Genomic DNA, 144,179 nt, shown 5'->3' on the forward strand with positions numbered 1-144,179 from the left:
TGTCAGCCCTATCTTTTCCCTGTTTGTAAGAGATTTACCAGATCACTCTGGTAGTTAAGCTCTTGGAAACAAAGGATGAGTTTTCCTTAGTGTTTGACTTAGAGAAGAAGCTGATTATTATCAGTCCTTGAAATCCTCCCACTTTTCTCTTCCTTCTGGAACACATTCCTGCAGATCCCTGCCCTTCAGGGAACCACGAGGGCAGTCTATTATAGACATCACCCTTTCTTTCCACCATTTTCTTATTGGACACCTGTGGTCCTCCACAGACAGGGCCAATACACCCACCAGAATCCTAGTTCGTCTCAGGGATCATGAGTGAGGAGACTCTAATTCCAGGATAATTGTAGTTTCCCATCAGCACCCCACTCACAAGGGAGAGATCACATGGAGCCACAGCCTGTCCTCTGGAGTGAGTGAGTCCCTTCCTCACCTGCTGGACTCCCTCCATGAGGGCAGGCTCACCACATATGTGGCCTCAACATCCCCTTTCTGTGGAGGGATTATTTATTTGTTGGGAAAATAAATTCTCTTCCTAAACCCCATCTTCTCCCCTGGAGTGTTTCTGTGAAGGACCCTAGTCTTGGTGGTGACCTCCTCTTCTCCTGACCCATTTCGCAGGTGTCCAAAATATCAGCAGTGCTCAGATGCTGAGAGCAAAAGTGTGTGTAAGTTGGTGAAGACAATTTCCAACTGCAATCATTTTGCTTTTAGTAGATAAATTATATTTACTTTGCCAAGTATAGTTTTTATTTTTCAACTCTTTACTTAAACACTTCAACACTTGTTCTGCTCAGTGTTTCTGAGCTGGATGAAGGAGATTCAGTGATGGTGTTGTCTCTTGATGGAAGCTTATGTCACAGAATCTAGTGAGTTTCAGTCGTTTACTCAGGCAGTTGTTTCCAACTGGCATCTCTGTTCCTCTTTTTCTGTTTCCTCTGAGAATGTAGGGCAGTGAGACCCAGTCTATGAGATCAGGAGAAATAGCCTTCTTTCCTTGAGTGTGGTTTTTCATTGAAACGTTTTATATACACTTAGTGACGTATTGGACAAGATTTGTTTCACTGCTCCTTCTCTGGCTGTAATTCATGATCAGGTGAGAATAAGAAAGGGAAGTATAGAAAGCCGAGGGGCTGCATCACTTTCAAGAGGTTAGATTTTTTTGTTTCTCTTTGCAGTTATGCTAGAAAGTAAAATTCCATAGTTGTTCTGTGGGCAACTAGAAAACAAGGGTAAGTCTCAATATCATGAATATGAAAGAAATGAAGTTGCTTTCCCTGACACAGTGATGTGTCTCGGTTAGCCAACTTCAGGGCAGCATAGCTGGGGCCTAGGCTGTGGCAGAAGGGAAGGATCAGGTCAATATGAACAACAGAAAGGCTGAGACATGGCTGCTTCTGATAAAAGCTCAAGGAAGGACAAGTCCTGAGTCTGTGGACTGCCATCATCTTTGTAAGACCAGCCACCTGATTTTCCTTTCATTTAATCCATATGTGGTCAGTATAGGGGAAGAAGGAAGAAGTCACACGCACCAGTTCATGGGAGATGGGCAATCAGAACCCCAGTTGCTCGAACACTAACCCTCTCTCACAGGGTCAAGGAGACCAGCCTTGCTGTGCATCTGTGAAAATCCACCTGGGCAATGAGAATTTGCATTGAAAAAAATTAGAATGAAAGGGAATGAAACGATTCCAAAAGATCCTGATCTTAATCTGGGTAACAAGTATTATGATATGAAAAATGATAACTGAATTTTATTGATTGCTAACCCTAATCTCCCTAATATCCCACCTTGCGATATGATCCCATTGATGGGTTGGGTTTCTTCGGGTTTTTAAGAATTTGAAATGTATTTATTTTATGTATTCATTTGCCTGTGCTAGGTCTTAGGTCAAGATATTTTTTATTTTGGCATAATGTAGATTTTCACTTAATACACCATTTCCTACCTAAGAAGCATCTCGTATGCCAAGTGCACTGATTGCATGGTGACCTGATGCCCACTAAACGTCTCGGTGTGCTTGGTACAGTCATGGGATTATTTTATTTGCTAGTAAAATTTTTAAATGTGTAGATATGCTTTGTAGAATGCTAGAAAAGATTTACCTATTCTAATTTGCACAGGTAGAATTTTTGCATTAAAGATTAGAGTTGAGCAAGGCACAGATAAGGCATAGTCATCTTTAGGGTAGACATGAAATAATGGCGAAACCGTTGTATACACCTGTCACAGTAATAACGCTCACAGCTCTTTAATGTGTCCCTGATGCTTTGTATAATGTACTCATTTAAGATAATTTTGCAGGTTGGTATATTAACATCATATAGAGTACATAACATGAGATGGTATATTGAATGGAGTACAGTAGTCTCATTACCCCTATTTTGATTTTATTTGGAGAATAATTGCTTTACATTGTTGTGTTGGTTTCTGCTGTACAACAACATAAAATAGCTATAAGTACACATATATCCACTGCCAAGTCCTTATTTTAAAGCTGAGAAAACAGTAGCATTGGATAGAAGCATCGACTGGACTAAATGATGCAGGAAATTGTGGGACAAGGAAAACGATGCCCAGATAAGAAATATACTGGTCACCTGAGAAGACAAGAGTAACCCACAAAAATAAAAACAAAAAATGTAGCAAGATTGGCGTTTTCAAACAGTTTAACTGGTAAAACTATTTTAAGCTTATCATTATGATTATTATCATTATTACACTTACACTTTTATTGACACCCCTGAGGACCAGCAGTATCCCACCATTGTGCAGGATGCTGGGTGGGAATAAGAAATGGAGACTTGCTCCTGCTCTGGGGAGTCAATTCCTCCCCATTTAAGGGACTGTCAGTTAGAAGGTCCTGATGGAGGATGTGTGTGGGGGAGGGGAGTTTAAAATGAAAAGAAAGGCTTTGATCTTGAAAAGTACAGGTTATAGGAAATTCTTAAAATAATAAAAGTTGACATATGGTGAATGAAATGTAGCAATTGGTGGGATCTTTGTTGATCAATTTTGATGAATGAATCCTGGCTTGTTACTGCAGGAACTTGGATATACTTCAATAAAAATCTTTTCTGTACAACATGTTGACATATTGATTTTCAAAATCTTTCTTAGAAAATCTTACTAGAATGCTTTGGAAGATGGTGGAAGAATAGGAAGGGGAGACCACTTTCTCCCCCACAAATTCGTGGAAAGAGCATTTGAACACCTAGCAAATTCCACAGAACAACTTCTGAATGCTGGCAGAGTATATCAGACACCCAAAAAGTCAGCCCATTGTCTTTGAGAGGAGATAGGACAAAATATAAAAGATAAAAAGAGAGACAAAAGAGGTAGGGACGGAGATCCATCCAGGGAAGGGAGTCTTAAAAAAGAGAATTTTCAAGACACCAGGAAACACTCTCTCTGGCAGGTCTGTGGCGAGCCTTGGAATCTCAGAGGGCAAAATAAGCGGAAGGAAAAATAAATACATAGTGAAATCCCACAGATTAAGTGCCTAACAGCAACTCCCAGTGCAGCAGCAGCTCAGACACTGGCATCCCCCACTTGCAAGCAGGGGAGGGACAGGGAGGAGCAGGTGCATTGCTTAGGGTAAGGTCTGGGCCTGAATACCCTGAGGGCAATCTGAGGGAACTAGGTTGAGAGAGCAATCCAAACTGTGGGATAGCTATCCCGTGAGCCCCGCGAAAAGCCCAAACCTAAGACACTGCCAGGCAGGCTCACAGGACAAAGGACTGAGCAGAGCCAGCCTGCTGCAGACCGGCCCATTCCCTGCCAGAGACAGGCAGGGGAGGGCAGCCAGAGCAGGAAGGGGGCAATCGGCCCCAGAGAGGCATCCACCAAACTGCAAGCAGACTTCTCTGCTAACCAAGACTTCTCGGGGTTCTGGACGGTCGACATCCGCCGGGAGGGTCACAGGCAGAGACCAGCTCCCCAGAAGAGACACAGGGCACACGTAAGAAGGCCAGATAACCAAGTGGCTGGAAGCGGGGAGGGGGTAAGCCGCAGCCTCCACCTGGGGTGAATACGCGTGCCTAGCACCGGGCCACCTGAGCGGCTCAGGCCTGGGGAGGGCGCAAAACACTGGCCCAACCAAGTCTGCGCCTTTGTGGAGTACCCGAGAACCTGGACCTGAGCGGCTTAGACCTGGGAAGTGCATGTAAACCAGGGCCCGCCTCAGACAGTTCCCGGCAGAGCAACCGAGAGTCTGAGCAGTGTGGACGGGGAAAGCACACACGCCGTGAGCGGGGGCAAACCAGTGTGGCTGAGACACTGTGAGCACATGCCAGTGAGATTTGTTCGCAGTGTTCCTCCCTCCCCAAAGCACGACTGAACAAGCGAGCCTAAAAAACAGTGACCACCACCCGCCCCTTGTATCAGGGTGGAAATTAGACACTGAAGAGACCAGCAAACAGAAGCTAAATAAACAGAGGGAACCGCTGTGGAAGTGACAGGTGAAATAGATTAAAACCCTGTAGCTAGCACCGACTACATAGGAAGGGGCCTATAGACCTTGAGAAGTACAAGCCAGACCAAGGAACTATCTGAAGATGAACTGACCCCACACTGTCTGCAACAGCTCCAGAGAAAGTCTTAGATATACTTTTACTACTATCATTTTTTAAATTTAAAAAACATTAAATTTTTTTATTTTATTTATTTTTTAAGTCTCCATTACTCCTTTACTTTTCATTTTTTATAACCTACTCTTTCCTTGAAAAAAGAATCCTATTTTTAAAGCAAATATTATAATTATATTCTATTTTTATAATTATATTTTATATGAAGATAGTATATTAATATTTTAATATTATGTTATATTATAATTATAATTAAAACTTCACATATTATAATCTCTGTGACTAATCTTGGTTTGTTTTCTTTTTTTTTTTTTAATATTGTATTTTGGGGAATCTAACCCATACTCAAGATTTTTAATCTTTGCTTTTTGGTATTTGTTATCAACTTTGTACCTTTAAGAACCCAAACGTCAGTAGCCATTTTTACTTGGGAGCTGCATCACTGGCCTGATTGCTCTCTACACCTTTGGACTCTCCTTTCTCTTCACCAGGTCGCCTCTATCTCCCCCGCCACCTTTACTTCTCTACCCAACTCGGTGAATCTCTTTGTGTGTTCCGGGCTGTGGAGAACACTTAGGGAACTGATTACTGGCTGGATCTGTCTCCCTCCTTTTGATTCCCCCTTTTACCCTCCTGGTCACTGCTGTCTCCTTCCTCCCTCTTCTCCTCTCTGTGTAACCCCGTGAACATCTCTGAGGGGTCCAGACAGTGGAGAGCAGATAGGGAAGTGATTACTGGCTACCTTGCTCTCTGCCCTTTTGATACACCCTCTGCTCCTCCTGGTCACCTCTAACTCCCTCTTCCCTCTTCTCTTTTCCATGTAACTCTGTGTGCCTCTCCGGGTGTCCCTCACGGCGGAGAAACTTTTCATCATTAGCCTAGATGTTTTGTCATCAGTGCTGTATAGATGGAGAAGTTGTGGCTACTGTAAGAATAAGACTGAAAACCAGAGGCAGGAGGCTTAAGTCCAAATCCTGAGAACACCAGAGAACTCCTGAATCCAGGGAGCATTAAATGATAGGAGCTCATCAAACGCCTCCATACCTACACTGAAACATAGCACCACCCAAGAGCCAACAAGTTCCAAAGCAAGACATACCACGCAAATTCTCCAGCAACACAGGAGGCTGACCAAAGTCACACCAAACCCACTGACACCTCAAAACTTATTACTGGACACTTCATTGCACTCCAGAGAGAAGAAACCCAGCTCCACCCACTGGAACACCAACACAAGCTTCCCTAACCAGAAAACCTTGACAAGCGACCCGTCCAACCCCACCCACAGCGAGGAAGCTCCACAATAAACAGGAACCACCAACTGCCAGAATACAGAAAGGCCACCCCAAACACAGCAATATAAACAAGATGAAAAGGCAGAGAAATACCCAGCAGGTAAAGAAAAGGATATATGCCCACCAAACCAAACAAAAGAGGGAGAGATAGGGAATCTTCCTGATAAAGAATTCCAAATAATGATAGTGAAAATGACCCAAAATCTCGTAAGCAAACTGGAGTTACAGATCAATAGCCTGCAGAGAAGGATCAAAGATGCAAGAAAGGTTTAGTAAAGACCTAGAAGAAATAAAAAAGGGTCAATATATAATGAATAATGCAGTAAATTGAGGTCAAAAGCACTCTGGAGGGAACCAAGAGTAGAATAAAGGAGGCAGAAGATAGAATAAGTGAGGTAGAAGATAGAATGCTAGAAATAAATGAAACAGAGAGGAAAAAAGAAAAAAGAATTCAAAGAAATGAGAACAACCTCAGAGACCTCTGGGAAAATGTGTAACGCCCCAACATTCGAATCTTAGGAGTCCCAGAAGAAGAAGACAAAAAGAAAGACCATGAGAAAACACTTGAGGAGATAATAGTTGAAAACTCCCCTAAAATGGGGAAGGAAATAATCACCCAAGTCCAAGAAACCCCCAGAGAGTCCCAAACAGGATAAACCCAAGGCAAAACACTCCAGGACAGATATTAATCAAATTAACAAAGATCAAACACAAACAACAAATATTAAAAGCAGCAAGGGAAAAACAACAAATAACACACAAGGGGATTCCCATAAGGATAACAGCTGAACTTTCAATAGAAACTCTTCAGGCCAGAAGGGAAAGGCAGGACGTACTTAAAGTGATGAAAGAAAATAACCTACAGCCCAGACTACTGTACCCAGCAAGGATCTCATTCAAATATGAAGGAGAAATCAAAAGCTTTACAGACAAGCAAAACCTGAGGGAATTCAGCACCACCAAACCAGCTCTCCAACAAATGCTAAACGATCTTCTCTAGACAGGAAGCACAGAAAGGTTGTATAAACTTGAACCCAAAACAATAAAGTAAATGGCAATGGTGTCATACTTATCAATAATTACCTTAAATGTAAATGGGTTGAATGCCCCAACCAAAAGACAAAGACTGGCTGAATGGATACAAAAACAAGACCCCTATATATGCTGTCTAAAAGAGACCCACCTTGAAACAAGAGACACATGCAGACTGAAAGTGAAGGGCTGGAAAAAGATATTCCATGCAAACAGAGTCCAAAAGAGAGCAGGAGTACCAATACTCACATCAGATAAAATAGACTTTAAAACAAAGGCTCTGAAAAGAGACAAAGATAGACATGACATAATGATCAAAGTCAATCCAAGAAGAAGATATAACAATCATAAATATATATGCACCCAACATAAGAGCACCACAGGATGTAAGACAAATGCTAACAAATATGAAAGGGGAAGTTAACAATAACACAATAATAGTGGGAGACTTTAATACTCCACTCACAACTACGGATAGATCAACTAAACAGAAAATTAATGAGGAAACACAAACTTTAAATGATACAATAGGCCAGTTAGGCCTAATTGATATCTATAGGACATTTCACCCCAAAATAATGAATTTCACCTTTTTCTCAAGCTCACAGAGAACCTTCTCCAGGATAGATCACATCCTGGGCCATAAATCTAGCCTTGGTAAATTCAAAAAAATTGAAATTATACCAAGCATCTTTTCTGACCACAATGCAACAATATCAGATGTCAATTACAGGAGAAAAACTATTAAAAATGCCAACATATGGAGGCTGCACAACACGCTGCTCAACAACCAACAAATCACAGAAGAAATCAAAAAAGAAATCAAAATATGCATAGAAATGAATGAAAATGAAAACACAACAACCCAAAACTTATGGGACACTGTAAAAGCAGTGCTAAGGGGAAGGTTCAAAGCAAAACAGGCTTATCTCCAGAAACAAGAAAAAAGTCAAATAAATAACCTTACTCTACACCTAAAGCAACTTGAAAAGGAAGAAATTACCAACCCCAGGGTTAGTAGAAGGGAAAAAAATCTTAAAAGTTAGGGCAGAAAAAAATGCAAAAGAAGCAAAAGAGACGGTAGCAAAAATCCATAAAACCAAAAGCTGGTTCTTTGAGAAGGTAAATAAAATTGACAAACCATTAGTCAAACTCATCAAGAAACAAAGGGAGAAGAACCAAATCAACAAAATTAGAAATGAACATGGAGAGATCACAAGAGATAACACAGAAATAGAAAGGATCCTAAGAGACTGTTATCAGCACCTGTATGCTAATAAAAGGGACAACTTGGAAGAAATGAACAAATTCTTAGAAAAGTACAACTTTCCAAAATTGAACAAGGAAGAAATAGAAGATCTCAACAGACCCAGCACAAGCACAAAAATTGAAACTGTAATCAGAAATCTTCCAACAAACCAAAGCCCAGGACCAGACGGCTTCACAGCTGAATTCAACCAAAAATTTAGAGAAGAACTAACACCTATCCTACTCAAACTCTTCCAGAAAATTGCAGAGGAAGGTAAACTTCCCAACTCTTTCTATGAGGCCACCATCACCTTAATACCAAAACCTGACAAAGATGTCACAAAAAAAGAAAACTATAGGCCAATATCACTGAAGAACATAGATGCAAAAATGCTTAACAAAATTCTAGCAAACAGAATCCAACAACATATTAAAGAGATCATACATCATGACCAAGTGGACTTTATCCCAGAGATGCAAGGATTCTTCAATATCTGCAAATCAACCAATGTAATACACCATATTAACAAATTGAAAGATTAAAAACCATATGATTATCTCAGTAGATGCAGAGAAAGCCTTTGAGAAAATTGAACAACCATTTATGATTTAAAAAAAAAAACCCTCCATAAAGCAGGAATAGAAGGAACATACCCCAACATAATAAAAGCTATATATGAGAAACCCTCAGCAAACATTATCCTCAATGGTGAAAAATTGAAAGCATTTCCCCTAAAGTCAGGAACAGGAGAAGGGTGCCCACTCTCACCACTATGATTCAATATAGTTTTGGAAGCTTTGGCCACAGCAATCAGAGCAGAAAAAGAAATAAAAGGAATCTGTATTGGAAAAGAAGAAGTAAAACTCTCACTGTTTGCAGATGACATGATCCTCTACAATGAAAACCCTAAAGACTCCACCAGAAAATTACTAGAGCTCATCTAAGAATACAGTAAAGTTGCAGGATATAAAATTAACACACAGAAATCCCTTGCATTCCTATACACTAACAATGAGAAAACAGAAAGACAAATTAAGGAAACAATTTCATTCACCTTTGCAACGGAAAGAATAAAATACTTAGGAATAAATCTACCTAAAGAAACCAGTCCTATATACAGAAAACTATAAACCACTGAGGAAAGAAATCAAAGAGGACACAAATAGATGGAGAAATATACCATGTTCATGAATTGGAAGAAGCAATATAGTGAAAATGAATATACTACCTAAAGCAATCTATAGATTCAATGCAATCCCTATCAAGCTACCAATGGTTTTTTTCAGAGAACTAGATCAAATAATTTCACAATTTGTATGGAAATACAAAAACCTCAAAGAGCCAAAGCAATCTTGAGAAAGAAGAATGGAACTGGAGGAATCAACCTGCCTGACTTCAGTGTCTACTACAAAGCCACAGTCAGCAAGACAGTGTGGTACTGGCACAAAGACAGAAATATAGACCAATGGAACAAAATAGAAAGTCCAGAGATAAGTCCGCACACCTATGGACAACTTACGTTTGACAAAGGAGGCAAGAATATACAATGGAGAAAAGACAATCTCTTTAACAAGTGGTGCTAGGAAAACTGGTCAACCACTTGTAAAAGAATGAAACTAGAACACTAACACCATGCACAAAAATAAACTCAAAATGGATTAGAGATCTAAATGTAAGACCAGACACTATGAAACTCCTAGAGGAAAACATAGGCAAAACACTCTCCAGCATAAACCACAGCAGGATCCCCTATGACCCACCTCCCAGAATATTGGAAATAAAAGCAAAAATAAACAAACGGGACCTTATCAAAATTAAAAGTTTCTGCATAACAAAGGAAACCATAAGCAAGGTGAAAAGACAGCCTTCAGAGTGGGAGAAAATAATAGCAAATAAAGCAACTGACAAAGAATTAATCTCAAAAAGATACACGCAACTCCTGCACCTCAATTCCAGAGAAATAAAAGACCCAATCAAAAAGTGGGCCAAACAATTAAACAGACATTTCTCTAAAGAAGACGTACAGATAGCTCACAAACACATGAAAAGATGCTCAACATCACTCATTATCAGAGAAATGCAGATCAAAACCACAATGAGGTACCATTACATGCCAGTCAGAATGGATGCTATCCAAAAGTCTACAAGCAATAAATGCTGGAGAGGGTGTGGAGAAAAGGGAACACTCTTACATTGTTGGTGAGAATGCAAACTAGTGCAGCCTCTATGGAGAACAGTGTGGAGATTCCTTCAAAAACTGGAAACAGAACTGCCATATGACCCAGCAATCCTGCTGCTGGGCATACACACTGAGGAAACCAGAACTGAAAGAGACACGTGTACCCCAATGTTCATCGCAGCACTGTTCATAATAGCCAGGACATGGAAGCAACCTAGATGCCCATCAAGAGATGAATGGATAAGGAAGCTGTGGTACATATACACAATGGAATATTTCTCACCCATTAAAAAGAATACATTTGAATCAGTTCTAATGAGGTGGATAAAACTGGAGCCTATTATACAGAGTGAAGTAAGCCAGGAAAAAAAACACAGTACAGTATACTAAAGCATATATATGGAATTTAGAAAGATGGCAATGATAACCCTTTATGTGAGACAGCAAGAGAAACACAGATTTATTGAACAGTCTTTTAGACTCTGTGGGAGAGGGAGAGGGCGGCATGACATGGAAAAATGGCATTGAAACATGTAAATTATCATATGTGAAATAAATCGCCAGCCCAGGTTCGATGCATGAGACAGGATGCTTGGGGCTGGTGCACTGGGATGACCCAGAGGGATGGGATAGGGAGGTAGGTGGGAGGGGAGTTCAGGATGGGGAACACATGTACACTCATGGCAGATTCAAGTCAACGTGTGGCAAAACCAATACAATGCTGTAAAGTAGAAGAAATAAATTAATTAATTTTTAAAAAGGACGTAGGGAAAAAACAAAGAAAATCATACTATTTCAAGACAGACAACATACGTGTTTCCAGTAATGAACCTCGTGTTCAAAACTCAGCCACACGTATTTCCATGGTGGTGAATAAAAGATATGGTGGTTGTGCATGAGATAGTTCAGCATATTGCAAATGGTCAAATATCAAAGTTTTGGCTTAGCTTCTGGTTCAAGATGGCAGAGTAGAAGGACATGCACTTACCTCCTCACGCAAGAGCAACGAATTCGCAACTAGCTGATGAACAACCATCCAGAGGAGGACTCTGGAGCCCACTAGAAAAGGATGCCCCAGGTCCAAACACAAAGAAGAAACTACAATGAGATGTAGGAGGCACTCAAGCACAATAAAAATAAATCCCATACCTGTCAGATGGGAAACCAACAAACTGGAAAACAGTAATACCAAAAAAGTTCTCCCACTGGTGTGAAGGTTCTGAGCCTCATGGCATGCTTCCAAGCCTGCAAAGGGACTGGGAATCCCCAGGGAATCTGACTCTGAAGGCCAGTAGGATTTGATTCCAGGACGTCCACAGGGCTGTGGGAGAGACTCTCCGCAGGGGCCAGACAAAATCTTGCATGCACCAAGACCCAGGGGAATGGAGCAGTGACCCCACAGGAGACTGAACCAGACCTAGGTCCTAAAGTTGAAGTCTCCTATGGAAGTGTGGTTCAGAAGTGGCTTGCCCTGGGGACAAGGGTACTAGCAGCAGCAATCCTGGAAGGTAGCCCTTGGTCTAAGCCCCTTGGAAGTTGCCGAAAATCAAGCACTTCATTCATTAGTAATGTTTCTCACTTCTTTAGTATGCAAAGAGGTAAAACTGGCTTCTGAACCACTTGTTGGGTTTTGTTCCTTCAGTAGCAAAACAGAGGCTCCAGGAGGTGACATTGCCAGCAAGTATGGACAAGGGATTCTATGGAAATGAGAAGTAGGATTGAACCTCGGACAGCCCAGAACTGGAGATCAGAACCATACACTTCACAGCCCGTGCTGTTTCTTTGCTGTCTCTGATTGTCTTTGATTATCTGCACTGATTCGCAATCTCTATTCTTTCCATGTTATCGTACCTATGTGAGATCAAACATTTTTGACTAATTCATCTTTCTCAAAGAGTTTTTTATGAACTCATAGGAATGCTTTTAGAAGTATGAAACCCCAAAATTGGAATGCTCTTCAGCATACAGCAAAGGAAAGTTCTCACACTGAAAGCACTATGGAATTAGCACCCAAGGTGAAAAGAAAACACCTTTGCCGGGGGCCCAGCACCTTTCCAGTGTCACCTTCCAGTCACTGTCTCAGGCCAGCTGTCCTGTCTCCTCCCTGAGGGCAGTCACTCTGTGATCCTCACAGTCCTGATGATTTCTGCCAGGAGCGTTTGATGCCTCTTGTGTTATATGCCGTCATTGAATCCAAACAGTAATTATATGAAAACCACTCTTATTGTCCCCATATTAAAGGTGAGGAAACTGACCTGTAGTGTTTGTGATATGTTTCAGGGGCACACTGTGGGTAAGTAGCAGAGCTGGGAGCCAGAGGTTTTGACATTTCTAGAACTCCTCTCACTTGGGCTCTCTTCCTGTGGCTTCCACTCTGACTACACCGTGCAGCTAGAAACCAAAACAGAACAGAGCTCCTGTGTTGGAGGCAGTGAAGGTGCTGTGTAAGGGCGTGAACTGCTCAGTCAGGCAGGACTGAGGAGAAGGTGGGAGACAGAGTAACAGGAATCAGGAGAGGCCAGTTAACACCGTATGTCATCAGCTTTCCAGCAGGAGGAGACTGCTTCCCTCATATACTTATATCAACCATTCGGTAATGAGTGGGTATAAATTAGTTATGCCTATGACATCAAGATTAGCCCTTTTCAACAGTCTCATAATTTCCCTTCTTCTTTTTTCTATTTGGCACCCTCCACAGCTTATAGGATCTTAGTTCCTCAACCAAGGCTCCCTGAAGGAAAAAAGAGTCCTAACAACCACACCCACAGAAAATTCTCAGAATTCCACCTTTTGACAAACATTTCCTAGAAAATGTTACAACTGTTCCACCGTATAAAGTGAACAAATATTATTTTCTGATAGGTGTATGTAGACAACATAAGGATTTAGGTTTTCAAATTGAAAACTCAAGAAATTTATCTTGATAACTATTTAATAAAAAAGCAAATAACAATTTTAATGAAAGGGGGAAATATATGTTTTAAATTTTAATACGATGTAAACATACACATCTTTTATATGAAAATATAAATATGATGAGATAAAATATTACTTGAACTAAATAAAGAATAAATAAATAACATCAGGGCAGTCATCACTTATGAATTGATACCCTGCACTTGAATACTTTGATATCTACTTGCTTATTACCGCTGACAAGTATTGGCTGAGTTAATTCAATAAATTTGGTGGCTGAAGCAGAATTCAGAGTCTTCTGAAATGACCCCAGGTGAGTATACAAGGGTGACGTGGCATGTTAGTCAGTGAGAGTCATTTCAAGGTGAGTTCAGGTCTCCATCTTACATTCTTATCCTATCTTGCAAGCTGGTTGATGAAGAGAGAGAAGGCTCTCCTTATATCCATTCTGACGATTTCCCAGGCACAGTCGCTGTATTCCTTCTCATTCAGGTAGACATGGATTCCCTGGAAGTACAATGTCACGGGCTGTGTGGGGTCCGTCCTTCCCAGGGCAGAGTCTTCCTCTCCCATCACCTGCTGCCAACAGTCATCCAGGTCAGCCAGCTGCTCAAGCAGTCCAGTGTGGAGCTGCTTCAGGAGGGTGGTGTCCCAGGCAGCAGAGAAGGCAGTGTCGAAGAGGTTGAAGCTCTGCTGGAGCATCTTGTGGACCACAGAGATGGCCTGGGCCTCCTGCAGCTGGCTGCCCTCCACCATCTACTGGGGAAAAGCAAAGTCTTTTCTGTCCTGCAGACCGAAGCGAGGGGAGGGCCTCCTCATTTGGTGCAAGAGAGTGAGGGTCTTCTCAGTGGCAGCCAGCACGTGGTTCAGAGACAGGTCACAGCCCAGGGACCCTCCAGGGCCATAGCTGACCAGCACCAGGGCCATCAGTAGAGAGAGCACGAGGGCCATGGGGAAGATGAGGCTGCTGCTGGGCTGGCGGAGACAGCGTCTGCTGAACCTTGAGGTAGGTTCTCTGATGCCATGCTTTCTAAGCAAGGCCATTAAATAGGGAACACAGTAGTTTTCATTTTCTAATATTTCTATACACTTTTACTTCCGTTTTTGGTTTTCTGTTTTGTATTTTCAATACAGTCAAAGTAAATTTCTTCCTTCTAGGCTGTTAATTTTGCCTTTTCCTAGTGACTTCAGAAGTGCCCATCCAAATGAATATTTATTACTCAATCAAATCGGAAAGGTCTTTGTCTTAAGTCTGTATTGATGGACATGTGTAATTACACAGGTTATTGCCCTTTATCTCTCATTCATAAGTGTTGCTGTCCTCTCATCCATGAACACATTGTTGGCTTGCTCTTAAGGCTCCATTTTTCTCTCTTAGTTTCCATAGGAAGCCAGGCTCTGTCAGCCCTATTTGTTTGTTTCCCTATTTGTAAGGAATTTACCAGATCACTCTGGCAGTTAAGCTCTTGGAAACAAAGGATGAGTTTTCCTTAGTGTTTGACTTAGAGAAGAAGCTGATTATTATCAGTCCTTGAAATCCTCCCACTTTTCTCTTCCTTCTGGAACACATTCCTGCAGATCCCTGCCCTTCAGGGAACCACGAGGGCAGTCTATTATAGACATCACCCTTTCTTTCCACCATTTTCTTATTGGACACCTGTGGTCCTCCACAGACAGGGCCAATACACCCACCAGAATCCTAGTTCGTCTCAGGGATCATGAGTGAGGAGACTCTAATTCCAGGATAATTGTAGTTTCCCATCAGCACCCCACTCACAAGGGAGAGATCACATGGAGCCACAGCCTGTCCTCTGGAGTGAGTGAGTCCCTTCCTCACCTGCTGGACTCCCTCCATGAGGGCAGGCTCACCACATATGTGGCCTCAACATCCCCTTTCTGTGGAGGGATTATTTATTTGTTGGGAAAATAAATTCTCTTCCTAAACCCCATCTTCTCCCCTGGAGTGTTTCTGTGAAGGACCCTAGTCTTGGTGGTGACCTCCTCTTCTCCTGACCCATTTCGCAGGTGTCCAAAATATCAGCAGTGCTCAGATGCTGAGAGCAAAAGTGTGTGTAAGTTGGTGAAGACAATTTCCAACTGCAATCATTTTGCTTTTAGTAGATAAATTATATTTACTTTGCCAAGTATAGTTTTTATTTTTCAACTCTTTACTTAAACACTTCAACACTTGTTCTGCTCAGTGTTTCTGAGCTGGATGAAGGAGATTCAGTGATGGTGTTGTCTCTTGATGGAAGCTTATGTCACAGAATCTAGTGAGTTTCAGTCGTTTACTCAGGCAGTTGTTTCCAACTGGCATCTCTGTTCCTCTTTTTCTGTTTCCTCTGAGAATGTAGGGCAGTGAGACCCAGTCTATGAGATCAGGAGAAATAGCCTTCTTTCCTTGAGTGTGGTTTTTCATTGAAACGTTTTATATACACTTAGTGACGTATTGGACAAGATTTGTTTCACTGCTCCTTCTCTGGCTGTAATTCATGATCAGGTGAGAATAAGAAAGGGAAGTATAGAAAGCCGAGGGGCTGCATCACTTTCAAGAGGTTAGATTTTTTTGTTTCTCTTTGCAGTTATGCTAGAAAGTAAAATTCCATAGTTGTTCTGTGGGCAACTAGAAAACAAGGGTAAGTCTCAATGTCATGAATATGAAAGAAATGAAGTTGCTTTCCCTGACACAGTGATGTGTCTCGGTTAGCCAACTTCAGGGCAGCATAGCTGGGGCCTAGGCTGTGGCAGAAGGGAAGGATCAGGTCAATATGAACAACAGAAAGGCTGAGACATGGCTGCTTCTGATAAAAGCTCAAGGAAGGACAAGTCCTGAGTCTGTGGACTGCCCTCAGCTTTGTAAGACCAGCCACCTGAGTTTTCTTTCCTTTAATCCATATGTGGTCAGTGTAAGGGACGAAGGAAGAAGTCACACGCACCAGTTCATGGGAGATGGGCAATCAGAACCCCAGTTGCTCGAACACTAACCCTCTCTCACAGGGTCAAGGAGACCAGCCTTGCTGTGCATCTGTGAAAATCCACCTGGGCAATGAGAATTTGCATTGAAAAAAATTAGAATGAAAGGGAATGAAACGATTCCAAAAGATCCTGATCTTAATCTGGGTAACAAGAATTATGATATGAAAAATGATAACTGAATTTTATTTATTGATTGCTAACCCTAATCTCCCTAATATCCCACCTTGTGATATGATCCCATTGACGGGTTGGGTTTCTTCGGGTTTTTAAGAATTTGAAATGTATTTATTTCATGTATTTATTTGTCTGTGCTAGGTCTTAGGTCAAGATATTTTTTATTTTGGCATAATGTAGATTTTCACTTAATACACCATTTCCTACCAAAGAAGCATCTCGTATGCCTAGTGCCCTGACTGCATGGTGACCTGATGCCCACTAAACGTCTCGGTGTGCTTGGTACAGTCATGGGATTATTTTATTTGCTAGTAAAATTTTTAAATGTGTAGATATGCTTTGGAATGCTAGAAAAGATTTACCTATTCTAATTTGCACAGGTAGAATTTTTGCATTAAAGATTAGAGTTGAGCAAGGCACAGATAAGGCATAGTCATCTTTAGGGTAGACATGAAATAATGGTGAAACCGTTGTATACACCTGTCACAGTAATAACGCTCACAGCTCTTTAATGTGTCCATGATGCTTTGTATAATGTACTCATTTAAGATAATTTTGCAGGTTGGTATATTAACATCATATAGAGTACATAACATGAGATGGTATATTGAATGGAGTACAGTAGTCTCATTACCCCTATTTTGATTTTATTTGGAGAATAATTGCTTTACATTGTTGTGTTGGTTTCTGCTGTACAACAACATAAAATAGCTATAAGTACACATATATCCACTGCCAAGTCCTTATTTTAAAGCTGAGAAAACAGTAGCATTGGATAGAAGAATCGACTGGACTAAATGATGCAGGGAATTGTGGGACAAGGAAAGCGATGCCCAGATAAGAAATATACTGGTCACCTGAGAAGACAAGAGTAACCCACAAAAATAAAAACAAAAAATGTAGCAAGATTGGCGTTTTCAAACAGTTTAACTGGTAAAACTATTTTAAGCTTATCATTATGATTATTATCATTATTACACTTACACTTTTATTGACACCCCTGAGGACCAGCAGTATCCTACCGTTGTGCAGGATGCGGGGGGGGGGGGGGGTGATAAGAAATGGAGCCTTGCTCCTGCTCTGGGGAGTCAGTTCCTCCCCATTTAAGGGACTGTCAGTTAGAAGGTCCTGATGGAGGATGTGTGTGGGGGAGGGGAGTTTAAAATGTAAAGAAAGGCTTTGATCTTGAAAAGTACAGATTATGGGAAATTCTTAAAATAATAAAAGTTGACATATGGTGAATGAAATGTAGCAATTGGTGGGATCTTTGTTGATCAATTTTGATGAATGAATCCTGGCTTGTTACTGCAGGAACTTGGATATACTTCAATAAAAATCTTTTCTGTACAACATGTTGACATATTGATTTTCAAAATCTTTCTTAGAAAATCTTACTAGAATGCTTTGGAAGATGGTGGAAGAATAGGAAGGGGAGACCACTTTCTCCCCCACAAATTCGTGGAAAGAACATTTGAACACCGAGCAAATTCCACAGAACAACTTCTGAATGCTGGCAGAGTACATCAGACACCCAAAAAGGCAGCCCATTGTCTTTGAGAGGAGATAGGACAAAATATAAAAGATAAAAAGAGAGACAAAAGAGATAGGGATGGAGATCCGTCCAGGGAAGGGGGTCTTAAAAAAGAGAATTTTCCAGACAGCAGGAAACACTCTCTCTGGCGGGTCTGTGGCAAGCCTTGGAATCTCAGAGGGCAAAATAACTGGAAGGAAAAATAAATACATAGTGAAATCCCACAGATTAAGTGCCTAACAGCAACTCCCAGTGCAGCAGCAGCCCAGACACTGGCATCCCCCACTTGCAAGCAGGGGAGGGACAGGGAGGAGCAGGTGCATTGCTTAGGGTAAGGGCTGGGCCTGAATACCCTGAGGGCAATCTGAGGGAACTAGGTTGAGATAGCAACCCAGACTGTGGGATAATTATCCCGCGAGCCCCGCGAAAAGCCCCAACCTAAGACACAGCCAGGCAGGCTCAGAGGACAGAGGACTGAGCAGAGCCAGCTGGCTGCGGACCGGCCCATTCCCCACCAGAGTCGGGCAGAGGAGGGCAGCCAGAGCAGGAAGGGGGCAATTGGCCCCAGAGAGGCATCCACCGAACTGCAAGAAGACTTCTCTGCTAACCAAGACTTCTTGGGGTTCTGGACGGTCGACATCCGCCGGGAGGGTCACAGGCAGAGACCAGCTCCCTAGAATAGACACGGGGCACACGTAAGAAGGCCATAAAACCAAGCGGCTGGAAGCGGGGAGGGGGTAAGCCACAGCCTCCACCTGGGGGTGAATACGCGTGCCTAGCACCTGGTCACCTGAGCGGCTCGGCCCTGGGGAGGGCGCAAAACACTGGCCCAACCAAGTCTGCGCCTTTGTGGAGTACCCGAGAACCTGGACCTGAGCGGCTTAGACCTGGGAAGTGCATGTAAACCAGGGCCCGCCTCAGACAGTTCCCAGCAGAGCAACCGAGAGTCTGAGCAGTGTGGACGGGGAAAGCACACACGCCGTGAGCGGGGGCAAACCAGTGTGGCTGAGACACTGTGAGCACACGCCAGTGAGATTTGTTCGCAGTGTTCCTCCCTCCCCAAAGCACGACTGAACAAGTGAGCCTAAAAAAAGTGACCACCACCCGCCCCTTGTGTCAGGGCGGAAATTAGACACTGAAGAGACCAGCAAACAGAAGCTAAATAAACAGAGGGAACCGCTGTGGAAGTGACAGGTGAAATAGATTAAAACCCTGTAGCTAGCACCGACTACATAGGAAGGGGCCTATAGACCTTGAGAAGTACAAGCCAGACCAAGGAACTATCTGAAGATGAACTGACCCCACACTGTCCACAACAGCTCCAGAGAAAGTCTTAGATATACCTTTACTACTATCATTTTTTAAATTTAAAAAACATTAAAAATTTTTTTACTTTATTTTTTTAAGTCCCCATTACTCCTTTAATTTTCATTTTTTATAACCTACTATTACCTTGCAAAAAAAAGATCTTATTTATAAAGCAAACTTCATATATTATAATTATATTTTTATAATTATATTTTATATGAATATATTTATATTGATATATTAATATTTTCATATAACATTATAATTGTAATAAAAACTTCACATATTATAATCTCTGTGACTAATTTTTGTTTGTTTTCATTTTTTTTTAATATTGTATTTTTGGGAATCTAAACTCTACTCAAGATTTTTAATCTTTGCTTTTTGGTATTTGTTATCAACTTTGTACCTTTAAGAACCCAAATGTCAGTAGCCATTATTACTTGGGAGCCGCATCACTAGCCTGATTGCTCTCTATACCTTTGGACTCTCCTTTTTCTTCACCAGGTCGCCTCTATCTCCCCCCACCTCCTTTTCTTCTCTACCCAACTCGGTGAATCTCTTTGTGTGTTCCAGGCTATGGAGAACACTTAGGGAACTGATTACTGGCTGGATCTGTCCCCCTCCTTTTGATTCCCCCTTACACCCCCTTATACCCTCCTGGCCACCGCTGTCTCCTTCCTCCCTCTTCTCCTCTCTGTGTAACCCCGTGAACATATCTGAGGGGTCCAGACTGTGGAGAGCACATAGGGAAGTGATTACTCGCTACCTTGCTCTTTCCCCTTTTGATACACCCTCTGATCCTCCTGGTCACCTTTAACTCCCTCTTCCCTCTTCTCTCCTCCATGTAACTCTGTGTGCCTCTCCGGGTGTCCCTCACTGCAGAGAAACTTTTCATCATTAACCTAGATATTTTGTCATCAGTGCTGTATAGATGGAGAAGTCTTGAGGCTATTGTAAGAATAAGACTGAAAACCAGAGGCAGGTTAATGTCCAGAGGCAGGCTTAAGTCCAAATCCTGAGAACACCAGAGAACTCCTGAATCCAGGGAGCATTAAATGATAGGAGCTCATCAAATGCCTCCATACCTACACTGAAACCTAGCACCACCCAAGGGCCAACAAGTTCCAGAGCAAGACATACTATGCAAATTCTCCGGCAACACAGGAGGCTGACCAAAGTCACACCAAGCCCACTGACATCTCAAAACTTATTACTGGACACTTCATTGCACTCCAGAGAGAAGAAACCCAGCTCCACCCACTGGAACACCAACACAAGCTTCCCTAACCAGAAAACCTTGACAAGCGACCCGTCCAACCCCACCCACAGCGAGGAAGCTCCACAATAAACAGGAACCACCAACTGCCAGAATACAGAAAGGCCACCCCAAACACAGCAATATAAACAAGATGAAAAGGCAGAGAAATACCCAGCAGGTAAAGAAAAGGTTATATGCCCACCAAACCAAACAAAAGAGGGAGAGATAGGGAATCAACCTGATAAAAAATTCCAAATAATGATAGTGAAAATGACCCAAAATCTTGTAAGCAAATTGGAGTTACAGATCAATAGCCTGCAGAGAAGGATCAAAGATGCAAGAAAGGTTTAGCAAATACCTAGAAGAAACAAAAAAGAGTCGATATATAATGAATAATGCAATAAATGAGATCAAAAGCACTCTGGAGGGAACCAAGAGTAGAATAAAGGAGGCAGAAGATAGAATAAGTGAGGTAGAAGATAGAATGCTAGAAATAAATGAAACAGAGAGGAAAAAAGAAAAAAGAATTCAAAGAAATGAGAACAACCTCAGAGACCACTGGGAAAATGTGTAGTGCCCCAACATTTGAATCATAGGAGTCCCAGAAGAAGAAGATAAAAAGAAAGACCATGAGAAAATACTTGAGGAGATAATAGTTGAAAACTCCCCTAAAATGGGGAAGGAAATAATCACCCAAGTCCAAGAAACCCAGAGAGCCCCACACAGGATAAACCCAAGGCGAAACACTCCAGGACAGATATTAATCAAATTAACAAAGATCAAACACAAACAACAAATATTAAAAGCAGCAAGGGAAAAACAACAAATAACACACAAGGGGATTCCCATAAGGATAACAGCTGATCTTTCAATAGAAACTCTTCAGGCCAGAAGGGAAAGACAGGACGTACTTAAAGTGATGAAAGAAAATAACATACAGTCCAGATTACTGTACCGAGCAAGGATCTCATTCAAATATGAAGGAGAAATCAAAAGCTTTACAGACAAGCAAAACCTGAGGGAATTCAGCACCACCAAACCAGCTCTCCAACAAATGCTAAAGGATCTTCTCTAGACAGGAAACACAGAAAAGTTGTAGAAACTTGAACCCAAATCAATAAAGTAAATGGCAATGGGGTCATACTTATCAATAATTACCTTAAATGTAAATGGGTTGAATGCCCCAACCAAAAGACAAAGACTGGCTGAATGGATACAAAAACAAGACCCCTATATATGCTGTCTAAAAGAGACCCACCTTGAAACAAGGGACACATGCAGACTGAAAGTGAAGGGCTGGAAAAAGATATTCCATGCAAACAGAGTCCAAAAGAGAGCAGGAGTACCAATACTCACATCAGATAAAATAGACTTTAAAACAAAGGCTCTGAAAAGAGACAAAGATAGACATGACATAATGATCAAAGTCAATCCAAGAAGAAGATATAACAATCATAAATATATATGCACCCAACATAGGAGCACCACAGTATGTAAGACAAATGCTAACAAATATGAAAGGGGAAATTAACAATAACACAATAATAGTGGGAGACTTTAATACTCCACTCACAACTACGGATAGATCAACTAAACAGAAAATTAATGAGGAAACACAAACTTTAAATGATACAATAGGCCAGTTAGGCCTAATTGATATCTATAGGACATTTCACCCCAAAATAATGAATTTCACCTTTTTCTCAAGCTCACAGGCAACCTTCTCCAGGATAGATCACATCCTGGGCCATAAATCTAGCCTTGGTAAATTCAAAAAAATTGAAATTACTACAAGCATCTTTTCTGACCACAATGCAGCAAGATTAGATGTCAATTACAGGAGAAAAACTATTAAAAATGCCAACATATGGAGGCTGCACAACACGCTGCTCAACAACCAAGAAATCACAGAAGAAATCAAAAAAGAAATCAAAATATGCATAGAAATGAATGAAAATGAAAACACAACAACCCAAAACCTATGGGACACTGTAAAAGCAGTGCTAAGGGGAAGGTTCAAAGCAAAACAGGCTTACCTCTAGAAACAAGACAAAAGTCAAATAAATAACCTAACTCTACACCTAAAGCAACTTGAAAAGGAAGAAAATTACAAACCCCAGGGTTAGTAGAAGGGAAAAAATCTTAAAAGTTAGGGCAGAAAAAAATGCAAAAGAAGCAAAAGAGACCATAGCAAAAATCAATAAAACCAAAAGCTGGTTCTTTGAGAAGGTAAATAAAATTGACAAACCATTAGTCAAACTCATCAACAAACAAAGGGAGAAAAATCAAATCAACAAAATTAGAAATGAAAATGGAGAGATCACAAGAGATAACACAGAAGTAGAAAGGATCCTAAGAGATTGTTATCAGCAACTGTATGTTAATAAAAGGGACAACTTGGAAGAAACGAACAAATTCTTAGAAAAGTACAACTTTCAAAAATTGAACAAGGAAGAAATAGAAGATCTCAACAGACCCATCACAAGCACGAAAATTGAAACTGTAATCAGAAATCTTTCAACAAACCAAAGCCCAGGACTAGACGGCTTCACAGCTGAATTCAACCAAATATTTAGAGAAGAACTAACACCTATCCTACTCAAACTCTTCCAGAAAATTGCAGAGGAAGGTAAACTTCCCAACTCTTTCTATGAGGCCACCATCACCTTAATACCAAAACCTGACAAAGATGTCACAAAAAAAGAAAACTATAGGCCAATATCACCGAAGAACAGATGTGCAAAATGCTAAAAAATATTCTAGCAAACAGAATCCAACAACATATTAAAGAGATCATACATCATGACCAAGTGGGCTTTATCCCAGAGATGCAAGCAGTCTTCAATATCTGCAAATCAATCAATGTAATACACCACATTAACAAATTGAAATATTAAAAACCATATGATTATCTCAATAGATGCAGAGAAAGCCTTTGAGAAAATTCAACATCCATTTATGATAAAAACCCTCCAGAAAGCAGGAATAGAAGGAACATACCTCAACATAATAAAAGCTATATATGAGAAACCCTCAGCAAACATTATCCTCAATGGTGAAAAATTGAAAGCATTTCCCCTAAAGTCAGGAACAGGAGAAGGGTGCGCACTCTCACCACTATGATTCAATATAGTTTTGGAAGCTTTGGCCACAGCAATCAGAGCAGAAAAAGAAACAAAAGGAATCCATATTGGAAAAGAAGAAGTAAAACTCTCACTGTTTGCAGATGACATGATCCTCTACAATGAAAACCCTAAAGACTCCACCAGAAAATTACTAGAGCTAATCAAAGAATACAGTAAAGTTGCAGGATATAAAATTAACACACAGAAATCCCTTGCATTCCTATACACTAACAATGAGAAAACAGAAAGACAAATTAAGGATACAATTTCATTCACCTTTGCAACAGAAAGAATAAAATACTTAGGAATAAATCTACCTAAAGAAACAAAAGACCTATATATAGAAAACTATAAACCACTGATGATAGAAATCAAAGAGGACACAAATAGATGGAGAAATATACCATGTTCATCAATTGGAAGAAGCAATATAGTGAAAATGAATATACCACCTACAGCAATCTATAGATTCAATGCAATCCCTATCAAGCTACCAATGGTATTTTTCAGAGAACTAGAACAAATAATTTCACAATTTGTATGGAAATACAAAAACCCTCGAAGAGCCAAAGCAATCTTGAGAAAGAAGAATGGAACTGGAGGAATCAACCTGCCTGACTTCAGTCTCTACTACAAAACCACAGTCAGCAAGACAGTGTGGTACTGGCACAAAGACAGAAATATAGATCAATGGAACAAAATAGAAAGTCCAGAGATAAGTCCGCACACCTATGGACAACTTATGTTTGACAAAGGAGGCAAGAATAGACAATGGAGAGAAGACAATCTCTTTAACAAGTGGTGCTAGGAAATCTGGTCAACCACTTGTAAAAGAATGAAACTAGAACACTAACACCATACACAAAAATAAACTAAAAATGGATTAGAGATCTAAGTGTAAGACCAGACACTATGAAACTCCTAGAGGAAAACATAGGCAAAACACTCTCCAGCATAAACCACAGCAGGATCCTCTATGACCCACCTCCCAGAATATTGGAAATAAAAGCAAAAATAAACAAATGGGACCTTATTAAAATTAAAAGTTTCTGCACAACAAAGGAAACTATAAGCAAGGTGAAAAGACAGCCTTCAGAGTGAGAGATAATAATAGCAAATAGAGCAACTGACAAAGAATTAATCTCAAAAAGAAACACGCAACTCCTGCACCTCAATTCCAGAGAAATGAAAGACCCAATCAAAAAGTGGGCCAAACAATTAAACAGACATTTCTCCAAGGAAGACATACAGATAGCTAACAAACACATGAAAAGATGCTCAACATCACTCATTATCAGAGAAATGCAAATCAAAACCACAATGAGGTACCATTACATGCCAGTTAGAATGGATGCTATCCAAAAGTCTACAAGCAATAAATGCTGGAGAGGGTGTGGAGAAAAGGGAACACTCTTACATTGTTGGTGAGAATGCAAACTAGTGCAGCCACTATGGAGAACAGTGTGGAGATTCCTTCAAAAACTGGAAATAGAACTGCCATATGACCCAGCAATCCCACTGCTGGGCATACACACTGAGGAAACCAGAACTGAAAGAGACACGTGTACCCCAATGTTCATCGCAGCACTGTTCATAATAGCCAGGACATGGAAGCAACCTAGATGCCCATCAACAGATGAATGGATAAGAAAGCTGTGGTACATATACGCAATGGAATATTACTCAGCCATTAAAAAGAATAAATTTGAATCAGTTCTAATGAAGTGGATAAAACTGGAGCCTATTATACAGAGTGAAGTAAGCCAGAATAAAAAACACAGTACAGTATACTAAAGCATATATATGGAATTTAGGAAGATGGTAACAATAACCCTTTATGTGAGACAGCAAAAGAAACACAGATTTATTGAATGGTCTTTTAGACTCTGTGGGAAAGGGAGAGGGTGGCATGATATGGAAAAATGGCACTGAAACATGTAAATTATCATATGTGAAATGAATTACCAGTCCAGGTTTGATGCATGAGACAGGATGCTTGGGGCTGGTGCACTGGGATGACCCAGAGGGATGGGATAGGGAGGTAGGTGGGAGGGCAGTTCAGGATGGGGAACACATGTACACTCATGGCAGATTCAAGTCAATGTGTGGCAAAACCAATACAATGCTGTAAAGTAAAATTAATTAATTAATTAATTTTTAAAAAGGACATAAGGAAAAAACAAAGAAATTCGTACTATTTCAAGACAGACAACATATGTATTTCCAGTAATGAACCTCCTGTTCAAAATTCAGCCACACGTATTTCCATGGTGGTGAATAAAAGATATGGTGGTTGTGCATGAGATAGTTCAGCATATTGCAAATGGTCAAATATCAAAGTTTTGGTTTAGCTTCTGGTTCAAGATGGCAGAGTAGAAGGACATGCACATATCTCCTCACGCAAGAGCAACGAATTCGCAAGTAGCTGATGAACAACCATTCAGAGGAGGACCCTGGAGCCCACTAGAAAAGGATGCCCCAGGTCCAAACACAAAGAAGAAACTACAATGAGATGTAGGAGGTGCTCAAGCACAATAAAAATAAATTCCATACCTGTCAGATGGGAAACCAACAAACCGGAAAACAGTAATACTAAAAAAGTTCTCCCACTGGTGTGAAGGTTCTGAAGCTCATGGCATGCTTCCAAGCCTGCAAAGTGACGGGGAATCCCCAGGGAATCTGACTCTGAAGGCCAGTAGGATTTGATTCCAGGACTTCCACAGGAATGTGGGAGAGACTCTCCTTGCAGGGGCCAGACAAAGTCTTGCATGCACCAAGACTCAGGGGAATGGAGCAGTGACCCCACAGGAGACTGAACCAGACCTAGGTCCTAAAGTTGGAGTCTCCTATGGAAGTGTGGTTCAGAAGTGGCTTGCCCTGGGGACAAGGGTACTAGCAGCAGCAATCCTGGAAGGTGGCCCTTGGTCTAAGCCCCTTGGAAGTTGCCGAAAATCAAGCACTTCATTCATTAGTAATGTTTCTCACTTCTTTAGTATGCGAAGAGGTAAAACTGGCTTCTGAACCACTTGTTGGGTTTTGTTCCTTCAGTAGCAAAACAGAGGCTCCAGGAGGTGACATTGCCAGCAAGTATGGACAAGGGATTCTATGGAAATGAGAAGTAGGATTGAACCTCGGACAGCCCAGAACTGGAGATCAGAAACATACACTTCACAGCCCCTGCTGTTTCTTTGCTGTCTCTGATTGTCTTTGATTATCTGCACTGATCCGCAATCTCTATTCTTTCCCTGTTATCGTACCTATGTGAGATCAAACATTTTTGACTAATTCATCTTTCTCAAAGAGTTTTTTATGAACTCATAAGAATGCTTTTAGAAGTATGAAACCCCAAAATTGGAATGCTCTTCAGCATACAGCAAAGGAAAGTTCTCACACTGAAAGCACTTTGGAACTAGCACCCAAGCTGAAAAGAAAACACCTTTGCCAGGGCCCTAGCACCTTTCCAGTGTCAACTTCCAGTCACTGTCTCAGGCCAGCTGTCCTGTCTCCTCCCTGAGGGCAGTCACTCTGTGATCCTCACAGTCCTGATGATTTCTGCCAGGAGCGTTTGATGCCTCTTGTGATATATGCCGTCATTGAATCCAAACAGTAATTATATGAAAACCACTCTTATTGTCGCCATATTAAAGATGAGGAAACTGACCTGTAGTGTTTGTGATATGTTTCAGGGTCACACTGTGGGTAAATAGCAGAGCTGGGAGCCAGAGGTTTTGACATTTCTAGAACTCCTCTCACTTGGGCTCTCTTCCTGTGGCTTCCACTCTGACTACACCGTGCAGCTAGAAACCAAAACAGAACAGAGCTCCTGTGTTGGAGGCAGTGAAGGTACTATGTAAGGGCGTAAACTGCTCAGTCAGGCAGGACTGAGGAGAAGGTGGGAGACAGAGTAGTAGGAATCAGGAGAGGCCTGTGAAAACCGTATGCTTTCCAGGAGGAGGAGACTGCATCCCTCATATACTTATATCAACCATTCGGTAATGAGTGGGTATAAATTAGTGATGCCTATGACATCAAGATTAACCATTTTCTACAATTTCATAATTTCCCTTCTTCTTTTTTCTATTTGGCACCCTCCACAGCTTATAGGATCTTAGTTCCTCAACCAAGGCTACCTGAAGGAAAAAAGAGTCCTAACAACCACACCCACAGAAAATTCTCAGAATTCCACCTTTTGACAAACATTTCCTAGAAAATGATAGAACTGTTCCACAGTATAAAGGGAACAAATACTATTTTATGATAGGTGTATGTAGGCAACATAAGGATTTCTGTTTTCAAATTAAAAACTCAAGAAATTTATCTTGATAACTATTTAATAAACAAAGCAAATAACAATTTTAATGAAAGAGGGAAATATATTTTCTAAATTTTAATACAATGTAAACATACACGTCTTTTATATGAAAATATAAATATGATGAGATAAAATATTACATGAACTAAATAAAGAATAAATAAATAACATCAGGGCAGTCATCGCTTATGAACTGATACCCCTGCACTTGAATACATTGATATCTACTTGCTTATTATCACTGACAAGTATTGGCTGAGTTAATTCAATAAATTTGGTGGCTGAAGCAGAATTCAGAGTCTTCTGAAATGACCCCAGGTGAGTACACAAGGGTGACATGGCATCTTAGTCAGTGAGAGTCATGTCAAGGTCAGATCAGTCTCCATCCTACATTCTTAACCTTTCCTGCAAGCTGGTTGATGAAGAGAGAGAAGGCTCTCCTTATATCCATTCTGACGATTTCCCAGGCACAGTCGCTGTATTCCTTCTCTTTGAGGTAGACGTGGATTCCCTGGAAGTATGTTGTCACGGCCTGTGTGGGGTCCGTCCTTCCCAGGGCAGAGTCTTCCTCTCCCATCACCTGCCACTGGCAGTCGTCCAGATCGGCCAGCTGCTCAAGCAGTCCAGTGCGGAGCTGCTGCAGGAAGGTGGTGTCCCAGGCAGCAGAGGAGCGCTTTGTGTCGAAGAGGTTGAAGCTCTGCTGGAGCATCTTGTGAAGCACAGAGATGGCCTGGGCATCCTGGAGCTGGCCGCCCTCCACCATCTCCTGGGGAAAAGCAAAGTCTTTTCTGTCCTGCAGACAGAAGCGAGGGGAGAGCCTCCTCATTTGGTGCAGGAGAGTGAGGGTCTTCTCAGTGCCAGCCAGCACGTGGTTCTGAGACAGGTCACAGCCCAGGGATCCTCCAGGGCCATAGCTGAGCAGCACCAGGGCCATCAGTAGAGAGAGCACAAGGGCCATGGGGAAGATGAGGCTGCTGCTGGGCTGATGGAGACGGCGTCTGCTGAACCTTGAGATAGGTTCTCTGATGCCATGCTTTCTAAACAAGACCATTAAATAGGGAACACAGTAGTTTTCATTTTCTAATCATTTTATACACTTTTACTTCTTTTTTTGGTTTTCTGTTATGTATTCTAAATACAGTCAAAGTAAATTTCTTCCTTCTCGACTGTTAATTTTGCCTTTTCCTAGTGACTTCAGAAGTGCCCATCCAAATTAATATTATTCAATCAAATTGGAAGGGTCTTTGTCTTAAGTCTGTATTGATGGACATGTGTAATTACACAGGTTATTGCCCTTTATCTCTCATTCATAAGTGTTGCTGTCCTCTCATCCATGAACACATTGTTGGCTGCTCTTAGGCTCCGTTTTTCTCTCTTAGTTTCCATAGGAAGCCAGGCTCTGTCAGCCCTATTTGTTTGTTTCCTTATTTGTAAGGGATTTACGAGATCACTCTGGCAGTAAAGCTCTTGGAAACAAAGGATGAGTTTTCCTTAGTGTTTGATTTAGAGAAGAAGCTGATTATTATCAGTTTTGAACCCCTTCCACATTTCTCTTCCTTCTGGAACACATTCCTGCAGATCCCTGCCCTTCAGGGAACCACGAGGGCAGGTCTATTAGAGACATCACCCTTTCTTTCCACCATTTTCTTATTGGACACCTGTGGTCCTCCACAGACTGGGCCAATACACCCACCAGAATCCTAGTTCTTCTCAGGGAACATGGGTGAGGAGATTCTAATTCCAAGATAATTGTATTTCCCCAGCAGCCCCTCACTCACAAGGGAGAGATCACACAGAGTCACAGCCTGTCCTCTGGAGTGAGTGAGTCCCTTCCTCACCTGCTGGACTCCCTCCCTGAGGACAGGCCCACCACATCCTGTGGACAAGAATCTCCTTTCTGTGGAGGGCTTGTTTACTTATTGGGAAGATAGTCTTCCTGAAACCCCACCCGGTCCCCTGGAGTGGTTGTGTGAAGGACTCTAGTTCTCGGTGGTGACCTCTTCTTCTCCTGACCCATTTGGCAGGTGTCCAAATTGTCAGCACTGCTCAGAAGCTGAGAGCAAAACTGTGTTTGCGCAAGTTGGTGGAGGAGTTTCCAACTGCAATTATTTTACTTTTTCATAGGTGAATAATACTTACTTTGCCCAATATAGGTTTTATTATTCAACCCTTTTACTTAAACTCTTCAACACTTGTTCTGCTCAGAGCTACTGAGCTGGAGGAAGGAGATTCAGTGATGGTGTTGTCCCTCATAGGAAGCTTATGTCACAGAATCTAATGAGTTTCAGTCATTTATTCGGGCAGTTGATTCTACTGGGCATCTCTGTTCCTCTATTTCTGTCTCTTCTGAGATTGCAAGGCAGTGAGACCCAGGTTACTAGATTAGGACAAACAGCCTTCTTTCCTTTACCAGAGCATAATTTTTCATTTAAACTGTTTATATACACTTAGTGACTTATTGGACCATGTTGGTATTCCTCTTCTGCTCTGGTTCTATTTCATGATGAGACAAGAACAATAAAGGGAAGTAAAGAAAGCCAGAGGGGCTGCATCTCTATCACTTTCAAGGCATTAGATTTTTTTGTTTCTGTTTGCAATTTTCCTAGAAAATAAGATTGCATAGTTGTTTTGTGGACAACAAGAAAACAAGGGTAAGTCTCAACGTCGTGAAGAATGAAAGTGGTTTTACCCTGGTGTCATGAGGTATTCTGAGTTAGCAAACTGCAGTGAGGCATGCCTGGGCAGTAGGATGTGGCAGAGGGGAAGGATGAGGCCAATATGAACAACAGAAAGCCTGGGACAGGGCTGCTTCTTACAGAAGCTCAATGAAGGCCAAGTCCTGAGTCAGTTGACTGCCTTCAGCTTTGGAAGACCAGCTATCTGATTTTCCTTTCCTTTAATCCACATGTGATCAGCATAAGGGGAGATGGAAGAGAGACGGGCAATCAGAACCCCAGTTTCTAGAACACAAACCCTTTCTGGCAGGGTTGAGGAGACCAGCCTTGCCTAGCATCTGTGTAGTTGATAAATCCACTTGGGCAATGAGAAGATGCTTTGAAAAAACTAGAATGATAGAAAATGAAATGATTCCAAAAGATCCTAATCTTAATCTGGTTAACAGTAAAATTATGATATTAAAAGTAAGAGCTGCATTTTATTGATTGCTAACCCTAATGATTTCTTTAATATTCCAGTTTGTGATATGATCACATTCATGGGTTGGGTTTCTGCAGCTTTTTGAAGAATGTTAAAAATATTTATGTGCTTATTTGACTGGGCCAGGTCTTAGTTGAAGCATGCTGGATATTGCATCTTCTTTGCTTCATGCAGGATCTTTACTTGGGCCATGGGAAGACTTGCCTGCCTCATGCAGGATCTACTTCCCTGAACAGAGATCCAACTCAGGCTCCGTGCTTTCGGAGCATGGAATCCTGACCACTGGACCATCAGGGAAATCTTAAGGGGTAGGGTTTCAATATATGAATTTGGGGAACACACACACATTCAGTCCGTATCATAGTAATAAGATAGCAAGGTATTGTGTTTATGGTAAGGATTCATTAGGCTATGTTTCCTTCTTGGTATTTATTTGTGGAGAAAGAACACATTGCCTGATGCTACCCTCACTTTTTATGGCACGTCCACCCTGAATTGTTTACTAATTAAATGTTTTCATGTTGTACTGTGAACCTAATTACCAAGGATCTACCAGGCTTCCCTGGTGGCTCAGATGGTAAAGAATCCGCCTGCAATGCAGGAGACCAAGGTTCAATCCCTGAGTTGGGAAGATCCCCTGGAGAAGGAAATGGTAACCCACTCCAGGATTCTTGCTTGGAGAATTCCTTGGGCACAGGAGCCTGACAGGTACAGTTTATGGGGTCACAAAGAGTCATACTCAACTGAGCGACTAACACTTTTGCCAGACAAATTCCACAGACTCTCAGTGTTCATCAAAAATGACAGTGACAACAACGACAAATTCCTTAGGCTCTGTAAGGGACTCACTTAGTCCTTCCAACATAGTTGAAACTGAGTTAATATTCTCCTTTCCAAGAGCCCCCTGCTAAGACTTTATTTGAATAAAATAATCTAAGAGTGAATTTGCAACTCCAGGTTTCAAAACCTAATATGTCAGATTCCAAACTCCCTATCCACAGCATAAACACCTGAGCAAACTGCATGTACTGAACTCTCACTTATTTCCCTATTTTACTTCTAACACAAGATGTTCCTTTTTGTTTCATACCTTGATGTTACAAATCTCTTATTTCCATCATTTAACGCCTCCCTCCAAATTCTAGATAAGCTGAGCGATTTACAAAGTATCCTGATTATTTTTTATAAGAAGCAAAATGAAATTATCAAGTGGTAGTTATTACTGAGAGTCTAACTGTGCTTCACATAATTAATAATTCTAATAATTATGAAATGATCATAGTTAACTGTCCAAGATGACTCATAGATTGTTAAGTGATCCTCACCATAAAATTGAGATACATGACGGACAAGGTCCTTGAGAGTTATGACCCCTGCGCAAGATTTGTATTACAAACATTTCGGTGAATCCAGTGTAGAAAACCCCAAGCTGACGGTACTTGTGGATATAGGTAAAGCATACTTAATGCTACCAAATTACATGAATGAGGGAAACTACTGGAAGAATACAAGACGACGCATGCTAACGGGTGAAATGTGAGGGATGGAGCAGAGCATCCCCATGGCCATCAGCAGGGAATCCAGGGGTCCAGAGAGTCAGCACTTGCACTGGGCCTCAGGGAAACAGCTCAGGTCCTGCCCTGAGCTAAGCCGCCCTCCAAGCTCCTTTCGCTGCGCCCCAACGGCCGCGAGGGGGCGCCCGATCTCTCAGGAACTGACAGACCGGCGACGCAAACCCAGCTGGACCCGCCTCCAGGTACAGAGCGGCCAACTCGGGCGGCGGATCCACGGGGAGAACTCGGGGGTCGCCCTCGGAGGGAGCCGCCGGAGCCCAGGGAGCGCTTGGGGCCGCGCGAGCAGAGAGGAAAGTTCTTTGTCGGGCCCGACTGCCCAGGGGAGCTTTGCCGCTGCTTCTGTCAGAGCCTTTGATGTCTGCACCTGCCCTTGTATCCACCCTCCCCTTCCTGGGAGGAGATTTTACCCAGAGCGATTTACAGCGGTGCCTGTTTATGCTGCGATTGATGGCTGGAAATCCAATGGCAACCCATCCAGTACTCTTGCCTGGAAAATCCCATGGACAGAGGAGCCTGGTAGGCTGCAGTCCACGGGATCGCGAAGAGTCGGACACGACTGAAGCGACTTAGCAGTAGCAGCAGCAGATGGCTGAAAATCAGAGCATGTTGTGGTATGTTTTCAGATTCAGGGCTGTTTCTGGGGAAAAGGACTAATTCAGGGACAATGGGAAAGGCATCTACAATCCGGACAGAAATCTACTAGATATTGGGATCCTCCAGTGGGAAGGAAGACTGGGGACAAGACTGAGACTTAAAGGAGCTCCCAGGGTTGAGAAAATTATTTCATTCAATAGTAATATAAAAGGTAAATTTCTCTTGTAATATTAATTGTTTGAAAAATCTTTTAAAATAGGTAAGTCTTAAACTCACATCAAGTTGAAATATTTTCCTTATGCCCCAACAGTACTTTTATGTTCCTGGCTTTAATGGAAGCAAAATCAGCAGTAATGGTTTCAAAACTGCTACTTTGTATATATCTCTCTTCACTGATGGAATGCCATATTTGATAAATTATGACCCAGTAACTATCTTAAATAACCAATCTCAACTTAACCAATCTCAATGTGCTTTTCCATCTCATGTCTTTTAACCAAGCATCATCTATTAAACAGTCATTTTTTATGTAGTCAGTTTTTCATTGGAGAGGTGCATTACCTTTTCAAAATGTCAAATCATATGGATAAGTTGCTTAAAAAGCTGCAATCAAAATGCTTTTGATTTCAGCATCATGTGTGCTCAGTAGGTATCAACTGTGAAATAGACAGTTGGGTATATGATTCCAGCATGCATCTTCGGAAGGCATCACCATCAAGACTGATTTCTAAAGCCCTGAAAACTAGAGCAGCTCATGACGTAGCTCATGAGTTTGAAAAGAAAACATTTCTGGGCCCTGAACACAGCAAAACCACAAGTGTCTTTGTCACAAATGAAACTCGGACTGGATACCAGCCAGATGGCAGGAGGGCAGTGTGAGTGTGGAGCCTGGGATCCAGTGGAGGACCTTGAAATCTGTGTGTCTTCTAGCTGGAGATCATGGAGTTTGAACAAAAATGAATAATGAACTTGTTTCCATGGGTAAAGTGACAAGGAAGAGCAATGGGTACATTGTGTATGAATCCGAAATTCATAGAAGAAACCTGCATTTCCAGTGGATATGATGGGGAAAGGTTGTCACCTATTCTAGCATACTGGTCTTAAAACTAAAGTCTCAACTCCACAGCTCTTCTTCTCAGCTCTACTCTGTGATGCTGGGGCTCCAGTTCCTTCCAGTACATTTCTCCTTTGGCTGCAGATTGTTTTTCTTTCAGAGTTCTCCCGAACCAATTCCAAGAGGTGGACTAGAAGGCTGGAGTATGACGGATGACAACCACCATCCATTAGGAACAGGAAAACTAATGGTTGCTGCTAGATGCTCTGTGTTACCAGTCAGATTGGCAAAAACTAAAAAGGATGATAAGATCCTATTTTGGTCAATGTGTGAGCAGATATAAGGACTTAAATGGTCTTGAGTATAGGTTAATGTAGCCATTGTTATTGTGAACAGTTGGCAATATGCATGTGCGTGGTTTACGTATTTTGACCAATAAAACTGACTTCATGGACACTTGTTCAGAGAAAGACACTCACTTGCATTATAAGACAGCTGCATATACTTGTAGCAATCTCTCCTCTAAAAGCACTAATTTCTGAGAAAGACTGACTCTCGGGGGTGACACTGCCAGCACTTAGGGACTGAAGTTTTTATGGAAAACAGGTAGGATCAAACCCAGGACAGCCCAGGCCTGGAGAGCAGAACCTCACACTTCATGGCCCTTGCTCCTTTCGTCCTGACTCTGCTTTGCTGCTGAAAGTCTGAAGCCCAACAGAGTAGAGAAGGTAATTGTAGAAGTTTCTTAAAGGAGTAGTAGAGTAGTACTCATACTAAAGAAGCAAGAAACATTATTAATGAGTAATATGTGTGATATTCTGCATTTATATCAGATCTCTATGATTTCCCTATTATTCATTTTTATAGTAGATCAAAGCATTTTCTACTAATCCTTCTTTCTCAAAGAATTTCTATGACTTCCTAAGAATACTTCTAGAAGTCTGAAGCACAGAAATTGGAACTGTCTTCAGCACTGAGCACAGGAGAGTTCACACACTGAATATACTGTGAAACTAGCACCCAAGTTAAATATTTTTACCGAAGACCTAGCATCTTTCTAGTGTTGCCTTTCTGTCACTGCCTCAGGCCAGCTGTCCTGTCTCCTCCCTGTGGGCAGCTACTCTGGACTCTCACTGTCCTGATTATTTCTGCCAGGCATATTTTATGCCTCTTGTAATATGGACTCATTGATCCAAACAGTAGTCCTATGAAAAACTGCTGTAATTTTCCCCGTATTAGAGAAGAAGATCAAGACAGCATGCATGCCTGGGCACATGCTAAGTTGGTTCAGTCCTGTCTGATTTGTGACCCACGGACTGTAGCTCACGAGGCTCCTCTGTTCATGGGATTTTCAAGAAAGAATACTGGAGTGGGTTGCCATGTCCTTCTCCTTAGTGTTTGTGATATTTTTCAGGGTCACCCTGCTGTGAAATAGCAGAGCTGCAATTCAAAGGTTTTGAAACTTGGAGAACTCTCCCTTCACTTGTGCTGTCTTCCAGTGATTTCCACTGAGAGAACATTTGAAGCTAGACCATCACAGAACACAGGTCCTGTGTTGGAGGCAGTGAAGATATTGCGTAAGGGAGTGGATTGTTCAGTAAAGCAGGGCTGAGGAGGAGGTGGGAGGAAGAGTAACAGGGGTCAGGATCAGCCACTCGGCACCTCATGTTGGCAACTTCCCTGGAGGAAGTGAGTCCTCTCCCACATACTGACACCAACCGTTCTTTGCTGACTGGGTATAAACTAGCTATACTTGTGACTTCAGGACTAATCATTTACCACAGTTTCAGAGACTCCTTTCTACCTGTTTGTTTGTTTGTTTGTTTTTTGCAGGGGGGTTGGTTGAGGGGTGGCTGCACTCCACAGCTTGCAGAATCTTAGTTCCCTGGACAGATAATCCTGGTACCTGAGCTTCTTACACTGGAAGCATGGAGTCCTAACCACTGGACTGCCAGGGAATTCCACCTTTTGACAATCATTTCCTGAAAAGTGTTAGGACTCTTCTGTAGTATAAATGGACAAATGCTATTCCATGATACGTTTATGTAGACAAAATAAGTATTTATGTCTTCATAATGAAAAAGGCAATGTTTTCCAAGGCAAAGCATTCAATATCATGGTAATCCAAGTCTATATACCCCGACAAGTAATGCTGAAGAAGCTGAAGTTGAATGGTTCTATGAAGACCTACAAGTTCATCTAGAACTAACACCCAAAAAAGATGTTCTTTTCATTATAGAGGACTGGAATGCAAAAGTAGGAAGTCAAGAAACACCTGGAGTAACAGGCAAATTTGGCCTTGGAGTACAGAATGAAGCAGGGCAAAGGCTGATAGAGTTCTGCCAAAAGAACGCACTGGCCATCGCAAACACCCTCTTCCAACAACACAAGAGAAGTCTCTACATATGGACATCACCAGATGGTCAACACCAAAATCAGATTGATTATATTCTATGCAGCCAAAGATGGAGAAGCTTTTAAGCAGTCAACAAAAACAAGACTGGGAGCTGACTGTGGCTCAGATCATGAACTCCTTATTGCCAAATACAGACTTAAATTGAACAAAGTGGGGAAAGCCACTAGACCAATCACGTATGACCTAAATCAAATCCCTTATGACCATACAGTGGAAGTGAGAAATAGATTTAAGGGACTAGATCTGATAGAGAGCCTGATGAACTACGGACGGATGTTCGTGACATTGTACAGGAGACAGGAATCAAGAACATACCCAAGCGAAAGAAATACAAAAAAGCAAAATGGCTGTCTGAGGAGGCCATTCTTAACCTTTCTTGCAAGTTGGTTGATGAAGACAAGGCTCTCATGATTTCCAGTCTGACGATTTCCCAGGCGCAGTCGCTGTATCCCTTCTCTTGCAGGTAGACATGGATGCCCTGGAAGTACCTCCTCACGGCCAGCGTGGGGCCCGTCCTTCCCAGGGCAGAGTCTTCCTCTCCCATCACCTGCCCCAGGCAGGCATCCAGGTCGTCCAGCTGCTGAAGGAGTCCAGTGCGGAGCTGCTCCAGGAGGGTGGTGTCCCAGGCAGCAGAGGAGCGCTCTGTGTGGAAGAGGTTGAAGCTCTGCTGGAGCATCTCGTGGAGCACAGAGATGGCCTGGGCCTCCTGCAGCTGGCCACCCTCCACCATCTCTTGGGGGAAGCGAAGTCTTTTCTGTCCTGCAGACAGAAGCGAGGGGAGAGCCTCCTCATTTGGCCCAGGAGCCTCAGGGTCTTTCTGCCAGCCAGACGTGGTTCTGAGACAGGTCACAGCCCAGGGATCCTCTGGGCCGTAGCTGACCAGCACCAGGGCCATCAGTGGAGAGAGCACGAATGCCTTGGGAAAGATGAAGCTGCTGCTGGGCTGGCGGAGACAGCGTCTGGTGGAATCTTGAGGTAGGTTCTCTGATGTCATGCTTTCTAAGCAAGGCCATTAAATAGGGAACATGGTAATTTTCATTTTCTATTTGTTTCTATATAGTTTTACTTCCTTCTTTGATTTTCATTTATGTATTCACAATATGTTAAAAGAAAATGTCATCAATTTAAAGTATTAATTTTACCTATTTCTCAATAACTTCAAATGGATCCATCCAATTGGATATTTGTTAATCAAATTAGAAAGATTTTATTATTCAACACTTTTACTTAAACTGTTCAACACTTTTCTCCTCAGAGTTTCTGAGCTGGAGGAAGGAGATTTAGTGATGCTGTTGGCTCTCACTGGAAGCTTATGTCACAGACTCTAGTGAGTTTCAGTCATTCATTCAGGCAGTTGATTCCACTGCACTTCTTGGTCCTCTGTCTCTTTCTCCCTCTGAGAACAAAGGACGGTGAGAACCAGGCTACTCCTTCAGGGAAAAATCACCTTCTTTCCTTCACTTGACTATAATTTTTCACTTAGTTTCTCCATTCATTTAGTGACGTGTTGGCCAGGATTTGTCTTGCTGCTCCTGCTCCAGATCTAATTCATGTTGAGGTAAGAACAATAAAGTGAAGTAAAGAAGACAGAGGGGCTGTATCTCTATCATATTTAATACTTTAGGGTTTTTTTTGTTGTTGTTGTTTCCCTTTGCCATGTTCCTAGAAAGTAAAATTCCACAGTTTTTTTGTGGGCAAAAAAGAAAACTAATCTAAGTCTGAATGTCTGAACATGAAAGAAGGGAAGTGGTTTTCCATGGCAGAATGATGTATTCTGAATTAACAAAGTTCAGTTCAGCACAGCTGGCGATGAGGCTGTGGCAGAGGGGAAGCATGAGGCCAGTGTGAACAGCAGAAAGGCTGGGACATTGCTGCTTCTGACAGAAGCTCAACGAAGGTTAAGTCCCGGTCAAGTGACTGTCCTTTGCTTTGCAAGAACAGCTACCTCATTTTTCTTTCAATTAATGCACGTAGGATTCATTTCAGGAGAGAAGGAACAAGTCCAACCCATCACCTAACAAGAGATGGACAACTGGAATGCCAATTGCTGGAATACTAACCCTCTCTGTCAGTGTCTTGGAGCCAGCTTTGCTGAGCATCTGTCTAGGTAATAAATCCACTCAGGCAATGAGAAGCTGCTTTGAAAAAAACTGGAATGAAATGGAATTAAATGATTCCAAAACATCTTGATCTTAATCTGGATAATAGTAATTATGATATTAAAAATAATACCTGAATTTTATTTCCTGCTACTAATGGACTAGTCACTTTCCAAGTTCTTTAGAATTTTAACTGAATCTTCTCATTAACTCTTAGGGTCACACTCCTGGAGAAAAATATAAATCTAGACAAATGAACTATTCCAACCATAGCAAAGATTCAGGAGCAAACCTTGGGGGTTTTGATTTGTCTGAAAGATCCCATTAAAAAAAAAAAGGAAGGGTGCAAATGAACATGACATTAAGGAAGCAATGAAATAAGTGACAGGAGGAGAAAGAGTTGACAAAAATCCCTTAATCCATTTCAAATGCAAAGAGTCACTATCTATTGTTTTGTAGGCCACAATGTGTGATCTGAAGTCCACAAAAGTAAGATATAATCATAAATAGACAAAATCACTATTAAGTAGTTGGAAGGGAATAGATTGTTCTGCCACCTAAAAGAAAAGCAGGAGTTTGCTCATTGTCTAGTGGTTAGGATCCAGCACTTTCACTGCTGTGACCTGATTTTAATCCCTGTTTGGGGATGTCCGATCACACAAACCTCGCAGAAGTCTCAGCTTTTATGAGTGTTTTCTTCAATGAAATATAGTAAAATAGTTTTATTAACCCTATGAGAGGTGAGCCCTACTTTCTATGTATTTAAACCTCTTGACCTTTCTTGTGAGTTTAAGAACAAAGAAAAACCAGCTAACAGTTCCTCGCCACATGAGCTCTGATGTTTCTCCTTCAGAATGACAATGAAAACATCTTTCAGCATCAGGTTCTGCAGAATGAAGTCACTACCCACTGCAGTCCCTGACCTCCAACACGCCCTGACAGGAGTTCAGAATGGAGATCAGGAACGAGGCACTCTCTGCTCTGGGAAAACTGAAACAGCAGGTCAGCAGAGAGTTAGATAATTTCCAGAGGAAATTTATGAACCCAATTGTTACAACTTGTCATGGATAGAAATGCTCTAAAATCTTTCAGAGAGACATCTGTTCCTCCTGATTCTCAGCCGCTTTCTCCCAAGATGTGAGTTGATCGGCACCTCATTCCTTCACCATAGTCACATGCATACTGACCTCCTCTACGTCCGTGGGGCAGTTTCTCAGAGCTGAGGAGAGGCTGACCTCCAGCCTGCAGTCCTCAGCAAGTACTCCCAATAAAATACACTCTCAGGAATCATGTTTTTGGGTTGTTGTTTTTTAGTGGTTGACGGTCCCCTTCCAGGAAACCTCCTCAGGTAACCTGCTGTTCTTATTCTAAAGGAAATCACCTGCATTTCTCACCTCCAGTCCAGACGGTCATCCTGTTGTCTCCTGATGGAGTCCAGTGAAGAACATCTACTGTTTTCCTAATTCTGTTCAAGATGTGGGTGATGAGGAAGCCTGTGTGAGACCAAGATGGAGGAGCACGTGTGCTTCCTAGATAGAAGCAGCAAACAATGTTCTCCTTAGCAGGGAGAGACTGGCTTGAATTGTGAAATAAGCCTCAAAGTCTTGTAGAGTTATCTTTATTTTTAAATTTCTTGGTCAACCTATCAAACATCATTATGTAATACTATAGAATAGAGATGAAAAGCTTATTTAGAAAATGATTTGTCAATGAAATGATATTTTTAGCAGTAATATCAGCATGTTTTTTACTTGTTTAGCACCCTAATCCTCAAGAAGGTTTCCAAACCTCTCAATGTACTTTAAATGTTCTTTGAGGGGCTTCCATGGGGGCTCAGTGGTAAGGAGTCCACCCGCCAATGTGACCACATGTGGTCCTAGAGGATGCCACGTGCTGCAAAACAGCTGAGCCCGGGTGCCACAACTATTGAGCCTGTGCTCTAGACCCTGGGACCACCACTACCAAAGCCAAGTGCACTAGAATCTGTGCTCCCCAACGAGAGAAGCTACCAGAGTGAGGAGCCTGTGCACCCCAACTAGAGAGGACCCACCTTAGCCACAACTAGAGAAAAGGCCGTGCAGCAATGAAGACCCAGCACAGTGAATAATGAATAAATAAATAAAATTATTTTAGAAGTCCCTCTGACTTTACATATAGCTCCTGAATGCTACATGTCCCAACCAGAAAGAAGAGAAAGCTGATTGATCCATCAATGTCCTGAGAATCATATAGATTCTACATTAATGTAGATTGCCTACATTAAATACATGAATTTCCACAAAGATCTTTGTTTCTTTGAGAAATTGTATTCTTCCAGTGTGCACGTTACTGACATATGTCCTGAAAGGAAAACTTTGACCCACTGTTGCTAAATGTATTAAAAGTCCTGCCTGTGTCCCTTCTATTCAGTCTTGTTTGATTTTGTCTCTCAAAGATGCAAAGACACCATGATGGAATTTAAGAACTTCCTTGGATTGCACTGTCCCCAGGCGCCTCTTGCCCTGCTCTGTGATAACTTGCTGGATCCTAAGGAAGAAGCAATCTGCATGAGGGAGTGCCTTCTAGGCCCTTGTGCCTTCTAGGACTCTGCAGGCTGCTGTGGTGTGAACGTCACCCGTGCTGGGGACACAGCTAGAGGCCAGGCATCGTGCTCTGTCTCCGTGCCCTCAGCGTCCACGTCAGTCTTCTCATTCTCTGAAAAGGAGTGCTGTGGAGAAGCACTTGCCTCAGTGTGTTTCATCTGTGTTGTTCCGTGTCCTGAGGACCCGCTGCTGCTCCAGTGAACAATTAAACATCTTTGTTCTCCTTCCAAGTTCTCAAGCTGCTGCTGACTTTCAACTCCAAGTTTCTGGTGCTTTGGGCTTTTGAGCAAGTGAGATTCCTGAATGAGGTGAGCTCCTCCTAGTGCAATCAGCATGGGCGAGAGCCCAGGTAGAGGCTCAGAGGAGCCCCTGGAGTCTCCACCATTGTTCACTGGGGGGCGGGGTTCCCTCTATGTACTGTGTTTCCCTGGGAGCCTGGGCAGTCTGGACCTGCAGTGCTTGGCAGGCAGAGCAGGTGAAGTCATAGGAGAGTCTCTGACAGATCTAGAACTTTCTCTCAGGTTCTGCTTTTAGTTGGTGGTTTGCAGGCTTAAGGGGAAATTGACAACCAGAAACCATAATGGAGAAGGACACAGCTGTCTGAATGGAGAGGACACCTTCATGCAGAGTGAATGAGGAGAGAAATAGGGATTTCTACACTGGGAGGAAGTGAATGATTGTGATATTTGAGTGTGAGGATAAGATATTCACCTGACCTCTCGCCAACGGAATATCACGTCTTCAAGCATCTCTCCAATTGTTTTCCGGGGGGGAAAATTCCACAACCAACAACAGGCAGAAAATCCTTCCCAAGAATTCATGAAATCCTGAAGCATGGATTTTTTTTGCATCACTGCTTTTAGGTTACTTATTTTTAAAAAAAATCAGAGTTACAAAAAGCATTGGAGTGGTTATGTTCACTTCAAGTTCCTCAGGGCAACAAACAACATAGCTAAAGGTAGAATATTTTCACTTCTAGCGTGCAAATCCTAAAGAGGGCTCAAGGAATTGTAAAATGCATTTTTTAATCAGGTTGCCATTCAGGATTCGTGTATCTGTTTTAATGAAAAAAAATTAAGTCTTTTAGAGTAAGAATTTAATAAAGGAAGAAAAATCATAAACAGACTAAATACAAAATATCCATTTTCCCATAAGTATACATACCTAGTATTTTATCAACAAAATAATGTAAATATTTATAAATAGTTAAATAAATATTAAAATAGATAAACAAATGTCCAGGTAGTTAAATACATAGATAGATCAGCTTTGGCATCTGTGAGGAACCAGTGTGTATAGAGTAGAACATGATGTTACTTAATATTCCAGAAAACACTTGACAACCTGATTCATTTCAGGGCTCAATGACAGCAGAAATGAGAGTCTTCCCCGAGGCCGCGCAGGAGGCATGTGGTCTTGTTGGTCTGTGAGGATCATTTCCGTGTTGAACCAGGTGTGTGTCAGTCCTTCCTCCGGAATCTCCTGCAAGTTTGTTGAGGAAGAGAAAGCTCTCATGACTTCTGCTCTGACAACCTCCCAGGCACAAGGGCTGTGTCCGTTCTCTTGCAGATAGAGAGTGACTCTGTGGAAGTATTTCCTCAGAGCCAGGCTGGAGTCCCCCTTGAGCAGGGGAGCCCTGGGCTTTCTCTAGTTGTGGCCAGTGGGGCTCACTCTTCCTCACACCTCCTGGTTTCCTTCCTGTGAGCCTTCTTCGGGCTCCAGCATGCAGGCTTCAGCAGCTGCAGCACGTGGACTCTAGAGCAGGGTCTCAGGATCAGTGGAGCGCTGTCTTAGTTGTTCTGTGGCAGGTGGACACTTCCTGGACCAGGGATCGAACCTGTCTCTCCTGAGGAAAGATTCTTATTCACTTCACCACCAGAGAAGTCTTCAACAAGTCATTTTGGCTAAAGCAGTTTCTCAGATTTCCTCCTACTACTGGAAGGCATTTACAAATGACCAAGCGATTTTGCTTCATCTGGGCCCCATTTCCCGGAATTATAATAGACAGTGGCTGGTATTTCTACTCTATTCTTGCTGGTGCCAGTCATACTGAGTTTGTTGCTAAAACCACTAGGAGTCTCCTTCCTTGAAGGCACACGTGGTCTGGGGATTCAAGTAGCAAGTGCAACACACTTTTCAGCCTCTGCCCAGCACTATATTAAACTCAAGAGGATGCCTCACCCCTAATTGTCCTCATCTAGGTCATGATTCCAGAAAACATCTGCTTATACTGCATTGACTAGGCTAAAGCCTTTGACTTTGTGGATCACAACAGACTGTGGAAAATGCTTCAAGAGAAAGAAATACCAGACCATCTTACCTGCGTCCTGAGAAATCTGTATGCAGGTCAAGAAGCAACAGTTAAAACTGGACATGGAACAGTGGACTGGTTCCAAACTGGGAAAAGAGTACATCAAGACTGTATACTGTCACCCTGCTTATTCAACTTATATCCAGAGTGCATCATGTGAGATGCCGGGCTGGATGAAGCAGAAGCTGGAGTCAAGATTGCCAGGAGAATTATCAATTATGCAGATGACACCACCCTTTAGGCAGAAAGGAAAGAGGAACTAAAGAGCCTCTTGATGAAAGTGAAAGAGGAGAGTGAAAAAGCTGGCTGAAAACTGAAAACATTCAAAAAAGTAAGAACATGGTTTCCAGTACCATTGCTTCATGGCAAATAGATGGGGAAACAAAGGATAGAGTGACAGACTTTATTTTCCTGGGCTCCAAAATCACTGCAGATGGTAACCGCAGACATGAAATTAAAAGACACTTACTCCTTGGAGGAAAAGCTATGACCAATCTAGACAGCATATTAAAAGGCAGAGACATTACTTTGGCCACAAAGGTCCGTATGGTCAAAGCTATGGTTTTTCCAGTAGTCATGTATGGATGTGAGAGCTGGACCATAAAGCTGAGTGCCAAAGAATTGATGCTTTTGAAATATGGTGAAAAAGCTGGCAGAGCTATGGATCTGAACTCAAACTCTCCTTGATGCTCACAGCTCACAGCAAGAAGCAGGCAGTTTACCACAATACTCTCTGGTGGATCTTTACCAACATGGCAATTACTACTACACTGATCCTGAGATGCTTCAGAGACTCCTCACAAGGAATGATGAATGATCATTTCCATGCTCTATTTTATTCCATTGCATGTCTGGTAAGCTTTATTTTAGTTTGGCTTCCAGTTTTTGACATGTAATAATTAAAGCCTTACAACAGGTTGAAAATCTAGAATTTGGATCTGAATCCCTGGTTTCCTTATTTTGCCTATTAACCTGCTCATTCTTTTTAATTCAGGGTGACTATTTTCCTACTTCTGCATGTCAAGCATGTAGACTTTAAAGACCTTTATGTTCTGAATGGTTAGGACCCCACCAAGGTCGTATCACAAGGTCATAAACCCCAAAGTAATGATATAGGTGACAGACCTTTTGGGACATGATTAGGGTGTGAGGATTATTTCCTCACATAAATAATGCCCTTATAAAAGAGGTGGATATAAACCACTCCCTCTGCTTCCCTGTGATGATACAAGGAGAACTCTGCAGTGTGAGACCTGAAGCAGGCTCTCACCACAACTGGACCAAACTGACACACAGTTCTCAGATATCCAGACTTGAGAACTACCTTTGAGCAATACATTTCTGGTCTTTGCAAACTACCCAGTCTATGCTATTTTGTTGAAGAAGCTTGAATAGGAAGATATTACATGCCCTGTTTTATCCTCAGAATACCTCTGGAGTCTGTAAAATTTCTGAAGGGAAAGAAATTATATTACTGAACTCTGTTTCCTAGACATCTAGTCTGGGCCGAAACATTTCTTGAGCTCAATCAATATTCAAGTAACATCAATTCACAAGGATGATAATGATAGGAGAAACAATAATCCAATATCTATTATATATATATATATATATATATGTGTGTGTGTGTGTGTGTGATGTGAGAACACAATAATTTAAAGATTCTTCATGCTTCTACAAGGGAAGATATGATGAAATATTGTGTGAGATACTTTTTAAAGATCATCTGCAGAAATATTTTATTAAAGTTTGCATTTTCAATATTTGGAATGTATGGTGAGTGGAAGACTCACTGTCCACTTTTAGTTCAGTGATTCTCAAGTTCTTGCAAGGAGCCGCCTGATCATTCTTTCCTTGCCTCCCTCAGGTAGTAAGGAAACACATTGTCTACACTTGTAGATGTTTTCCTCATTAGCCTATGCCTTTGGGAGTCAATCTGCATGCTTCTTTCAAATAGTCTATGATGCTCTGAACTCCGAGTGACATCTCTGTCATCTTCCCCAAGCTGAAACTATGAAATAAGAGTTTAAATCAGAGTGTGTGCAAGCAAGATATTGGTTTTCCCCTTGCACACCCACCCAGAGCTCCATTAGGACAAATAGTGAAAAAATGAAAAAATGGTCTTGTGCACTGAACTTGTCTCCTTTTGTCTTAATCATCCAATTATTTCCAAACTTCCTTGCAGTGAGACTCCAATGGGGATAAGTCCGGGCCGGGTAATGTGAGCAGAAGTGCTATTACCCCCGTGTAGTCCTGGCCCTTGGAAACATCTCATGTGATCCACTAATCTTTTCCCTTTGCCTTCAAGGAAAATAGACTCAAGTACTACAGATAAAATTGAAGTCACATGTTAATAATGGAAAAATTGAAAAACAAGGGGACCCATTTCCCTGACTCACTTTCTGGAGAAGAGCAAACTAGAAGATTCACCTGATCAAGAAGGCCTGCATTGTGCTCTTCAAGAAGGAAAGGAAAGTGTCCATTAGAATCAAATTCCTGACACTTTTCTGTTTACCTGTTACAGAGGTTAAACATTAGGTTAACTGACAAATACCTTTAATAACAACATACTCTCCTAAAAACTCCCATAAAAAAGTAAACTTCAGATGTTGAAGATAGTAAATACCCCCAAATACATAAAGATCTTTTACATTGTGTTATAAAATTGTTTATTTAAGAAAAGAGACTTTGTTTTTCTATTTTTTGTAAAACTACGATTTTTATTTCAGTTATTTTTCAGCTTGTAAGCAAACAGAAGTCCAGCTCACTTTGGAGAGTTGAGAAAACAACAATCTGATTGAGTAGAGAGTTGACACAAGTATAATTTTCATTTTATCTGTTGACTTTTCTTGAGGATTCTTACATGAGGGAAAGGCACTTTTCAATTTCCACCCTGGCAACCTCCCAGGCACAGGGGCTGTATGCCTTTCCCTTCAAGTAGAGATGGATTCCTTGGAAATAATTCCGGACATCAATTGCCAAATCGGGACAATCCAGAGTCACTTCTCCCAGCTTTTCCAGGCTCTGACCCAGGCTGGAGAGTAGTTTGTCCAGGAGGGCGCTGTTCCAAGCACCCCAGCTGCTCTCCGTGGTGAAGAGGTTGAAGATCTGCTGGAGCATCAGTTGGTGATAACAGGTGCCTTGAGTCATCTGGATTGAGGTGATATTCTCTCTTCTCCAAGGAAACTTGAAGTCGTGTCTGTGCTCTAGGCATGACTGAGAGGGGATCGTTTTCATCTGTCTCAAATGTCTGGAGATTTCTTTGTTGTCAAGAGAACAAGCAGGGATGGAGCAGAGCATGACTCCTGCCACTAGCAGATAGATCTTGGCCATAGAGAGTTTCCGTGATTCACTGGAGGGCCACGAGGGGGCGCGCGGCACCACTAATCAATGAGCGAAAGGTTTCTCCGCCCAGTCCTGTCACAGCGCGGTTTTCTAGCAGTCCGCAGGAAGGCTCAGGATGTCTTTTTATCGGTTTTCTTAGACTCTTTGCGAGTTCTGAGACTTCGTTTCAGCGGGTTTGGCAGCCAGAGAGGAAACCGTCGCTGCTCAGAGACCAAGTTGGTGCGGCTTTAATAGTGCACGAAGAAACTTTCATTTCCGAGCCCTCGCCAGAGACATTTTCGTGTGGTGGCAAGCCCGGAACCGTGCGTTTTCTGCTTTCCCCTGAGTTTGGTGCTTTCTTTTCGCCCAGAAACTTGAGCGAGGCCATTTTTACAAAGGTCTTTCATGGTGACTCAGACGGTAAAGAATTCGCCCGCCATGAGGGAGACCTGGGTTCGATCCCTGGGTTGGGAAGGTCCCCTGGAGCAGGAAATAGCACCCACTCCAGTATTCTTGCCTGGAGAATCCCATGGACAGAGGAGCCTGGTGGGCTACAATCCATGGAGGTCTCAAAAAGTCGGACAGAACTGAGCGGCTTGGCATGTCTTTACAAAGAAAATACGTTTACCAAGGGGTTTGAGGCAGAGAATCAGAGCGAGCTGGGGCCTATTTTACAGATTCGGGCTCGTTTCTGACGCGATGAAAGGACAGCTCAGGGAAGAGCGAACTTGGCCGCGGCGATGGGACGACTGGACGGTGTTGGGGACTTCCTGGGGGTGAATCGGAGCGCGGTCCCCACCCCGGCCGAGGACGGGGGAGCTGTGCGCCCCTGGAGATGCCCTGGGACTTTCAGGGTGTCTTTTAAGGTATCGGCCTTGAAGTGGGGGAGTAAGCATTAATTAACTGAGAAGTAGGAATATTAAAACACTCATAGCACTGTATTTTTATATGTATGAATTTATTAATATTTAAATACAATTAATATTGATCATATTTAACCTATTTAAAATGTTTATACTTTGAAATATTTTAATGAAAATATTTAACTATTTGCTATATGGTATTAAAATGCATATGAGTATTAAACAGCATTTTATTAAATTCTATTTAAACTACAGTTCTTTATATTACAACAAGAATTTAATTTTGCTTTCTTTGCTGTAGTGGAAGCAAACTCATTCATATATTCAAGATCATTTCTGTTCTTGCTTGACAATTGTTTGTGACTCTGTAACAGTCTTAATTTTTTTTTAACCTGGGTTTCTGAAACACTGCTGCCAGGACCCCACCTGAGTGTCGTATGGAAAGAAGAGTTAGTGGAAATATCCCTGGTGGTCCAAGGATTAAGACTGAGTTTTCAGTGCAGAAGGTGCCAGTTTGATCCCTGGTTAGGGAGCTAAGATCCCACATGCAGTGCTGTGCAGCCAAAAAGAAAGGAAAGAAGAATGGAAGGGAGAGAGGGAGGGAGGAAGCAGGGAAGGAAAAAGAGGCAATGTCTTGTACGAAGCATTGAGGAAGTTTACCCGGTCCATCTTTTCCTTTTCTTTGGTAAGAATTTTATAGACTCATCGTAAATTTCCCAGAGTTCATTGACGTGAAACCGTCCCTTGTAAGACATGGCCCTGCAAATGCAGAGTCATTTCTTGTCTTTATTTAAAATTTTGATGTTTCGTTCAGTGTGTGTTTTGGCATTTTATTTTTTTAACATTGAATTACAATATCATCTATCTTGACGTCTTAGATTTGGTGCCTTTTACATTTCATACTTAAGAAAAGTCCTTTCTTAGTTTACCCCAATACTAACCCAAGAAATAGCTTTAGAAGTACTGTTGCCATCTTCCCTGGATGAAAGTATAGGAATGTCCCATTTCTTGCCATCCTCTCCCCTATCTCGTTGTATAACTGATTTCCTGGTCTCTTTAACCCTTAAAAAAATCTTTGTCTTAAAATAATCTTACCAGAGGTGGTCTGAGACTAACTGAGGATGAGGTAAGGGACAGTTTATCTCATTTGTATTTTTCACAGAGCAGCCATGTTTTTGTTTTGGTTTGGTTTGGTTTTTGGGACAATTTTCTGAGGTGCTGGTTCTCTGCAAAAGGATTCAAGTGCTGTAAGATTTTTTTTCCAGAATGTTCCAGGCACTTCTCTAAGACTGGAATCTTGTGCTCTGCTTCTTCACAATCCTATGGGCAGCCCCCTCTCCTAGAGTTTGCATTGGGGGCCTCAACATACAGACCCCTGACAGTGTTAAGGGCCTTACAGTCAAAGCTTCTCCTGGTTGAACTGAGAATGGACTAAAGACATTACTATTGGTTATATTGATAGGAAAGGCTACTATCATTCATTAAGTTCAGATTCTCAGCCTGTAATTTGCAAACTTTATATTTGATGAACATGATATCCTCTGTGACCACAACTGAAGTTGTCTTGGTTTTTTAGAAGGGAAATCAAATTCTGGTGTCAGTTACACTCAGGAGCCCCAGACTGTCTGGAAGTAGAGCTTTCTGCTGCTCCCAGTCCCTCCTCTTCCTCAGCTCTGAGTACAGGCCCTCAGCTGCTCTGACCTCCTGCTGCCTCCTTCCTCTCATCCTGCCTCCGAGGTCCTCGCCCCTGCTCCCAGGAGGGCAGCCACCATCCCTGCCTGACTGTCCTGGAATCCACATCACCAAGCACATTGTCACTATTTATGCAGTCAGCACACTTTGGTGACAGAATGAAGAGAACTGTATGAATTAATCCATGTTCAATATTATGCTACTATTAACTGTAGACCATCAGAAAATGAGAGCTATGGTCCTGTAAATCATTGTGGAAGAATTCAAACCATATGTATTAGATCTTAAAAAGGAAATACAGAGAGTTGTGGCTAGATATATTTTGGTGCAGTTTAAAAACTGTCAAAATAGAGTATGGGGTCACACCTCTTAAGTTTTCTTATTAGACTTAAAGAAGAGAGTTAGATTGAGCTTTGTGTTTTATTTCAACCTAAGGTGACTCATTTAGATGAATACATCCTATTGGACTGAGACTTTTCCATGAGTGTATTTCATTTCCAGTGTAATTACACAAAAGAAGCATCAAAGCTGTGACATTCTCTGATGCCGGAAATAGACAGGGAAAGTTTTTAGGTGGAAACTAAAATGAGAAAAGTGCTGAAAATGACAATTCTGGCCTAATTAAGCATCTCATTTGCAGGAAGGTCCTCAGAGCAGCTGGATAAATATGCAGCGTAATCAACCACCCTCCGCCCCGGGGGGGAGGGCGGGGGCCTGCCATCTCCTTCACTGATGACAACAAGAATGATGTTCTCCAGTCCTGGAGAATGGTGATCACCATTGCCATCTTCTGAGAGACCAGGAGTCCCCAAACTCAGCGCTTTAGTGAAACTGAGTCTCAGGCATACAACTCAAGGCTCTCCAAGCTGCCCTCACTTCGCCCCAGCGGCCGGGAGGGGGCGCCCGAACTCGCCATAGCGCGCTGACCACACCGCCCGCCCAGCGCGACCCGCCTCCAGCGCCGCGAACTCGAGCGCTGGATCCACCGGGAGATCCCGGGAGCCCGGGCGAGGCGCCGCCGGGGTTCAGGGAGCGCGTGGGGACGCGGGAGCCGTGAGTAAACTTCCTTTTCCAACACGACTGCCCAGGGGAACCTTGCCGCGGCTTCGCTCAGAGCCTCGCATTTTCTGCACCTGCCTCTGCGTCCACCCTCCCCTTCCTGGGAGGAGATTTTGGCCAGAGCGGTTGACACCGGTGCCCGTTTAAGCTGCGATTGACCGCTGGAAATCAGAGCATGTTGTGATGTGTTTTCAGATTCAAGATTATTTCCGGGGGAAGGGGGGAAAGCATCTCCAATCCGGAGACGAATATTATTACAATGGTTTTGTTAAATTTTACGGATGTGAGAGTTGGACTATAAAGAAAGCTGAGCGCCGAAGAATTGATGCTTTTGAACTGTGGTATTGGAGAAGACGCTTGAGAGTCCCTTGGACTGCAAGGAGATCCAACCAGTCCATCCTGAAGGAGATCAGTCCTAGGTGTTCATTGGAAGGACTGATGTTGAAGCTGAAACTCCAATACTTTGGTCATCTGATGCGAAGAGCTGACTCATTGGAAAAGACCCTGATGCTGGGAAAGATTGAGGGCAGGAGGAGAAGGGGACGACAGAGGATGAGATGGTTGGATGGCATCATCGACTCGATGGACATGGGTTTGGGTGGACTCCGGGAGTTGGTGATGGACAGAGGCCTGGCGTGCTGCGGTTCGTGGGGTCACAAAGAGTCAGACACGACTGAGCGACTGAACTGAACTAATGATTAATTTGGCTTCCCTGGTGGCTCAGCGGCTAAGAGTCTGCCTGCAATGCAGGATACCCGGGTTCTATCTCTGGGTTGGGAAGTTCCCTGGAGGAGGGAATGGCTACCCGCTCCAGTATTCTTGACTGGACAATGCCATGGACAGAGGAGTCTGGTGGGCTGCGGTCCACGGGGTCACAAACAGTTGGACAGGATTGAGAGACTAACACTTTCACTTTCAGGCTTTCCTGGTAACTCATAATCCTTCAACAACCTTATAGTAGTTAAAAAGTATTGAAACGTGGGTGTATTAAAATTCAGATTATTTTAACTTTAAACATTTTATTTATACCAAAACCAGAATTTTTTATAATTTACTGACATTTTGAAGACAAATTGAACAATAATTTTGTCAGAATTACTTCTTTGCTTATCTCATTTTCGATGGAGAGAATTAATTTAATTTTAGCTTGCTGAAAGTTTTGGAGAGACAGCATATGAATTTCTGATTCATATTAATTCTTTTCTCCATCTCATCCATGATGCATTTCCAAATTATAGGACATATTTTTCTTGTCCGCTAGTTGAAATTACAATTCTATGGCAGTCCAATGTTTTGATAGCTTTCTTTGACAACAGTGATAACCATCTTGTTGCCACATCTTTATGGGGCTCTTTCTCTTTTGACAGGATCAAAATTTTCATCAAGTTCTTCTCTATGTATTGAGAATGAAAGTGATAACCATCTTGTTGCCACATCTTTATGGGGCTCTTTCTCTTTTGACAGGATCAAAATTTTCATCAAGTTCTTCTCTATGTATCGAGAATGAAAAGTGACCAAAACTTTTCATTATGAAAGCTTCAGTATCTCAGGTAAACACATCACACCACTTTTTACCAATGTTATGTGAGAAGTGTCCAGATATTTAACAAGCAAGTACATTTAGGTTTCTTTGGTGAGTAATATATAGAATGCATGAAATTTGTCACAATTTAACTTTGTGCCACAAGCCCCTCCCAGCCCCCCCCAACTTGTACACCTCTTAGACTTTTTAAGTTGTGGGGCCAGATCTTGTCTTGTATAATTTTTATATATTGTTCATCAAGACTTTTTACCATTAATTTTAATTTTTTAAAATATTGCAGTAATGTATATTTTCCCCACATTACTAAGTCACTTGTCACCCCTTCTCTGTATTTGAGGCAACTTTCTAACTTGCCTAACCCTAATCCCAACACTGGGAAGAATTTTTGACGTGAAGCATTGTGAAAATTATGTCTGAAAATCTGGAAACATCCCCTTCTCCCATCCCTTACTGTATTTTTTTCCTTATAAGTTATCTTTCTCTTTATAGCATTGTTTTGCCTATACTGTCACCAGAGGTAGTCTGAAATTAGTGAAATGAACATTGAGATTATTTGTATCATTTATTTATACTTTTCACAAAGTAGTTTTGATCTGCCAAACAACTTGCTAAGATTTAGGGGCTCCAGAAAGAGCTTCAAGCATGCTGTGTGATTTCTCCTCTGTGCTAGACACAGTCTTAGCATCGGAGCCTGGGCACTGCTCCTTCACATGCCTGCAGACATCCCTTTGTCCAGGAGCCCCCATTTGGGACATGCTAACTTCTCTGATCCTTAAGTTTTAAAACATCTGAAAAAAACATCAAGTATATCACACCCCAAACACAAAATTAGGACAATCTAGGTGAACTTCCCTGGAAAGATTTCCATGATAAATATATAGAAATTAACTGTACAGTGATACCTTTGGTATAATTATATAAAAGCATACCCAAAAAGAATATTGATCCTCTAGAGACAGTTTGAGATGCCAACCCCTCAACTTTAGTGGCTAGGGGCCTTGTTGAGGTCTCCCTGGGCCAGTCTTGATATTGCCATGGCTCTAGGACTCGGGGGCATGGGCTGGGTGGGCTCTGGACAGTGTTATTTGCCAAGTCTATGTGGCAACTCTAACCAGGCCAGGCCTTAAATTTGTCTAAAGTGCTTGCCTATTTATTCTGTTCCTCACAACTATATTATTAGGATATATGAATATTCTCCAGTTAGTAGATGAGATTTGGGGGTTATATGCAGTTTTCTGTGTTAAATATCATTACCATGGTTATCTCCGTGGACCTGCAGCAGAGAAGGGAGGTGCCTGCTCCAGCAGGCCCAGACCACAAGCAGCCCTTTAAAGAAGGCTGCTTGAGGCTGAGGCTGAGCACAGGGGTGCTGAGGTTCCACGGCTTCCCCTGGGTGGAGTGGCTTCAGAGGCCACGGAGCTGAGCCCTGGCTGCAGAACCCTGGGAGAGGAACTGAGAGCAGCAGCCCTCTGATGGGGGCACCGCAGGCTTCCCCCCGAGTCCAGAAAGCTGTGCCCGAGCCTCAGTCTATAAGGCTGAGTCTCCAGCACTTGTCTTCCAGAAGCCACAGAGGCAGAGCACAGTTCCTGAGGAGAAAGCTGTGGTGGCCTCTGCTAGACAGCCTGCGGGAGCATCCCTCAGAGTCTGGTCCTTTCTGGGGGCTCTGTCCCAGGACATGCTGTGGGGGCCCTCTCTCCAGCCAGCCCCCTCATTCCTCATTCATTTCCCAAATGGCTTTTGAGTACCAAGAAAATCCTAAGCACCTGAGACTAGTAATAGAGCAATGATGCCTGTTCTGGAAGAAAATAGAGAAGTCAGCCAGAAGTCACAACATAGACTGAAATGTACATGCCTGGGGCAATAAAAGCACCTTTCCCAGCTGGAAAACTCAAAGAAGGACTACCGTCTGGGAAACTTATCACTCTAACAGGAAGGAGGAAGAAGAAAGGTGGAAAATGTTTTATCCTTTGGTGACAAAAAAGTTCTCTTCTAGTGGCTTTTACTTCCTTTATGAAGTGGCATCCAGCACATCTGAGGCTGAGGGGACGGAAGTTTGTCAAAGAGGAGAATGTTTGAAATCATTTGTGAAGAATAAGAGAGTTGATGCTGGAACCAGTGATATAAGCTCCAAGAAACCAGGGAGCTTTATGACTTTGTTCACTTATGTATCCTAGGTGCACCTTTGTGTGTGTGCCTCACTCTCTGTGACCCCGTGGACTGTAGCCCACCAGGCTCCTCTCTCGACGGGATTTTGCAGGCAAGAGTACTGGAGTATGTTGCTTCTCCAGGGGGTCTTCCCGACCCGGGGATGGAACCCACATCTTCTGCATTGGCAGGTGAATTCTTCACCACTAAACCACCTGGGAAGCCTTCAGTGCACACAGAAGAAACTTACCAAAGATAGAGGGTGAATGAAATTATGAATTCCATGTAGTACTGGAGAGGCCCATTAGTCGTAGACCATAGAACTACGGTAGTACGATATATCCGTTTGTGGTGATTTTATCTAATAGGTCTCCACCACGTACCTGAGGTCAGGTGTGGAAGAGGCCGAGGGTTTGACTTCTGTCAGACAGGAGTGATGACACAAGAGTGACGGGAGGGCATGAGAAATGTGGCTCAACTGATGGACCAGGAAGTCCGCTCTGTTAGTTTCCAGGAGCTGCCATAACAAAATGCCGCAGACTGGGTGGCTTAGACAACAGAGAATTATTTTCTCAAAGTTCTGGAGGCTAGAAATCCAAGATTGGGGCGTAGGCAGATTTGGTTTCTCCAGAGGCCTCTCTCCTTGGCTTGCAGATGGCTGCCTTCTTGCTGTGTCCTCACACGGCCTTTTCTCTGTGTGTGCCCATCCCTGGTATCTCTTCCTTTTATGAGGACACCAGTGAGACACCAGGTGGCCCAGTGGTTAGGACTGTGCACGTCCACTTCAAGGGGCATGGGTTCAATCCCTGGTAGGGGAACTAAGATCCAGCAGGGTTGGGAGGAAGGTGGGGAGATACTAGTCATATTAGATTAGGACCCCACCCTAAGGGTCTCATTTTAACTTAATCACCTCTTTAAAGGCCTTACCTCCAAATCCCATTGCATTCTTAGGTACTGGAGGTTGAGATTTTAATAAACAAATTTGTATGGAGTACACATTTCAGCCAATAACATCTACGTGGAGAGAGAGAACAGATCAGAGGCTGGTGATGGAGAAGAAGAAACTAAGGACCCACAGACTGTAATTCCTTGACTAATTGGTGGCTGGAGGGCAATTTAGACAATTTGGAGAAATTGAAGGTGGAGGTTAGAGGGTGGGATGCTAGGCTGTATTAGTGTATGACTTCAGATTGTAGACCAGCTCCTATGGAAAAGCAAAGATCTGTGAGTCAGGTGTAACTTGTCATGTGACCCATGGCCAGTCATGGGCACTCCAAGCCACTGCCTCTCCTGGTGAGTAGTCTTCGTCAACGGGAGCAAAACGAAGGTCACTGTCCTGAGACACTCCTCCTCCAGGTTCCCTAGTCCTGGGTCTTCTGCATGTGTGGTTACTCATCCTGTCTAAACTTCAAGTTAGAAGAATCAGACTGTTTTTGAATGAGTGAGAAGAGTTATTCATTGTACAATAAAAAAGCAGGTAGTAATTCTCCCCAGGCTTTACTTGCTCTGTATGAACTTATCTGTAGGCGATAAAGGCTGATTCTCATGGCGCAGATATGGGCACCAAGGCAGCTGAAGAGACTGGTGTGGTTACAGTGACCCCGACCTCCTTTCTGCTCCAGGTGGAAATGGCAACACAGGTAGCTCAGTGGCTCTGTTTTTAATTTCATGGGGACTCCTCCTTTGAGGTGACTCCACTTCTTTGTGGCTCTTCTTTTTCAGCCATCACGCCACTCTGCCCTTCAATGGTGTTAACCCAGGTCGTATTGTTAGAGAGGGATGTGGAGAGTCTTTAGAATCTTTGGTCACCTTGGCTTCAGTTGGTTGAGTAGCAGTCCAAGGTAAGCCCAGAAAGATTGCACTCTTGTGATAAATCACAGAACCACCTGTGGTGCATGTGCTTTCTGTGTCCTGGAGAAGATTTCCCATGACTGTATCAAGCTTATAACTAACGATCCCAGCTATGCGTGCTAAGTCGCTTCAGTCATGTCTGACTCTGCAACCCTATGGACTGTAGCCTGTCAGGCGCCTCTGTCCATGGGATTCTCAAGGCAAGAATAGTGGAGTGAACCCAGGTGTCTTATGTCTCCTGCATTGGCAGGTGGGTTCTTTACCACTAATGCCACCTGGGAAGCCCGCAGAGGACACCTCACCCCTGATCGGCCAGGTGTTGGCATTGAGTACACGATCCTGCACGATATCAGAAAGAATGGCTGTAAGGAAGGCCAAAAAGGAGTTTGGGATGCCTCAGAACATCCCTGATTGTGCTCAAAGGCTAGCTTTCCCTCTAACACTATCTGTCCCCAGGCTACACTCACACACTTGTCAGGATGGCGCCAAGTCCATCACTTTGTCAGTGTCCTAGTCAGTCACGAGCAGGTGGCGCCAGAACCAGATGGTTGGGAAGGGAGTCAGGGAGTGGGAGAATTTGATTCAGTTCAGTTCAGTCGCTCAGTCCTGTCCAACTCTTTGCGACCCCATGGACTGCAGCACGCCAGTCTTGATTAGTGATAAGTTATAGGGATACTCCTGTTCCTCCCCACCCAAGGGATCTTCTTTCCCACTTTGTTAGTTTCCCTTCTTCCCACCCACTCAATCCCTAACCCTTTCCTCATTCTCTCTTCATTTTCCTGCAGGCCCTGTGTGGCTGCGCTGTGAACATTTCCATCACTGATGGCTGTTTGACCCCTATGCCTTGCATTGATGTTGTCAAGTCAGGCCACGTGCAGTCTCAGTGAGGCGTTAAATCCTTGGGCAAGGTCACCAGCCAGTGGGAGAGTTTATTTGAGTTCAAAGTTTTTGTCAAAACAGATGAATATCGCAGCTATAGTAGATCTTCAAGTAGCACGTATCATTTTATTAGGCCTCAGCACGTCCATCTCAGTCTCCAAGCGTGGCAGCATTCCCATCCTCCACCCAGTTCTCACTCAGTTCTGCATCCACTACACAGTGGATACTTTTCTAACATTCTGACATCTTAAAAAGCCACTTTTAAGAGAGAAGTTCTCCTGCTTCTGAACCCCTTCAGAGCTTGGCTGCCTGGAGGTCAGCAGGAGGGATGACCCAGCTCATGGGTCCATCTTCAGGTCCCTGGCTTTGAATCCAGTCCCCTTCTCATGACTGGAGAGCAATGTGCATGTTAATTTGAAGATATGTGGAGATTTCTTCCCTGAGTGTGGGTACACGCTTTATTCCCCTTCCCCTGCAGTTTTGCTGAGGTCTTTTAGGGCTCTCCTTTCCTTTTATTTCTCTCTTTTTTAAATTGCTTGTTTTTTAAAGTATTTATTTATCTTTGGCTCTTCATTGCTGTGTGCAGTCTTTATCTAGTTGTGGTGCATGGGTTACTCATTGTGGTGGCTTTTCTTGTTACAGAACAGGCTCTAGGGCACATGGGCTTCAGTAGTTATGGTGCACGGCCTTAGTTGCGCCAAGGCAGGTGGGATCCTACTTTCTGGAACAGGGATGGAACCCATGTCCCCTGCATCGGCAGGTGGAGTCTTAACCACTGGGCACCTCAGAAGTCCCTCTCCGTTCCCTTTAGCTACGTCCTGTCTGCAAGAAAAAAAGCAGAGGACTCCTGTTTCAGCAGCCCCACTAGATCCTGGGTATTTTTTGTTATTTATTTATTTATCCACTTTTGGCTACCCTGGGTCCTCAGTGCATTGCTGGGACTTTCTCTAGTTGTGGCCAGTGGGGCTGACTCTTCCTCGCAGCTCCTGGTTTCCTTCCTGTGAGCCTTCTTCGGGCTCCAGCATGCAGGCTTCAGCAGCTGCAGCACGTGGGCTCTAGAGCAGGGTCTCAGGAACAGTGGAGCGCTGTCTTAGTTGTTCTGTGGCAGGTGGACACTTCCTGGACCAGGGATCAAACCTGTCTCTCCTGAGGAAAGCTTCTTATTCACTGCACCACCAGGGAAGTCCTCAACAAGTCATTTTAGCCAAAGCAGTTTCTCAGATTTCCTCCTACTACTGGAAGGCATTTACAAATGACCAAGCGATTTTGCTTCATCTGGGCTCCATTTCCTGGAATTATAATAGACAGTGGCTGGTATTTCCACTCTATTCCTGCTGGTGGCAGTCATACCGAGTTTGTTGCTAAAACCACTAGTGTCTCCTACCTTAAAGGCATACATGGTCTGGGGATTCAGGTAGCAAGTGCAACACACTTTTCAGCTTTTGCCCAGCACTATATTAAACTCAAGAGGACGCCTCACCCCTAATGGTCCTCAACTAGGTCATGATTCCAGAAAACATCTACTTCTACTGCATTGACTAGGCTAAAGCCTTTGACTTTGTGGATCACAAGAGACTGTGGAAAATGCTTCAAGAGAATGGAATACCAGAATATCTTACCTGCCTCCTGAGAAATCTGTATGCAGGTCAAGAAGCAACAGTGAGAACTGGACATGGAACAATGGACTGGTTCCAAACTGGGGAAAGGGTACATCAAGACTGTATATTGTCACCCTGCTTATTCAACTTATATCCAGCGTACATCATGTGAAATGACAGGCTGGATGAAGCACAAGCTGGAATCAAGATTGCTGGGAGAAATAGCAATAACCTCAGACATGCAAATGACACCACCCTTATGGCAGAAAGCAAAGAGGAGCCAAAGGAACACTTTCAGTAAAGATGAAAGTGAAAGAGGAGAGTGAAAAAGCTGGTTTAAAAGTTAAAACATTCAGAAAACAAAGATCATGGTATCCGGTCCCATCACTTCATGGAAAATACATGGGGAAACAATGCAAAGAGAAACAGACTTTATTTTCTTGGGCTCCAAAATCACTGCAGATAGTGACTGCAGCCAGGAAATTAAAAGACACTTGCTCCTTGAAAGAAAAGTTATCACAAACCTAGACAGCATATTAAAAAGCAGAGATGTTACTTTCCTGACAAAGGTCCATCTGGTCAAAGCCATAGTTTTTCTAGTAGTCATGTATGGATGTGAGACTTGGACTGTAAAAAAGCTGAACGCCTAAGAATTGATGCTTCTGAACTGTGGTGTTGTAGAAGACCCTTGAGAATGCCTTGGACTGCAAGGAGATCCAACCAGTCCATCCTAAAGGAAATCAGTCCTGAATATTCATTGGAAAGACTGATGCTGAAGCTAAAACTCCAATACTTTGGCCACCTGATGTGAAGAGCCAACTTATTAGAAATGTCCCTGATGCTGGGAATGATTGAAAGCAGGAGAAGAAGGGGACGACAGAGGATGAGATGATTGCATGGCATCACTGACTCCATGGACATGAGTTTGAACAAGTTCTGGGAGTTGGTGATGGGCTGGGAAGCCTGGCAGGCTGACTGCATGGGGTCACAAAGAGTTGGACACGACTGAAGGACTGAATTCACCTGAGGTCATGAGAGAAGGAACATGCTGGTGTCATACACAGAGCCATGTATCTGAACTCAGACTCTCCCTGATGCTCACAGCTCACAGCAACCAGGCAGTTTACCACAACACTCTTTGGTGGATCTTTACCGACATGGCAATCACCACTACATTGATGCAGATACTTCAGAGAATCCTCACAAGGAATGATGAATGGTCATTTTTATGCTCCATTTTATTCCACTGCATCGGCTGTTGAGTTCCATTTCAGGATGACTTCCAGAATTTGACACATAATAATTAAAGCCTTATGACAGGTTGAAACGCTAGAGTTTGGGTATGAATCCCTGATCTCCTATTTCAGCCTGCTAACCTGCTTTTTCTTTCTTTTATTTTTTTGCTCAGTGAGACTATATTCTTAGAAGCATGTAGACCTTAAAGCCCTTTATGTTCTGAGTGGTTAGGACCCCACAAAATTCATATCTTGAAGTCCTAAAGCCCAAAATCATGATATCAGCTGATAGACATTTTGGGATATGCTTAGGGTGTCAGGATGGAGACCTCACAAAAGGAAATAATGCCCTTATCAAAGAGGTGGATATAAACTAGTCCCACACGGACTCTGCAGTGTCAGACCTGAAGCAGGCTCTCACCACAACTGGAACAAGCTGACACCCAGTTCTCAGATATCCAGACTCGAGAACTAACTTGCAGCAATACATTTCTGGTCTTTGTAAACTACCCAGTCTATGCTATTTTATTGAAGAAGCTTGAACAATAAGATATATCATGCCCTGTTTTATCCTAAGAATACCTGCAGGAGTCTGTAAAATACCTGAAAGGAGAAATCAACTTCCTCAACTCTGTTACCTAGACATGTCATCTGGGCCATAACATTTCATGAGCTCAATCAATATTCATGTAACATCAATTCACAAGGATGGTAATGATAGGAGAAAAAATACCAACATCTCTTAATAGATATGATGTGATAACACAATAATTTAAATATTCTTCATGGTTCTACAAGGGAGGCTATGATGAAATAATGTGTGAGATGATTTTTAAAGATCATTTGCAGAAATATTTTCTTCAAGTTTGCATTTTCAATATTTGGAAGGTGTGGTGAGTGGAAGGCCCACTGTCCACTTTTAGTTCAGTGATTCTCAAGTACTTGCAAGGAGCTGCCTGATCATTCTTTCGTTGTCTCCCTCAGGTAATAAGGAAACACTTTGTCTACACGTGTAGATGATTTTCTCATTAGCCTGTGCCTTGAGAGTCAATCTGTATACTTCCTTCAAATAGTCTATGATGCTCTGAACTCTGAGTGACATCTCTGTCATCTTCCCCAGCTGAAACTGTGACATAAGAGTTTTTTGAGAGAGTGTGCAAGCAAGAACAATGGATTTCCCCTTGCACACCCATGCAGAGCCGATTAGGACAAATAGTGCAAAAATGAAAAAATAGTCTTGTGCACTGAACTTGTCCTCTCTCTGAATCATCCAATTATTTTCCAGCTTCCTTGCCATGAGACTCCCATGAGGATAAGTCCAGGCCAAGTAATGTGAGAAGAAGTGCTATTACCCCATCTAGTCCTGGTCCCTGGAAGCACCCCATGTGATCAACCAGACTTTTCTCTTTGCCTCAAGGAGAATAGACTCAAGTACTACAGTCAAATTTGAAGTCTCAGGTTGATGATGGAAAAAAATATCTCAAAACAATGGCACCAATGTTCTCAACTCACTCTTTGGAGGAGAGCAAGCTAGAAGATTCACCTGATCAAGAACGCCTGCATTATGCTCTTCATAGAAGGAAAGAAAAGTGTCCACTGGAATCAAATGCCTGACACTTTGCTGTTTACCTGTTAAAGAAGCTAAGCATTAGGTGAACTGACAAATACCTTTAACACCATACTCTCTTAAAAGCTTTTCCACAAACAAATAAATTTCATATGTTGAAAACAGCATATACCGTCAAAACACATAGAAAAATCTTCTAAATTATGTTCTAATATTATTTATTTAAGAAAAGAGATTGTGTTTCTCTGTCTAAATATTTTTGTAAAATTGTGATTTTCATTTCAGACATTTTTAAGCTTGTGAGCAAACAGATGATCACTTTGGAGGCTTAAGCAAACAACAGTCTGATTGAGTGGAGAGTGTCACAAGTATAATTTTCATTTTATCTGTTGACTTTTCTTGAAGATTCTTACATGAGGGAAAGGCACTTTTCAATTTCCACTCTGACAACCTCCCAGGCACAGGGGCTGTATTCCTTTCCCTTCTAGTAGAGATGGATTCCTTGGAAATACTTCCGGACAGCAATTCCCAAATCGGGACAATCCAGAGTCACTTCTTCCCGCTGTTCCAAGCTCTGACCCAGGCTGGAGTGGTTTTTGAGGAGGGCGCTGTTGCAAGCAGCTCAGCTGCTCTCCCTGGTGAAGAGGTTGAAGATCTGCTGGAGCATCAGTTGGTGATAACAGGTGCCTTGAGTCATCTGGATTGGGGTGATATTCTCTCTTCTCCAAGGACACTTGAAGTCGTGTCTGTGCTCTAGGCATGACTGAGAGGGGATCGTTTTCATCTGTCTCAAATGTATGAAGAATTTGTTGTCAAGGGGACAAGCAGGGATTGAGCAGAGCTTGACTCCTGCCACTAGCAGATAGATCTTGGCCACAGAGTTTCCGTGAGTCACTGGGCGGCCACCAGGGGGCGCGCGGACACCACTAATCAAAGAGCGAAAGGTTTCTTCATCAGGTCCTGGCACAGCGCGCTTCCCTGGGCTTTCACAGGAGGGCGGAGGATGTCTTCTTACAGGTTTTATAGTGAGTTTCCGAGTTCTGAGAGTTCGTTTCAGCGGGTTTGGCAGCCTTTTCTGCAGGAAAGGCGTCGCTGTCAGAGCCCAGGTTAGTACTCCTTGAGTAGTGCACTCAGAAATCTTCAATCCGAGCCCTCGCCAGAGACGTTTTGTGTGGTGGCAAGCCCGGAACCTTGCGTTTTCTGCTTTCCCCTGAGTGTCGTGCTTTCTTCTCGCACAGAGATTTAGCGACGCCACTTTTAGAAAGAAAATGCGTTTAGGGAGGCGTTTGAGGCGGAGAATCAGAGCGACTTGGGGGCCGATTTTACAGATTCGGGCTCCTTTCTGTCGCAATGAAGGGACCGCTCACGGAAAGGGGAGCTGGCGGCGGCGACGGGACGACGGGACGATGTTGGGGACGCCCTGCGGGTGTCGGGGCGCGGTCCCCACCCGAGGACCGGGGACTTTCAGGGTGTCGTTCAAGGAATTGGCCCTGAAGTGGGGGAATAAGTATTGAACAACTGAAAAGTAGGAATATTCGAAAACTCACAGCACTGTATTTTTATGCGTTTAAATTTGGATTTAATTATATTTGTCTCATTAAATATTTCACATTTTTTATTTTTGAAATATTTTATGAAAACATTTAAAATATTATATATGATATTAAAATATGTGAGTATTGAAATATTTATTCATTTACGAAAATATTTGTTAGATAATATATTAAAATATGAGTATTAAATGATATTAATATTTATTAGTATTTTATTAAATTCTTTTTAAGCTATGGTTTATACTGAAACAAGAATTTAATATGATTTTACTTTATTGGTTTAATGGAAGCCAACTCATTAATATATTCCAGATCACTTCTTTGACAATTTCTTGTGCGTCTGTGACAGTCTTAAATAATTATTATGTAACTCGAGTTTCTGAAACACCGCTGCCAGCACTCCACCTTGAGTGTAGTGTAGCAAAAGGAATTAGTGCAGATGTCCCTGGTCCAATGATTAAGACTGTGCTTTCAATGCAGGAGGTGCAAATCTGATGTGTGGCTGGGAACTAACATCCCACATGCAGTACTGTGCAGTCAAAAAGAAAGGAAGATGGATGGAAGAGAGAGAGAGAGAGAGAGAGAGAGGAACGAAAGGAAGAAGAGGCAGTGTCCTGTACAAAGCGTTGAGGGCATTTACCAGGTCTGATCTTTTCATTTTCTTTGGGAAGAATTTTGTAAGTGAAATGAAAATTGCCCAGATTTCATTGGCAGTGAGAAGCCTTTCTTCGTAAGACACATATGGTCTTGCAAATGAAAGGGCATTTCTTGTCTTTCTTGAACATTTTGATGTTTTGTTTAGTGCATATATTTTGGTATTTTCATTTTTTTAATATTGAGTTACAATGTTATTTATCTTGATGTCTTAGACTTGGTGCCTTTTAACATTTCATACTCAAGAGAAGTCCTTTCTTACTTTTCCCCAATACTAACCCAAGAAATAGCTTCAGAAGTACTGTTGCCAGCTTCCCTGGTGTCAGGGAAAGTATACGAATGTCCCATTTCTTGTCCTCCTCCCCTCTGTCACATTTTATAACCGATTTCCTGGTCTCTTTAACCATTAAAAAAAAAATCTATGTCTTAAAATAATGTCACCAGAGATGGTCTAAGACTAACTGAGGATGATGTTAGGAAATGTTTACCTCATTTGTACTCTTCACAGAGCAGCTATTATTTTGTAAGACAATTTTTCAAGATGCTGGCCCCAAGCAAAAGGATTCAAGTGCTGTAAGATTTGTTTTCATAATGTTCCAGGACTGCTGTAAGCGTGGAATCTTGGGATCTGCTCCTTCAGAATCTTTTGGGCAGTCCCCTCTCCTAGACTTTGGTTTTGGTGGGCCTCAAAACACAGCATTTTAGCCAATTTCCTTCTCTCCACATGTTTTATTTTTTTTAAGTCATTTTTTTTTCTTTTAGAAAAAAAATTTCATTTAACTAACTACAAATTTGGTTTCTTTTTCTCTCAGTATTATTTTGAAGTATAACACAATCTGTATCTTAAAAAGTAGTATCAGAGGTGGTCTAAAACTTACTGAGGTTGAAGAAAGGGACTGCTTCTTTTCTCTCATTTATTAACAGAGCAATGGTGTTGTATTAGACAACTGCCTAAAATCTGGTTCACTGCAAAGAACTTAAAGTACTGTGGGATTTCTCTCCATACCGTACGAGGCACTGATCAAAGGAAGGAAACGTGGGCTCCTGGGCCCCTTCAAAGTCCTGCAAGGCAGTCCCTCTCCTGGAATTAACACTTAGGGATTCAACATGCAGATCCTTGACAGTGTTAAGAGCCCTGCAGGCAGAGTTTCTCCTGGCTGGACTAAGGGTGGAGTAAAGAGGTTCCTATTGGTTATATTGATATGAAAGACTGCTATCATTCACTACGTTTCACATTCTCAGCCTAATTTGCAAACTTTGTATTATTTGAAGTGAAGGATGTCCTCTGTGGCTGCTACTAAAGTGGTCTTGATGTTTTTGAAGACAAAATGAACGTCTGGTGTCCGCTACATCAGGAGCCCCAGATAGTGTGAGAGTAGACTTCCTGCCGCCCCCAGCGCCTCCTCTTCATCAGCTCTGAGATCCTGCCCTCAGCTGCTCTGAGCTCCTGCTGCCTCCTTCCTCCTCATCCTGCCTCGATGACCTCTGCGCTGCTCCCAGGAGGCCAGTCACCATTCGTGCCTGACTCTTCTGGAATGCACATCTCCAAGCACATTGTCACCTATGTGTGTGTGTGGTCAGCACACTTTGGTGACAGAATAAAGAAACTGTATGAATTAACCCATGTTCCGTATTATGTCACAGTTATCTGTAGACCATCAGAAAGCAAGAACTATGGTCCTGAAAATCATTGTGGAAAAATTCAAACCTTATGTATTAGACCTTAAACAGACATCCAGAGAGTAGTGGTTAGATATATTTTGGAGCAATTTAAACTGTCACAATAGACTATGTAGTCACACCTTTGAGTTCTCTTTTAGACTAAAGAAGTGAGTTAGATAGAGCTTCAGGTTTTTATTTCAAGCTGAGTTGACTCATATAGATGAATAGCTCCTTTTGGATTAAGACTTTTCCGTGAGTATATTTCATTTCCATTGTAAAAACACAAAAGAAGCATCAAAGCTGTGACATTCTCTGATGGCCAGGATGGAAGGAAAAAGTTTCTCCATGAAAACAAAATTGAGAAAAGTGCAGAAAATGACAATTCTGGCCTATTTAAAGATCTTATATGCGGGAAGTTGCTGGGAAGAGCTGGATAAAGGCTGGCAGAGCCCAGCATCTGCAGGATCACCAAGCTCACCAGATGCCAACCCCTTCCCTGATGACATGGAGGGTGATGTTCTCCAGCCCTGGAGAATGGTGATCATCACCTTTGCCACCCTCTGAGAGACCAGGAATCGCCAAACTCAGCGCTTCAGTGTAACTGAGTCCCAGGGCTCCAGCTCTACAAGGAGCTCAAAGCTGCCTTCCCCCTGCCTCTGCGGCTGGGATGGGCACCGCAGATCTCCCTGTAACAGACCAACTGGCCCTGCCCGCCCAGCGGGCACCACCTGCGGGTCAAGCGCCTTGAGCTCGAGTGCTAGATCCACCAAGGAGAACAGGGGAGTCCCAGTGGGCAGGAGCCCCAGGCCTGGGCAAGGCGCTGCTGGGGCCCCGGGAGCACATGGAACCCCGGGAGCACTGAGGAAACTCCCTTTTCCGGCCAACAGCCCAGGGCAGCTTTGCAGTCACTTTGCTTGGAGCCTGTGATTTCTGCACCTGCCTCTGTGTCCTTCCTCCCCTTCCTGGGAGGAGATTTTAGCCAGGGCGCTTTACCCCAGTGCCCGTTTATGCAGTGATTCATGGCTGGAGATCAGAGCATGTTGGGGTGTGTTTTCAGATTCAGGGTTGTTTCTGGGGAAAGGACTGATTCGGGGAAAGGGGATAAGGCACCTAAAGTCTGGACTGGCATCTTTAGATATTGGGGCCCTCTTGTGGGAAGACTTGAGGACAAGACTGAGACTTACAGGAAAGGGAAAATGATTTCATTTAATATAAATGGTTAATTTCTCCTTCAATGTTCAACTCGTTGAAAAATATTTTAAAATGTATAAATAAGTTTGAAACTCACACCAAGTTTACATATTTTCCTTATGCCAAAACAAGATCAAATGCAAATGTTTTCAAAATGACTTCTTTGTTCATCTCAGTTCAGTTGAGCAAAACCTGTAGTTGACAAACTTATGACCCAGTAACTACCTAAAATTATTAATCTCAATTTTCAAAATCTTTCTTTCTTTCTTCTCTTTTAGCCTAGGATCTTATGTTAAGCTTTCAAATTTATACATGGTCTTGCATTGGAGAGTTTTATGAACTTTTAAAAATGTCATTTCATACAGATAAGTTGCTTTAAAATTCATAATCAAGATGTTTTTGTGTTCAGCATAATGTAGGTTTCCACTTAATGTACCATTTGCTACTTAATAGAAACCTTATATGCTAAATGCACTGATTGTATGGTGACTTGATGCCCAGTAAATATCTCGGCGTGCTTGCTACAGCTGTGAGATTATTTCATTTGCTAGTAAAATTTAAAAATGTGTAGATATTCTTTGTACAATCCTAGAGAAGACTAACCTGTTCTAATTTGTAGAAGTAGAAGTTTTGCATTAAAAATTAGAATTGAGCAAGGCACAGATATGGCATAATCCTCTCTAAGGTAGATATGAAATAATGGTCAGAGCTCTGTATACACCTGTCACAGTAACAACTCTCATTTTAGTATGTTTAATTTTAATGTGTTAATGTTTACTGTGTCCCTGATGCTTTATATAATTGACTCATATCTGATAATTTTGTAAGTTGTTGTATTAACATCATATAGATTAAATGACATGAGATGGTATATTGAATGGAGTACAGTATTCTCATTATCCCTATTTTGATTTTAATTGGAGAATAATTGCTTTACAATGTTGTGTTGATTTTTGTGTACAACCGTGTAAACCAGCTCTGAGTACACATATATCCACTTCTCCCTATTTTAAAGCTGAGAAAACTGTAGGATAGGACAGAAAAATCAACTGGACTAAATGATGCAGAGAATTGAGGGAAAAGTAAAGAGATGACGAGATAACAAATACACTGGTCACCTGAGAAGACAACAGTAACCCACAAAAAATGAAAAGAAAAAATGCAGCAGGATTGTTGTTTTCAAGCAGTTTAACTGGTAAAACTATTTTAGGATTCATACTTCATTCATTAATAATGTTTCTCATGTCTTTAGTATGAGGAGGTAACAGTTGGTTTCTGGACTCGTTGTTGGGTTTTGGTCTTTCAGTAGCAATGCAGAGGCTCCAGGAGGTGACATTGCCAGCAAGTATAGACAAGGGGCTTTATTGAAAAGAGAACTAGGATCCAACCCGGGACACCGCAGGACTGGAGGGCAGAAATCCATTTCACAGCACCTGCTCTTTCCTTCCTGCCTGTGCATGTGTTTGATTTTCTGCATTGATATGAGATCTCTATTCTTTCCCTATTATTCATCTTTGTACTACATCAAAGCATTTTCTACTAATTCATCTTTCTCAAAGAGTGTTTGATGAACTCATAGGAGTGCTTTCTAGAGATATGAAACCCAGACATTGGAATGCTTTTCAGCATACAGCCAAGGAAAGTTCTCACACTGAAAGCATTTTGGAACTAGCACCCAAGGTGAAAGGAAAATACCTTTGCCGGGGGCGCAGCAACTTTGCAGTGTCCCCTTCTAGTCACAGTCTCAGGCCAGCTGTCCTGCCTCCTCCCTGCGGGCAGCCACACTGTGATCCTCAAAGTCCTGATGATTTCTGCCAGGAGCACTTGATGATTCTTGTGTGTGAACTCATTGAATCCAAACAGTAATCCTGTGAAAACTACTCTTATTGTCTGCGTACTAAAGATGAGGAAACGGACCTGTTGTGTTTGTGAGACTTTTCAGGGTCACACTGTTGGTAAATAGCAGGGCTGGGATTCAGAGGTTTTGGAATTTCTAGAACTCTCCTTTCCCTTGGGCTCTCTTCCTGTGGCTTCCACTCTGACTACACCGTGCAGCTAGAAGAAACCAGCACAGAACGGAGCTCCTGAGATGGAGGCAGTGAAGGCGCTGTGTGAGGGGGTGAACTGCTCAGTCCTGAGGAGGCAGGGCTGAGGAGAAGGTGGGAGACAGAGTAATAGGAGTCAGGAACGGCCATCAACACCGCATGTCGTCAGCTTTCCTGCAGGAGGGGACTGCTTCCCTCAGACATTTATATCAACCATTCTGTAATGAGTGGGTATGGATTAGTTATGCCTATGACATCAAGATGAACCATTTTGTACAATTTCATAATCTCCTTTCTACCTGTTATTTTCTTGGCACCCTCGACAGCTTAGAAGATCTTAGTTCTCAACCAAGGCAACCTGGAGGGAAAACTCAGAGTGCTAAAAACTGCACCACCAGAAAGCTTGAAGAATTCCACCTTTTGACAGACATTTGTTAGAAAGTCATAGAACTGTTCCACAGTATAAAATGAACAAATACTGTTTTGTGATAGGTATATATAGACAAAATAAGGACTTAGTTTTTTAAAATAAAAAAACTCAAGAAGTTGTCCTTGATAAGTATTCAATAAATAAAACAAATTACAATTTGAATCATAGAAAGGGGAATATATTTTCTAAATTTTAATACAATGTAAGCACATACATCTTTTATATGAAAATATGAAATATTGAGATACAATAACATTAAATAAATAAAATATCAATAACATCAAAGCAGTTGTTGCTTATAGACTGATACTCGTGCACCTGGGTACTTTTATATCTCCTTGCTTATTACCACTGACATGTATTGGCTGAGTTAATTCAATAAATTTGGTGGCTGAAGCAGAATTCAGAGTCTTCTGAAATGACCCCAGGTGGGTATACGAGGGTGATGTGGCATCTTAGTCAGTGAGAGTCATGTCAAGGTCAGATCAGTCTCCATCCTACATTCTTAAACGTTCTTGCAAGCTGGTTGATGAAGAGAGAAAAGGCTCTCCTTATATCCAATCTGACAATTTCCCAGGCACAGTCGCTGTATTCCTTCTCATTCAGGTAGACATGGATTCCCTGGAAGTACCTCCTCACGGCATCTGTGGGGCCCTTCCTCCCCAGGGCAGAGTCTTCCTCTCCCGTCACCTGCTGCAAACAGTAGTCCAGGTCAGCCAGCTGCTGACCCAATCCAGTGCAGAGCTGCTTCAGGAGGGTGGTGTCCCAGGCAGCAGAGGAGCGCGTTGTGTTGAAGACGTTGAAGCTCTGCTGGAGCATCTCGTGGAGCACAGAGATGGCCTGGGCCTCCTGCAGCTGGCCGCCCTCCACCATCTCCTGGGGAAAAGCGAAGTCTTTTCTCTCCTGCAGACAGAGGTGAGGGGAGAGTCTCCTCATTTGGTCCAGGAGAGTGAGGTTCTTCTCAGTGGCAGCCAGCACGTGGTTCAGAGACAGGTCACAGCCCAGGGATCCTCCAGGGCCGTAGCTGACCAGCACCAGGGCCATCAGTAGAGAGAGCACGAGGGCCATGGGGAAGATGAGGCTGCTGCTGGGCTGGCGGAGACAGCGTCTGCTGAACCTTGAGGTAGGTTCTCTGATGCCATGCTTTCTAAGCAAGGCCATTAAATAGGAAACACAGTAGTTTTCATTTTCTAATCATTTCTATACACTTTTACTTCCTTTTTGGTTTTCTGTTACGTATTTTCTATATAGTCAAAGAAATTTTCTTTCTTCTAGACTGTGATAGGATCTGTGTCTTAAGTCAGAATTGATGGACATGTGATATCACACAGGTTATTGCCCTTCATCTCTCATTCATAAGTGTTGCTGTCCTCTCATCCATGAACACATTGTTGGCTTGCTCTTAGGCTCCTTTTTTCCCTCTTAGTTTCCATAGGAAGCCAGGCTCTGTCAGCCCTATCGTTTCCCTATTTGTAAGGGATTTACCAGATCATTCTGGCAGTTAAGCTCTTGGAAACAAAGGATGAGTTTTCCTTAGTGTTTGACTTAGAGAAGAAGCTGATTATTATCAGTCCTTGAACTCCTCCCACATTTCTCTTCCTTCTGGAACACATTCCTGCAGATCCCTGCCCTTCAGGGAACCACGAGGGCAGGTCTATTAGAGACATCACCCTTTCTTCCCACCATTTTCTTATTGGACACCTGTGGTCCTCCACAGACTGGGCCAGGACACCCACCAGAATCCTAATTCTTCTCAGGGCACATGGGTGAGGAGATTCTAATTCCAAGATAATTGTATTTCCCCAGCAGCACCTCACTCACAAGGGAGAGATCACACAGAGCCACAGCCTGTCCTCTGGAGTGAGTGAGTCCCTTCCTCACCTGCTGGACTCCCTCCCTGAGGACAGGCCCACCACATCCTGTGGACAAGAATCTCCTTTCTGTGGAGGGCTTGTTTACTTATTGGGAAGATAGTCTTCCTGAAACCCCACCCGCTCCACTGGAGTGGTTGTGTGAAGGACCCTAGTTCTCGGTGGTGACCTCTTCTTCTCCTGACCAATTTCCCCAGGTTTCCAAGTTGTCAGCACTGCTCAGAAGCTGAGAGCCAAAGTATGTTTGCGCAAGTTGGTGGAGGAGTTTCCAACTGCAATTATTTTACTTTTTCGTAGATAAATAATATTTACTTTGCCAAATATAGGGTTTATTATTCAAATCTTTTACTTAAACTCTTCAACACTTGCTCTGCTCAGAGTTTCTGAGCTGGAGGAAGGAGATTCAGTGATGGTGTTGTCCCTCATTGGAAGCTTATGTCACAGAATCTAATGAGTTTCAGTCATTTATTCGGGCAGTTGATTCTACTGGGCATCTCTGTTCCTCTGTTTCTGTCTCCTCTGAGGTTGCAAGGCAGTGAGACCCAGGTCACTAGATCAGGAAAAATAGCCTTCTTTCCTTTACCAGAGCATAATTTTTCATTTAAACTGTTTATATTCACTTAGTGACTTATTGGACAATGTTGGTATTCCTCTTCTGCTCTGATTCTATTTCATGATGAGACAAGAACAATAAAGGGAAGTAAAGAAAGTCAGAGGGGCTGCATCTCTATCACTTTCTTGTTTCTCTTTGCAACTTTCCTAGAAAGTAAAATTGCACAGTTGTTTTGTGGGCAACAAAAAACAAGGGTAAGTCTCAATGTCTTGAATATGGAAGAAGGGAAGTGGTTTTCCCCTGACGTAATGAGGTATTCTGAGATAGCAAACTGCAGTGAGGCATGCCTGGGGAGTAGGCTGTGGCAGAGGGGGAGGATGAGGCCAATATGAACAATAGAAAGCCTGGGACAGGGCTGCTTCTTACAGAAGCTCAATGAAGGCCAAGTCCTGAGTCAGTTGACTGCCTTCAGCTTTGGAAGACCAGCTAGCTGATTTTCCTTTCCTTTAATCCACATGTGATCAGCATAAGGGGAGATGGAAGAGAGATGGGCAATCAGAACCCCAGTTTCTAGGACACAAACCCTTTCTGGCAGGGTTGAGGAGACCAGCCTTGCCTAGCATCTGTGTAGTTGATAAATCCACTTGGGCAATGAGAAGATGCTTTGAAAAACGAGAATGATAGGGAATGAAATGACTCCAAAAGATCCTGATCTTAATCTGGTTAACAGTAAAATTATGATATTAAAAGTAAGAGCTGCATTTTATTGATTGTTAACCCTAATGATTTCTTTAATATTCCAGTTTGTGATATGATCACATTCATGGGTTGGGTTTCTGCAGGTTTTTGAAGAATGTTAAAAATATTTATGTGCTTATTTGGCTGGGCCAGGTCTTAGTTGAAGCATGCTGGATATTGCATCTTCTTTGCTTCATGCAGGCTCTTTACTTGGGCCATGGGAAGTCTTGCCTGCCTCATGCAGGATCTAGTTCCCTGAACAGAGATCCAACTCAGGCTCCCTGCTTTGGGAGCATGGAATCCTGGCCACTGGACCATCAGGGAAGTCTTAAGGAGTAGGGTTTCAATATATGAATTTGGGGAACACACACACATTTAGTCTATAACATGGTAATAAGAAGATACCAAGGTATTGTGTTTATGGTAAAGATTCATTAGGATATGTTTCCTTCTCGGTATTTATTTGCGGAAAAAGAACACATTGCCTGATGCTACCCTCATTTTTATGGCACATCCACCCTGAATTGTTTACTAATTAACTGTTATTCATGTTGTACTGTGAACCTAATTACCAAGGATCTACCAGGCTTCCCTGGTAGCTCAGATGGTAAAGAATCCACCTGCAATGCAGGAGACCAAGGTTCAATCCATGCGTTGGGAAGTTCCCCTGGAGAAGGAAATGGTACCCACTCCAGGATTCTTGCTTGGAGAATTCCTTGCGCACAGGAACCTGGCAGGCTACAGTTTATGGGGTCACCAAGAGTCAGACTCAACTGAGCGACTAGTACTTTTGCCAGACAAATTCCACAGACTATCAGTGTTCATCAAAAATGACAGTGACAACAACGACAAATTCCTTAGCCTCTGTAAGGGACTCACTTAATCCTTCCAACATAGTTGAAACTGAGTTGATATTCTCCTTTTCAAGAGCCCACTGCTAAGACTTTATTTGAATAAAATAATCTAAGAATGAATTTGCAAATCCAGGTTTCAAAACCTAATAGGTCAGATTCCAAACTCCCTATCCACAGCATAAACACCTGAGCACACTGCATGTACTGAACTCTCACTTATTCCCCTACTTTACTTCTAACACAAGATGTTCCTTTTTGTTTCATACCTCGATGTTACAAAGCTCTTATTTCCATTAATTAACTCCTCCCTCCAAATTCTAGATAAGCTGAGCGATTTACAAAGTATCCTGATTATTTTTTAGAAGAAGCAAAATGAAATTATCAAGTGGTAGTTATTACTGAGAGTCTAACTGTGCTTGTCAAAATTAATAATTCTAATAAATATAAAATAATCATAGTTCACTATCCAAGATCACTCATAGATTGTTAAGTGATCCTCACCATAAAATAGATACGTGATGGACAAGGTCCTTGAGAGTTATGACCACTGCGCGAGATTCGATTACAAACATTCAGTGAATCCACTGTAGAAAACCCCAAGCTGACGGTACTTGTGGATATAGGTAAAGCATACTTAATGCTACCAAATTACATGAATATGGGAAATGACTGGAAGAATACTAGGCGACGCATGCTAACGGGTGAGTTGTGAGGGATGGAGCAGAGCATCCCCATGGCCATCAGCAGGAAACAGGAGTTCAGAAAGTCAGCACTTGCCCTGGGCCTCAGGGAAACAGCTCAGGTCCTGCCCTGAGCTAAGCCGCCCTCCAAGCTCCTTTCGCTGCGCCCCAACGGCCGGGAGGGGGCGCCCGATCTCTCAGGAACTGACAGACCGGCGACGCAAACCCAGCTGGACCCGCCTCCAGGTACAGAGCGGCCAACTCGGGCGGCGGATCCACGGGGAGAACTCGGGGGTCGCCCTCGGAGGGAGCCGCCGGAGCCCAGGGAGCGCCTGGGGCCGCGCGAGCAGAGAGGAAAGTTCTTTTTCGGGCCCGACTGCCCAGGGCAGCTTTGCCGCTGCTTCTGTCAGAGCCTTTGATGTCTGCACCTGCCCTTGTATCCACCCTCCCCTTCCTGGGAGGAGATTTTACCCAGAGCGATTTACAGCGGTGCCTGTTTATGCTGCGATTGATGGCTGGAAATCCAATGGCAACCCATCCAGTACTCTTGCCTGGAAAATCCCATGGACAGAGGAGCCTGGTAGGCTGCAGTCCACGGGATCGCGAAGAGTCGGACACGACTGAAGCGACTTAGCAGTAGCAGCAGCAGATGGCTGAAAATCAGAGCATGTTGTGGTATGTTTTCAGATTCAGGGCTGTTTCTGGGGAAAAGGACTAATTCAGGGACAATGGGAAAGGCATCTACAATCCGGACAGAAATCTACTAGATATTGGGATCCTCCAGTGGGAAGGAAGACTGGGGACAAGACTGAGACTTAAAGGAGCTCCCAGGGTTGAGAAAATTATTTCATTCAATAGTAATATAAAAGGTAAATTTCTCCTGTAATATTAATTGTTTGAAAAATCTTTTAAAATAGATAAGTCTTAAACTCGCACCAAGTTGAAATATTTTCCTTATGCCCCAACAGTACTTTTATGTTCCTGGCTTTAATGGAAGCAAAATCATCAGTAATGTTTTCAAAATAGCTACTTTGTATATATCTCTCCTCACTGAAGGAATGCCATATTTGATAAATTATGACCCAGTAATTATCTTAAATAACCAATCTCAACTTAATCTCAACCAGTCTCAAAATCCTTTTCCCTCTCATGTCTTTTAACCAAGGATCATCTATTAAACATTCCTTTTTCTATGTAGCCTGTTTTTCATTGGAAAGGTTCATTAACTTTTTCAGAATGTCAGATCATATGGATAAGTTGCTTAAAAAGCTGCAATCAAAATGCTTTTGATTTCAGCATCATGTGTGCTCAGTAGGTATCAACTGTGAAATAGACAGTTGGGTATATGATTCCAGCATGCATCTTCGGAAGGCATCACCATCAAGGCTGATTTCTAAAGCCCTGAAAACCAGAGCAGGTCATGATCTAGCTCATGAGTTTGAAAAGAAAACATTTCTGGGCCCTGAACACAGGAAAACCACAAGTGTCTTTGTCACAAATGAAACTCAGACTAGATACCAGCCAGATGGCAGGAGGGTAGTGTGAGTGTGGAGCCTGGGATCTGGTTAAAAACCTTGAAATCTGTGTGTCTTCTAGCTGGAGATCACGGAGTTTGAACAAAAATGAATAATGAACATCTTTACGTGGGTAAGTAACAATGCAAGAGCAAAGGGTGCATTGTGTATGGGTCAGAAATTCACAGAAGAAACCTGCATTTCCAGTGGATATGATGGGGAAGGGTTGTCACCTATTCTAGCATACTGGTCTTAAAACTGAAGTCTCAACTCCACAGCTCTTCTTCTGAGCTCTACTCTGTGATGCTGGGGCTCCAGTTCCTTCCAGTACATTTCTCCTTTGGCTGCAGATTGTTTTTCTTTCAGAGTTCTCCCGAACCAATTCCAAGAGGTGGACTAGAAGGCTGGAGTATGACGGATGACAACCACCATCAATTAGGAACAGGAAAACTAATGGTTGCTGCTAGATGCTCTGTGTCACCAGTCAGATTGGCAAAAACTAAAAAGGATGATAAGATCCTATTTTGGTTAATGTGTGAGCACATATAAGGACTTAAATGGTCTTGAGTATAGGTTAATTTAGCCATTGTTATTGTGAACAGTTGGCAATATGCATGTGCGTGGTTTATGTATTTTGACCAATAAAATTGACTTCATGGCCACTTGTTCGGAGAAAGACACTCACTTGCATTATAAGACACCTGCATATACTTGTAGCAATCTCTCCTCTAAAAGCACTAATTTCTGAGAAGGACTGACTCTGGGGATGACACTGCCCGCACTTAGGGACTGAAGTTTTTATGGAAAACAGGTAGGATCAAACCCAGGACAGCCCAGGCTTGGAGAGCAGAACCTCACACTTCATGGCCCTTGCTCTTTTCCTCCTGACTCTGCTTTGCTGCTGAAAGTCTGAAACCCAACAGAGTTGAGAAGGTAATTTTAGAAGTTTCTTAAAGGAGTAGTAGAGTAGTACTCATACTAAAGAAGCAAGAAACATTATTAATGAGTAATGTGTGTGATATTCTGCATTTGTATCAGATCTCTATGATTTCCCTATTATGCATTTTTATAGTAGATCAAAGCATTTTCTACTACTCCTTCTTTCTCAAAGAATTTCTATGACTTCCTAAGAATACTTCTAGAAGTCTGAAGCACAGAAATTGGAACTGTCTTCAGCATTGAGCACAGGAGAGTTCACACACTGAATATACTGTGAAACTAGCACCCAAGTTAAATATTTTTACCGAAGACCTAGCGTCTTTCTAGTGTTGCCTTTCAGTCACTGCCTCAGGCCAGCTGTCCTGTCTCCCCACTGTGGGCAGCTACTCTGGACTCTCAGTGTCCTGATTATTTCTGCCAGGCATATTTTATGCCTCTTGTAATATGGACTCATTGATCCAAACAGTAGTCCTATGAAAAACTACTGTTATTTTCCCCATACTTGAGAAGAAGATCAAGACAGCATGCATGCTTGCGTGCATGCTAAGTTGGTTCAGTCCTGTCTGACTTGTGACCCAAGGACTGTAGCCCACGAGGCTCCTCTGTCCATGGGATTTTCAAGAAAGAATACTGGAGTGGGTTGCCATGTCCTTCTCCTTAGTGTTTGTGACATTTTTCAGGGTCACACTGCTGTGAAATAGCAGAGATGCAATTCAAAGGTGTTGAAACTTCGAGAACTCTCCCTTCACTTGTGCTGTCTTCCAGTGATTTCCACTGAGAGAACCTTTGAGGCTAGAAAGCATCACAGAACACAGGTCCTGTGTTGGAGGCAGTGAAGATATTGCGTAAGGGAGTGGATTGTTCAGTAAAGCAGGGCTGAGGAGGAGGTGGGAGGAAGAGTAACAGGGGTCAGGATCAGCCACTCGGCACCTCATGTTGGCAACTTCCCTGGAGGAAGTGAGTCCTCTCCCACATACTGACACCAACCGTTCTTTGCTGACTGGGTATAAACTAGTTATACTTGTGACTTCAGGACTAATCATTTACCACAGTTTCAGAGACTCCTTTATACCTGTTTTATTTTGGGGGGGAGGTGAAGGGGTGGCTGCACTCCACAGCTTGCAGAATCTTAGTTCCCTGGACAGATAATCCTGGTACCTGAGCTTCTTACACTGGAAGCATGGAGTCCTAACCACTGGACTGCCAGGGAATTCCAGGAATTCCACCTTTTGACAATCATTTCCTGGAAAGTGTTAGGACTCTTCTGTAGTATAAATGGACAAATGCTATTCCATGATACGTTTATGTAGACAAAATAAGTATTTATGTCTTCATAATGAAAAAGACAATGTTTTCCAAGGAAAAGCATTCAATATCACGGTAATCTAAGTCGATACCCCGATGAGTAATGCTGAAGAAGCTGAAGTTGAATGGTTCCTCTTATTTTTTTTTTTTTTTATTAGTTGGAGGCTAATTACTTCACAACATTTCAGTGGGTTTTGTCATACATTGATATGAATCAGCCATAGAGTTACACGCATTCCCCATCCCGATCCCCCATCCCGATACCCCCTCCCACCTCCCTCTCCACCCGATTCCTCTGGGTCTTCCCAGTGCACCAGGCCCGAGCACTTGTCTCATGCATCCCACCTGGGCTGGTGATCTGTTTCACCATAGATAATATACATGCTGTTCTTTCGAAACATCCCACCCTCACCTTCTCCCACAGAGTTCAAAAGTCTGTTCTGTACTTCTGTGTCTCTTTTTCTGTTTTGCATATAGGGTTATCGTTACCATCTTTCTAAATTCCATATATATGTGTTAGTATGCTGTAATGTTCTTTATCTGTCTGGCTTACTTCACTCTGTATAATGGGCTCCAGTTTCATCCATCTCATTAGAACTGATTCAAATGAATTCTTTTTAATGGCTGAGTAATATTCCATGGTGTATATGTAGCAGAGCTTCCTTATCCATTCATCTGCTGATGGGCATCTAGGTTGCTTCCATGTCCTGGCTATTATAAACAGTGCTGTGATGAACATTGGGGTGCACGTGTCTCCTTCAGATCTGGTTTCCTCAGTGTGTATGCCCAGCAGTGGGATTGCTGGGTCATATGGCAGTTCTATTTCCAGTTTTTTAAGAAATCTCCACACTGTTCTCCATAGTGGCTGTACTAGTTTGCATTCCCACCAACAGTGTAAGAGGGTTCCCTTTTCTCCATACCCTCTCCAGCATTTATTGCTTGTAGACTTTTGGATAGCAGCCATCCTGACTGGCTTGTAATGGTACCTCACTGTGGTTTTGATTTGCATTTCTCTAATAATGAGTGATGTTGAGCATCTTTTCATGTGTTTGTTAGCCATCTGTATGTCTTCTTTGGAGAAATGTCTGTTTAGTTCTTTGGCCCATTTTTTGATTGGGTCATTTATTTTTCTGGAATTGAGCTTCAGGTGTTGCTTGTATATTTTTGAGATTAATCCTTTGTCTGTTTTTTCATTTGCTATTATTTTCTCCCAATCTGAGGGCTGTCTTTTCACCTTACTTATAGTTTCCTTTGTAGTGCAAAAGCTTTTAAGTTTCATTAGGTCCCATTTGTTTAGTTTTGCTTTTATTTCCAATATTCTGGGAGGTGGGTCATAGAGGATCCTGCTGTGATTTATGTCGGAGAGTGTTTTGCCTATGTTCTCCACTAGGAGTTTTATAGTTTCTGGTCTTACATTTAGATCTTTAATCCATTTTGAGTTTATTTCTGTGTATGGTGTTAGAAAGTGTTCTAGTTTCATTCTTTTACAAGTGGTTGACCAGTTTTCCCAGCACCACTTATTAAAGAGGTTGTCTTTTTTCCATTGTATATCCTTGCCTACTTTGTCAAAGATAAGGTGTCCATAGGTTCGTGGATTTATCTCTGGGCTTTTGAAGACCTACAAGTTCATCTAGAACTAACACCCAAAAAAGATATCCTTTTCATTATAGAGGACTGGAATGCAAAAGTAGGAAGTCAAGAAACACCTGGAGTAACAGGCAAATTTGGCCTTGGAGTACAGAATGAAGCAGGGCAAAGGCTAATAGAGTTCTGCCAAGAGAACGCACTGGTCATAGCAAACACCCTCTTCCAACAACACAACAAAAGACTCCACACATGGACATCACTAGATGGTCAACACCAAAATCAGATTGATTATATTCGTTGCAACCAAAGATGGAGAAACTTTTATACAGTCAGCAAAAACCAGACTGGGAGCTGACTGTGGCTCAGATCATGAACTCCTTATTGCCAAATTCAGACTTAAATTGAACAAAGTGGGGAAAGCCACTAGACCATTCAGGTATGATCTAAATCAAATCCCTTATGACTATACCGTGGAAGTGAGAAATAGATTTAAGGGACTAGATCTGATAGACAGAGAACTTGATGAACTATGGCCAGAGGTTCGTGATATTGTACAGGAGACAGGAATCAAGAACATCCCCAAGAAAAAGAAATGCAAAAAAGCAAAATGGCTGTCTGAGGAGGCCTTACAAATAGCTGTGAAAAGAAGAGAAGTGAAAAGCAAAGGAGAAAAGGAAAGATATACTCATTTGAATCCAGACTTCCAAAGAATAGCAAGGAGAGATAAGAAGCCTTCCTCAATGATCAGTGCAAAGAAATAGAGGAAAACAACAGAACAGGAAAGACTAGAGATCTCTTCAAGAAAATTAGAGATACCAAGGGAACATTTTATGCAAAGATGGGCTCAATAAGGGACTGAAATGGTATGGACCTAACAGAAGCAGAAGATATTAAGAAGGGGTGGCAAGAATACACAGAAGAACTGTACAAAAAGGATCTTCATGACCCAGAGAATCATGATGGTGTGATCACTCACACTCAGCTAGAGCCGGACATCCTGGAATGTGAAGTCAAGTGGGCCTTAGGAAGCATGACTACAAAGCTAGTGGAGGTGATGGAATTCCAGTTGAGCTATTTCAAATCCTGAAAGATGATGCTGTGAAAGTGCTGCACTCAATATGTCAGCAAATTTGGAAAACTCAGCAGTGGCCACAGGACTGGAAAAGGTCAGTTTTCATTCCAATCCCAAAGAAAGGCAATGCCAAAGAATGTTCCAACTACTGCACAATTGCATTCATCTCACATGCTAGTGAATAATGCTCAAAATTCTCCAAGCCAGGCTTAGCAATACGTGAACCATGAACTTCCAGATGTTCAAGATGGTTTTAGAAAAGGCAGAGGAACCAGAGATCAAATTGCCAACATCCGCTGGATCATCAAAAAAGCAACAGAGTTCCAGAAAAACACCTATTTCTGCTTCACTGACTATGCCAAAATCTTTGACTATGTGCATCACAATAAACTGTGGAAAATTCTTCAAGAGATGGGCATACAAGACGACCTGACCTGCCTCTTGAGAAATCTGTATGCAGGTCAGGAAGCAACAGTTAGAACTGGACATGGAAGAAGAGACTTGTTCCAAATAGGCCAAGGAGTACATCGAGGCTATATATTGTCACCCTGCTTATTTAACTTATATGCAGAGTACATCATGAGAAATGCTGGGCTGGAGGAAGCACAAGCTGGAATCAAGATTGCTGGGAGAAATATCAGTAACCTCAGATTTGCAGATGACACCACAATCACATGCATACTGACCTCCTCTACGTTTGTGGGGCAGTTTCTCAGAGCTGAGAAGAGGCTGACCTCCAGCCTGTAGTCCTCAGCAAGTACTCCCAATTAAATGAATTCTCGGGAGTCTGGTTTTGGGTTTTTGAGGTTTTTTTTTTTTTGGTTGACCAGGACCCCTTCCAGTAGACCTCCTGACATAACCTGCTGTTCTCACCTGCATTTCTCACCTCCAGTCCAGACGGGTCATCCTGTTGTCTCCTGATGGAGTCCAGTGAGGAACCACTACTCCATCTTCCAAATTCTGGTCAAGATGTGTGTGTTGAGGAGGCCTGTGTGAGACCAAGATGGAGGAACACGTGTGCTTCCTAGACAGAAGCAGTGAAAATGTTCTTCTTAGCAGGGATAGACTGGCTCAAATTGTGAAATAAGCCTCAAAGTCTTGTAGAGTTATCTTTTTTAAAATATCTCTAGCTCAACCTATTAAACATCATTAAGTAATACTGTAGAATTGAGATGAAAAGTTTATTTAGAAAATAATTTTTCAGTGAAATGATATTTTTAGCACTAATATAGGAATGTTTTTTACTTGTTTCGGACCCTAATCCTCAAGAAGGTTTCCAAACCTCTCAATGTACTTTAAATGTTCTCTGAGGGGCTTCCATGGTGGCTCAGTGGTAAGGAGTCCACCTGCCATTGGGACCACATGTGGTCCTAGAGGAAGCCACGTGCTGCAGAACAGCTGAGCCCGTGTGCCGCAACTACTGAGCCTGTGCTCTAGACCCTGGGACCACCACTACCAAAGCCAAGTGCACTAGAATCTGTGCTCCCCAATGAGAGAAGCTACCAGAGTGAGGAGCCTGTGCGCCCCAACTAGAGAGGACCCACCTTTGCCACAACTGGAGAAAAGGCCATGCTGCAATGAAGACCCAGCACAGTGAAAAATGAATAAATAAATAAAATTATTTTAAAAGTCCCTCTGACTTTACATATAGCTCCTGAGTGCTATATGTCCCAACCAGAAAGAAGAGAAAGATGATTGATCCGTCAATGTCCTGAAGGTTGCCTACATTAAATACATGAATTTCCACAAAGATTTTTGTTACTTTGAGAAATTGTGATCTTCCAGTGTGCACGTTACTAACATATGTCCTGAGAAGAAAGCTCTGACCCACTGTTGCTAAATGTATTAAAAGTCCTGCCTGTGTCCCTTCTATTCAGTCTTGTTTGATTTTGTCTCTCAAAGATGCAAAGACACCATGATGGAATTTAAGAACTTCCTTGGATTGCACTGTCCCCAGGCAACTCTTGCCCTGCTCTGTGATAACTTGCTGGGTCCTAGGGAAGAAGCAATCTGCATGAGGGAGTGACCCTCGCCCCTTCCAGGACTCTGCAGGCTGCTGTGGTGTGAACGTCACCCGTGCTGGGGACACAGCTAGAGGCCAGGCATCGTGCTCTGTCTCCGTCCTCAGTGTCCACGTCAGTCTTCTCATTCTCTGAAAAGGAGTGCTGTGGAGAAGCACTTGCCTCAGGGTATTTCAGGTGTTGTTCCGTGTCCTGAGGACCCGCTGCTGCTCCAGTGAACAATTAAACATCTTTGATCTCCTTCCAAGTTCTCAAGCTGCTGCTGACTTTCAACTCCAAGTTTCCGGTGCTTTGGGCTTTTTGAGCAAGTGAGATTCCTGAATGAGGTGACCTCCTCCTAGTGCAATCAGCATGGGCGAGAGCCCAGGTAGAGGCTCAGAGGAGCCCCTGGAGTCGCCACCCTTGTTCACTGGGGGGCGGGGTTCCCTCTATGTACTGTGTTTCCCTGGGAGCCTGGGCAGTCTGGACCTGCAGTGCTTGGCAGGCAGAGCAGGTGAAGTCATAGGAGAGTCTCTGACAGATCTAGAACTTTCTCTCAGGTTCTGCTTTTAGTTGGTGGTTTGCAGGCTTAAGGGGAAATTGACAACCAGAAACTGTAATGGAGAAAGACACAGCTGTCTGAATGGAGAGGACACCTTCATGCAGAGTGAATGAGGAGAGAAATAGGGATTTCTACACTGGGAGGAAGTGAATGATTGTGATATTTGAGTGTGAGGATAAGATATTCACCTGACCTCTCGCCAACTGAATACCACGAATTCAAGCAGCTCTCCAATTGTTTTCCGGGGGAAAAAGTTCCACAACCAACAAGAGGCAGAAAATCCTTCCCAAGAATTCATGAAATCCTGAAGAATGGATTTTTTTTTCATCATTGTTTTTAGGTTACTTATTTTGAAAAAAATCAGAGTTACAAAAAGCATTGGAGTGGTTATGTTCACTTCAAGTTCCTCAGAGTAAGAAACAACATAGCTAGAGCTAGAATATTTTTGCTTCTAACTTGTAAATCCTAATGAGAGCTCAAAGAATTGTAAAATGCATTTTTTAATCAGGTTGCCATTCAGGATTGGTGTTTCTGTTTTAATGAAAAAACAAAGTAAGTCTTTTAGGGTAAGAATTTAATAAAGGAAGAAAAATCATGAACGGACTAAATACAAAATATCCATTTTCCCATCAGTATACATACATAATATTTTATCAACAAAATAATGTAAATATTTATAAATAGTTAAATAAATATTAAAATAGATAAATAAATGTCCAGGTAGTTAAATACATAGATAGATCAGCTTTGGCATCTGTGAGGAACCAGTGTCTATAGAGTAGAACATGATGTTACTTAATATTCCAGAAAACATTTGACAACCTGATTCATTTCAGGGCTCAGTGACGGCAGAAATGAGAGTCTTCCCCGAGGCCGCGCAGGAGGCATGTGGTCTTGTTGGTCTGTGAGGATCATTTCCGTGTTGAACCAGGTGTGTGTCAGTCCTTCCTCCGGAATCTCTCCTGCAAGTTTGTTGAGGAAGAGAAGGCTCTCATGACTTCTGCTCTGACAACCTCCCAGGCACAAGGGCTGTGTCCCTTCTCTTGCAGATAGAGAGTGACTCTGTGGAAGTATTTCCTCAGAGCCAGGCTGGAGTCCCCCTTGAGCAGGGGAGCCCCTTGCAGCCCCTGCTCCTGCCTCAGACAGGCTTGCAGGTCAGTGAGCTGCTGATCCAGTGCAGTGCGGAGCTTGTCCAGGAGGCTCTGGTCCCACGCAGCGGCCGAGCCCTCGGTGCTGAAGAGCTGGAAGGTGTGTTGGGTCACCTCGTGGAGCACAGAGATGGCTTGAGCCCTCTGCAACTGGCTGCCACCCAGCGCCTCCTGGGGGAATGCAAAGTCATTCCTGTCCTGCAGGCAGGAGGAAGGGGAGACCCTCCTCAGTTGTCGCAGGAGCGTCAGGACCCTCCTGTTGGCCAGGCTGTGGGTGTGAGGCAGGTGGCAGCCCAGAGAGCAGATGGAGTTGCAGCTGAGCAGCAGCAGGGCCAGGAGTAAGGACCAGGCTGGGGCCATCGGGGACCTTGCAGATGCTGCTGGCCTGGGGAGGTGGGTGACTCTGTGAACTTGCTCTTTAGGTTCCCTGAAGACCTTCCTTCAGGCCTGTGTCTTAAATAGGAGCCCATGGTTTCCATTTTCTGAGAGTTCCCTCTTGCTTTCTACTTTTGTTTTTGCTTTTCAGTTTGCACTCTCCAGTGTGTTAGGGCAGCACTTCTCAGTCTTTTTTTTTTTCATGTTGCCCTTCTTTCTTCTGCCCACAGAGACTTTTTAGATATTTTTTAGATATTTAGATATTTTTTCTTAATTGCCCTGCACTGTGAAATTTTGATAGCATAGATATACTGTGTATGTAGTTATGTACTCTATGAATATCTTTTCTTTGTACATAGAAAAAGGAAGTGTAAATCTTACTCTTTGTATCCAGTGTAGTTAAGAATGACAGAAAGTTTTAAGCTATAATTTAAATGTAAAAGCTACTGAATTTTATTGTTTCCTTATAAGCTCAGTTTTCAGAGTGACTTTAATGTCATATGTTTACTTATATAAGTAGGTATGTATCCAATTACATATTGCAATAAAATTTACATAAATACTTGATAATAATACCAAGATATAGACATACTTAAAAGTCATTCAAAGCTGCTCAAATCATTGAATAACTTAAAAATAGTTCTTTAGTATTTATTTTCAGTATTTATCATTGAATTTTCTTCATGTCAGAAAATAATTTTTAGTTTTACTGCCTACTAGATATTCATCTGGATATTATCAACATTTTTTCTCTTTAGTACTTTGACATGTTGAACCACCTTTGTAGAATTCTGTAAGAAAATATAATATTTTTTGTATTTTATTTGCAAAAACAAGTTTCCATTTTTATTTAATCTGGAGGCCAAATCACACCGAGGTTCAGACATAAGCAACATGCACAAGACAGACAGTGGTTTCTCAGAAGTACAGAAAGGCCACCTCTCACAATATGACTTTGAGATAAAGCAAAAGGTGGAAAGTCCTCCAGTGAACCATCTAGTCATCTTAGGTGTACCACTGATCTTGTATACAATTTGTTTATATTCCATAAACTCAATCTCAATGCTTCTCTTATGTATGATACACAAGAAAGGCCAAAGACAGAAATAAATACTAAGGGGTTAGATTTTGTTGTATCAGGTTGAGCTTTGACATGTAATAACTAATCATTGTAATGACAATATTTGTTCAATTCCAGAGAACTAATGTCTGCATGCGTGGAAGCAGCATTATCCCCAGTGAGAAAGCATGATTTAGGAATCACCATCCATTTGGATCTTTCTCTCTGTTCCTTTGCATTAAATTTCAGATTTCCCAAAGACTTTCAAGTTCCAGTATGAGCCTATTATTTTCAAATAAAGGAAGCCATCTTTGTAATGAATTCAGAATAGGACAAATATTGTTTATTTCATGGGAAGATTTAACTTTTGGCTCTGCTCCTGAATTCTTTTGATTTTACATTGAATTTTATGCTGTCAAAGCCCCCTATATTCTAAACTTCAGATAATAAGGATGTGATTATCTTTGGCAAATCAGCTCTGTAGTAACTGAACCCTGATTTCTTCTCTGTGGTGTCCTCTGTAACCAGGCCCAGTGTAATCGCTCAACAAGTTGTTTTTTGGTTATTTATGTATTTATCCACTTTTGGCTACCCTGGGTCTTCACTGCTTGCCGGGGCTTTCTCTAGTTGTGGCCAGTGGGGCTCACTCTTCCCCGCAGCTCCTGGTTTCCTTCCTGTGAGTCTTCTTCGGGCTTCAGCAGCTGCAGCACGTGGGCTCTAGAGCAGGGTCTCAGGATCAGTGGAGCGCTGTCTTAGTTGTTCTGTGGCAGGTGGACACTTCCTGCACCAGGGATCGAACCTGTCTCTCCTGAGGAAAGATTCTTATTCACTGCACCACCAGGGAAGTCCTCAACAAGTCATTTTAGCCAAAGCAGTTTCTCAGATTTCCTCCTACTACTGGAAGGCATTTACAAATGACCAAGCTATTTTGCCTCATCTGGGCCCTATTTCCCGGAATTATAATAGGCAGTGGCTGGTATTTCCATTCTATTCTTGCTGGTGCCAGTCATGCCGAGTTTGTTGCTAAAACCACTAGTGTCTCCTACCTTGAAGGCACACGTGGTCTGGGATTCAATAGCAAGTCCAACACACTTTTCAGCTTTTGCCCAGCACTATATTAAACTCAAGAGGACGCCTCACCCCTAATGGTCCTCAACTAGGTCATGATTCCAGAAAACATCTACTTCTACTGCATTGACTAGGCTAAAGCCTTTGACTTTGGCACAACAGACTGTGGAAAATGCTTCAAGAGATAGGAATACCAGAATATCTTACCTGCCTCCTGAGAAATCTGTTAGATTAGCAACAGTTAGAACTGGACATGGGACAAATGACTGGTTCTAAACTGGGGAAAGGGTACATCAAGACTGTATACTGTCACCCTGCTTATTCAACTTATATCCAGAGTACATCATGTGAAATGACAGGCTGGATGAAGCACAAGCTGGAATCAAGATTGCTGGGAGAAATAGCAATAACCTCAGACATGCAAATGACACCACCCTTATGGCAGAAAGCAAAGCGGAACCAAAGGAACACTTTCAGTAAAGATGAAAGTGAAAGAGGAGAGTGAAAAAGCTGGTTTAAAACTTAAAACATTCAGAAAACAAAGATCATGGTATCCGGTCCCATCACTTCATGGAAAATACATGGGGAAACAATGCAAAGAGAAACAGACTTTATTTTCTTGGGCTCCAAAATCACTGCAGATGGTGACTGCAGCCAGGAAATTAAAAGACACTTGCTCCTTGAAAGAAAAGTTATCACAAACCTAGACAGCATATTAAAAATCAGAGACGTTACTTTTCTGACAAAGGTCCATCTGGTCAAAGCCATAGTTTTTCTAGTAGTCATGTATGGATGTGAGAGTTGGACTATAAAAAAGCTGAATGCTGAAGAATTGATGCTTTTGAACTGTGGTGTTGCAGAAGACCCTTGAGAATGCCTTGGACTGCAAGGAGATCCAACCAGTCCATCTTAAAGGAAATCAGTCCTGAATATTCATTGGAAGGACTGATGCTGAAGCTAAAACTCCAATACTTTAGCAACCTGATGTGAAGAGCCAACTTATTAGAAAAGCCCCTGATGCTGGGAATGATTGAAAGCAGGAGGAGAAGAGGACGACAGAGGATGAGATGATTGCATGGCATTACTGACTCCATGGACATGAGTTTGAACAAGCTCTGGGAGTTGGTGATGGGCTGGGAAGCCTGCAATGCTGAGTGCATGGGGTCACAAAGAGATGGACACGACTGAGGGACTGAATTCAACTGAAGTCATGAGAGAAGGAATATGCTGGTGTCATACACAGAGCCATGTATCTGAACTCAGACTCTCCCTGATGCTCACAGCTCACAGCAACCAGGCAGTTTACCACAACACTCTTTGGTGGATCTTTACCGACATGGCAATCACTACTACATTGATGCAGATACTTCAGAGAATCCTCACAAGGAATGATGAATGATCATTTTCATGCTCCATTTTATTCCACTGCATCGGCTGTTGAGTTCCATTTCAGGATGACTTCCAGTATTTGACACATAATAATTAAAGGCTTATGACAGGTTGAAACTCTAGAGTTTGGGTATGAATCCCTGATCTCCTATTTCAGCCTACTAACCTGCGTTTTTTGTCTGTTTGTTTGTTTGTTTTTGTTGTTGTTGTTCAGTGAGACTATATTCTTAGAAGCATGTAGACTTTAAAGCCCTTTATGTTCTCAATGGTTAGGACCCCACAAAATTCATATCTTGAAGTCCTAAAGCCCAAAATCACGATATCAGGTGATAGACCTTTTGGGATATGCTTAGGGTGTCAGGATGGAGACCTCACAAAAGGAAATAATGCCCTTATCAAAGAGGTGGATATAAACTAGTCCCACACGGACTCTGCAGTGTCAGACCTGAAGCAGGCTCTCACCACAACTGGAACAAGCTGACATCCAGTTCTCAGATATCCAGACTCGAGAACTAACTTGCAGCAATACATTTCTGGTCTTTGTAAACTACCCAGTCTATGCTATTTTGTTGAAGAAGCTTGAACAATAAGATATATCACGCCCTGTTTTATCCTAAGAATACCTGCAGGAGTCTGTAAAATACCTGAAAGGAGAAATCAACTTCCTCAACTCCGTTTCCTAGACATGTCATCTGGGCCATAACATTTCATGAGCTCAATCAATATTCATGTAACATCAATTCACAAGGATGGTAATGATAGGAGAAAAAATAATACCAACATCTCTTAAAAGATATGATGTGATAACACAATAATTTAAATATTCTTCATGGTTCTACAAGGGAGGCTATGATGTAATAATGTGTGAGATGATTTTTAAAGATCATTTGCAGAAATATTTTCTTCAAGTTTGCATTTTCAACATTTGGAAGGTGTGGTGAGTAGAAGGCCCACTGTCCACTTTTAGTTCAGTGATTCTCAAGTACTTGCAAGGAGCTGCCTGATCATTCTTTCTTTTTCTCCCTCAGGTAATAAGGAAACACTTTTTCTACACGTGTAGATGATTTTCTCATTAGCCTATGCCTTGGGAGTCAATCCGTATGCTTCCTTCAAATAGTCTATGATGCTCTGAATTCTGAGTGACATCACTGTCATCTTCCCCAAGCTGAAACTGTGACATAAGAGTTTGTCAGAGAGTGTGCAAGCAAGAACAATGGATTTCCCCTTGCACACCCACGAAGAGCCCATTAGGACAAATAGTGCAAAAATGAAAAAATAGTCTTGTGCACTGAACTTGTCCTCTCTCTTAATCATCCAATTATTTTCCAGCTTCCTTGCCATGAGACTCCCATGAGGATAAGTCCAGGCCAAGTAATGTGAGAAGAAGTGCTATTACCCCATCTAGTCCTGGTCCCTGGAAGCATCCCATGTGATCCACCAGACTTTTCTCTTTGCCTCAGGGAGAATAGACTCAAGTACTACAGGCAAATTTGGAGTCTCAGGTTGATGATGGAAAAAAAGTCTCAAAACAATGGCACCAATGTTCTCAACTCACTCTTTGGAGGAGAGCAAGCTAGAAGATTCACCTGATCAAGAACGCCTGCATTATGCTCTTCAAAGAAGGAAAGAAAAGTGTCCATTAGAATCAAATATCTGACACTTTGCTGTTTACCTGTTAAAGAAGCTAAGCATTATGTGAACTGACAAATACCTTTAACAACATACTCTCTTTAAACCTTTTCCACAAACGAATAATTTCATATGTTGAAAACAGCAAATACCCTCAAAACACATACAAAAATCTTCTAAATTATGTTATAATATTATTTATTTAAGAAAAAAGATTGTGTTTCTCTGTCTAAATATTTTTGTAAAATTGTGATTTTCATTTCAGACATTTTTAAGCTTGTGAGCAAACAGATGATCACTTTGGAGGCTTAAGCAAACAACAGTGTGATTGAGTGGAGAGTGTCACAAGTATAATTTTCATTTTATTTGTTGACTTTTCTTGAGGATTCTTACATGAAGAAAAGGCACTTTTCAATTTCCACTCTGACAACCTCCCAGGCACAGGGGCTGTATTCCTTTCCCTTCAGGTAGAGATGGATTCTTTGGAAATACTTCCGGACAGCAATTCCCAAATCGGGACAATCCAGAGTCACTTCTTCCCGCTGTTCCAAGCTCTGACCCAGGCTGGAGTGGTTTTTGAGGAGGGCGCTGTTGCAAGCAGCTCAGCTGCTCTCCGTGGTGAAGAGGTTGAAGATCTGCTGGAGCATCAGTTGGTGATAACAGGTGCCTTGAGTCATCTGGATTGGGGTGATAGTCTCTCTTCTCCAAGGAAACTTGAAGTCGTGTCTGTGCTCTAGGCATGACTGAGAGGGGATCGTTTTCATCTGTATCAAATGTATGAAGAATTTGTTGTCAAGGGGACAAGCAGGGATGGAGCAGAGCATGACGCCTGCCACTAGCAGATAGATCTTGGCCACAGAGAGTTTCCGTGAGTCACTGGGAGGCCACCAGGGGGCGCGCGGACACCACTAGTCAATGAGCGAAAGGTTTCTTCATCAGGTCCTGGCACAGCGCGCTTCTCTGGGCTTTCACAGGAGGGCGGAGGATGTCTTCTTACAGGTTTTATAGTGAGTTTCCGAGTTCTGAGAGTTCGTTTCAGCGGGTTTGGCAGCCTTTTCAGCAGGAAAGGCGTCGCTGTCAGAGGCCAGGTTAGTACTCCTTGAGTAGTGCACTCAGAAATCTTCAATCCGAGCCCTCGCCAGAGACGTTTTGTGTGGTGGCAAGCCCGGAACCTTGCGTTTTCTGCTTTCCCCTGAGTGTCGTGCTTTCTTCTCACACGGAAACTTGAGCGACGCCACTTTTACAAAGAAAATGCGTTTAGGGAGGTGTTTGAAGCGGAGAATCAGAGCGAGTTGGGGCCGATTTTACAGATTCGGGCTCCTTTCTGTCGCGGTGAAGGGACCGCTCATGGAAAGGGGAGCTGGCGGCGGCGACGGGGCGACGGGACGGTGTTGGGGACGCCCTGGGGGTATCCGGGCGCGGTCCCCACCCGAGGACGGGGGACTTTCAGGGTGTCGTTCAAGGAATTGGCCCTGAAGTGGGGGAATAAGTATTGAACAACTGAAAAGTAGGGATATTCAAAAACTCACAGCACTGTATTTTTATGCGTTTAAATTTGGATTTAATTATATTTGTCACATTAAATAGTTCACATTTTTTATTTTTGAAATATTTTATGAAACCATTTAAAATATTATATATGATATTAAAATATGTGAGTATTGAAATGTTTATTCATTTATGAAAATATTTAATTGTTAGATAATATATTAAAATATGAGTATTAGATGATATTAATATTTATTAGTATTTTATTAAATTCTTTTTAAGCTATGGTTTATACTGAAACAAGAATTTAATATAATTTTACTTTACTGACTTTAATGGAAGCCAACTCAATATATTCAAGATCACTTCTTTATTTGTTTGACAATTTGTTGTGACTCTGTGAAGTCTTAAATAATTATCATTTAACTCGAGTTTCTGAAACACCTCTGCCAGCACTCCACCTTGAGTGTAGTGTAGCAAAAGGAATTAGTGCAGATGTCCCTGGTCCAATGATTAAGACTATGCTTTCAATGCAGGAGGTGCGAATCTGATGTGTGGCTGGGAACTAACATCCCACATGCAGTGCTGTGCAGTCAAAAAGAAAGGAAGATGGATGGAAGAGAGAGATAGAGAGAGGAACCAAACGAAGAAGAGGCAGTGTCCTGTACAAAGCATTGAGGGCATTTACCAGGTCTGATCTTTTCATTTTCTTTGGGAAGAATTTTGTAAGTGAAATGAAAATTGCCCAAATTTCAATGGCAATGAGAAGCCTTTCTTCGTAAGACACATATGGTCTTGCAAATGAAAGGGCATTTCTTGTCTTTCTTGAAAATTTTGATGTTTTGTTTAGCACATATATTTTGGTATATTCAATTTTTTAATATTGAGTTACAATGTTATTTATCTTGATGTCTTAGACTTGGTGCCTTTTAACATTTCATACTCAAGAGAAGTCCTTTCTTACTATTCCCCAATACTAACCCAAGAAATAGCTTCAGAAGTACTGTTGCCAGCTTCCCTGGTGGCAGGGAAAGTATACGATTGTCCCATTTCTTGTCCTCCTCCCCTCTATCATATTTTATAACCGATTTCCTGGTCTCCTTAACCATTAAAAAAGAAGTCTGTGTCTTAAAATAACATCACCAGAGGTGGTCTAAGACCAACTGAGGATGATGTTAGGGAATGGTTACTTCATTTGTACTCTTCACAGAGCAGCTATTATTTTGTAAGACAATTTTTCAAGATGCTGGCCCCAAGCAAAAGGATTCAAGTGCTGTAAGATTTCTTTTCATAATGTTCCAGGACTGCTGTAAGTGTGGAATCTTGGGATCTGCTCCTTCAGAATCTTTTGGCAGTCCCCTCTCCTAGACTTTGGTTTTGGTGGGCCTCAAAACACAGCATTTTAGCCAATTTCCTTCTATCCACATCTTTTATTTTTTTTTAAGTCGCTTTTTCTCTTTTAGAAAAAAAAATTCGTTTAACTAAGTACAAATCTGACTTCTTTTTCTCTCAGTATGATTTTGAAGTTTAACACAATCTGTATCTTTTTTTTTTCCATTTATTTTTATTAGTTGGAGGCTAATTATTTCACAACATTGCAGTGGGTTTTGTCATACTTTGACATGAATTAGCCATGGAGTTACATGTATTCCCCATCCCGATCCCCCCTCCCACCTCCCTCTCCACCCTATTCCTCTGGGTCTTCCCAGTGCACCAGGCCCAAGCACTTATTTGGTTTCTTTTTCTCTCAGTATGATTTTGAAGTATAACACAATCTGTATCTTAAAAAGTAGTATCAGAGGTGGTCTAAAACTTACTGAGGTTGAAGAAAGGGACTGCTCCTTTTATCTCATTTATTAACAGAGCAATGATGTTGTATTAGACAACTGCCTAGAATCTGTTTCTCTGCAAAGAACTTAAAGTACTGTGGGATTTCTCTCCATACTGTACCAGGCACTGATCAAAGGAAGGAAACGTGGGCTCCTGGGCCCCTTCAAAGTCCTGCAAGGCAGTCCCTCTCCTGGAATTAACACTTAGGGATTCAACATGCAGATCCTTGACAGTGTTAAGAGCTCTTCAGGCAGAGTTTCTCTTGGTTGGACTGAGGGTGGAGTAAAGAGGTTCCTATTGGTCATATTGATATGAAAGACTGCTATCATTCACTACGTTTCACATTCTCAGCCTAATTTGCAAACTTTGTATTATTTGAAGTGAAGGATGTCCTCTGTGGCTGCCACTAAAGTGGTACTGATGTTTTAGAAGAGGAAATGAACGTCTGGTGTTGGCTACACTCAGGAGCCCCAGATAGTGCGAGAGTAGACTTCCTGCCGCCCCCAGGCCCTCCTCTTCATCAGCTCTGAGATCCTGCCCTCAGCTGCTCTGAGCTCCTGCTGCCTCCTTCCTCCTCATCCTGCCTCGATGACCTCTTCCCTGCTCCCAGGAGGCCAGTCACCATTCATGCCTGACTCTTCTGGAATGCACATCTCCAAGCACATTGTCACCTATGTGTGTGTGGTCAGCACACTTTGGTGACAGAATAAAGAAACTGTATGAATTAACCCATGTTCCGTATTATGTCACAGTTATCTGTAGACCATCAGAAAGCAAGAACTATGGTCCTGAAAATCATTGTGGAAAAATTCAAACCTTATGTATTAGACCTTAAACAGAAATGCAGAGAGTAGTGGTTAGATATATTTTGGTGCAATTTAAACTGTCACAATAGACTATGTAGTCACACCTTTGAGTTCTCTTTTAGACTAAAGAAGTGAGTTAGATAGAGCTTCAGGTTTTTATTTCAAGCTGAGTTGACTCATATAGATGAATAGCTCCTTTTGGATTAAGACTTTTCCGTGAGTATATTTCATTTCCATTGTAAAAACACAAAAGAAGCATCAAGACTGTGACATTCTCTGATGGCCAGGATGGAAGGAAAAAGTTTCTCCATGAAAACAAAATTGAGAAAAGTGCAGAAAATGACAATTCTGGCCTATTTAAAGATCTTATATGCGGGAAGTTGCTGGGAACAGCTGGATAAAGGCTGGCAGAGCCCAACATCTGCAGGATTACCAAGCTCACCAAATGCCAACCCCTTCCCTGATGACATGGAGGGTGATGTTCTCCAGCCCTGGAGAATGGTGATCATCACCATTGCCACCCTCTGAGAAACCAGGAATCGCCAAACTCAGCGCTTCAGTGTAACTGAGTCCCAGGGCTCCAGCTCTACAAGGAGCTCAAAGCTGCCTTCCCCCTGCCTCTGCGGCTGGGATGGGCACCGCAGATCTCCCTGTAACAGACCAACTGGCCCTGCCCGCGCAGCGGGCACCACCTGCGGGTCAAGCGCCTTGAGCTCATGCGCGAGATCCACCAAGGAGAACAGGGGAGTCCCAGTGGGCAGGAGCCCCAGGCCTGGGCAAGGCGCTGCTGGGGCCCCGGGAACACATGGAACCACGGGAGCACTGAGGAAACTCCCTTTTTCCGGCCAACAGCCCAGGGCAGCTTTGCAGTCACTTTGCTTGGAGCCTGTGATTTCTGCACCTGCCTCTGTGTCCTTCCTCCCCTTCCTGGGAGGAGATTTTAGCCAGGGCGCTTTACCCCAGTGCCCGTTTATGCGGTGATTCATGGCTGGAGATCAGAGCATGTTGGGGTGTGTTTTCAGATTCAGGGTTGTTTCTGGGGAAAGGACTGATTCGGGGAAAGGGGATAAGGCACCTACAGTCTGGACTGGCATCTTTAGATATTGGGGCCCTCTTGTGGGAAGACTTGAGGACAAGACTGAGACTTACAGGAAAGGGAAAATGATTTCATTTAATATAAATGGTTAATTTCTCCTTCAATGTTCAACTCGTTGAAAAATATTTTAAAATGTATAAATAAGTCAAACTCACACCAAGTTTACATATTTTCCTTATGCCAAAACAAGATCAAATGCAAATGTTTTCAAAATGACTTCTTTGTTCATCTCAGTTCAGTTGAGCAAAAGCTGTAGTTGACAAACTTATGACCCAGTAACTACCTAAAATTATTAATCTCAATTTTCAAAGTCTTTCTTTCTTTTCTTCTCTTTTAGCCTAGGATCTTATGTTAAGCTTTCACATTTATACATGATTTGGCATTGGAGAGTTTTACGAACTTTTAAAAATGTCATTTCATACAGATAAGTTGCTTTAAAATTCACAATCAAGATGTTTTTGTGTTCAGCATAATGTAGGTTTCCACTTAATATACCATTTGCTACTTCATAGGCAGCTTGTATGCTAAATGAACTGATTGTATGGTGACTTGATGCCCAGTAAATATCTCGGTGTGCTTGCTACAGCTGTGAGATTATTTCATTTGCTAGTAAAATTTAAAAATGTGTAGATATTCTTTGTACAATCCTAGAGAAGACTAACCTATTCTAACTTGCAGAGGTAGAAGTTTTGCATTAAAAATTAGAGTTGAGCAAGGCACAGATATAGCATAATCCTCTCTAAGGTAGATATGAAATAATGGTCAGAGCTCTGTATACACCTGTCACAGTAACAACTCTCACAGCTATGTTTAATGTGTTCCTGATGCTTTATGTAATTTACTCATATACGATAATTTTGTAAGTTGTTATATTAACATCATATAGATTAAATAACATGAGACGGTATATTGAATGGAGTACAGTATTCTCATTATCCCTATTTTGATTTTAATTGGAGAATAATTGCTTTACAATGTTGTGTTGGTTTCTGCTGTACAGCCATGTAAACCAGCTCTGAGTACACATATATCCACTCCTCCCTATTTTAAAGCTGAGAAAACTGTAGGATAGGACAGAAAAATCAACTGGACTAAATGATGCAGAGAACTGAGGGAAAAGTAAAGAGATGCCCAGATAACAAATATACTGGTCACCTGAGAAGACAAGAGTAACCCACAAAAAATAGAAACAAAAAACGCAGCAAGATTGTTGTTTTCAAACAGTTTAACTGGTAAAACTATTTTAAGCTTATCGTTAGGACTATTATCATTATTAGAGTTACACTTTTATTGATACCCGTGAGGACCAGCAGATTCCTACCATTGTGCAGGATGCTGGGTGGGAAGAAGAAATGGAGACTTGCTCCTGCTCTGGGGAGTCAATTCCTCCCCATTTAAGGGACTGTCAGTTAGAAGGTCCTCATGGAGGATTGTGTGGGGAAGGGGAGTTCAAAATGAAAAGCAAGACTTTGATCTTGAAAACTACAGGCTATAAGAAATTCTTAAAATAATAAAAGTTGAAAAAAAGTGAATGAAATGTATAAATTTGTGGGATTTTTGTTGATCAATTTTTATCAATGAACCCTGTGGAACTTGTTACTGTGGGCACGTGTTACTGTGGGAGCTTGTTACTGCGGGAACTTGGATATAGCTCAATAACAGTATTTTCTGTGCAGCACATTGACATATCAATTATCAAACTCCTTCTTAGAAAATAATACTATTTGAAGATAAAGAACATACATGTTTGCAGTAATGAACCTCCTGTTCAAACCTCAGCCAAGATATGGTGGGGGTGCATGAGATGCTTCACCGTATTTCAAATGGTCTAATGTCAAAGTTTTGGCTTAGCTTCTGGTCCAAGATGGCAGAGTAGAAGGACATGCACTCCCCTCCTGCAAGAGCACTGAAACCGCAAATGCTGTTGAAAACCATCCACAGGAGGTCTCTGGAGCCCACCCAAAAAGACACTCCATGTCCAAAGACAAAAAAGAAGTTATAATGAGATGGTAGGAGGCGCTCAAGCACAATAAAAATAAATTCCATACCTGCCAGTTGGGAAACCAACAAACTGGAAAACAATACAACGACAATGTTCTCTCCCTGTTGTGAAGGATCTAAGACTCATGTCAGGCTTCCAGGTCTGCGAATCCAGCAAAGGGCCTGGGAATGCCCAGGAAATCTGACTCTAAAGGCAAGTGATATTTGATTACAAGACTTCCACAGGACTGTGAGGGAAAGACTCCATTCTCAAAGGGGACAAACAAAAACTTGCGAGCACCAAGACCCAAGGGAACTGAGCAGCAGTGACCCGACCGGAGGCTGAACCAGACCTACCTGCTAAGGTTGGAGTCTCCTACGGAAGTATGTGTCAGCAGTGGCTTGCCGTGGGGACAAGGGCACAGGCAGCAACAATCCTGGAAGGTGCCCCTTGGCTGAGTGCCCTTGGAGTTTGCAGAAAATCACACTTAATTCACTAATAATGTTTCTCATGTCTTTAGTATGAGGAGGGTAACAGTTGGTTTCTGAATTCTTTGTTGGGTTTTGGTCTTTCAGTAGCAATGCAGAAGCTCCAGGAGGTGACATTGCCAGCAAGTATAGACAAGGGGCTTTATTGAAAAGAACTAGGATCCAACCTGGGACACCGTAGGACTGGAGGGCAGAAATCCATTTCACAGCACCTGCTCTTTCCTTCCTGCCTGTGCATGTGTTTGATTTTCTGCATTGATATAAGATCTCTATTCTTTCCCTATTATTCATCTTTGTATTACATCAAAGCATTTTCTACTAATTCATCATTCTCAAAGAGTGTTTGATGAACTCATAGGAGTGCTTTCTAGAGATATGAAACCCAGAAATAGGAATTCTCTTCAGCATACAGCAAAGGTAGTTCTCACATTGAAAGCACTATGGAACTAGCACCCAAGCTGAAAAGAAAATACCTTTGCCAGGGGCCTAGCACTTTCCAGTGTCTCTTTCCAGTCACTGTCTCAGGCCAGCTCTCCTGTCTCCTCCCTGCGGGCAGCCACTCTGTGATCCTCACAGTCCTGATGATTTCTGCCAGGAGCGCTTGATGATTCTTGTGTGACTGAACTCATTGAATCCAAATAGTAATCGTGTGAAAACTACTCTTATTGTCCGCGTACTAAAGATGAGGAAACTGACCTGTGCGTTTGTGAGATTTTTCAGGGTCACACTGTTGGTAAATAGCAGGGCTGGGATTCAGAGGTTTTGGAATTTCTAGAACTCTCCTTTCCCTTGGGCTCTCTTCCTGTGGCTTCCACTCTGACTACACCGCGCAGCTAGAAGAAATCAGCAGAGAACGGAGCTCCTGAGATGGAGGCAGCGAAGGCGCTGTGTGAGGGGGTGACCTGCTCAGTCCTGAGGAGGCAGGGCTGAGGAGAAGGTGGGAGACAGAGTAATAGGAGTCAGGAGCGGCCATCAACACCGCATGTCGTCAGCTTTCCTGCAGGAGGGGACTGCTTCCCTCAGACATTTATATCAACCATTCTGTAATGAGTGAGTATGGATTAGTTATGCCTATGACATCAAGATGAACCATTTTGTACAATTTCATAATCTCCTTTCTACCTGTTATCTTCTTGGCACCCTCGACAGCTTATAGGATCTTAGTTCTCAACCAAGGCAACCTGGAGGGAAAACTCAGAGTGCTAAAAACTGCACCACCAGAAAGCTTGAAGAATTCCACCTTTTGACAGACATTTGTTAGAAAGTCATAGAACTGTTCCACAGTATAAAGTGAACAAATACTGTTTTGTGATAGCTATCTATAGTCAAAATAAGGACTTAGTTTTTTAAAATAAAAAAACTCAAGAAGTTGACCTTGATAAGTATTTAATAAATAAAACAAATTACAATTTGAATCATAGAAAGGGGAATATATTTTCTAAATTTCAATACATGTAAGCACACACATCTTTTATATGAAAATATGAAATATTGAGATACAATAACATTAAATATATAAAATATAAATAAATAATATCAAAGCAGTTGTTGCTTATAGACTGATACTCCTGCAGCTGGGTATTTTATATCTCCTTGCTTATTACCACTGACAAGTATTGGCTGAGTTAATTCAATAAATTTGGTGGCTGAAGCAGAATTCAGAGTCTTCTGAAATGACCCCAGGTGGGTATACGAGGGTGATGTGGCATCTTAGTCAGTGAGAGTCATGTCAAGGTCAGATCAGTCTCCATCCTACATTCTTAACCTTTCCTGCAAGCTGGTTGATGAAGAGAGAGAAGGCTCTCCTTATATCCATTCTGACGATTTCCCAGGCACAGTCGCTGTATTCCTTCTCATTCAGGTAGACATGGATTCCCTGGAAGTACCTCCTCACGGCATCTGTGGGGCCCGTCCTTCCCAGGGCAGAGTCTTCCTCTCCCGTCACCTGCTGCCAACAGTCATACAGGTCAGCCAGCCGCTGAACAAGTCCAGTGCAGAGCTGCTTCAGGAGGGTGGTGTCCCAGGCAGCAGAGGAGCGCTTTGTGTTGAAGACATTGAAGGTCTGCTGGAGCATCTTGTGGAGCACAGAGATGGCCTGGGCCTCCTGCAGCTGGCCGCCCTCCACCATCTCCTCGGGAAAAGCGAAGTCTTTTCTCTCCTGCAGACAGAGGTGAGGGGAGAGTCTCCTCATTTGGTCCAGGAAAGTGAGGTTCTTCTCAGTGGCAGCCAGCACTTGGTTCAGAGACAGGTCACAGCCCAGGGATCCTCCAGGGCCGTAGCTGACCAGCACCAGGGCCATCAGTAGAGAATGCATGAAGGCCATGGGGAAGATGAGGCTGATGCTGGGCTGATGGAGATGGCGTCTGCTGAACCTTGAGGTAGGTTCTCTGATGCCATGCTTTCTAAGCAAAGCCATTAAGTAGGGAACACGGTAGTTTTCATTTTCTAATCATTTCTATACACTTTTACTTCCTTTTTTGGTTTTCTGTTTTGTATTTTCAATACAGTCAAAGACATTTTCTTCCTTCTAGGCTGTTAATTTTGCCTTTTCCTAGTGACTTCAGAAGTTCCCATCCAAATGAATATTTTTCAATCAAATGGGAAAGGTCTTTGTCTTAAGTCTGTATTGATGGACATGTGTAATTACACAGGTTATTGCCCTTTTCTCTCATTCATAAGTGTTGCTGTCCTCTCATCCATGAACACATTGTTGGCTTGCTCTTAGGCTCCGTTTTTCCCTCTTAGTTTCCATAGGAAGCCAGGCTCTGCCAGCCCTATTGTTTCCCTATTTGTAAGAGATTTACCAGATCACTCTGGCAGTAAAGCTCTTGGAAACAAAGGATGAGTTTTCCTTAGTGTTTGATTTAGAGAAGAAGCTGATTATTATCAGTCCTTGAACTCCTCCCACATTTCTCTTCCTTCTGGAACACATTCCTGCAGATCCCTGCCCTTCAGGGAACCACGAGGGCAGATCTATTAGAGACATCACCCTTTCTTTCCATCATTTTCTTATTGGACACCTGTGGTGCTCCACAGACTGGGCCAATACACCCACCAGAATCCTGGTTCTTCTCAGGGATCATGGGTGAGGAGACTCTAATTCCAGGATAATTGTAGTTTCCCATCAGCACCCCACTCACAAGGGAGAGGTCACATGCAGCTACAGCCTGTCCTCTGGAGTGAGTGAGTCCCTTCCTCACCTGCTGGACTCCCTCCATGAGGGCAGGCTCACCACATATGTGGCCTCAACATCCCCTTTCTGTGGAGGGATTATTTATTTGTTGGGAAAATAAATTCTCTTCCTAAACCCCATCCTCTCCCCTGGAGTGTTTCTGTGAAGGACTGTAGGTCTTGGTGGTGACCTCCTCTTCTCCTGACCCATTTCGCAGGTGTCCAAAATATCAGCAGTGCTCAGATGCTGAGAGCAAAAGTGTGTTTGTGTAAGTTGGTGAAGACAATTTCCAACTGCAATCATTTTGCTTTTAGTAGAGAAATAATATTTACTTTGCCAAGTATAGTTTTTATTTTTCAACTCTTTACTTAAACACTTCAGCACTTGTTCTGCTCAGAGTTTCTGAGCTGGATGAAGGAGATTCAGTGATGGTGTTGTCTCTTGATGGAAGCTTATGTCACAGAATCTAGTGAGTTTCAGTCGTTTACTCAGGCAGTTGTTTCCAACTGGCATCTCTGTTCCTCTTTTTCTGTTTCCTCTGAGAATGTAGGGCAGTGAGACCCAGTCTATGAGATCAGGAGAAATAGCCTTCTTTCCTTGAGTGTGGTTTTTCATTGAAACGTTTTATATACACTTAGTGACGTATTGGACAAGATTTGTTTCACTGCTCCTTCTCTGGCTGTAATTCATGATCAGGTGAGAATAAGAAAGGGAAGTATAGAAAGCCGAGGGGCTGCATCACTTTCAAGAGGTTAGATTTTTTTGTTTCTCTTTGCAGTTATGCTAGAAAGTAAAATTCCATAGTTGTTCTGTGGGCAACTAGAAAACAAGGGTAAGTCTCAATATCATGAATATGAAAGAAATGAAGTTGCTTTCCCTGACACAGTGATGTGTCTCGGTTAGCCAACTTCAGGGCAGCATAGCTGGGGCCTAGGCTGTGGCAGAAGGGAAGGATCAGATCAATATGAACAACAGAAAGGCTGAGACATGGCTGCTTCTGATAAAAGCTCAAGGAAGGACAAGTCCTGAGTCTGTGGACTGCCATCATCTTTGTAAGACCAGCCACCTGATTTTTCTTTCATTTAATCCATATGTGGTCAGTATAGGGGAAGAAGGAAGAAGTCACACGCACCAGTTCATGGGAGATGGGCAATCAGAACCCCAGTTGCTCGAACACTAACCCTCTCTCACAGGGTCAAGGAGACCAGCCTTGCTGTGCATCTGTGAAAATCCACCTGGGCAATGAGAATTTGCATTGAAAAAAATTAGAACGAAAGGGAATGAAACGATTCCAAAAGATCCTGATCTTAATCTGGGTAACAAGTATTATGATATGAAAAATGATAACTGAATTTTATTGATTGCTAACCCTAATCTCCCTAATATCCCACCTTGCGATATGATCCCATTGATGGGTTGGGTTTCTTCGGGTTTTTAAGAATTTGAAATGTATTTATTTTATGTATTCATTTGCCTGTGCTAGGTCTTAGGTCAAGATATTTTTTATTTTGGCATAATGTAGATTTTCACTTAATACACCATTTCCTACCTAAGAAGCATCTCGTATGCCAAGTGCACTGATTGCATGGTGACCTGATGCCCACTAAACGTCTCGGTGTGCTTGGTACGGTCATGGGATTATTTTATTTGCTAGTAAAATTTTTAAATGTGTAGATATGCTTTGTAGAATGCTAGAAAAGATTTAGCTATTCTAATTTGCACAGGTAGAATTTTTGCATTAAAGATTAGAGTTGAGCAAGGCACAGATAAGGCATAGTCATCTTTAGGGTAGACATGAAATAATGGCGAAACCGTTGTATACACCTGTCACAGTAATAACGCTCACAGCTCTTTAATGTGTCCCTGATGCTTTGTATAATGTACTCATTTAAGATAATTTTGCAGGTTGGTATATTAACATCATATAGAGTACATAACATGAGATGGTATATTGAATGGAGTCTCATTACCCCTATTTTGATTTTATTTGGAGAATAATTGCTTTACATTGTTGTGTTGGTTTCTGCTGTACAACAACATAAAATAGCTATAAGTACACATATATCCACTGCCAAGTCCTTATTTTAAAGCTGAGAAAACAGTAGCATTGGATAGAAGCATCGACTGGACTAAATGATGCAGGAAATTGTGGGACAAGGAAAACGATGCCCAGATAAGAAATATACTGGTCACCTGAGAAGACAAGAGTAACCCACAAAAATAAAAACAAAAAATGTAGCAAGATTGGCGTTTTCAAACAGTTTAACTGGTAAAACTATTTTAAGCTTATCATTATGATTATTATCATTATTACACTTACACTTTTATTGACACCCCTGAGGACCAGCAGTATCCTACCATTGTGCAGGATGCTGGGTGGGAATAAGAAATGGAGACTTGCTCCCGCTCTGGGGAGTCAATTCCTCCCCATTTAAGGGACTGTCAGTTAGAAGGTCCTGCTGGAGGATGTGTGTGGGGGAGGGGAGTTTAAAATGAAAAGAAAGGCTTTGATCTTGAAAAGTACAGGTTATAGGAAATTCTTAAAATAATAAAAGTTGACATATGGTGAATGAAATGTAGCAATTGGTGGGATCTTTGTTGATCAATTTTGATGAATGAATCCTGGCTTGTTACTGCAGGAACTTGGATATACTTCAATAAAAATCTTTTCTGTACAACATGTTGACGTATTGATTTTCAAAATCTTTCTTAGAAAATCTTACTAGAATGCTTTGGAAGATGGTGGAAGAATAGGAAGGGGAGACCACTTTCTTCCCCACAAATTCGTGGAAAGAGCATTTGAACACCTAGCAAATTCCACAGAACAACTTCTGAATGCTGGCAGAGTATATCAGACACCCAAAAAGTCAGCCCATTGTCTTTGAGAGGAGATAGGACAAAATATAAAAGATAAAAAGAGAGACAAAAGAGGTAGGGACGGAGATCCATCCAGGGAAGGGAGTCTTAAAAAAGAGAATTTTCAAGACACCAGGAAACACTCTCTCTGGCGGGTCTGTGGCGGGCCTTGGAATCTCAGAGGGCAAAATAAGCGGAAGGAAAAATAAATACATAGTGAAATCCCACAGATTAAGTGCCTAACAGCAACTCCCAGCGCAGCAGCAGCTCAGACACTGGCATCCCCCACTTGCAAGCAGGGGAGGGACAGGGAGGAGCAGGTGCATTGCTTAGGGTAAGGTCTGGGCCTGAATACCCTGAGGGCAATCTGAGGGAACTAGGTTGAGAGAGCAATCCAAACTGTGGGATAGCTATCCCGTGAGCCCCGCGAAAAGCCCAAACCTAAGACACCGCCAGGCAGGCTCACAGGACAAAGGACTGAGCAGAGCCAGCCGGCTACGGACCGGCCCATTCCCCGCCAGAGACAGGCAGGGGAGGGCAGCCAGAGCAGGAAGGGGGCAATCGGCCCCAGAGAGGCATCCACCAAACTGCAAGCAGACTTCTCTGCTAACCAAGACTTCTTGGGGGTTCTGGACGGTCGACATCCGCCGGGAGGGTCACAGGCAGAGACCAGCTCCCCAGAAGAGACACAGGGCACACGTAAGAAGGCCAGATAACCAAGTGGCTGGAAGCGGGGAGGGGGTAAGCCGCAGCCTCCACCTGGGGTGAATACGCGTGCCTAGCACCTGGCCACCTGAGCGGCTCAGGCCTGGGGAGGGCGCAAAACACTGGCCCAACCAAGTCTGCGCCTTTGTGGAGTACCCGAGAACCTGGACCTGAGCGGCTTAGACCTGGGAAGTGCATGTAAACCAGGGCCCGCCTCAGACAGTTCCCGGCACAGCAACCGAGAGTCTGAGCAGTGTGGACGGGGAAAGCACACACGCCGTGAGCGGGGCAAACCAGTGTGGCTGAGCCACTGTGAGCACACGCCAGTGAGATTTGTTCGCAGTGTTCCTCCCTCCCCAAAGCACGACTGAACAAGCGAGCCTAAAAAAAGTGACCACCACCCGCCCCTTGTGTCAGGGCGGAAATTAGACACTGAAGAGACCAGCAAACAGAAGCTAAAATAAACAGAGGGAACCGCTGTGGAAGTGACAGGTGCAATAGATTAAAACCCTGTAGCTAGCACCAACTACATAGGAAGGGGCCTATAGACCTTGAGAAGTACAAGCCAGACCAAGGAACTATCTGAAGATGAACTGACCCCACACTGTCTGCAACAGCTCCAGAGAAAGTCTTAGATATACTTTTACTACTATCATTTTTTAAATTTAAAAAACATTAAATTTTTTTTATTTTATTTATTTTTTAAGTCTCCATTACACCTTTACTTTTCATTTTTTATAACCTACTCTTTCCTTGAAAAAAGAATCCTATTTTTAAAGCAAATATTATAATTATATTCTATTTTTATAATTATATTTTATATGAAGATAGTATATTAATATTTTAATATTATGTTATATTATAATTATAATTAAAACTTCACATATTATAATCTCTGTGACTAATCTTGGTTTGTTTTCTTTTTTTTTTTTTTTAATATTGTATTTTGGGGAATCTAACCCATACTCAAGATTTTTAATCTTTGCTTTTTGGTATTTGTTATCAACTTTGTACCTTTAAGAACCCAAACGTCAGTAGCCATTTTTACTTGGGAGCTGCATCACTGGCCTGATTGCTCTCTACACCTTTGGACTCTCCTTTCTCTTCACCAGGTCGCCTCTATCTCCCCCGCCACCTTTACTTCTCTACCCAACTTGGTGAATCTCTTTGTGTGTTCCGGGCTGTGGAGAACACTTAGGGAACTGATTACTGGCTGGATCTGTCTCCCTCCTTTTATTCCCCCTTTTACCCTCCTGGTCACTGCTGTCTCCTTCCTCCCTCTTCTCCTCTCTGTGTAACCCCGTGAACATCTCTGAGGGGTCCAGACCGTGGAGAGCAGATAGGGAAGTGATTACTGGCTACCTTGCTCTCTGCCCTTTTGATACACCCTCTGCTCCTCCTGGTCACCTCTAACTCCCTCTTCCCTCTTCTCTTTTCCATGTAACTCTGTGTGCCTCTCCGGGTGTCTCTCACTGCGGAGAAACTTTTCATCATTAGCCTAGATGTTTTGTCATCAGTGCTGTATAGATGGAGAAGTCTTGTGGCTACTGTAAGAATAAGACTGAAAACCAGAGGCAGGAGGCTTAAGTCCAAATCCTGAGAACACCAGAGAACTCCTGAATCCAGGGAGCATTAAATGATAGGAGCTCATCAAACGCCTCCATACCTACACTGAAACATAGCACCATCCAAGAGCCAACAAGTTCCAAAGCAAGACATACCACGCAAATTCTCCAGCAACACAGGAGGCTGACCAAAGTCACACCAAACCCACTGACACCTCAAAACTTATTACTGGACACTTCATTGCACTCCAGAGAGAAGAAACCCAGCTCCACCCACTGGAACACCAACACAAGCTTCCCTAACCAGAAAACCTTGACAAGCGACCCGTCCAACCCCACCCACAGTGAGGAAGCTCCACAATAAACAGGAACCACCAACTGCCAGAATACAGAAAGGCCACCCCAAACACAGCAATATAAACAAGATGAAAAGGCAGAGAAATACCCAGCAGGTAAAGAAAAGGATGTATGCCCACCAAACCAAACAAAAGAGGGAGAGATAGGGAATCTTCCTGATAAAGAATTCCAAATAATGATAGTGAAAATGACCCAAAATCTCGTAAGCAAACTGGAGTTACAGACCAATAGCCTGCAGAGAAGGATCAAAGATGCAAGAAAGGTTTAGTAAAGACCTAGAAGAAATAAAAAAGGGTCAATATATAATGAATAATGCAGTAAATTGAGGTCAAAAGCACTCTGGAGGGAACCAAGAGTAGAATAAAGGAGGCAGAAGATAGAATAAGTGAGGTAGAAGATAGAATGCTAGAAATAAATGAAACAGAGAGGAAAAAAGAAAAAAGAATTCAAAGAAATGAGAACAACCTCAGAGACCTCTGGGAAAATGTGTAACGCCCCAACATTCGAATCTTAGGAGTCCCAGAAGAAGAAGACAAAAAGAAAGACCATGAGAAAACACTTGAGGAGATAATAGTTGAAAACTCCCCTAAAATGGGGAAGGAAATAATCACCCAAGTCTAAGAAACCCCCAGAGAGTCCCAAACAGGATAAACCCAAGGCAAAACACTCCAGGACAGATATTAATCAAATTAACAAAGATCAAACACAAACAACAAATATTAAAAGCAGCAAGGGAAAAACAACAAATAACACACAAGGGGATTCCCATAAGGATAACAGCTGAACTTTCAATAGAAACTCTTCAGGCCAGAAGGGAAAGGCAGGACGTACTTAAAGTGATGAAAGAAAATAACCTACAGCCCAGACTACTGTACCCAGCAAGGATCTCATTCAAATATGAAGGAGAAATCAAAAGCTTTACAGACAAGCAAAACCTGAGGGAATTCAGCACCACCAAACCAGCTCTCCAACAAATGCTAAACGATCTTCTCTAGACAGGAAACACAGAAAGGTTGTATAAACTTGAACCCAAAACAATAAAGTAAATGGCAATGGTGTCATACTTATCAATAATTACCTTAAACGTAAATGGGTTGAATGCCCCAACCAAAAGACAAAGACTGGCTGAATGGATACAAAAACAAGACCCCTATATATGCTGTCTAAAAGAGACCCACCTTGAAACAAGGGACACATGCAGACTGAAAGTGAAGGGCTGGAAAAAGATATTCCATGCAAACAGAGTCCAAAAGAGAGCAGGAGTACCAATACTCACATCAGATAAAATAGACTTTAAAACAAAGGCTCTGAAAAGAGACAAAGATAGACATGACATAATGATCAAAGTCAATCCAAGAAGAAGATATAACAATCATAAATATATATGCACCCAACATAAGAGCACCACAGGATGTAAGACAAATGCTAACAAATATGAAAGGGGAAGTTAACAATAACACAATAATAGTGGGAGACTTTAATACTCCACTCACAACTACGGATAGATCAACTAAACAGAAAATTAATGAGGAAACACAAACTTTAAATGATACAATAGGCCAGTTAGGCCTAATTGATATCTATAGGACATTTCACCCCAAAATAATGAATTTCACCTTTTTCTCAAGCTCACAGAGAACCTTCTCCAGGATAGATCACATCCTGGGCCATAAATCTAGCCTTGGTAAATTCAAAAAAATTGAAATTATACCAAGCATCTTTTCTGACCACAATGCAACAATATCAGATGTCAATTACAGGAGAAAAACTATTAAAAATGCCAACATATGGAGGCTGCACAACACGCTGCTCAACAACCAACAAATCACAGAAGAAATCAAAAAAGAAATCAAAATATGCATAGAAATGAATGAAAATGAAAACACAACAACCCAAAACTTATGGGACACTGTAAAAGCAGTGCTAAGGGGAAGGTTCAAAGCAAAACAGGCTTATCTCCAGAAACAAGAAAAAAGTCAAATAAATAACCTTACTCTACACCTAAAGCAACTTGAAAAGGAAGAAATTACCAACCCCAGGGTTAGTAGAAGGGAAAAAAATCTTAAAAGTTAGGGCAGAAAAAAATGCAAAAGAAGCAAAAGAGATGGTAGCAAAAATCCATAAAACCAAAAGCTGGTTCTTTGAGAAGGTAAATAAAATTGACAAACCATTAGTCAAACTCATCAAGAAACAAAGGGAGAAGAACCAAATCAACAAAATTAGAAATGAACATGGAGAGATCACAAGAGATAACACAGAAATAGAAAGGATCCTAAGAGACTGTTATCAGCACCTGTATGCTAATAAAAGGGACAACTTGGAAGAAATGAACAAATTCTTAGAAAAGTACAACTTTCCAAAATTGAACAAGGAAGAAATAGAAGATCTCAACAGACCCAGCACAAGCACAAAAATTGACACTGTAATCAGAAATCTTCCAACAAACCAAAGCCCAGGACCAGACGGCTTCACAGCTGAATTCAACCAAAAATTTAGAGAAGAACTAACACCTATCCTACTCAAACTCTTCCAGAAAATTGCAGAGGAAGGTAAACTTCCCAACTCTTTCTATGAGGCCACCATCACCTTAATACCAAAACCTGACAAAGATGTCACAAAAAAAGAAAACTATAGGCCAATATCACTGAAGAACATAGATGCAAAAATGCTTAACAAAATTCTAGCAAACAGAATCCAACAACATATTAAAGAGATCATACATCACGACCAAGTGGACTTTATCCCAGAGATGCAAGGATTCTTCAATATCTGCAAATCAACCAATGTAATACACCATATTAACAAATTGAAAGATTAAAAACCATATGATTATCTCAGTAGATGCAGAGAAAGCCTTTGAGAAAATTGAACAACCATTTATGATAAAAAAAAAAAAAAACCCTCCATAAAGCAGGAATAGAAGGAACATACCCCAACATAATAAAAGCTATATATGAGAAACCCTCAGCAAACATTATCCTCAATGGTGAAAAATTGAAAGCATTTCCCCTAAAGTCAGGAACAGGAGAAGGGTGCCCACTCTCACCACTATGATTCAATATAGTTTTGGAAGCTTTGGCCACAGCAATCAGAGCAGAAAAAGAAATAAAAGGAATCTGTATTGGAAAAGAAGAAGTAAAACTCTCACTGTTTGCAGATGACATGATCCTCTACAATGAAAACCCTAAAGACTCCACCAGAAAATTACTAGAGCTAATCTAAGAATAGAGTAAAGTTGCAGGATATAAAATTAACACACAGAAATCCCTTGCATTCCTATACACTAACAATGAGAAAACAGAAAGACAAATTAAGGAAACAATTTCATTCACCTTTGCAACGGAAAGAATAAAATACTTAGGAATAAATCTACCTAAAGAAACCAGTCCTATATACAGAAAACTATAAACCACTGATGAAAGAAATCAAAGAGGACACAAATGGATGGAGAAATATACCATGTTCATGAATTGGAAGAAGCAATATAGTGAAAATGAATATACTACCTAAAGCAATCTATAGATTCAATGCAATCCCTATCAAGCTACCAATGGTTTTTTTCAGAGAACTAGATCAAATAATTTCACAATTTGTATGGAAATACAAAAACCTCAAAGAGCCAAAGCAATCTTGAGAAAGAAGAATGGAACTGGAGGAATCAACCTGCCTGACTTCAGTGTCTACTACAAAGCCACAGTCAGCAAGACAGTGTGGTACTGGCACAAAGACAGAAATATAGATCAATGGAACAAAATAGAAAGTCCAGAGATAAGTCCGCACACCTATGGACAACTTACATTTGACAAAGGAGGCAAGAATATACAATGGAGAAAAGACAATCTCTTTAACAAGTGGTGCTAGGAAAACTGGTCAACCACTTGTAAAAGAATGAAACTAGAACACTAACACCATGCACAAAAATAAACTCAAAATGGATTAGAGATCTAAATGGAAGACCAGACACTATAAAACTCCTAGAGGAAAACATAGGCAAAACACTCTCCAGCATAAACCACAGCAGGATCCCCTATGACCCACCTCCCAGAATATTGGAAATAAAAGCAAAAATAAACAAACGGGACCTTATCAAAATTAAAAGTTTCTGCATAACAAAGGAAACCATAAGCAAGGTGAAAAGACAGCCTTCAGAGTGGGAGAAAATAATAGCAAATAAAGCAACTGACAAAGAATTAATCTCAAAAAGATACATGCAACTCCTGCACCTCAATTCCAGAGAAATAAAAGACCCAATCAAAAAGTGGGCCAAACAATTAAACAGACATTTCTCTAAAGAAGACGTACAGATAGCTCACAAACACATGAAAAGATGCTCAACATCACTCATTATCAGAGAAATGCAAATCAAAACCACAATGAGGTACCATTACATGCCAGTCAGAATGGATGCTATCCAAAAGTCTACAAGCAATAAATGCTAGAGAGGGTGTGGAGAAAAGGGAACACTCTTACATTGTTGGTGAGAATGCAAACTAGTGCAGCCTCTATGGAGAACAGTGTGGAGATTTCTTCAAAAACTGGAAACAGAACTGCCATATGACCCAGCAATCCTGCTGCTGGGCATACACACTGAGGAAACCAGAACTGAAAGAGACACGTGTACCCCAATGTTCATCGCAGCACTGTTTATAATAGCCAGGACATGGAAGCAACCTAGATGCCCATCAAGAGATGAATGGATAAGGAAGCTGTGGTACATATACACAATGGAATATTACTCACCCATTAAAAAGAATACATTTGAATCAGTTCTAATGAGGTGGATAAAACTGGAGCCTATTATACAGAGTGAAGTAAGCCAGGAAAAAAAACACAGTACAGTATACTAAAGCATATATATGGAATTTAGAAAGATGGCAATGATAACCCTTTATGTGAGACAGCAAGAGAAACACAGATTTATTGAACAGTCTTTTAGACTCTGTGGGAGAGGGAGAGGGCGGCATGACATGGAAAAATGGCATTGAAACATGTAAATTATCATATGTGAAATGAATTGCCAGCCCATGTTCGATGCATGAGACAGGATGCTTGGGGCTGGTGCACTGGGATAACCCAGAGGGATGGGATAGGGAGGTAGGTGGGAGGGGAGTTCAGGATGGGGAACACATGTACACTCATGGCAGATTCAAGTCAATGTGTGGCAAAACCAATACAATGCTGTAAAGTAGAACAAATAAATTAATTAATTTTTAAAAAGGACGTAGGGAAAAAACAAAGAAAATCATACTATTTCAAGACAGACAACATACGTGTTTCCAGTAATGAACCTCGTGTTCAAAACTCAGCCACACGTATTTCCATGGTGGTGAATAAAAGATATGGTGGTTGTGCATGAGATAGTTCAGCATATTGCAAATGGTCAAATATCAAAGTTTTGGCTTAGCTTCTGGTTCAAGATGGCAGAGTAGAAGGACATGCACTTACCTCCTCACGCAAGAGCAACGAATTCGCAACTAGCTGATGAACAACCATCCAGAGGAGGACTCTGGAGCCCACTAGAAAAGGATGCCCCAGGTCCAAACACAAAGAAGAAACTACAATGAGATGTAGGAGGCACTCAAGCACAATAAAAATAAATCCCATACCTGTCAGATGGGAAACCAACAAACCGGAAAACAGTAATACCAAAAAAGTTCTCCCACTGGTGTGAAGGTTCTGAGCCTCACGTCATGCTTCCAAGCCTGCAAAGGGACTGGGAATCCCCAGGGAATCTGATTCTGAAGGCCAGTAGGATTTGATTCCAGGACTTCCACAGGAATGTGGGAGAGACTCTCCGCAGGGGCCAGACAAAATCTTGCATGCACCAAGACCCAGGGGAATGGAGCAGTGACCCCACAGGAGACTGAACCAGACCTAGGTCCTAAAGTTGGAGTCTCCTATGGAAGTGTGGTTCAGAAGTGGCTTGCCCTGGGGACAAGGGTACTAGCAGCAGCAATCCTGGAAGGTAGCCCTTGGTCTAAGCCCCTTGGAAGTTGCCGAAAATTAAGCACTTCATTCATTAGTAATGTTTCTCACTTCTTTAGTATGCGAAGAGGTAAAACTGGCTTCTGAACCACTTGTTGGGTTTTGTTCCTTCAGTAGCAAAACAGAGGCTCCAGGAGGTGACATTGCCAGCAAGTATGGACAAGGGATTCTATGGAAATGAGAAGTAGGATTGAACCTCGGACAGCCCAGAACTGGAGATCAGAACCATACACTTCACAGCCCCTGCTGTTTCTTTGCTGTCTCTGATTGTCTTTGATTATCTGCACTGATTCGCAATCTCTATTCTTTCCATGTTATCGTACCTATGTGAGATCAAACATTTTTGACTAATTCATCTTTCTCAAAGAGTTTTTTATGAACTCATAGGAATGCTTTTAGAAGTATGAAACCCCAAAATTGGAATGCTCTTCAGCATACAGCAAAGGAAAGTTCTCACACTGAAAGCACTATGGAATTAGCACCCAAGGTGAAAAGAAAACACCTTTGCCAGGGGCCCAGCACCTTTCCAGTGTCACCTTCCAGTCACTGTCTCAGGCCAGCTGTCCTGTCTCCTCCCTGAGGGCAGTCACTCTGTGATCCTCACAGTCCTGATGATTTCTGCCAGGAGCGTTTGATGCCTCTTGTGTTATATGCCGTCATTGAATCCAAACAGTAATTATATGAAAACCACTCTTATTGTCCCCATATTAAAGGTGAGGAAACTGACCTGTAGTGTTTGTGATATGTTTCAGGGGCACACTGTGGGTAAGTAGCAGAGCTGGGAGCCAGAGGTTTTGACATTTCTAGAACTCCTCTCACTTGGGCTCTCTTCCTGTGGCTTCCACTCTGACTACACCGTGCAGCTAGAAACCAAAACAGAACAGAGCTCCTGTGTTGGAGGCAGTGAAGGTGCTGTGTAAGGGCGTGAACTGCTCAGTCAGGCAGGACTGAGGAGAAGGTGGGAGACAGAACAGGAATCAGGAGAGGCCAGTTAACACCGTATGTCATCAGCTTTCCAGCAGGAGGAGACTGCTTCCCTCATATACTTATATCAACCATTCGGTAATGAGTGGGTATAAATTAGTTATGCCTATGACATCAAGATTAGCCCTTTTCAACAGTCTCATAATTTCCCTTCTTCTTTTTTCTATTTGGCACCCTCCACAGCTTATAGGATCTTAGTTCCTCAACCAAGGCTCCCTGAAGGAAAAAAGAGTCCTAACAACCACACCCACAGAAAATTCTCAGAATTCCACCTTTTGACAAACATTTCCTAGAAAATGTTACAACTGTTCCACCGTATAAAGTGAACAAATATTATTTTCTGATAGGTGTATGTAGACAACATAAGGATTTAGGTTTTCAAATTGAAAACTCAAGAAATTTATCTTGATAACTATTTAATAAAAAAGCAAATAACAATTTTAATGAAAGGGGGAAATATATTTTTTAAATTTTAATACGATGTAAACATACACATCTTTTATATGAAAATATAAATATGATGAGATAAAATATTACTTGAACTAAATAAAGAATAAATAAATAACATCAGGGCAGTCATCACTTATGAATTGATACCCTGCACTTGAATACTTTGATATCTACTTGCTTATTACCGCTGACAAGTATTGGCTGAGTTAATTCAATAAATTTGGTGGCTGAAGCAGAATTCAGAGTCTTCTGAAATGACCCCAGGTGAGTATACAAGGGTGACGTGGCATGTTAGTCAGTGAGTCATTTCAAGGTGAGTTCAGGTCTCCATCTTACATTCTTATCCTATCTTGCAAGCTGGTTGATGAAGAGAGAGAAGGCTCTCCTTATATCCATTCTGACGATTTCCCAGGCACAGTCGCTGTATTCCTTCTCATTCAGGTAGACATGGATTCCCTGGAAGTACGATGTCACGGGCTGTGTGGGGTCTGTCCTTCCCAGGGCAGAGTCTTCCTCTCCCGTCACCTGCTGCCAACAGTCATCCAGGTCAGCCAGCTGCTCAAGCAGTCCAGTGTGGAGCTGCTTCAGGAGGGTGGTGTCCCAGGCAGCAGAGAAGGCAGTGTCGAAGAGGTTGAAGCTCTGCTGGAGCATCTTGTGGACCACAGAGATGGCCTGGGCCTCCTGCAGCTGGCTGCCCTCCACCATCTACTGGGGAAAAGCAAAGTCTTTTCTGTCCTGCAGACCGAAGCGAGGGGAGAGCCTCCTCATTTGGTGCAGGAGAGTGAGGGTCTTCTCAGTGGCAGCCAGCACGTGGTTCAGAGACAGGTCACAGCCCAGGGACCCTCCAGGGCCATAGCTGACCAGCACCAGGGCCATCAGTAGAGAGAGCACGAGGGCCATGGGGAAGATGAGGCTGCTGCTGGGCTGGCGGAGACAGCGTCTGCTGAACCTTGAGGTAGGTTCTCTGATGCCATGCTTTCTAAGCAAGGCCATTAAATAGGGAACACAGTAGTTTTCATTTTCTAATATTTCTATACACTTTTACTTCCGTTTTTGGTTTTCTGTTTTGTATTTTCAATACAGTCAAAGTAAATTTCTTCCTTCTAGGCTGTTAATTTTGCCTTTTCCTAGTGACTTCAGAAGTGCCCATCCAAATGAATATTACTCAATCAAATCGGAAAGGTCTTTGTCTTAAGTTTGTATTGATGGACATGTGTAATTACACAGGTTATTGCCCTTTATCTCTCATTCATAAGTGTTGCTGTCCTCTCATCCATGAACACATTGTTGGCTTGCTCTTAAGGCTCCATTTTTCTCTCTTAGTTTCCATAGGAAGCCAGGCTCTGTCAGCCCTATTTGTTTGTTTCCCTATTTGTAAGGAATTTACCAGATCACTCTGGCAGTTAAGCTCTTGGAAACAAAGGATGAGTTTTCCTTAGTGTTTGACTTAGAGAAGAAGCTGATTATTATCAGTCCTTGAACTCCTCCCATATTTCTCTTCCTTCTGGAACATGTTCCTGCAGATCCCTGCCCTTCAGGGAACCACGAGCGCAGGTCTATTACAGACATTACCCTTTCTTCCCACCATTTTCTTATTGGACACCTGTGGTCCTCCACAGACTGGGCCAATACACCCACCAGAATCCTAGTTCTTCTCAGGGAACATGGGTGAGGAGATTCTAATTTGAAGATAATTGTATTTCCCCAGCAGCACCTCACTCACAAGGGAGAGATCACATGGAGCCACAGCCTGTCCTCTGGAGTGAGTGAGTCCCTTCCTCACCTGCTGGACTCCCTCCCTGAGGACAGGCCCACCACATCCTGTGGACAAGAATCTCCTCTCTGTGGAGGGCTTGTTTACTTATTGGGAAGATAGTCTTCCTGAAACCCCACCCGGTCCCCTGGAGTGGTTGTGTGAAGGACTCTAGTTCTCGGTGGTGACCTCCTCTTCTCCTGACCCATTTGGCAGGTGTCCAAATTGTCAGCACTGCTCAGAAGCTGAGAGCAAAAGTGTGTTTGCACAAGTTGGTGGAGGAGTTTCCAACTGCAATTATTTTACCTTTTCATAGATAAAGAATATTTACTTTGCCCAATATAGGTTTTATTATTCAACCCTTTTACTTAAACTCTTCAACACTTGTTCTGCTCAGAGCTTCTGAGCTGGAGGAAGGAGATTCAGTGATGGTGTTGTCCCTCATTGGAAGCTTATGTCACAGAATCTAATGAGTTTCAGTCATTTATTCGGGCAGTTGATTCTACTGGGCATCTCTGTTCCTCTATTTCTGTCTCCTCTGAGGTTGCAAGGCAGTGAGACCCAGGTTACTAGATCACGACAAATAGCCTTCTTTCCTTTACTTGAGCATAATTTTTCATTTAAACTGTTTATATACACTTAGTGACTTATTGGACAATGTTGGTATTCCTTTTCTGCTCTGGTTCTATTTCATGATGAGACAAGAACAATAAAGGGAAGTAAAGAAAGCCAGAGCGGCTGCATCTCTATCACTTTCAAGACGTTAGATTTTGTTTGTTTGTTTCTGTTTGCAACTTTCCTAGAAAATAAAATTGCATAGATGTTTTGTAGGCAACAAGAAAACAAGGGTAAGTCTCAATGACGTGATGAAGGGAAGTGGTTTTACCTGGTGTCATGAGGTATTCTGAGTTAGCAAACTGCAGTGCGGCACGCCTGGGGAGTAGGCTGTGGCAGAGGGGGAGGATGAGGCCAATTATGAAAAACAGAAAGCCTGGGACAGGGCTGCTTCTTACAGAAGCTCAATGAAGGCCAAGTCCTGAGTCAGTTGACTGCCTTCAGCTTTGGAAGACCAGCTAGCTGATTTTCCTTTCCTTTAATCCACATGTGATCAGTATAAGGGGAGATGGAAGAGAGACGGGCAATCAGAACCCCACTTGCTAAAACACAAACCCTCTCTGGCAGAGTTTAGGAGACCAGCCTTGCCTAGCATCTGTGTAGTTGATAAATCCACTTGGGCAATGAGAAGATGCTTTGAAAAAACTAGAATGATAGGGAATGAAATGATTCCAAAAGATCCTGATCTTAATCAGGTTAACAAAAAAATTATGATATTAAAAGTAAGAGCTGCATTTTATTGATTGCTAACCCTAATGATTTCTTTAATATTCCATTTTCTGATATGATCAGATTCATGGGTTGGGTTTCTGCAGGTTTTTGAAGAATTTTAAAAACATTCATGTGCTTATTTGACTGGGCCAGGTCTTAGTTGAAGCATGCTGGATATTGCATCTTCTTTGCTTCATGCAGGATCTTTACTTGGGCCATGGGAAGACTTGAATGCCTCATGCAGGATCTAGTTCCCTGAACAGAGATCCAACTCAGGCTCCCTGCTTTGGGAGCATGGAATCCTGGCCACTGGACCATCAGGGAAGTCTTAAGGAGTAGGGTTTCAATATATGAATTTGGGGAACACACACACATTCAGTCTGTAACATAGTAATAAGAAGATAGCAAGGTATTGTGTTTATGGTAAGGATTCGTTAGGATATGTTTCCTTCTCGGTATTTATTTGAGGAGAAAGAACACATTGCCTGATGCTACCCTCACTTTTTATGGCACATCCACCCTGAATTGTTTACTAATTAAATGTTATTCATGTTCATACTGTGAACTTAATTACCAAGGATCTACCAGGCTTCCCTGGTGGCTCAGATGGTAAAGAATCCACCTGCAATGCAGGAGACCAAGGTTCAATCCCTGAGATGGGAAGATCCCCTGGAGAAGGAAATGGTAACCCACTCCAGGATTCTTGCTTGGAGAATTCCTTGGGCACAGGAGCCTGACAGGCTACAGTTTATGGGGTCGCAAAGAGTCGGACTCAACTGAGCAACTAACACTTTTGTCAGACAAATTCCACAGACTCTCAGTGTTCATCAAAAATGACTGTGACAAAAACGACAAATTCCTTAGCCTCTGTAAGGGACTCACTTAATCCTTCCAACACAGTTGAAACTGAGTTAATATTCTCCTTTCCAAGAGCCCCCTGCTAAGACTTTATTTGAATAAAATAAGAGTGAATTTGCAAATCCCAGTTTCAAAATCTAATATGTCAGATTCCAAACTCCCTATCCACAGCAGAAACACCTGAGCACACTGCATGTACTGAACTCTCACTTATTCCCCTACTTTACTTCTAACACAAGATGTTCCTTTTTGTTTCATACCTCGATGTCACAAATCTCTTATTTCCATCAATTAAAGCCTCCCTCCAAATTCTAGATAAGCTGAGCGATTTACAAAGTATCCTGATTATTTTTTAGAAGAAGCAAATGAAATTATCAAGTGGTAGGTATTACTGAGAGTCTAGCTGTGCCTGACATAATTAATAATTCTAATAATTATAAAATAATCATAGTTCACTATCCAAGATCACTCATAGATTGTTAAGTGATCCTCACCATAAAATTGAAATATATGATGGACAAGGTCCTTGAGAGTTATGACCCCTGCGCGAGATTTGGATTACAAACATTTCAGTGAATCCACTGTAGAAAACCCCAAGCTGACGGTACTTGTGGATATAGGTAAAGCATACTTAATGCTACCAATTTTCATGAATGAGGGAAATGACTGTAAGAATACAAGACGACGCATGCTAACGGGTGAATTGTGAGGGATGGAGCAGAGCATCCCCATGGCCATCAGCAGGGAAACCAGGAGTCCAGAAAGTCAGCACTTCCCCTGGGCCTCAGGGAAACAGCTCAGGTCCTACCCTGAGCTAAGCCGCCCTCCAAGCTCCTTTCGCTGCGCCCCAACGGCCGGGAGGGGGCGCCCGATCTCTCAGGAACTGACAGACCGGCGCCGCAAACCCAGCTGGACCCGCCTCCAGGTACAGAGCGGCCAACTCGGGCGGCGGATCCTCCAGGAGAACTCGGGGATCGCCCTCGGAGGGAGCCGCCGGAGCCCAGGGAGGGCTTGGGGCCGCGCGAGCAGAGAGGAAACTTCTTTTTCGGGCCCGACTGCCCAGGGCAGCTTTGCCGCTGCTTCTGTCAGAGCCTTTGATGTCTGCACCTGCCCTTGTATCCACCCTCCCCTTCCTGGGAGGAGATTTTACCCAGAGCGATTTACAGCGGTGCCTGTTTATGCTGCGATTGATGGCTGGAAATCCAATGGCAACCCATCCAGTACGCTTGCCTGGAAAATCCCATGGACAGAGGAGCCTGGTAGGCTGCAGTCCACGGGATCGCGAAGAGTCGGACACGACTGAAGCGACTTAGCAGTAGCAGCAGCAGATGGCTGAAAATCAGAGCATGTTTTGGTATGTTTTCAGATTCAGGGCTGTTTCTGGGGAAAAGGACTAATTCAGGGACAATGGGAAAGGCATCTACAATCCGGACAGAAATCTACTAGATATTGGGATCCTCCAGTGGGAAGGAAGACTGGGGACAAGACTGAGACTTAAAGGAGCTCCCAGGGTTGAGAAAATTATTTCATTCAATAGTAATATAAAAAGGTAAATTTCTCTTGTAATATTAATTGTTTGAAAAATCTTTTAAAATAGATAAGTCTTAAACTCACATCAAGTTGAAATATTTTCCTTATGCCCCAACAGTACTTTTATGTTCCTGGCTTTAATGGAAGCAAAATCAGCAGTAATGGTTTCAAAACTGCTACTTTGTATATATCTCTCTTCACTGATGGAATGCCATATTTGATAAATTATGACCCAGTAACTATCTTAAATAACCTATCTCAACTTAACCAATCTCAATGTGCTTTTCCATCTCATGTCTTTTAACCAAGGATCATCTATTAAACAGTCATTTTTTATGTAGTCAGTTTTTCATTGGAGAGGTGCATTACCTTTTCAAAATGTCAAATCATATGGATAAGTTGCTTAAAAAGCTGCAATCAAAATGCTTTTGATTTCAGCATCATGTGTGCTCAGTAGGTATCAACTGTGAAATAGACGGTTGGGTATATGATTCCAGCATGCATCTTCGGAAGGCATCACCATCAAGACTGATTTCTAAAGCCCTGAAAACTAGAGCAGCTCATGACCTAGCTCATGAGTTTGAAAAGAAAACATTTCTGGGCCCTGAACACAGGAAAATCACAAGTGTCTTTGTCACAAATGAAACTCAGACTGGATACCAGCCAGATGGCAGGAGGGCAGTGTGAGTGTGGAGCCTGGGATCTGGTTGAAGACCTTAAAATCTGTGTGTCCTCTAGCTGGAGATCACAGAGTTTGAACAAAAATGAATAATGAACTTGTTTCCATGGGTAAAGTGACAATGCAAGAGCAATGGGTACATTGTGTGTGAATCAGAAATTCATAGAAGAAACCTGCATTTCCAGTGGATATGATGGGGAAAGGTTGTCACCTATTCTAGCATACTGGTCTTAAAACTAAAATCCACAGCTCTTCTTCTCAGATCTACTCTGTGATGCTGGGACTCCAGTTCCTTCCAGTACATTTCTCCTTTGCCTGCAGATTGTTTTACTTTTAGAGTTCTCCCGAACCAATTCCAAGAGATGGACTAGAAGGCTGGAGTATGACTGATGACAACCACCATCCATTAGGAACAGGAAAACTAATGGTTGCTGCTAGATGCTCTGTGTCACCAGTCAGATTGGCAAAAACCAAAAAGGATGATAAGATCCTATTTTGGTCAATGTGTGAGCACATATAAGGACTTAAATGGTCTTGAGTATTGGTTAATGTAGCCATTGTTATTGTGAACAGTTAGCAATATGCATGTGTGTGGTTTACGTATTTTGACCAATAAAATTGACTTCATGGCCACTTGTTCAGAGAAAGACACTCACTTGCATTATAAGACACCTGCACATACTTGTAGCAATCTCTCCTCTAAAAGCACTAATTTCTGAGAAGGACTGACTCTCAGGGGTGACGCTGCCCGCACTTAGGGACTGAAGTTTTTATGGAAAACAGGTAGGATCAAACCCAGGACAGCCCAGGCTTGGAGAGCAGAACCTCACACTTCATGGCCCTTGCTCTTTTCCTCCTGACTCTGCTTTGCTGCTGAAAGTCTGAAACCCAACAGAGTAGAGAAGGTAATTGTAGAAGTTTCTTAAAGGAGTAGTAGAGTAGTACTCATACTACAGAAGCAAGAAACATTATTAATGAGTAATGTGTGTGATATTCTGCATTTGTATCAGATCTCTATGATTTCCCTATTATGCATTTTTATAGTAGATCAAAGCGTTTTCTACTAATCCTTTTTTCTCAAAGAATTTCTATGACTTCCTAAGAATACTTCTAGAAGTCTGAAGCACAGAAATTGGAACTGTCTTCAGCACTGAGCACAGGAGAGTTCACACACTGAATATACTGTGAAACTAGCACCCAAGTTAAATATTTTTACCGAAGACCTAGCATCTTTCTAGTGTTGCCTTTCTGTCACTGCATCAGGCCAGCTGTCCTGTCTCCCCACTGTGGGCAGCTACTCTGGACTCTCACTGTCCTGATTATTTCTGCCAGGCATATTTTATGCCTCTTGTAATATGGACTCATTGATCCAAACAGTAGTCCTATGAAAAACTGCTGTAATTTTCCCCGTATTAGAGAAGAACATCAAGACAGCATGCATGCCTGCGCGCATGCTAAGTTGGTTCAGTCGTGTCTGACTTGTGATCCATGGACTGTAGCTCACGAGGCTCCTCTGTTCATGGGATTTTCAAGAAAGAATACTGCAGTGGGTTGCCAAGTCCTTCTCCTTAGTGTTTGTGATATTTTTCAGGGTCACCCTGCTGGGAAATAGCAGAGCTGCAATTCCAAGGTTTTGAAACTTGGAGAACTCTCCCTTCACTTGTGCTGTCTTCCAGTGATTTCCACTGAGAGAACCTTTGAGGCTAGAAACCATCACAGAACACAGGTCCTGTTTTGGAGGCAGTGAAGATATTGCGTAAGGGAGTGGATTGTCCAGTAAAGCAGGGCTGAGGAGGAGGTGGGAGGAAGAGTAACAGGTGTCAGGATCAGCCACTCGGCACCTCATGTTGGCAACTTCCCTGGAGGAGGTGAGTCCTCTCCCACATACTGACACCAACCGTTCTTTGCTGACTGGGTATAAACTAGTTATACTTGTGACTTCAGGACTAATCATTTACCACAGTTTCAGAGACTCCTTTCTACCTGTTTTTTTTTTTTTTTTTTTTTTTTTTGGTGGTGGGGGGGGGGGTGGGTTGGTGGAGGGGTGGCTGCACTCCACAGCTTGCAGAATCTTAGTTCCCTGGACAGATAATCCTGGTACCTGAGCTTCTTATACTGGAAGCATGGAGTCCTAACCACTGGACTGCCAGGGAATTCCACCTTTTGACAATCATTTCCTGAAAAGTGTTAGGACTCTTCTGTAGTATAAATGGACAAATGCTATTCCATGATATGTTTATGTAGACAAAATAAGTATTTATGTCTTCATAATGAAAAAGGCAATGTTTTCCAAGGCAAAGCATTCAATATCATGGTAATCCAAGTCTATACCCCGACAAGTAATGCTGAAGAAGCTGAAGTTGAATGGTTCTATGAAGACCTACAAGTTCATCTAGAACTAACACCCAAAAAAGATGTTCTTTTCATTATAGAGGACTGGAATGCAAAAGTAGGAAGTCAAGGCAAATTTGGCCTTGGAGTACAGAATGAAGCAGGGTAAAGGCTAATAGAGTTCTGCCAAGAAAACGCACTGGTCATATCAAACACCCTCTTCCAACAACACGAGAGAAGACTCTACACATGGACATACCAGATGGTCTACACCGAAGTCAGATAGATTATATTCTTTGCAACCAATTATGGAGAAGCTTTTATACAGTCAGCAAAAACCAGACTGGGAGCTGACTGTGGCTCAGATCATGAACTGCTTATTGTCAAATTCAGACTAAAATTGAACAAAGTGGGGAAAACCACTAGACCATTCAGGTATGACCTAAATCAAATCCCTTATGACCATACAGTGGAAGTGAGAAATAGATTTAAGGGACTAGATCTGATAGACAGAGAGCCAGATGAACTGTGGACGGAGGTTCGTGACATTGTACAGGAGACAGGAATCAAGAACATCCCCAAGAAAAAGAAATGCAAAAAAGCAAAATGGCTGTCTGAGGAGGCCTTACAAATAGCTGTGAAAAGAAGAGAAGTGAAAAGCAAAGGAGAAAAGGAAAGATATACTCATTTGAATGCAGAGTTCCAAAGAATAGTAAGGAGAGATAAGCCTTCCTCAAACGGTCAGTGCAAGGAAATAGAGGAAAACAGTAGAACAGGAAAGACTAGAGATCTCTTCAAAAAAATTAGAGATACCAAGGGAACATTTTATGCAAAGATGGGCTCAATAAGGGACTGAAATGGTATGGACCTAACAGAAGCAGAAGATATTAAGAAGGGGTGGCAAGAATACACAGAAGAACTGTACAGAAAAGATCTTCATGACCCAGAGAATCATGATGGTGTAATCACTCACACTCAGCTAGAGCCAGACATCCTGGAATGTGAAGTCAAGTGGGCCTTAGGAAGCATGACTACAAAGCTAGTGGAGGTGATGGAATTCCAGTTGAGCTACTTCAAATCCTGAAAGATGATGCTGTGAAAGTGCTGCACTCAATATTTCAGCAAATTTGGAAAACTCAGCAGTGGCCACAGGACTGAAAAAGTTCAGTTTTCATTCCAATCCCAAAGAAAGGCAATGCCAAAGAATGCTCCAACTACTGCACAATTGCATTCATCTCACATGCTTGTAAATGATGCTCAAAAATCTCCAAGCCAGGCTTCAGCAATATGTGAACCATGAACTTCCAGATGTTCAAACTGGTTTTTGAAAAGTCAGAGGAACCAGAGATCAAATTGCCTACATCCGCTGGATCATCGAAAAAGCAACAGAGTTCCAGAAAAACACCTATTTCTGCTTTATTGACTATGCCAAAGCCTTTGACTATGTGCAGCACAATAAACTGTGGAAAATTCTTCAAGAGATGGGCATACCAGACCACCTGACATGACTCTTGAGAAAGCTGTATGCAGGTCGGGAGGCAACACTTAGAACTGGACATGGAACAGCAGACTGGTTCCAAATAGGGAAAGGAGTACATCGAGGCTGTATATTGTCACCCTGCTTATTTAACTTATATGCAGAGTACATCATGAGAAATGCTGGGCTGGAGGAAGCACAAGCTGGGATCAAGATTGCTGGGAGAAATATCAATAACCTCAGATATGCAGATGACACCACGCTTATGGCAGAAAGTGAAGAGGAACTAAAGAACCTCTTGATGAATGGATGCTTTTGAACTATAGTGTTAGAGAAGACTCTTGAGAGTCCTTTGGACTGAAAGGAGGTCCAAGCAGTCCATCCTACAGGAGATCAGTCCTGGGTGTTCACTGGAAGGACTGAGGCTGAAGCTGAAACTGCAATACTTTGGCCACCTGATGCGAAGAGCTGACACATTTCCAAAGACCCTGATGCTGGGAAAGTTTGAGGGCAGGAGGAGAAGGGTGCGACAGAGGATGAGATGGTTGGATGGCATCACCGACTCAATGGACATGGATTTCGGTGGACTCCGGCAGTTGGTGATGGACTGAGAGGCCTAGCGTGCTGCGGTTCATGGGTTCACAAGAGTTGCACATGACTAAGTGACTGAATTGAACTGAACTGAATGAAATAACAAATTTACTTTCATAAGAATTTAATAAGTAAAACAACTTACAAGATTAAATAAATGAACATATTTTCTAAACTTTATTACAATGCAGACAAACTTTTTATATGAAAATATAAATATGATGAGATAAAAGAAAATAAGTACATAAATAAACATAAATAACATCAGAGCAGTCATCCATTATCCACTGAACCCTGTGCAGTTGAATACATTTTATATCTACTTGCTTATTGCTACAGAGAAAGTACTGCTGATTGAATTCAGGAAACATTGTGGCTAAAGCAGAAATCCGAGTCTTCTGAAATGAACACAGGTGAGTATACGAGGGTTATGTGGCATCTTAGTCAGTGAGAGTCATGTGAAGGTGAGTTCTCGTCTCCATCCATCATTCTTAACCTTTCTTGCAAGCTGGTTGATGAAGAGAAGGATCTCATGAGTTCCAATCTGACGATTTCCCAGGCACAGGTGCTGTATCCCTTCTCTTGCAGGTAGACATGGATTCCCTGGAAGTACCTCCTCACGGCCAGCGTGGGGCCCATCTTTCCCAGGGCAGAGTCTTCCTCTCCCATCACCTGCCCCAGGCAGGCATCCAGGTCGTCCAGCTGCTGATGGAGTCCCGTGTGGAGCTGCTCCAGGAGGGTGGTGTCCCAGGCAGCAGAGGAGCGCTCTGTGTGGAAGAGGTTGAAGCTCTGCTGGAGCATCTCGTGGAGCACAGAGATGGCCTGGGCCTCCTGGAGCTGGCCGCCCTCCACCATCTCCTGGGGAAAAGCGAAGTCTTTTCTGTCCTGCAGACAGAAGTGAGGGGAGAGCCTCCTCGTTTGGCCCAGGAGCCTCAGGGTCTTTCTGCCAGCCAGCATGTGGTTCTGAGACAGGTCACAGCCCAGGGATCCTCCCGGGCCGTAGCTGACCAGCACCAGGGCCATCAGTAGAGAGAGCACGAAGGCCATGGGGAGGATGAGGTGGCTGCTGGGCTGGTGGAGATGGCGTCTGCTGCACCTTGAGGTAGCTCCTCTGATGTCATGCTTTCTAAGCAAGACCATTAAATAGGGATCATGGTAATTTTCATTTTCTAAATGTTTCTATATAGTTTTACTTCCTTCTTTGATTTTCGTTTATGTATTCACAATATGTTAAAAGAAAATGTCATCAATTTAAAGTATTAGTTTTACCTATTTCCCAATAACTTCAAAAGGATCCATCCAATTGGATATTTGTTAATCAAATTAGAAAGATTTTATTATTCAACACTTTTACTTAAACTGTTCAACACTTTTCTCCTCAGAATTTCTGAGCTGGAGGAAGGAGATTTAGTGATGGTGTTGGCTCTCACTGGAAGCTTATGTCACAGACTCTAGTGAGTTTCAGTCATTCATTCAGGCAGTTGATTCCACTGCACTTCTCTGTTCCTCTGTCTCTTTCTCCCTCTGAGAACAAAGGACGGTGAGAACCAGGCTACTCCTTCAGGGAGAAATCACCTTCTTTCCTTCACTTGACTATAATTTTTCACTTAGTTTCTCCATTCATTTAGTGACTTGTTGGCCAGGATTTGTCTTGCTGCTCCTGCCCCGGTTCTGCTTCATGTTGAGGTAAGAACAATAAAGCGAAGTAAAGAAGGCAGAGGGGCTGTATCTCTATCATGTTTAATACTTTAGGTTTTTGTTGTTGTTGTTGTTTCCCTTTGCCATGTTCCTAGAAAGTAAAATTCCAGTTTTTTTGTGGGCAAAAAAGAAAACTAATCTAAGTCTGGTTGTTTGAACATGAACGAAGGGAAGTGACTTTCCCTGGCACAGTGATGTATTCTGAGTTAGCAAACTTCAGTGCAGCACAGCTGGGGATGAGGCTGTGGCAGAGGGGAAGCATGAGGCCAGTGTGAACAGCAGAAAGGCTGGGACATTGCTGCTTCTGACAGAAGCTCAACGAAGGTTAAGTCCCGGTCAGGTGACTGTCCTTTGCTTTGCAAGATCAGCTACCTCATTTTTCTTTCAATTAATGCACGTAGGATTCATTTCAGGAGAGAAGGAAGAAGTCCAACCCATCACCTAACAAGAGATGGACAACTGGAATGCCAATTGCTGGAATACTAACCCTCTCTGTCAGTGTCTTGGAGCCAGCTTTGCTGAGCATCTGTCTAGGTAATAAATCCACTCACTCAATGAGAAGCTGCTTTGAAAAAAACTAGAATGAAATGGAATTAAACGATTCCAAAACATCCTGATCTTAATCTGGATGATAGTAATTGTGATATTAAAAATAATACCTGAATTTTATTTCCTGCTACTAATGGACTAGTCACTTTCCAAGTTCTTTAGAATTTTAAATGAATCTTCTCATTAACTCTTAGGGTCACACTCCTGGAGAAAAATATAAATCTAGACAAATGAACTATTCCAACCATAGCAAAGATTCAGGAGCAAACCTTGGGGGTTTTGATTTGTCGGAAAGATCCCATTAAACAAAAAAGGAAGGGTGCAAATGAACATGACATTAAGGAAGCAGTGAAATAAGTGATAGGAGGAGAATGAGTTGAGAAAGACCCCTTCATCAATTTCAAATGCCAAAGGGTCACTATCTATTGTTTTGTGGGGCCACAGTGTGTGGTCTGAAGTCCGCAAAAGTAAGATCTAATCATAAATAGACAAAATTACTATTAAGTAGTTGGAAGGAAATAGATTGTTCTTCCAGCTAAAAGAAAAGCAGGAGTTTGCTCATTGTCTAGTGGTTAGGATCCAGCACTTTCACTGCTGTGACCTGATTTTAATCCCTGTTTCGGGATGTCTGATCACACAAGCCTCTCAGAAGGAAGTCTTAGCTTTTAAGAGTGTTTTCTTCAATGAAATATAGTAAAATAGTTTTATTAACCCTATGAGAGGTAAGCCCTACTTTCTATGTATTTTAAATTCTTGACCTTTCTTGTGAGTTTAAGAACAAAGAAAAAGCAGCCTACAGTTCCTCGCCACATGAGCTCTGATGTTTCTCCTTCAGAATGACAATGAAAACATCTTTCAGCATCAGGTTCTGCAGAATGAAGTCACTACCCACTGCAGTCCCTGACCTCCAACACGCCCTGATAGGAGTTCAGAATGGAGATCAGGAACGAGGCACTCTCTGCTCTGGGAAATCTGACACAGCAGGTCAGCAGAGAGTTAGATAATTTCCAGAGGAAATTTATGAACCCAATTGTTACAACTTGTCATGGATAGAAATGCTCTAAAATCTTTCAGAGAGACATCTGTTCCTCCTGATTCTCAGCCGCTTTCTCCCAAGATGTGAGTTGATCGGCACCTCATCCCTTCACCATAGTCACATGCATACTGACCTCCTCTACGTCCGTGGGGCAGTTTCTCAGAGCTGAGGAGAGGCTGACCTCCAGCCTGCAGTCCTCAGCAAGTACTCCCAATAAAATACACTCTCAGGAATCATGTTTTGGGTTGTTGTTTTTTAGTGGTTGACGGTCCCCTTCCAGGTAAGCTCCTTAGGTAACCTGCTGTTCTCATTCTAAAGGAAATCACCTGCATTTCTCACCTCCAGTCCAGACGGTCATCCTGTTGTCTCCTGATGGAGTCCAGTGAAGAACATCTACTGTTTTCCTAATTCTGTTCAAGATGTGGGTGTTGAGGAAGCCTGTGTGAGACCAAGATGGAGGAACACATGTGCTTCCTAGACAGAAGCAGCGAACAATGTTCTCCTTAGCAGGGAGAGACTGGCTTGAATTGTGAAATAAGCCTCAAAGTCTTGTAGAGTTATCTTTTTTTAAAAATTTCTTGGTCAACCTATCAAACATCATTATGTAATACTATAGAATAGAGATGAAAAGCTTATTTAGAAAATAATTTGTCAATGAAATGATATTTTTAGCAGTAATATCAGCATGTTTTTTACTTGTTTAGCACCCTAATCCTCAAGAAGGTTTCCAGACCTCTCAATGTACTTTAAATGTTCTCTGAGGGGCTTCCATGGGGGCTCAGTGGTAAGGAGTCCACCCGCCAATGTGACCACATGTGGTCCTAGAGGATGCCACGGGCTGCAGACCAGCTGAGCCCAGGTGCCACAACTATTGAGCCTGGGCTCTAGACCCCGGGACCACCACTACCAAAGCCAAGTGCACTAGAATCTGTGCTCCCCAACGAGAGAAGCTACCAGAGTGAGGAGCCTGTGCACCCCAACTAGAGAGGACCCACCTTAGCCACAACTAGAGAAAAGGCCGTGCTGCAATGAAGACCCAGCACAGTGAATAATGAATAAATAAATAAAATTATTTTAAAAGTCCCTCTGACTTTACATATAGCTCCTGAGTGCTACATTTCCCAACCAGAAAGAAGAGAAAGCTGATTGATCCATCAATGTCCTGAGAACCATATAGATTCTACATTAATGTAGATTGCCTACATTTAATGTAGATTGCCTACATTAAATACATGAATTTCCACAAAGATCTTTGTTACTTTGAGAAATTGTATTCTTCCAGTTTGCACGTTACTGACATATGTCCTGAGAGGAAAGCTCTGACCCACTGTTGCTAAATGTATTAAAAGTCCTGCCTGTGTCCCTTCTATTCAATCTTGTTTGATTTTGTCTCTCAAAGATGCAAAGACACCATGATGGAATTTAAGAACTTCCTTGGATTGCACTGTCCCCAGGCACCTCTTGCCCTGCTCTGTGATAACTTGCTGGGTTCTAAGGAAGAAACAATCGGCATGAGGGAGTGACCCTCGCCCCTTCCAGGACTCTGCAGGCTGCTGTGGTGTGAACGTCACCCGTGCTGGGGACACAGCTAGAGGCCAGGCATCGTGCTCTGTCTCCGTCCCTCAGCGTCCACGTCAGTCTTCTCATTCTCTGAAAAGGAGTGCTGTGGAGAAGCACTTGCCTCAGTGTGTTTCATCTGTGTTGTTCCGTGTCCTGAGGACCCGCTGCTGCTCCAGTGAACAATTAAACATCTTTGTTCTCCTTCCAAGTTCTCAAGCTGCTGCTGACTTTCAACTCCAAGTTTCCGGTGCTTAGGGCTTTTGAGCAACTGAGATTCTTGAACTAGGTGAGTTCCTCCTAGTGCAATCAGCACGGGCAAGAGCCCAGGTAGACGCCCAGAGGAGCTCCTGGAGTCGCCACCCTTGTTCACTGGGGGGCGGGGTTCCCTCTATGTACTGTGTTTCCCTGGGAGCCTGGGCAGTCTGGACCTGCAGTGCTTGGCAGGCAGAGCAGGTGAAGTCATAGGAGAGTCTCTGACAGATCTAGAACTCTATCTCAGGTTCTGCTTTTAGTTGGTGGTTTGCAGGCTTAAGGGGAAATTGACAACCAGAAACCGTAATGGAGAAGGACACAGCTGTCTGAATGGAGAGGACACCTTCATGCAGAGTGAATGAGGAGAGAAATAGGGATTTCTACACTGGGAGGAAGTGAATGATTGTGATATTTGACTGTGAGGATAGGATATTCACCTGACCTCTCGCCAACTGAATACAACGTCTTCAAGCATCTCTCCAATTGTTTTCCGGGGGGAAAAATTCCACAACCAACAAGAGGCAGAAAATCCTTCCCAAGAATTCATGAAATCCTGAAAAATGGATTTTTTATTTTCATCACTGCTTTTAGGTTACTTATTTTTAAAAAAATCAGAGTTACAAAAAGCGTTGGAGTGGTTATGTTCACTTCAAGTTCCTCAGGGCAACAAACAACATAGCTAAAGGTAGAATATTTTTACTTCTAGCGTGCAAATCCTAAAGGGGGCTCAAGGCATTGTAAAATGCATTTTTTAATCAGGTTGCCATTCAGGATTGGTGTTTCTGTTTTAATGAAAAAAAATTAAGTCTTTTAGAGTAAGAATTTAATAAAGGAAGAAAAATCATAAATGGACTAAATACAAAATATCCATTTTCCCATAAGTACACATACCTAGTATTTTATCAACAAAATAATGTAAATATTTATAAATAGTTAAATAAATATTAAAATAGATAAATAAATGTCCAGGTAGTTAAATACATAGATAGATCAGCTTTGGCATCTGTGAGGAACCAGTGTGTATAGTGTAGAACATGATGTTACTTAATATTCCAGAAAACATTTGACAACCTGATTCATTTCAGGGCTCAATGACAGCAGAAATGAGAGTCCTCCACGTGGCCCTGCAGGAGGCATGTGGTCTTGTTGGTCTGTGAGGATCGTTTCTATGTTGAACCAGGTGTGTGTCAGTCCTTCCTTCAGATGTTGAAGATAGTAAATACCCCCAAATACATAAAGATCTTTTACATTGTGTTATAAAATTGTTTATTTAAGAAAAGAGACTTTGTTTTTCTATTTTTGTAAAACTACGATTTTTATTTCATTTATTTTTCAGCTTGTAAGCAAACAGAAGTCCAGCTCACTTTGGAGAGTTGAGAAAACAACAATCTGATTGAGTAGAGAGTTGTTACAAGTATAATTTTCATTTTATCTGTTGACTTTTCTTGAGGATTCTTACATGAGGGAAAGGCACTTTTCAATTTCCACCCTGACAACCTCCCAGGCACAGGGGCTGTATGCCTTTCCCTTTAAGTATAGATGGATTCCTTGGAAATACTTCTGGACATCAATTGCCAAATCGGGACAATCCAGAGTCACTTCTCCCAGCTTTTCCAGGCTCTGACCCAGGCTGGAGAGTAGTTTGTCCAGGAGGGCGCTGTTCCAAGCACCCCAGCTGCTCTCCGTGGTGAAAAGGTTGAAGAACTGCTGGAGCATCACTTGGTGATAACAGGTGCCTTGAGTCATCCGGATTGAGGTGATATTCTCTCTTCTCCAAGGAAACTTGAAGTCGTGTCTGTGCCCTAGGCATGACTGAGAGGGGATCGTTTTCATCTGTCTCAAATGTCTGGAGATTTCTTTGTTGTCAAGAGAACAAGCAGGGATGGAGCAGAGCATGACTCCTGCCACTAGCAAACAGATCTTGGCCATAGAGAGTTTCCGTGATTCACTGGAGGGCCACGAGGGGGCGCGCGGCACCACTAATCAATGAGCGAAAGGTTTCTCCGCCCAGTCCTGTCACAGCGCGGTTTTCTAGCAGTCCGCAAGAAGGCTCAGGATGTCTTTTTATCGGTTTTCTTAGACTCTTTGCGAGTTCTGAGACTTCGTTTCAGCGGGTTTGGCAGCCAGAGAGGAAACCGTCGCTGCTCAGAGACCAAGTTGGTGCGGCTTTAATAGTGCACGAAGAAACTTTCATTTCCGAGCCCTCGCCAGAGACATTTTCGTGTGGTGGCAAGCCCGGAACCTTGCGTTTTCTGCTTTCCCCTGAGTTTGGTGCTTTCTTTTCGCCCAGAAACTTGAGCGAGGCCATTTTTACAAAGGTCTTTCATGGTGACTCAGACGGTAAAGAATTCGCCTGCCATGAGGGAGACCTGGGTTCGATCCCTGGGTTGGGAAGGTCCCCTGGAGCAGGAAATAGCACCCACTCCAGTATTCTTGCCTGGAGAATCCCATGGACAGAGGAGCCTGGTGGGCTACAATCCATGGAGGTCTCAAAACGTCGGACAGAACTGAGCGGCTTGGCATGTCTTTACAAAGAAAATACGTTTACCAAGGGGTTTGAGAAAGAGAATCAGAGCGAGCTGGGGCCTATTTTACAGATTCGGGCTCGTTTCTGACGCGATGAAAGGACAGCTCAGGGAATAGGGAACTTGGCCGCGGCGATGGGACGACTGGACGGTGTTGGGGACTTCCTGGGGGTGAATCGGAGCGCGGTCCCCACCCCGGCCGAGGACGGGGGAGCTGTGCGCCCCTGGAGATGCCCTGGGACTTTCAGGGTGTCTTTTAAGGTATCGGCCTTGAAGTGGGGGAGTAAGCATTAATTAACTGAGAAGTAGGAATATTAAAACACTCATAGCACTGTATTTTTATATGTATGAATTTATTAATATTTAAATACAATTAATATTGATCATATTTAACCTATTTAAAATGTTTATACTTTGAAATATTTTAATGAAAATATTTAACTATTTGCTATATGGTATTAAAATGCATATGAGTATTAAACAGCATTTTATTAAATTCTATTTAAACTACAGTTCTTTATATTACAACAAGAATTTAATTTTGCTTTCTTTGCTGTAGTGGAAGCAAACTCATTCATATATTCAAGATCATTTCTGTTCTTGCTTGACAATTGTTTGTGACTCTGTAACAGTCTTAATTTTTTTTTAACCTGGGTTTCTGAAACACTGCTGCCAGGACCCCACCTGAGTGTCGTATGGAAAGAAGAGTTAGTGGAAATATCCCTGGTGGTCCAAGGATTAAGACTGAGTTTTCAGTGCAGAAGGTGCCAGTTTGATCCCTGGTTAAGGAGCTAAGATCCCACATGCAGTGCTGTGCAGCCAAAAAGAAAGGAAAGAAGAATGGGAGGGAGAGAGGGAGGGAGGAAGCAGGGAAGGAAAAAGAGGCAATGTCTTGTACGAAGCATTGAGGAAGTTTACCCGGTCCATCTTTTCCTTTTCTTTGGTAAGAATTTTATAGACTCAACGTAAATTTCCCAGAGTTCATTGACGTGAAACCGTCCCTTGTAAGACATGACCCTGCAAATGCAGAGTCATTTCTTGTCTTTATTTAAAATTTTGATGTTTCGTTCAGTGTGTGTTTTGGCATTTTCTTTTTTTTAACATTGAATTACAATATTATCTATCTTGACATCTTAGATTTGGTGCCTTTTACATTTCATACTTAAGAAAAGTCCTTTCTTAGTTTACCCCAATACTAACCCAAGAAATAGCTTTAGAAGTACTGTTGCCATCTTCCCTGGATGAAAGTATAGGAATGTCCCATTTCTTGCCATCCTCTCCCCTATCTCGTTGTATAACTGATTTCCTGGTCTCTTTAACCCTTAAAAAAGTCTTTGTCTTAAAATAATCTTACCAGAGGTGGTCTGAGACTAACTGAGGATGAGGTAAGGGACAGTTTATCTCATTTGTATTTTTCACAGAGCAGCCATGTTTTTGTTTTGGTTTGGTTTGGTTTTTTGGACAATTTTCTGAGGTGCTGGTTCTCTGCAAAAGGATTCAAGTGCTGTAAGATTTTTTTTTCCAGAATGTTCCAGGCACTTCTCTAAGACTGGAATCTTGTGCTCTGCTTCTTCACAATCCTATGGGCAGCCCCCTCTCCTAGAGTTTGCACTGGGGGCCTCAACATACAGACCCCTGACAGTGTTAAGGGCCTTACAGTCAAAGCTTCTCCTGGTTGAACTGAGAATGGACTAAAGACATTACTATTGGTTATATTGATAGGAAAGGCTACTATCATTCATTAAGTTCAGATTCTCAGCCTGTAATTTGCAAACTTTATATTTGATGAACATGATATCCTCTGTGACCACAACTGAAGTTGTCTTGGTTTTTTAGAAGGGAAATCAAATTCTGGTGTCAGTTACACTCAGGAGCCCCAGACTGTCTGGAAGTAGAGCTTTCTGCTGCTCCCAGTCCCTCCTCTTCCTCAGCTCTGAGTACAGGCCCTCAGCTGCTCTGACCTCCTGCTGCCTCCTTCCTCTCATCCTGCCTCCGAGGTCCTCGCCCCTGCTCCCAGGAGGGCAGCCACCATCCCTGCCTGACTGTCCTGGAATCCACATCACCAAGCACATTGTCACTATTTATGCAGTCAGCACACTTTGGTGACAGAATGAAGAGAACTGTATGAATTAATCCATGTTCAATATTATGCTACTATTAACTGTAGACCATCAGAAAACGAGAGCTATGGTCCTGTAAATCATTGTGGAAGAATTCAAACCTTATGTATTAGATCTTAAAAAGGAAATACAGAGAGTTGTGGCTAGATATATTTTGGTGCAGTTTAAAAACTGTCAAAATAGAGTATTGGGTCACACCTCTTAAGTTTTCTTATTAGACTTAAAGAACAGAGTTAGATTGAGCTTTGTGTTTTATTTCAACCTGAGGTGACTCATTTAGATGAATACATCCTATTGGACTGAGACTTTTCCATGAGTGTATTTCATTTCCAGTGTAATTACACAAAAGAAGCATCAAAGCTGTGACATTCTCTGATGCCGGAGATAGACAGGGAAAGTTTTTAGGTGGAAACTAAAATGAGAAAAGTGCTGAAAATGACAATTCTGGCCTAATTAAGCATCTCATTTGCCGGAAGGTCCTCAGAGCAGCTGGATAAATACGCAGCATAATCAACCACCCTCCGCCCCGGGGGGGAGGGCGGGGGCCTGCCAGCTCCTTCACTGATGACAACAAGAATGATGTTCTCCAGTCCTGGAGAATGGTGATCACCATTGCCATCCTCTGAGAGACCTGGAGTCCCCAAACTCAGCGCTTTAGTGAAACTGAGTCTCAGGCATACAACTCAAGGCTCTCCAAGCTGCCCTCACTGCGCCCCAGCGGCCGGGAGGGGGCGCCCGAACTCGCCATAGCGCGCTGACCACACCGCCCGCCCAGCGCGACCCGCCTCCAGCGCCGCGAACTCGAGCGCTGGATCCACCGGGAGATCCCGGGAGCCCGGGCGAGGCGCCGCCGGGGTTCAGGGAGCGCGTGGGGACGCGGGAGCCGTGAGTAAACTTCCTTTTCCAACACGACTGCCCAGGGGAACCTTGCCGCGGCTTCGCTCAGAGCCTCGCATTTTCTGCACCTGCCTCTGCGTCCACCCTCCCCTTCCTGGGAGGAGATTTTGGCCAGAGCGGTTTACACCGGTGCCCTTTTAAGCTGCGATTGACCGCTGGAAATCAGAGCATGTTGTGATGTGTTTTCAGATTCAGGATTATTTCCGGGGGAAGGGGGAAAGGCATCTCCAATCCGGAGACGAAGATTATTACAATGATTTTATTAAATTTTACGGATGTGAGAGTTGGACTATAAAGAAAGCTGAGCGCCGAAGAATTGATGCTTTTGAGCTGTGGTGTTGGAGAAGACGCTTGAGAGTCCCTTGGACTGCAAGGAGATCAGTCCTAGGTGTTCATTGGAAGGACTGATGTTGAAGCTGAAACTCCAATACTTTGGTCACCTGATGCGAAGAGCTGACTCATTGGAAAAGACCCTGATGCTGGGAAAGATGGAGGGTAGGAGGAGAAGGGGACGACAGAGGATGAGATGGTTGGATGGCATCATCGACTCGATGGACATGGGTTTGGGTGGACTCCGGGAGTTGGTGATGGACAGAGGCCTGGCCTGCTGCAGTTCATGGGGTCACAAAGAGTCAGACACGGCTGAGCGACTGAACTGAAATAATGATTAATTTGGCTTCCCTGGTGGCTCAGCGGTTAAGAGTCTGCCTGCAATGCAGAATACCTGGGTTCTATCTCTGGGTTGGAAAGTTCCCTGGAGGAGGGAATGGCTACCCGCTCCAGTATTCTTGACTGGACAATGCCATGGACAGAGGAGTCTGGTGGGCTGCGGTCCACGGGGTCACAAACAGTTGGACAGGACTGAGAGACTAACACTTTCACTTTCAGGCTTCCCTGGTAACTCATAAAGAATCCTTCAACAGCCTTATAGTAGTTAAAAAGTATTGAAACGTGGGTGTATTAAAATTCAGATTAGTTTAACTTTAAACATTTTATTTATACCAAAACCAGAATTTTTTATAATTTACTATATTTTGAAGACAAATTGAACAATAATTTTGTCAGAATTACTTCTTTGCTTATCTCATTTTCAATGGAGAGAATTAATTTAATTTTAGCTTGCTGAAAGTTTTGGAGAGACAGCATATGAATTTCTGATTCATATTAATTCTTTTCTCCATCTCATCCATGATGCATTTCCAAATTATAGGACATATTTTTCTTGTCCGCTAGTTGAAATTACAATTCTATGGCAGTCCAATGTTTTGATAGCTTTCTTTGACAACAGTGATAACCATCCTGTTGCCACATCTTTATGGGGCTCTTTCTCTTTTGACAGGATCAAAATTTTCATCAAGTTCTTCTCTATGTATCGAGAATGAAAAGTGACCAAAACTTTTCATTATAAAAGCTTCAGTATCTCAGGTAAACACATCACACCACTTTTTACCAATGTTATGTGAGAAGTGTCCAGATATTTAACAAGCAAGTACATTTAGGTTTCTTCGGTGAGTAATATACAGAATGCATGAAATTTGTCACAGTTTAACTTTGTGCCACAAGCCCCTCCCAGCCCCCCGAACTTGTACACCTCTTAGACTTTTTAAGTTGTGGGGCCAGATCTTGTCTTGTATAATTTTTATATATTGTTCATCAAGACTTTTTACCATTAATTTTACTTTTTTAAAATATTGCACTAATGTATATTTTCCCCACATTACTAAGTCACTTGTCACCCCCTCTCTGCATTTGAGGCAACTTTCTAACTTGCCTAACCCTAATCCCAACACTGGGAAGAATTTTTGACGTGAAGCATTGTGAAAATTATGTCTGAAAATCTGGAAACATCCCCTTCTCCCATCCCTTACTGTATTTTTTTCCTTATAAGTTATCTTTGTCTTTATAACATTGTTTTGCCTATACTGTCACCAGAGGTAGTCTGAAATTAGTGAAATGAACATTGAGATTATTTGTATCATTTATTTATACTTTTCACAAAGTAGTTTTGATCTGCCAAACAACTTGCTAAGATTTAGGGGCTCCAGAAAGAGCTTCAAGCATGCTGTGTGATTTCTCCTCTGTGCTAGACACAGTCTTAGCATCGGAGCCTGGGCACTGCTCCTTCACATGCCTGCAGACATCCCTTTGTCCAGGAGCCCCCATTTGGGACATGCTAACTTCTCTGATCCTTAAGTTTTAAAACATCTGAAAAAAACATCAAGTATATCACACCCCAAACACAAAATTAGGACAATCTAGGTGAACTTCCCTGGAAAGATTTCCATGATAAATATATAGAAATTAACTGTACAGTGATACCTTTGGTATAATTATATAAAAGCATACCCAAAAAGAATATTGATCCTCTAGAGACAGTTTGAGATGCCAACCCCTCAACTTTAGTGGCTAGGGGCCTTGTTGAGGTCTCCCTGGGCCAGTCTTGATATTGCCATGGCTCTAGGACTCGGGGGCATGGGCTGGGTGGGCTCTGGACAGTGTTATTTGCCAAGTCTATGTGGCAACTCTAACCAGGCCAGGCCTTAAATTTGTCTAAAGTGCTTGCCTATTTATTCTGTTCCTCACAACTACATTATTAGGATATATGAATATTCTCCAGTTAGTAGATGAGATTTGGGGGTTATATGCAGTTTTCTGTGTTAAATATCATTACCATGGTTATCTCCGTGGACCTGCAGCAGAGAAGGGAGGTGCCTGCTCCAGCAGGCCCAGACCACAAGCAGCCCTTTAAAGAAGGCTGCTTGAGGCTGAGGCTGAGCACAGGGGTGCTGAGGTTCCACGGCTTCCCCTGGGTGGAGTGGCTTCAGAGGCCACGGAGCTGAGCCCTGGCTGCAGAACCCTGGGAGAGGAACTGAGAGCAGCAGCCCTCTGATGGGGGCACCGCAGGCTTCCCCCCGAGTCCAGAAAGCTGTGCCCGAGCCTCGTCTATAAGGCTGAGTCTCCAGCACTTGTCTTCCAGAAGCCACAGAGGCAGAGCACAGTTCCTGAGGAGAAAGCTGTGGTGGCCTCTGCTAGACAGCCTGCGGGAGCATCCCTCAGAGTCTGGTCCTTTCTGGGGGCTCTGTCCCAGGACATGCTGTGGGGGCCCTCTCTCCAGCCAGCCCCCTCATTCCTCATTCATTTCCCAAATGGCTTTTGAGTACCAAGAAAATCCTAAGCACCTGAGACTAGTAATAGAGCAATGATGCCTGTTCTGGAAGAAAATAGAGAAGTCAGCCAGAAGTCACAACATAGACTGAAATGTACATGCCTGGGGCAATAAAAGCACCTTTCCCAGCTGGAAAACTCAAAGAAGGACTACCGTCTGGGAAACTTATCACTCTAACAGGAAGGAGGAAGAAGAAAGGTGGAAAATATTTTATCCTTTGGTGACAAAAAAGTTCTCTTCTAGTGGCTTTTACTTCCTTTATGAAGTGGCATCCAGCACATCTGAGGCTGAGGGGACGGAAGTTTGTCAAAGAGGAGAATGTTTGAAATCATTTGTGAAGAATAAGAGAGTTGATGCTGGAACCAGTGATATAAGCTCCAAGAAACCAGGGAGCTTTATGACTTTGTTCACTTATGTATCCTAGGTGCACCTGTGTGTGTGTGCCTCACTCTCTGTGACCCCGTGGACTGTAGCCCACCAGGCTCCTCTGTCCATGGGATTTTGCAGGCAAGAATACTGGAGTATGTTGCTTCTCCAGGGGGTCTTCCCGACCCGGGGATGGAACCCACATCTTCTGCATTGGCGGGTGGATTCTTCACCACTACAGCACCTGGGAAGCCTTCAGTGCACACAGAAGAAACTTACCAAAGATATAGGGTGAATGAAATTATGAATTCCATGTAGTACTGGAGAGGCCCATTAGTCGTAGACCATAGAACTACGGTAGTACGATATATCCGTTTGTGGTGATTTTATCTAATAGGTCTCCACCACGTACCTGAGGTCAGGTGTGGAAGAGGCCGAGGGTTTGACTTCTGCCAGACAGGAGTGATGACACAAGAGTGACGGGAGGGCATGAGAAATGTGGCTCAACTGATGGACCAGGAAGTCCGCTCTGTTAGTTTCCAGGAGCTGCCATAACAAAATGCCGCAGACTGGGTGGCTTAGACAACAGAGAATTATTTTCTCAAAGTTCTGGAGGCTAGAAATCCAAGATTGAGGCGTAGGCAGATTTGGTTTCTCCAGAGGCCTCTCTCCTTGGCTTGCAGATGGCTGCCTTCTTGCTGTGTCCTCACACGGCCTTTTCTCTGTGTGTGCCCATCCCTGGTATCTCTTCCTTTTATGAGGACACCAGTGAGACACCAGGTGGCCCAGTGGTTAGGACTCTGCACATCCACTTCAAGGGGCATGGGTTCAATCCCTGGTAGGGGAACTAAGATCCAGCAGGGTTGGGAGGAAGGTGGGGAGATACTAGTCAGATTAGGACCCCACCCTAAGGGTCTCATTTTAACTTAATCACCTCTTTAAAGGCCTTACCTCCAAATCCCATTGCATTCTTAGGTACTGGATGTTGAGATTTTAATAAACAAATTTGTATGGAGTACACATTTCAGCCAATAACATCTACGTGGAGAGAGAGAACAGATCAGAGGCTAGTGATGGAGAAGAAGAAACTAAGGACCCACAGACTGTAATTCCTTGACTAATTGGTGGCTGGAGGGCAATTTAGACAATTTGGAGAAATTGAAGGTGGAGGTTAGAGGGTGGGATGCTAGGCTGTATTAGTGTATGACTTCAGATTGTAGACCAGCTCCTATGGAAAAGCAAAGATCTGTGAGTCAGGTGTAACTTGTCATGTGACCCATGGCCAGTCATGGGCACTCCAAGCCACTGCCTCTCCTGGTGAGTAGTCTTCGTCAACGGGAGCAAAACGAAGGTCACTGTCCTGAGACACTCCTCTTCCAGGTTCCCTAGTCCTGAGTCTTCTGCATGTGTGGTTACTCATCCTGTCTAAACTTCAAGTTAGAAGAATCAGACTGTTTTTGAATGAGTGAGAAGGGTTATTCATTGTACAATAAAAAAGCAGGTAGTAATTCTCCCCAGGCTTTACTTGCTCTGTATGAACTTATCTGTAGGCGATAAAGGCTGATTCTCATGGCGCAGATATGGGCACCAAGGCAGCTGAAGAGACTGGTGTGGTTACAGTGACCCCGACCTCCTTTCTCCTCCAGGTGGAAATGGCAACACAGGTAGCTCAGTGGCTCTGTTTTCAATTTCATGGGGACTCCTCCTTTGAGGTGACTCCACTTCTTTGTGGCTCTTCTTTTTCAGCCATCACGCCACTCTGCCCTTCAATGGTGTTAACCCAGGTCGTATTGTTAGAGAGGGATGTGGAGAGTCTTTAGAATCTTTGGTCACCTTGGCTTCAGTTGGTTGAGTAGCAGTCCAAGGTAAGCCCAGAAAGATTGCACTCTTGTGATAAATCACAGAACCACCTGTGGTGCATGTGCTTTCTGTGTCCTGGAGAAGATTTCCCATGACTGTATCAAGCTTATAACTAACGATCCCAGCTATGCGTGCTAAGTCGCTTCAGTCATGTCTGACTCTGCAACCCTATGGACTGTAGCCTGTCAGGCGCCTCTGTCCATGGGATTCTCAAGGCAAGAATAGTGGAGTGAACCCAGGTGTCTTATGTCTCCTGCATTGGCAGGTGGGTTCTTTACCACTAATGCCACCTGGGAAGCCCGCAGAGGACACCTCACCCCTGATCGGCCAGGTGTTGGCATTGAGTACACGATCCTGCACGATATCAGAAAGAATGGCTGTAAGGAAGGCCAAAAAGGAGTTTGGGATGCCTCAGAACATCCCTGATTGTGCTCAAAGGCTAGCTTTCCCTCTAACACTATCTGTCCCCAGGCTACACTCACACACTTGTCAGGATGGCGCCAAGTCCATCACTTTGTCAGTGTCCTAGTCAGTCACGAGCAGGTGGCGCCAGAACCAGATGGTTGGGAAGGGAGTCAGGGAGTGGGAGAATTTGATTCAGTTCAGTTCAGTCGCTCAGTCCTGTCCAACTCTTTGCGACCCCATGGACTGCAGCACGCCAGTCTTGATTAGTGATAAGTTATAGGGATACTCCTGTTCCTCCCCACCCAAGGGATCTTCTTTCCCACTTTGTTAGTTTCCCTTCTTCCCACCCACTCAATCCCTAACCCTTTCCTCATTCTCTCTTCATTTTCCTGCAGGCCCTGTGTGGCTGCGCTGTGAACATTTCCATCACTGATGGCTGTTTGACCCCTATGCCTTGCATTGATGTTGTCAAGTCAGGCCACGTGCAGTCTCAGTGAGGCGTTAAATCCTTGGGCAAGGTCACCAGCCAGTGGGAGAGTTTATTTGAGTTCAAAGTTTTTGTCAAAACAGATGAATATCGCAGCTATAGTAGATCTTCAAGTAGCACGTATCATTTTATTAGGCCTCAGCACGTCCATCTCAGTCTCCAAGCGTGGCAGCATTCCCATCCTCCACCCAGTTCTCACTCAGTTCTGCATCCACTACACAGTGGATACTTTTCTAACATTCTGACATCTTAAAAAGCCACTTTTAAGAGAGAAGTTCTCCTGCTTCTGAACCCCTTCAGAGCTTGGCTGCCTGGAGGTCAGCAGGAGGGATGACCCAGCTCATGGGTCCATCTTCAGGTCCCTGGCTTTGAATCCAGTCCCCTTCTCATGACTGGAGAGCAATGTGCATGTTAATTTGAAGATATGTGGAGATTTCTTCCCTGAGTGTGGGTACACGCTTTATTCCCCTTCCCCTGCAGTTTTGCTGAGGTCTTTTAGGGCTCTCCTTTCCTTTTATTTCTCTCTTTTTTTAAATTGCTTGTTTTTTAAAGTATTTATTTATCTTTGGCTCTTCATTGCTGTGTGCAGTCTTTATCTAGTTGTGGTGCATGGGTTACTCATTGTGGTGGCTTTTCTTGTTACAGAACAGGCTCTAGGGCACATGGGCTTCAGTAGTTATGGTGCACGGCCTTAGTTGCGCCAAGGCAGGTGGGATCCTACTTTCTGGAACAGGGATGGAACCCATGTCCCCTGCATCGGCAGGTGGAGTCTTAACCACTGGGCACCTCAGAAGTCCCTCTCCCTTCCATTTAGCTACGTCCTGTCTGCAGGAAAAAAAGCAGAGGACTCCTGTTTCAGCAGCCCCACTAGACCCTGGGTATTTTTTGTTATTTATTTATTTATCCACTTTTGGCTACCCTGGGTCCTCAGTGCATTGCTGGGACTTTCTCTAGTTGTGGCCAGTGGGGCTGACTCTTCCTCGCAGCTCCTGGTTTCCTTCCTGTGAGCCTTCTTCGGGCCCCAGCATGCAGGCTTCAGCAGCTGCAGCAGGTGGGCTCTAGAGCAGGGTCTCAGGAACAGTGGAGCACTGTCTTAGTTGTTCTGTGGCAGGTGGACACTTCCTGGACCACGGATCGAACCTGTCTCTCCTGAGGAAAGCTTCTTATTCACTGCACCACCAGGGAAGTCCTCAACAAGTCATTTTAGCCAAAGCAGTTTCTCAGATTTCCTCCTACTACTGGAAGGCATTTACAAATGACCAAGCGATTTTGCTTCATCTGGGCCCCATTTCCTGGAATTATAATAGACAGTGGCTGGTATTTCCACTCTATTCCTGCTGGTGGCAGTCATACCGAGTTTGTTGCTAAAACCACTAGTGTCTCCTACCTTAAAGGCATACATGGTCTGGGGATTCAGGTAGCAAGTGCAACACACTTTTCAGCTTTTGCCCAGCACTATATTAAACTCAAGAGGATGCCTCACCCCTGATTGTCCTCAACTAGGTCATGATTCCAGAAAACATCTACTTCTACTGCATTGACTAGGCTAAAGCCTTTGACTTTGTGGATCACAAGAGACTGTGGAAAATGCTTCAAGAGAATGGAATACCAGAATATCTTACCTGCCTCCTGAGAAATCTGTATGCAGGTCAAGAAGCAACAGTGAGAACTGGACATGGAACAATGGACTGGTTCCAAACTGGGGAAAGGGTACATCAAGACTGTATACTGTCACCCTGCTTATTCAACTTATATCCAGCGTACATCATGTGAAATGACAGGCTGGATGAAGCACAAGCTGGAATCAAGATTGCTGGGAGAAATAGCAATAACCTCAGACATGCAAATGATACCACCCTTATGGCAGAAAGCAAAGAGGAGCCAAAGGAACACTTTCAGTAAAGATGAAAGTGAAAGAGGAGAGTGAAAAAGCTGGTTTAAAAGTTAAAACGTTCAGAAAACGAAGATCATGGTATCCGGTCCCATCACTTCATGGAAAATACATGGGGAAACAATGCAAAGAGAAACTGACTTTATTTTCTTGGGCTCCAAAATCACTGCAGATAGTGACTGCAGCCAGGAAATTAAAAGACACTTGCTCCTTGAAAGAAAAGTTATCACAAACCTAGACAGCATATTAAGAAGCAGAGATGTTACTTTCCTGACAAAGGTCCATCTGGTCAAAGCCATAGTTTTTCTAGTAGTCATGTATGGATGTGAGACTTGGACTGTAAAAAAGCTGAACGCCTAAGAATTGATGCTTCTGAACTGTGGTGTTGTAGAAGACCCTTGAGAATGCCTTGGACTGCAAGGAGATCCAACCAGTCCATCCTAAAGGAAATCAGTCCTGAATATTCATTGGAAAGACTGATGCTGAAGCTAAAACTCCAATACTTTGGCCACCTGATGTGAAGAGCCAACTTATTAGAAAAGTCCCTGATGCTGGGAATGATTGAAAGCAGGAGAAGAAGGGGACGACAGAGGATGAGATGATTGCATGGCATCACTGACTCCATGGACATGAGTTTGAACAAGTTCTGGGAGTTGGTGATGGGCTGGGAAGCCTGGCAGGCTGAGTGCATGAGGTCACAAAGAGTTGGACACGACTGAAGGACTGAATTCACCTGAGGTCATGAGAGAAGGAACATGCTGGTGTCATACACAGAGCCATGTATCTGAACTCAGACTCTCCCTGATGCTCACAGCTCACAGCAACCAGGCAGTTTACCACAACACTCTTTGGTGGATCTTTACCAACATGGCAATCACCACTACATTGATGCAGATACTTCAGAGAATCCTCACAAGGAATGATGAATGGTCGTTTTCATGCTCCATTGTATTCCACTGCATCGGCTGTTGAGTTCCATTTCAGGATGACTTCCAGAATTTGACACATAATAATTAAAGCCTTATGACAGGTTGAAACGCTAGAGTTTGGGTATGAATCCCTGATCTCCTATTTCTGCCTGCTAACCTGCTTTTTCTTTCTTTTATTTTTTTGCTCAGTGAGACTATATTCTTAGAAGCATGTAGACCTTAAAGCCCTTTATGTTCTGAGTGGTTAGGACCCCACAAAATTCATATCTTGAAGTCCTAAAGCCCAAAATCACGATATCAGCTGATAGACATTTTGGGATATGCTTAGGGTGTCGGGATGGAGACCTCACAAAAGGAAATAATGCCCTTATCAAAGAGGTGGATATAAACTAGTCCCACACGGACTCTGCAGTGTCAGACCTGAAGCAGGCTCTCACCACAACTGGAACAAGCTGACATCCAGTTCTCAGATATCCAGACTCGAGAACTAACTTGCAGCAATACATTTCTGGTCTTTGTAAACTACCCAGTCTATGCTATTTTGTTGAAGAAGCTTGAACAATAAGATATATCATGCCCTGTTCTATCCTAAGAATACCTGCAGGAGTCTGTAAAATACCTGAAAGGAGAAATCAACTTCCTCAACTCCGTTTCCTAGACATGTCATCTGGGCCATAACATTTCATGAGCTCAATCAATATTCATGTAACATCAATTCACAAGGATGGTAATGATAGGAGAAAAAATACCAACATCTCTTAATA

General features: G+C 42.7%; 7 protein-coding genes, 1 long non-coding RNA gene and 4 pseudogenes across 8 annotated transcripts; 1 reads left to right on the forward strand and 11 right to left on the reverse strand.

The window, feature by feature from the left end:
- Positions 1–13,654: 13,654 nt before the first annotated feature.
- LOC133048736 (interferon omega-1-like) lies at positions 13,655–14,014 on the reverse strand. The gene has a single exon (XM_061132512.1). It carries the CDS (start codon positions 14,012–14,014, stop codon positions 13,655–13,657), a length of 360 nt encoding a protein of 119 aa, XP_060988495.1.
- A 14,306-nt stretch (positions 14,015–28,320) lies between these two features.
- LOC133048476 (interferon omega-1-like) lies at positions 28,321–28,903 on the reverse strand (annotated as a pseudogene).
- Positions 28,904–32,746: 3,843 nt separating this feature from the next.
- On the reverse strand, positions 32,747–37,733 carry LOC133048737 (interferon omega-1-like; annotated as a pseudogene).
- An 8,857-nt stretch (positions 37,734–46,590) lies between these two features.
- On the reverse strand, positions 46,591–47,064 carry LOC133048977 (interferon omega-1-like). Its single transcript, XM_061132966.1, has one exon. The coding sequence runs from the start codon at positions 47,062–47,064 to the stop codon at positions 46,591–46,593; it is 474 nt and encodes a 157-aa protein (XP_060988949.1).
- A 14,832-nt stretch (positions 47,065–61,896) lies between these two features.
- On the reverse strand, positions 61,897–64,187 carry LOC133048738 (interferon alpha-17-like; annotated as a pseudogene).
- Positions 64,188–69,519: 5,332 nt separating this feature from the next.
- LOC133048581 (interferon omega-1-like) lies at positions 69,520–70,090 on the reverse strand (annotated as a pseudogene).
- Positions 70,091–74,256: 4,166 nt separating this feature from the next.
- On the forward strand, positions 74,257–75,826 carry LOC133048685 (uncharacterized). Its single transcript, XR_009691096.1, has 3 exons — positions 74,257–74,393; positions 75,315–75,365; positions 75,599–75,826. It is a non-coding gene; the product is annotated as an uncharacterized LOC133048685 (long non-coding RNA).
- Positions 75,827–83,635: 7,809 nt separating this feature from the next.
- LOC133048615 (interferon alpha-1-like) lies at positions 83,636–84,205 on the reverse strand. Its single transcript, XM_061132362.1, has one exon. It carries the CDS (start codon positions 84,203–84,205, stop codon positions 83,636–83,638), a length of 570 nt encoding a protein of 189 aa, XP_060988345.1.
- Positions 84,206–98,790: 14,585 nt separating this feature from the next.
- Positions 98,791–99,471, reverse strand: LOC133048740 (interferon omega-1-like). Its single transcript, XM_061132513.1, has one exon. The coding sequence runs from the start codon at positions 99,469–99,471 to the stop codon at positions 98,791–98,793; it is 681 nt and encodes a 226-aa protein (XP_060988496.1).
- A 14,003-nt stretch (positions 99,472–113,474) lies between these two features.
- On the reverse strand, positions 113,475–113,834 carry LOC133048741 (interferon omega-1-like). Its single transcript, XM_061132514.1, has one exon. The coding sequence runs from the start codon at positions 113,832–113,834 to the stop codon at positions 113,475–113,477; it is 360 nt and encodes a 119-aa protein (XP_060988497.1).
- Positions 113,835–124,118: 10,284 nt separating this feature from the next.
- On the reverse strand, positions 124,119–124,721 carry LOC133048742 (interferon omega-1-like). The gene has a single exon (XM_061132515.1). The coding sequence runs from the start codon at positions 124,719–124,721 to the stop codon at positions 124,119–124,121; it is 603 nt and encodes a 200-aa protein (XP_060988498.1).
- Positions 124,722–130,224: 5,503 nt separating this feature from the next.
- LOC133048978 (interferon alpha-1/13-like) lies at positions 130,225–130,698 on the reverse strand. The gene has a single exon (XM_061132967.1). It carries the CDS (start codon positions 130,696–130,698, stop codon positions 130,225–130,227), a length of 474 nt encoding a protein of 157 aa, XP_060988950.1.
- Between the last annotated feature and the right edge of the window lie 13,481 nt (positions 130,699–144,179).

This window comes from Dama dama, chromosome 29, assembly GCF_033118175.1.
Source record: "Dama dama isolate Ldn47 chromosome 29, ASM3311817v1, whole genome shotgun sequence".
NCBI classification, from domain to species: domain Eukaryota; kingdom Metazoa; phylum Chordata; class Mammalia; order Artiodactyla; family Cervidae; genus Dama; species Dama dama.

Excerpts from the sequence above, each read along its gene's own strand:
- LOC133048736 (XM_061132512.1), bottom strand. The coding sequence starts at position 14,014 with ATGGTGGAGGGCAGCCAGCTGCAGGAGGCCCAGGCCATCTCTGTGGTC.
- LOC133048977 (XM_061132966.1), bottom strand. The coding sequence starts at position 47,064 with ATGGCCAAGATCTATCTGCTAGTGGCAGGAGTCATGCTCTGCTCCATC.
- LOC133048615 (XM_061132362.1), bottom strand. The coding sequence starts at position 84,205 with ATGGCCCCAGCCTGGTCCTTACTCCTGGCCCTGCTGCTGCTCAGCTGC.
- LOC133048740 (XM_061132513.1), bottom strand. The coding sequence starts at position 99,471 with ATGGCTTTGCTTAGAAAGCATGGCATCAGAGAACCTACCTCAAGGTTC.
- LOC133048741 (XM_061132514.1), bottom strand. The coding sequence starts at position 113,834 with ATGGTGGAGGGCAGCCAGCTGCAGGAGGCCCAGGCCATCTCTGTGGTC.
- LOC133048742 (XM_061132515.1), bottom strand. The coding sequence starts at position 124,721 with ATGGCCTTCGTGCTCTCTCTACTGATGGCCCTGGTGCTGGTCAGCTAC.
- LOC133048978 (XM_061132967.1), bottom strand. The coding sequence starts at position 130,698 with ATGGCCAAGATCTGTTTGCTAGTGGCAGGAGTCATGCTCTGCTCCATC.